We start from the raw sequence: 135963 nt of genomic DNA on the forward strand, positions 1-135963 counted from the left end.
TGAACATAGAATTTTCACATTAGAATGTCTGTTCTGCCTTAGCTGAGGCTTGAACTCACAACTTTTGAGACTGAGGTCCATCTTCTGTCTCACTGAGCTAATTGGCAAGTGACAGTTCATGTGTGGCTTCACAAATTGACTAAGCCAAGCATCAGGGTGCCAGACAGTAGCCATCCATGCCATGGAAAAGCACATTTCAAAGTGAAAGTTCCAAAGCTGTAGCACATATGGTTGATTTGTTATGAAATTTCAAAGTTTTGAAATTTAGAGACTTGCTGTAGCGCCACCATCAGGACTATTGTCTTGTGTTTCCAGCTGAGGACATCTGGCATGGGACTGGACCTTTATGAAAAGTTTGGGTAGATTTCTCATATGGAATTGTTGCACGAGCTGAGGCTTGAACTCACAATCTTCAACACCAAGAACCATCCTCTATCTCACTGAGCTAATTGGCAAACAGAAATGTCACATGTAGCTTCACAAATTGACTAAACCTGCGTCCAAGACAGCAGCTGTTAGTGTGTAAAGGCAGATTTCAAACGGCTGTCAAAAATTCAGTTATTAAGACAAAAATCCGAAAATACACATATTGCATCTAGACAGCATGGAGATGTTGGTAATTTGTCTTTAACAATGATTTATTGGCTCCATAAGTGAAAAACTGATGTTTAAAAATGCCATTTTTGCATTGACTCCAATTGTTCGCATGATAGCGAAATTCAAAATGCTGTAAAAAATTCAGTTTTTGAGATAAAATTCTGATATTTTCCAGACATCATCTACCATGACTCCAAAATTTTGTATTTTTTTTTAATGAACATTGAAAATGTATTTAGCAAGAATTTGTAAGTATATGTTTACAATACCATTTACAGTCAAACATTTTGATGCACTGTAGGTTCAGTTTTCAAAAATCTGTGTGGATCGTTTGTGTAGGACAGTCTGAAGATGCTCTGTAGCAAGTTTGGTGTCAATTGAGCAAAAATTGTGGGAGGAGATAGGTTTTACAAGTTTTAGAGTTTTTTTAAAAAAAAACAGAGTGATGGACTTAATAATTTGCAATAGGTTTAAATGTACAAAAGTTTCTTCAGTATTGTGGCTACATTTTGGTGAAAGTTGCAAATCAGTAACACAAATGGTTGATTTGTTGTGAATTTCCAAAATTTTGAACTTTAGAGGCTTGCTGTAGTGCCACCATCAGGATTATTGGCCTGTGTTTGCCGCTGAGGCAATCTGGCATAGGACTGGACCTTTGTGCAAAGTTTGGTGATTTTTCGCGCATGGGAAGTAGGATTTCCTCGGAAGAAGAAGAAGAAAGAACAAGAAGAAGAAGAACATGAGGGATAACAATAGAGTCCTGGCAGCTTAGGCTGGGAATTATGAATGACTGTGCTAAATTCAATGACAATCAATTTGTTTAAATGAGCAGTATGTAGGATTTAGTGGCATCTAGCAGTGAGCAGGGCTGTTTCAAGACCCTCTGGGGGCCCTAGGCAAGAGGCACCTTCAAAGCTGAAAAGCTCCTCTCACCAGAGGCAACAGAGAAAGGAAGAGTCAATATGAGACGCAGTGCAATGCTTAGATTACTGTACAGATCCAGAAGATTTTCACTGTATATGTAATTTAGCATGTCATTTGGGGAGGTGGAGGCATGGTCAGGAAAAGTAATGATGGCAGAATTCATCTCCAGTTCTAAATCCTCTGCCTCAATGTCATGCATTGTTTGCTCCAAGTTCTTGCAACTTGCATGAAGCTTGCCACTCTTTGCTGCCTGTTGTAGAAAACCGTAGAGGGCACAGACATCCTCCATCTTCGAGAATCTGTCATTCAGGCAGATCATTCATTCTGAGGGCAGTGTCTACTAAAGGGAGAAAGAACTCCCTTCTGTAAGACTCATCTGGACTGGACTGAGTTTCTTCTGTACCCTCGTGCTGAAATCGTTTTGCTGCTTTTCTCTGCCTTTTCTCTGGAAGCTTTCTTTCAATTTCCAGTTCCTCTGCAATTTCTACTGCATCAGATTGACAGGAAGCAAGCCCATTCTCCCTGAACTTTTCAAGGTACTGTCTCACTCCGTCTGTTTCTGCTCTAAGTGTTTCCAGAGAAACATCTGGACTTTGCAGCAGCTTGCTCACATGGTTAACTTGGTACAAAACATTGTACCAGATCATGGTGCACAACAGAAAACGCCAGGAGTTAAGCTCATCATGCAAACCGTTGGCAGTGGACATTGTTTCTGAATCCCTCTTCACCACTGCAAATGTCTGAAGAGCAACCAGTGCTTGCAGAATCTGTGGTAGCTGGTATCGCACCACCTTCACACTTTCAATCCGAACCTCCCATCTTGTTGTTGACAAAGGTTTGAGAGTAAGTTGCTTAACATGCTCCTTCAGAATTGCCCAGCGTTGCACAGATGGACAGGACTGAAGACTTTGCAGCATCTGCCACAACTAGATTGAGTGTGTGACTGCTGCAGGTGACACAATGCTTTGCTGTTATGTTGCAATATTCTTGCCTGAACACCCTGTTTTTGTCCCATCATGTTGCTGCCATTGTCATATGACTGGCCACGGCAATCAGGAATGTTTAGGCTGTGTTTCTGAAGATGTCCCAGCAGAGTTTCAGTCAGACCCTTACCAGTTGTGTCCTCAACATCCAAAAATCCAAAGAAATGCTCAGCAATAGAGACACCAACTGATGATTCACAATTCACAATTCTCAGAACAATGGAAAGTTGTTCTTTGTGACTGATGTCAGGGGTGCAATCCATGATGACAGAGAAGTACTTGGCTTTGGTCATTCTTCTCACTATATCTTCAAGGATTTTGTCTCCAACTAGTGTTATTATTTCATTTTGAATGACCGCACTCAAGTAGTGTACTTGAGTGGGTTTCTTTGTTTTGAATCCTTCTGACATGTTCAGTCAGCACCGGATCAAACTGTGCCATCAGTTCCACTAAGCCGAGGAAATTCCCATTGTGATCACCATATAGCACGTTTGAAAACCCCCTCAAGGCTTGATTGTGCTCAGCCAGATGACAGATTATAGAGATCACTCTTCTGATGACACCCTTCCAATTCTCAGTCTCAATCTGCATCAAACTCTGAATAGTTTCATCTATGGCTGTCTTTGTTTGCAATCTTTTCTGCAGATCATGCCAGCTTCTCATATTCTCACAATGTGTCTGTGTATATTCATGGTCTTTCAGATGTTTGGCTAGGTTCTTCCATCCACAGTAGCCACTACTGCTTAAACCGTTGTCACGCTTTCCAAAAAGAGTGCAAGGGAAACAGAATACTGCATCTGTGCTGACAGAGTACACTAACCATGAACGTTGGATCTTCTCACTATTTTTCATTGATATGTTGTAATGTTCTTTTGTGAATCTCCTGGGAGGGTTTTCGGAATTTTGAGGGAAGTCCATGCCTGTAATTTGGACTGGTCCTTTTGTAACAATTTGACAATGAGCATTATCGTTGATGGATTTTGGCCACTGCTCAGGATCATCTGATATTATGTGAGGTGTCAGAGTCAGAGTACCTTGTGTTGATATGGTGTCAGGGGATGGTGAAGAAGAGGAGGTGGTGTTATGGGGTGGTGAAGAGGAGGTGGTGTCGGGGTGGTGAAGAGGAGATGGTGTCGGGGGTGGTGAAGAGGAGATGGTGTCAGGGGGTGGTGAAGAGGAGGTGGCGGAAAGAAGTGGCGTGGCCTCAATTTGTGAAGGAGGTGTCATGCTGCATGAAGCTTCCATGTCCTCCTGTTCATCATCTTCATCAAGGTCCTCCTCCTCGTCATGACCTGAGGTTGATATTGCTGCGAAAGAATAAAATGCATAAATGAGTATAAAATTAAAAAGTATGAGAAGTCATTGTGTAAGACAAATAATTGTGTAGTCATTTTAAATTAAACAATCTCATGACAGATTTAAACTGGAGAGCAGATCCCTCTGAGGCTCAATGAAGTTATTCTTATTCTTAGTTATTCTTATTTCTTACATCACAGTGAACTGAGAATAACTTCCTCCTACCTTCATCTGTTGAGGCAACTGTAGAGGTATGCTGTTGTTGTGGACCAAAATATTTCAACAAAGCACCTTGAGAAAAAAGAAAGAGCTCAATTATATTTGGTGAGTTTGCGTTAATATTTTCATGCAAGTACAGAACTGTGTGTATGTGCTTCACAAACACTCAACATTTAAGATCTGTATGAAATAATTAATGAACAACAGTAACAACTTCAATGCTTCATGTTAACATAATATCTTCCTCTTCTAAATACAAATTAGTTACAGTTTGGGCAGAATAAGATGTTCTACTGACAGCAGAATTGATGTTGGTTTCATTAATGTTAGCATTTGACAACAAATGCATTACTAATGGGAGAAATTAACACTGTCGTTGGCACTAACTTATTGCAGGTACAGTGTTCTGTGTACACAACCATGGCAACACAGCTAATGTCATATAATACACCTCTTCTGTTCAAACAAACAAACAGATATGTCTCAAGAGTTTAGAAGCTTCAAGCTGGTCCACTCACTGTCTAACTAATGTTAGCTAGCTGTTGTTGTTGTTGTCATGTTGTGCATTGAACATTAAACTGGCCCCTGGCGGTGAGGAATGTAGATTGCAACCAGTTCAAAGTTCTCCCATGTCCATTCATCCATCCATCCATCCATCCATCCATCCATCCATCCATCATTTTTACCTGCTTATCTGGGGCCAGGTTGTGCAGAGCAAAGTACCCCATACGTCCCTCTCCCCAGCAACGCTTTCCAGCTCCTCCTTGGGGACCCCAAGGCGTTCCCAGGCCAGATGAGATATGTAATCCCTCCAGTGTGTTCTGAACCTGCCCTGGGGCCTCAGGAGGATCCTGATCAGATGCCTGAGCCACCGCAATGGACTCCTTTTCGACATGAAGGAGCAGCAGCTCTACTCCGAGCTCCCTCCAGATGTCCGAGCTCCTTACCCTATCTCTAAGGCTGAGCCCAGCCACCCCATGGAGGAAACTCATTTCAGCCGCTTGTATCCGTGATCTCATTTTTTCGGTCACTACCCAGAGCTCATGACTATAGGTGAGGGTTGGGACATATGGACCAGTAAATTGAAAGCTTTGCCCTCTGGCTTAGCTCCCTCATCACCATGATGGACCGGCGTAGCGCCCGCATCACTGCAGAAGCCGCACCTGCACTTGTGAACAAGACCCCGAGATACTTGAAATTCCCTCGCTTGAGGCAGTAACTCTTTCAAGGAGAGAACCGTGGCCTCAGATTTGGAGCTGCTGACTCTCATCCCGACCACCTCACACTCGGCAACAAACAGCCCCAGTGACTGCTGGAGGTCACGGTGTGATGAAGCCAACAGAGCCACATCATCACCATGTGCCAAGCGTAAACTCCTGGTTAGTATTCCCTGAGGGTTCATTGTTCAGGAGGTTTTTAGCTGCAGACTAATTACCCACAGAGGTCTCTTCAGCTCCAAAACAAACTAAGCAGGTGATTAAAACGGTAAAAATACTGAGTAAAGCAGTTTCACTGGGTCCTCCCAGACAGGCCACTAGCCTAGCACAGGTCTGTGATTATGTGCTCACCTTTCTTTCTAATACTCAGATGTTCAGGAGGCTTTAAGTGGGAGCTGAATTATCCGCAGCCATTTCAGACTCAGGCTCCAGATACATTACACATTTCAGTTAATAAAGTACATACAAAAGCACAACAACAGATCATGAATTAAAAGAGAAAATCTATATTTTATTCTCATGTATGAGATTAAGATACATTTGTCTTGTGAGAATGTTTTTTGACTTTTACATTTGGGTTAATGTACCAGTGTCTCTCCAGTGGATCGATAAGCCAGCAAATTGAAATTTCTAACTTGTAACCTGTACCTCCACCACTCATGATCACAGGACAGTTTAATGGCATCTTTATTGGAGACAGAGAGTACAGCTGCCTGATGACCCCTTACCCTGAGCCTGGACCACAGCAACACTACAACCTGGCTCACTGCAGAATTAGAGCATGATTGTGGCCTGTGTCATGCTCCACAATATTGCTATATTGAGAGGAGAGCATTCTTTACTACTTTCAAATAAACTGAGGACAGAAATAATTTCTTTCAGATGTGATTTATTTGTTTGTATTCTTTATTTCCTGCAAATAAAAAGAGAGAAATGCTTTAATTATATTACAAATATTTGCTTATTAAACTGATTTTCCAACAGTAAGAGTAACAGCATGTAACATCATCCATCATCAGGTCTAACTCACCTTTAACTAGTGTTCCAGTATCTCCATTTCAAGTTTCGTCTTCGTCATTTTCAGTCTGATATGGTCCATTTGGAGGTCACATCTGGCTATGTGTCTTTGCAGGTGAACCCTGTACAGATCCTTCACAGGGAGCTATGGAGAGACATTTCCACAGTCCAATACTTAATCCTAATTGGGACAAACAGGCGATGACAACTGCAAATAACATCTTGCTGTTCTCAGCTGTGCTCTGGAGGTCGATGGATCCTCTTCCTCATTATAGTTGCCAGGCACACTCTGTTCTAAGAGCATACACGTTTTCATGTGGGACAGAGCAATCAGAAATTTTCATACATGATACTGAAGATGTACAGTATACCTCTGAAGGCCCATCAGCCCTCACAGCAGTGCTTATGGACACTGTGTCTTCATCATCCTCCTGTGGTAAAGAGGGCCAATAATGTTAGATGTAGGCAACTCAAAACCATCACACAAACTCTGTGCAATATTCAATTCCTGACCCCCTGACAATCTGTGGTGGCAGGAGGCTCCAGGAGGGTAATCACTCCATCAGCAGGCACTGTTGCAATATGACACAGGTGAAATGCCAACATCAGGGTTAAAAATTGTATTGGCCAAACTGTATTGTATCACAAGTGCAGAGTGGATAAAGGGACCCACAGTTTCTTATGCACTGGCAAAGAAGATGGATGGTGAACATACCCTTTATATAAGCACTGGTATCCTGGGGGATGATGGGCGCTGATAAACTGCCACCTGGGATGCCCTCAGAGACACAACGCCCACTATTCTGGCTCAGAGCCAGCTCCTCAGCGTGGATGAATGGGGCTGGCGGTGACCCACCATCCATTTTTCGGGCCTCAGCCTTCTTCCTGTTGGCTACAGTGAAATTAAACAATTAAATTAACCTCAACATAAAATTGCAAGAATGAAGTCTGCGCAATACTTTTGTGTTTGATTTTAAGTTGCTGCCAAGTGCGTTTTGGCCCCACTGGATTACAGCTGAATCAGAGGATATTGCAAATTATATTAGAATATATGAACACTGTTAAGTTATAAAAATATTGCTATATTTTCTTGATATTAGACACGCTTAAACGCATCATGTTAGATTCTATGAACACGCTCTGCAATCTTTTCCCATGCCACCTGACGCTGTTTAGCTGCAGCTGCCGTATTAGATTTATGTCTAAAGACATGTTCTGATTCTGCACATGCAGTCATTAGCATGTATAATTCAGTTGGCTTGAAGTACATCGCTCTGCCGTTAACTCTGCTTTCTGCCATTGAGAATCATGTCATCTGCCCTCTATTGATGATGGCTTTATAAGCTCACCGTGAATGAGCTTCCTCCAGTCTGAACATACTCAGAGTTGACTGAGCTAAGTCTGATCAGCTGTTCTTGAACCGAAAACTCAGGGTTTCCCAGCTCAGGCTCAGTCAACTAGGAGATGAAGTTTTGGCTCAGAGTTTGTTGAGCCTGCTTTCTGAAATAGCGCCCTGTAAAACACTGAATAAAACAGTTTCATGTTAAAAATCATCCTGTTTCCGATGCTGTTTGGCTGGTCCCTGAGGGGATGCAAATTACAGCGGCCAATGTGAAAATGCAAAAATGCAAATAGCCCTATCTAGAGCCAGTGTTTGGTTTGTCTGTTTCGGGCCACTGTGGAAACATAGTGGTGCAACATAGCAGACTCCGTATGAAGATATAAACAGCTCATTCTAGGTTAACAAAAACATGATGATTCTTATTTTCAGGTGATCATACACCGAAGAAATATATTATATTCCATTTCTGCCAATATATCCCCCGACATTCTACACACTGGATCTTTAAATATTCTACTCTGGACCAGTTTGGTGGACAGACTGAATGATATCCCTCGACCAGGCCCCCACATAAGCTGCTCAACCTTGCAGCAATTTTTTCTAGTGGCCAGTTGCAGTACTGCAGTGAAAAAATCCCCTGAGGCCCAACATATATATAATATATATATAATATTGTAAAACAACATTATCCAACTTCCCCCCTAAAATAACAGCTTTAAAATCAGTTTGACATTACACTGATTTGTAACAGGCAGAATGGTGCCTCTTACATTTCCACTCTGCACCCTGCCTTCTTGCACTGTGTTACTTTGACTGAGCAGTATCTCCTGGGAGAGTGTAATGCTTTACAGCAATCTCAGCATTTTCAATATGGACATCATGGCACAGACAAAGAACCGTTGCTGTAAAAATGCAAACCTCATGTTAACAATGCATGAATTAAAGATTAAAAGATTAAAGTTAAAAAAATCAGAGTGTACATCCCTGTCGATGTCCAGTGTTTCTCATACATTGATTTTTTTTAAAATCTTATTTCACTGCATTGATTTGCCCAGCTCCTCTTTGCCCTACTCTTGCTCTGCCTGCATTTATCAGGTCATACATAAGTAAATAACTCGAAACCCTCTGCCTCACCCTCAGCTGAGGCTCCGCAGGTGGCAGCTCTGGGGTCACAGCAGCATTGGTGGCCAGTGGCAGCACTGGGACTGACCTGTGTAATAGATACAGTCGGCAATGATGGGAACGCCCACAAACATCACATCCGGTTAGAGCCGAGGGGGAAAACAAACCGGTCTCTGCCATTAGCCACAATGCCGAAGAGTTGCTGTGTGCCCTTTTGCACCGCAAATAAACAAAGAAATCACCAATTAAAGTTTTACATTTTACCAAATAATAAAACGGAACCACAAAGGAGGACAAAATGGCTTCAAGCTATCAGAAGAGAGCTTTTAGCTTTGCACAGAAACACGACGCAGGCAATAGAAATTCAGAGGGCTAACGTTATATTTTATTTTATGCTTGGAGTACATTTCAGAGCCAGCACTTTGTTTTTACATATACCATACTCAGTTAAGACTAGACTTAAGACTTTCCTCTTTGATAAAGCTTATAGTTAGGGCTGGCTCAGGCTTGCCCTGTACCAGCCCCTAGTTAGGCTGACTTAGGCCTAGTCTGCCGGAGGACCCCCCTATAATACACCGGGCACCTTCTCTCCTTCTCTCTCTCTCTCTCTCGTATTCTATTACTGCATCTTGCTAACTCGGCCATTCTGGATGTCACTAACTCGGCTTCTTCTCCGGAGCCTTTGTGCTCCACTGTCTCTCAGATTAACTCATATCGCAGTGGTGCCTGGACAGTGTGACGTGTGTGGTTGTGCTGCTGCCGTGGTCCTGCCAGATGCCTCCTGCTGCTGCTGCCATCATTAGTCATTAGTCATACTTCTACTGTTATTATACACATATGACTATTGTCACACAAGTATACTGCCAGATATTAATACATACTTTCAACATATTGTACCACAGTAGCCAGAACTATAACTATAATATTATTACTTTCAATAATGTTGTTGTAAGCTACTGTTATTACCTGCATCTCTCTCTCTCTCTCTCTCTCTGTCTCATTGTGTCACATGGATTACTGTTAATTTATTATGCTGATCTGTTCTGTACGACATCTATTGCACGTCTGTCTGTCCTGGAAGAGGGATCCCTCCTCAGTTGCTCTTCCTGAAGTTTCTACCGTTTTTTTCCCCGTTAAAGGGTTTTTTTTGGGGGAGTTTTTCCTTATCCGCTGCAAGGGTCATAAGGACAGAGGGATGTTGTATGCTGTAAAGCCCTATGAGGCAAATTGTGATTTGTGATATTGGGCTTTATAAATAAAATTGATTGATTGATTGATTGATTGAATTGATAAAGAACTTTAATCAGTACTTCTGCTTTTACCAGATTTTTGTACACAAGTAGGCCTGGCTGTACTTCTACTTAGGTACTGAATGTGTACTTTTGTACGTGTTGCAAGGAAATCTACACAAATTACAAATGTAGTACAAAGTTGACTAGCGTTTAAACAGTTAATCTAATATTCCTGATACCCCTGACATAGTCTACGATTGTTTGGAAATGGTTAACATTACATTAAACTTACCTGAAATGAAGTGCTGACTGCAGACATACACACGTTTTGTTGTTGGGTCCCATAATCTGCCAAACTTGTCCTCTCTTCTGATAGCTTGAAGCCATTTTGTCCTCCTTTGTGGTTCTGTTTTATTATTTGGTAAAATGTAAAACTTTAATTGGTGATTTTTTTGTTTATTGCGGTGCAAAAGGGCACACAGCAACTCTTCGGCATTGTGGCTAATGGCAGAGACTGGCTTGTTTTCCCCCTCGGCTCTAACCGGATGTGACGTTTGTGGGCGTTCCCGTCATTGCCGACTGTATCTATGGCCACCTACAGTTTGCTGAACTGAGGAGTTGGGGCTGTTCGGTATCACGCATTGGATGTATAAAGAGGAGAGTTTTTCTATACCTCCATGGATCAGACCCTCTGTGCTGGGGTTTACACTGGCTGAATTCAAGTCGCTACAGTGGCGTAATGATAATTCTTGTCTAATGTTAAACCATGACTAATCTATGTTTGTCATTTATGATGGTACGAACATGTCAAACCTCTCCTGTGTGACTGCCTTTAACAATGTGTCTGTGTTTGGGTTTTAATTTGTTTTTTACCTTTGTTTGAGTGAAGTGTGCTTGTTTTTTCCCCTCTTCCTCCCCACTCTCTCTCACGCTCCAGCTTTCAGCACACCTGATCACCATCTGCAATCAGCACACCAGTCCGCCAATCAAACCACCTCCTCTCCACTACAGATACTCTGCACCAGCTTCCAGTCCCATACTGGATTGTTGTGCCACACTTGTTTTGTTTGAGTCACGCATCAAACCTCAGCACAGTTGCTTGCCTGTTTGCCTGAGAATTTAAATAGTTTGTTTGCCTGCCTGCTTGAAGATTTACACTTGTTCCCTTCTCTTCAGAAACACCAGTCGGCCATCTGCCTCACCAAGATTGTCAAGCCGCACACCAGCTCTCATTCTCAGAAAACCACATCAAGCCAAAACCCGTCAACCTTTGGACAGCACCCCAACGGCTCTGCCAGAACCCCTGCTCACTGCGCCAAACATCTCCAACCATTCCCTTTTCAACTTTACTCACCTTGTTTTGAGTCTCCATTTGGGTTCAGCCTTAGCTGTGGCGGGTGGAATAAGGTAAAGAAAAGGAGAGAATAACGTGGCTACACAGTTGTTTTATATTTCTACTGCTGTGTTACATCAATAATTACAGAACCATATATGTGTTCTCATACATTTTTCCTAATGCATATGTTCCTTGAATTTACCTGATAATAAATATTCTTTAGAAATCAGATGTTTCTCTGCATGTCTCCAGCTCCCTGCAGGCACTGTGCATGTTTGTCCCTGAGGTTTTATATATTCAGGTCTTATTAAAGCAGTCACATGAGAACGTGAAGCTACACATCGACAGGCATCAGTTATCAATAATTAAGCACTCAGATGCTTCCCTTGCTTTGTGCCTGTTCAGTGATGTGCATGGAGTGAATCAATGGTTAATGAAACCACAGCAAATGGCGAGCTTTCATTATAATGACATACAGTAAATATAGTATTAATTACACAGTCAAGTGTTGATTAAGAGGGCAGTGATTCATATTTAAGGGGGAAATTTAGAGAGGCTGTGTAGGACACCATAATATTAATAATAATAATAATAATAAACTTTATTTATATAGCACCTTTCAAAACACAGTTACAAACGCTTTACAAAACCAAATAAGAGACAAAGCAATAAAACAAGATAAAAACAATAAAAATAGAATACAAATAACATAGTAAAAACACACAATAATAAAAAAACGTTAAAATCATTGAAGGGCAGTTTTAAACAAGTAGGTTTTCAGAAGTGATTGAAAGGATGAGACTAAGTTCTCCTCAGGCAGGTCATTCCAAAGTTGTGGAGCCCCGACTGCAAAGGCTCCGTCACCTTTGTGAATTAATCGAGACCTTGGAACAACAAGAAAAGTTGCATCTGAGGATCTCAGGGTGTGAGAGGGAACATAGGGCAATAAGATCTGATATAAAACTTGGAGCAAGGCCTCTCAGGGCTTTGTAAGTAATCAGTTCTAAAAGCAACAGGTAACCAGTGTAGGGAAGCCAGGATTGGTGTGATGTGGTCATGTTTTCTAGTCTGAGTCAAGATTCTGGCAGCAGAGTTTTGGATGAGCTGGAGGTGTGAGAGGGATTTTTTACTGGTGCCAGAGAGCAAGGAATTGCAATAACCTAAAGGACTGGTTATAAATGCATGAATAACAGTTGTTGGATTGAACTACCGAATTTACATGTTTGTCTAAACTAAGGGTTTGATCAAATATGACACCAAGGTTTCTGCAGTGTGAAGTTATTGAGTGGGACAGAGAACCAAGACTGTTTGATATCTGAACGTTTGCACTACCTTGTCCTATGATCAGTATCTCTGTCTTTGCATCATTAAGCTGCAGGAAGTTTTGTGACATCCACTTGTGAATGTCCTGAAAACAGTTTAGCAGGTTAGTCGTGTTCAGCACAGCTTAAATAGATCTGAGTATCATCTGCATACAAATGGAAACTGATATTATGCCTGCATATAAGATGGCCAAGAGGGAGCATGTATATTGAAAAGAGAATCGGACCTAGAACGGATCCCTGAGGCACCCCACAGTGGACATCTGTTGCACCAGAGCTGGTGTTGGCAATACCCCCACAAAAATGCGTGTCTGTTAGGTATGACCTGAACCATTGTAGGGGGGTGGATGCATTAGTGGCAGATAATGAGGCAGAGTTTACACATAAACTGAGCATAATTCTTGACCTAATGTCACCACCATAACAAGACTGTAAAGCTGTGCTTGTTGCAGCCCGCTATGGCGTTCTGTTGTCTCATTTAGCCACTTGTTTGTAACCACTTTTTTTAAGACACATAGAAGCTTGAAAGTTCAGGAGTGGGGTATTTTACTGATGTATTTTATGTCATAGACAAAACTTGAAAATCTCTTCATCTTGTGTTAACCCCCAGAACTTGTTTCGGGCATCTAAAGCCCTGTTTCCACCAAACACTTTAAGTATCGTACCTTTGGAACCAAAAGTAACCCTTCAGACATGGTACCTAGACCCTAACGTTTCAACTGCAAACAGTACCCTTAAATGTGGGCAGTACATTCTTCACTTTACGTGAAGAGCCTGGTTTCTATTCACTCTGAAGTTTGTCTGGATTCTGGTTCCGGTCTAGAGAGCGGATCCGGAATTCACCAAATTCACCAAAGTAAAAGTGTTCACCAAAGTAAAACTTTAAATTCTGGCGCAACATCGATTTGGGGTGATGAGGGGTGTAAGAAAATCGATTAACTTAATGGCTTGGGGCTTTTCTTGTAAATGATAATCTTTAAATTAAAAAGTTTCACCGCATTTTCATTAGCTTGGTGCTTTTATTTTGACGGAAAAGCGCATCCATCGAATTCCGGATCCTGTCTCACTCGCCCTGGATCCGGTTCCTTACCAAAACGGCCACTAACGGCCCCAGACTATGTGGGCAGGGTTGTTGTCACTCACTGCTCAGTCCAGCATTCACTGTATTTCCGCATCACTGATGAATCTGTTTTTATGTCTGGAACCTCCCATCTGCAACGGGCTTGAGACGCACTCTCGTTTGAGGACTTGGCTCAGATTCCGGAGTTACTCCTTAAGGAATCTGACTCCATTTGATTCGGCGGTGGGAACCTCTTGCGACTGCATGCCGCCCTCAGCAGGATTCGAACCCTGGACCTTCCGCACGAGTACTCTAACCACTACACTAGGGGAAAAAAACAGCCACAACTCAGCCCTGAGCAGAGTAACCATCCTCTATTGACCAATCAACGGACTGCAGTGTTCACAGCTCCACCTTTTTGTACCAGATCTGTGTGCTAGGTACCCCAACAGAGGGGGGACCAAAGATGATAATGGTACAGAACGGTTCCATTGGTACCATCCACAACTTTTGGCAGTGGAAACTGAAAAAAGTGTACCAAACTGAACTGCTCTGAACTGCTCTGTACTGCTCGGTGGAATTGGGGCTTAACATAAACCGTTTCAAAAAACCCTCTGACTTCAAGACGAGGCCACCAGGAGTACAAAGATGCCAACTCATTTCCACGCTTTAGAACTCATTCCTTAGGGACTCTGTTGGGTTCTGAAGGGGTTAATCCTCACCTGATTCAGTTGTACTATTCATTTCTTACAAATAGAGTACAGATAATTAAAGTTAATCAGACATATTCAGCTTCCGTTGTTACTAACTCAGAAGCACCCCACGGTCGTGTGAGCGCTCCTGTTCTCTTCACACTTTACACAGACGACTGTAAAAGTCATGTTCCAGATACATTTACACTTACATTTTCAGATGATTGTTGTCTTTGTTGGACACAGAAGCTGATCTTAGTATTCATCAGTGTTGTACAGACAGACTAGTGGAGAGGTATGAGAAGAATTCACCTATTATTAATTTAAAGAAAACACAAGAGGTAATTTTTGGTCTTCCAGTGAACTTCCACCGGTTACTGTCCTCACACAGATCAAAGTTTTCTCCTATAAATATTTGACCATCTGTGGATGTTGCTTTGACCTGGAGTGCACATCTAGATCACATTTGTGGTAAGGTACAACAACGCACTTATTTTCTATTTATTGTTATTATTATTATTTATTTACTGTAGGTTTTGCTGACATGACAAAAAAAAACCTATCACTTTTTTAACAAAATATTTGTCAGTTAAAAATGAAAAAACTGCTACCTGGGATTTAACCACAGTTTATTTTGACCTGTTTTAAACCATTAATTAATGGAGGATAAATGGAGCAAACCTGTACAGTGATCTGATGCAAAAACAAACCACCTTCAGCATCTCCAAGGTGCAACTTGATGTCGAAATGGAATCAATTTGCCTATCAAACATAAATCAGGTGACATCTGAGACACCGCTGATCTGTGTTTGTGATCCAGTGTTTAATATAATTACGCTGAACATCCCAAAGAGGCAGCTGATATTAAAGGTCATTCATTACTGACTCAAATATAATATCCTCACTGTGACATATGTAATACCACACGACTGAGCTACATTTAGGAAAAAAACCTCATCCTCAGCATGGAGCAGCGTGATCTGCAAACACAGACAAATAAATCTGAACAGTGTTGATTTTACTGTGTCATTTTACAGTGGATGGACTGAACCTTAGTGAAGAACAATGAACATTAAAACAGATTTGTCATAAAAAATAAAAAAATATGACAAAAGTAAATAAATGTAAAACAGAAAAGTACTTTTATTTACAATTGCAATTTTATTTGCCCTAATATTTACCTTTATGTACATCAAAACAACCTATTTTGAGATACTGTATTTGAACATTTACATGCTGTGTAAATTTCTACTTTATTTTTCAGGGGTTGATATTGCACCTTTCATTCCGTTGCATTTATTAAACAGCTAGTTACTCTGCTTATTAATTAATTACAGACAGAATTGACCCTATAAAACATGATGCTTGTTATACATTTAACTACCCTACAATTTTGCTCCACCTTGATCAGCCAGATATTAAAATGCTGCTCACACATTAATGTATCAGTGATAATAATCCAAGGGTATAATATTCATAATGATATAAGACTCCCAGAGGGGACATTTTGAATAATGTGTGTTTTTAGCTTGGCTACAGAAAACAATGTGCAGGTTCAATTTCCAGGTCTCATGAAAAATAGGAAAAAAAAAAAAAGTATGAAATGATAAAAAGTAAATCAATTTTTTAAATATTTATATGAATTTTAAGTTACTGTATTTTTATATTCATATTATAATTGTACATATTATATTCATATAAGATTTTTATTTTTTATAATTTTCCCCTCCCAATTAAGTCTATATTTTTATTTATTAATTGATTAAATTAATTTATTATATTTATGTATATGAATTTTAAAAAATATTTATTATATTTTTATAATGTTATAACCCCTGATGAATTTTACACTTTTATGTATTTTTCTTCTTCTTCCACTTCTTCTTCTTCTTCTTCTTGGACTTCTTCTGACAGGAAAAGAATGGACTTTTGTGAAGAGACAAGATCTCACTGCTGCATCAACTCCATCTGTATATATGAAATTATATTTGTTTTTAAAATCCAGTTTTTACATCATTTCCCCCACACATTCATTCACTGGTTTGACCTAAACATTGATCTGTAAAGACATTTAAGCAGTAATACTTTTATTTAAGTGAGACTTTAAGTGTATTTTTACGCACACTCCAGCAGAGATCAAAGTATTGAACCAGTGCAGGGATGACTGTGGGATTTCAGCAGTAACATTGATCAGCCTGATGGGGGCACCGTACCTAAAGGGCAAACACACTCTACATCACTGGTCCAGCTTTGACAACACCAGAGGGGCTGGAGGGAGGATGCCGTTCGCTGTGATGTTTAAAAAAAAACCCTGATAACAGCGACACACTTTGAAAGACTGTAACTTTATCATCAGTCACACAACGATGATGTAACTCAAAGGGTGATTCATCTAATACATGTAGGCAAGGACAACATGTGTCCTTTTATCCATCTTCTGAAGAACTCCACGATCTTGATCTGACTCTGGAGGTGGACGCATTGCTCTCCCTGCTGTTGTCACTGTATTTAGAGCGCTGATGAGGTACATGGAGCTCAGTGTGGATGTGTGGTGGTTTGAAGAAAAAAATAAATTGTTGAGGTTTTTTTTTTTTTTTTACTTGGGAAACAAACACACAAACAAACTAAAATACAACAAACAAAAATTCTCTTACTCTGACCTTGTGGTGTCCAGTCATTGCTGCATTTCTTTAAGAGGATCTGAGCAGCCATTGCTTCCCAAGAGCAGAGGCTGATTGTGTTAAAGCCTTATCGCGTCATGTCAGTAAATGAATGTAGCTTATAGACGCTCCTGAGTCTTTGTGGAGCTACACTGTGTGTGTGTGTGTGTGTGTGTGTGTGTGTGTGTGCGTGTGTGAGCTTCATTACTCAAAGCTCAGACTTTGATTTAGAATATTTTAAGATATTATCACTGAATGTATCTCAGTAAAACTCTTCATGTGGTCTCTGTCATTCCTTATACAAAGCCCATGATGCAGTGCAGTGGTGCAGTGGTTAGCATTGTCGCCTCACAGCAAGAGGGTCACTGGTTCACACCCAGTGTTGGGGCGCCCTTCTGTGTGGAGTTTGCATGTTCTCCCCATGTCAGCGTGGGTTTTCTCCAGGTGCTCCAGCTTCCTCCCACAGTCCAAAGACATGCAGGTTAACTGGTGACTCTAAATTGTCCGTAGGTGTGAATGTGAGTGTGAATGGTTGTCTGTCTCTATGTGTCAGCCCTGCCTCTTGCCCAATGTCAGCTGGGATAGGCCCTGGATAAGCCCCAAAATAAGGTCCCATGGAGGACACCCGAGGGAGAGGGACTCAGCCACAACTGTTGCTACTCCTGCTGCTGTCAGATTCAAATGAGCTGTATGGATGTGCAGAGAGAGGATCGTTGTTATTCTGTGATACACTTTCCCTCTCCGACATTACACTGGCATTGAGCCACCATGTGTTTTAAACATCCCTTTACTTCTTACACAAGTGGATTACATACTAGTCACACTCACAAGGACATTTCAAGGTCAGACGCCATTTTTTAAATGGAAAAGTAATTAAATGCCTTTTCTGTGTCCTGCAGGGTCTTTAGTGTCTGATCCTTTCCATTACCCTCCGCACTCACCTCGGCTGAATCACAGCGTTGACTGAAACCTGCTCTTACCACATGATGTTTTTCCTTTCTGCTCAGACACCATGACTGACAAAGCAAAGTGTTGCTCTTGATCAGCCTGACAGACACAGAAGTGATGTTGTCCCATTTCTCCACTGATCTGTGTGGAAGCTGCCAATTTAGAGTTTTCCAAAAGCTTCACTTGCTGTCAGCCATTAAAAGAAGATGATATTCAGGTATGGCAGTGTCACCACCTCTGATATAACTGTTTCAAGCTGATATCACAAAATTATCCTCTTTAATCCTGTCAGTGATTTTAGAAATTATTTTTAATGTTGAAAGGAAGAAATGTCTGTGGAGCTGCATCAGTAATGTCTCCGAGAGACTGTGTAAGATAAGATAAGATAAGATAAGATAAGATAAGATAAGATAAGATAAGATACACCTTTATTAATCTCACAATTGAGAAATTCCAGTGTTACAGCAGTCAAGGGGGAAAGAGTCAAATTAAAGATTTCAATATTTAAAAACTTAAAAAACTAGGCATGCAGAAAAAAGTACAAAAGATACAAGAAACAGCAATAAATACTAACAATAATAATAATAATGTGAACATATTTAGTGCAAGTGAGTACTGAATGTGCAAATAACAACATGGGGGACAACAATGCTTATAGTGGTGTCCATAAATCTATGGCAACGGATGTAAAGGGGATTTTTACCCTGCTGCACGGTAACTTGCCACCCCAGTCATTTTAATGAGGGGAAGGTGGCAGAAGGGAAGTGGTTTCCATGACTGTTCAGTTCACCGTGCTGAACTTCTGACTGTTGCAGCCTGCCAGGCCGATAGATTAGCAGGCATCATGGAAGTAACAAGATGAAAATGGAATACATGGCGACATGGAGGAACTGGGTGTTCCTCAGTGTGTGAAAAAAGAAAACCACTTTCACACACTGAGGAAGACACTTGTCGAAACCGGTCTGTGTGTTTAACCATCTGTACCAGTGAGGTGTTAAAAGTTGCCAACGAAGGACACCGAGTGTTGCTGGCTTTTTCTTGTTTATAGGCTCCAGCCCCCCCCCCCCCCCCCCCCCCCCCCGCAACCCTCAAGAGGATGAAGTGGTTAGAAGATGGATGGATGGAGGAACTGATAATGTTGGTGTCTGAATACTCAGAGTCAGAGCACCAGCAGCTTTTAAGGAGAACCAGAAGAAAAAATGGGCCTGGGCTAACATTTCCACCAAACTTCAGCTGACTGGTAAACTATGAAAAAAATCTTTGGTTATTTCAGTGATTTCTTTTGTCTTTGTACATCTCTTGCTCTTGCTGTGAGGCGACAGTGCGAACCAACCACTACACCACCGTGTGTCTGTAACAGATTGCGTTAAATGGGAGTATAATATTGTCTCATAATAACTGCAGGCCCCCGAAGTGCAGTGAATCAAAATTGTGTCGTGGCAGACTTTGTAATAGCTGCAAATATTGTGTCTTTGTCCAAAGAATCAATAAAATATTATCTTGTGAAACGAGAAATGTGTGACTACAGAAATATACAGTGCCAACATTTCCTCCTGGTGACAGGTCAGTTGTCGCTGTTACAGCGTGATACTGTGAAAATGTGTTCATAAATACGCACACTTGTTTCCCATTGAATGTGTTGTAATGTAGCGTTCAGTTGTCGGCATGAAAAGTGTAGGAAGCAGGTATGTAGAGAGTAAAAAAGAGAGTCAGAAAGAGAAGCCTGTTTGCTTTCCTACCTCCTCGCAGCTGGACAAACACAGTCTGAAGTGTGTGTAAATACACTCTTAATCTTGTTTCTCCAAGGAAACATAGCAACTGACAGAGCAGGATAAAAACATGGAATTAATTTTTACCTGGATTGAAGATTAAATTAGATGTGATGGAAAGATTTTGCCACTGCATGGCCTGTTTTCAAGCATATTTCAGAATCCAGTTTTGCTAGATATTGTAAGAGGCACTTCACAGAAAAAACCCCTCTGTTTGTTTGTTTGTTTTGTTTTTGTTTTTACAGAGCCGAAACAGAGACTAACCTCAGCCCAGCGAGTGGAGCTTTTATCCAATCAGCTGTCAGGAGGTTTTGTGTTGACGTCTGATTGAAAGAGAGACCTGACAACCGTTTAGTGTGCGGCTTACTTAAAATGACATCTGTCCCGAGCAGATGTTTCATGAGCCTCTGCAGAGCACAATGAGAGCCTGGCTTTGTGAGGAAAAAAAGAAAACGACCTGGTGGAGTCCAGGTTGCACCAGAACTGGTCCTGGCCCCTCATATTACCATATTTATCTTTACATATTTCAGGCAAGACATCACAAGAATTTACTTTGAGATCAGGATGCAACTTATTGAAAAGAGTTTATTATTGAAAACATTTTAAAATGCCATGTACTGACTGTGAGCTATGGAGCTGGCTGTAATCTTTCTGAATGGGCTTGCTTGTCAGCCTCAGCTTCTTCTATCTGCACAGAGAAACCATCAGCCGGGGGGTCACGCTCTGACTGATTGCCTGCTGCTCCGAGGTAAAGGGCAGGCTAAGGTTGCTCCTCAGTACCGAGTATCCCACCCTGATGACATCAGAGCCCTCATGCTGTCATCACTGCTATATTACATAATCACAGAGCACACAAGACAACAATCTTTGCACGACAAATCAACGGTAAATAAATATATCCAAGGCATTCGAACAAATGGGCGATATACGTCCTTGCACTTGGCCTAATTGGTGCGTTTTGGCCGAATTGGAGGCATGTGAGCAACTGCGTTTGGGTTTTTAATGAATGAATGCATGTCAGCTTCTGGGAGGTTGTCTAATCCTGTGTAATCCCTGCCTGATGAAACCAGATAGAGTGGAAATATTGGCAAAAGAGAAGGATTAGTGACCATGGAGTCTGGCAAAACATGTGATTGCAGCACTAGCATATACTTTACTCACACATATGCAGCTCAGTGCTGACACACACGGACAGCAGCCTCCATTCATGATTCCTTCATATGTTATGAGAGGAGGGCGTGTGTTTCTGTAGAAGTCCCTCAATTAAAGTACAATCTGAGACCTATGAGAGGAATGCAGTGCTGAAAATGGGGGTGGAGGATTCAAAGACATAGACATCTGTCTCTGTAATATCCCTGTAGGTTGCACATCTTCCCTGTACTGTGAACTTGAGTTATATTTTTAAACAACCTCTCATTTTAAAACAATTATATTGTACATATTTGTTTGACATTCTTGATTTCTGCAGCCTTTATTTCCTCTTCATATGTTTATGTTATGCACCAGTGCACATCTTTGTGAGTGAAAACAGAAAAGAGCAATACGCTTCATTCACAAAGCTGGATATCAGGATCATACAAACCCATTATTCTTACAGGCATATATATTAAAATTGGAAGACCTGATCAATTATCAAATAGCACAAATAATGTTTAGGGTAAAACATCATTTACTAGCAGCAAATATTCAAAACATGTTTACACAAAAAGAAGGAATTTATAATTTAAGAGGGCTATTCAATTTTAAAACCCCAAGTTTTCGTACTACCAGGAAAAGTTTTTGTATTTCTGTTTGGGGAGTAAAGTTATGGAACAGTCTTGATGGGGAGCTCAAGAAATGTCCAAACATGAAGCAATTTAAAAAAAGATATAAAGAAATGATTTTCAAAGGGTACAGTCACGACAATCCTTAGCAGTATATTTGTATATTGTTTGCCTTATTTATTTATGGTGCTAGTTATTTTCCTAGATTACCTCACATTTGTTTTGTAAAATTGTATTTTGGTATATGTTGACTGTGAATTTATGTTTTTGAAATATTTTGTAAGACTTTGTTAATTGAAAGGAAAAGTTTATGTTGTTAATTATTGTAACGGGAAGCTAGTTAATTAACAAAAAATGGATTTATGGATAGGGGGTGGGATTAAATAAGTATGTACTTCCTCCCACTCCTTTTCAGAAATGTAAACTGAATTGCGAAATTGTGTCGAGAATCTTTTGTTTACTTTTTTATGACATTTCTGTTTACATGTTCGAAATAACTAAAAAAAAATCAAATCAAAATCAAAAACCTACTTGGCAACCAACCTTATTTTGATTCTGCCTCTGCTTCTGAATCCGAGTGACATGACCGCAGCACACATGGTCTTATCCTGAGGACAGACTGTGAAGGACAAAGCGACCTGAATCACTCCAGCTCTGGGCAAACGAAAGATTAAAACTCCTCTCTGGGGGAAAATAAATAAATAAAATAAAATCTGTGCAGCAGACACAACGGTTCAGGGTTGGACTTGTGCAAACACACAGAGACTGTGTCTTAAAACAAGAATCGTAGCTTGTGGACAGAAAACTATAGCCCGACGTTTCAGCCCGATGTTCTTTTAAGCAGTCAACAAAATGATTAGAGGAATAGTTTTATGTTTTGCGACACACACTTTTATTCTTTTTGGAGTCTGTGTTCCATTTATTCACAGTTCTGTGTGCACATGCTCACTGTGATGTTCCTGTAAAGTTCTTGCAATAACTGCTTCATTGAAACACTCCAAACGGTGCAGAGAAAACTTACAGATGTATCACAATGTCTCACAGAAAACAGCGCTCTCACTCACGGCCCCAATAACAACAACAACAACAACAACAACAGAGATTACATCACCAGCCGGCCAGACCTGCCCCCCCTCCCTCTGCTCCACCAACCATCAGCATGGACGCTGATCATACATGTACCATGCATTCCCATGATTGGCAGAGATGATACACTGGCTTCACTAATCCAAAACTCCCAACTGGACAAAATCATGAAAAAAAAAAGTAACCACGGTGGGAGAAAGATTATAGCAGCCAGCGCCACTGACTGCAAAAGAATAAAGCTCATTTGGGTTAAAAAAAAGAAAACAAAATTCTGTGGGTCATCAGTCATCCATTCATCGTCTAGCTTCAGACTTTATACTTAATGACATCACAAGTTTGGGACTTCTCTGGTTTCGGGCTTTGAGAGACAGTAGCTAACGTTTACAGATATGGTTTGAATTTTCCTCAGCTGTGGAAATAACATTGGAATTTTTATGTTAGGTGGCGTTTCTCTTTAACATGTTAGGGACTGTCTCAAAAAACCCCAAAGTCCTCTAACCCATAGAAACTACGTAGGTTGTTCGATCCTACCCTTCTAATATGTCCCACAGGAGCATTTTCTTAATTAGTGCCACTTAAAGTGACAAGAAAACAGCACAAAACAACAGACAGAAAGTATGTAAGTAAGGGTGTACGTTATGTTACCCTAGTTATGTAACCACAAAAATGCACACACAACAGTACGTATGATATCCGACAAATTAGTGCCCCATAATGTTACTTACTTAATGTAAAGTTCCGTAATTAACATAGAGTCACAGAGGTTAGGTTTAGGTAAGTAAAGTTGCAGTGATTAGGTTTAGGAAAAGATTCATGGTGAGGAAGTACCCTAAAATGATTTAGGGTGCATTCACACCAGGATAGTCCGGGGAACTCGGTTCGATTGGGCGGGGAATGCTGAAAAATTTCACACCTTCATTTGGTTTGGTTCACTTTCACACTGCACTTTTTAAAACGGACCAAACTGCCTGGACAACGTCACGCAGCTACAACAGTTGCTTTGTTTGGGGGCGGTATTGCTTGAAACCACCACTGACCAGGAAGGAAAAAGCACAAGGAAAAAGAAAACCCGGCTCATTGACTGGCCAGGACTGAAAACGGAAATCCATCCCCTTCAGCCGGCTTGGTCACCACAAAAACACCAAAATGCAATGCATTCTACATCACTTCCTCTCTTTGGTTCACTTCCTCTCTTTGGTTCGCTGGATAGTCTGTTTGCATTTCCCGCTGTAAGCAAACTGCGTCAGGGTTCACTTGCAAATGAACCGAGTCCCCCAGTTTTCAAGTGAACCAGGGTTCACTTCTTTGGTCCGCACCAGCGTTCGAATGAGCGTTCACACCACTCCAAACGAACTGAACTATCCGTGGAAGCAGACCAGGGTTCATTTAAAGTGGACCAAATAATGCGTCCTTAAAGCTCACACACCTCCGGGGAATGTTATGGGGGAAAGTCCTGTGTTTTATGACCCATCCAGCACCAGCCCGCCTTCTAACTAGGCTGCTCAGGACAGCTTCCTTATTTACTACCATCAGTGTATTGGTCATGTGATCACAGCCTTCCAAAATATGTGGGTTATCTATGAATTACTGGCTTATCATTACATGAGATATGTACGAATTTTGGTGCATTTTTTTTGCATAAAAATGTACAAACAGTGCATAAGAACAGCCTGCAGGAGGTGGAGGGGATGATGAATAGTGTTTCACCTAGACGAGAACTGCAGACAACTGTTTGGGACCAACAAACAACACAATCAGTTGTGTCTTCCAGCGACTTTTTAGCCACCAGTGGGTATTTTAAGCTAAAACATGATGTTTCCCAAATCCTAACCAAGTGCTTTTGTTACCTAAATCTAACTAGACCATAACCACAGCGTTGTTACACCATGAAACAGTGAGACAAGAATATTTTGAGGTGGCTTGTGAGAGTTTTGCAAATCTAGGTTTACCACCTAGCCACAACCGTATTTCATCCACCCACCCCGACCTCTTCTGTATGCAGAGTTTGCTGCTCTTTATTGTCCGTCACCTGCTCCCATCATTATTACATGATTACAGCCACTAGAGGTTGCGCCTCAGTAAACATAAATATAGGTCGTAATGAGCTGCTTGTACAACCTGGGGTCATTTTTTGATTGAGGACAGTCTCTGTAAAAAGGTTGGAATTTCAAATGAGGATTAAGAGAACTAAGATTAATGCTCTTGGCTTGTTCACAATGCAACACAAAGGGAATGCAGGCTGGAAAACCTCTCTTTGAACTGCTTCTGACAACACTGCATCCTGCCACAGACCTAAAGTGGACAACAGCTGTGTCACAAATGAGAGAAATTGTTATGGATCTCATGTGACAGGCCGGGACTCCTTTAAACTGACAACTACTGTACATCTATGTAAAAGTCCAGTCAAATGCATCTCTGCTAATCCCCCTGGCTATTCTCAAAAGGCATTTATACATACATTACTGAATGAAATCCATCTGACCTGTAAAGCCCTCATGCATGCCACCTCTCTACCACGCAGCAGAGGAAGGTGATCCTTTAAATACAGATTGTCATTGGACACAGCTGCAGGACTTTCTGGATAAACAGTCACACAATTTTAAGGTGGTGGAAATATTCACATCAGAATACTGCAGCTTACAAGCCTTTACGTATCACGTCACATTTTCTCTCTCTGACAGAGTGCTTTGTTGAGAGCACAAGAAACAAAATCGACTGAATTAACTGCTTTCAGTTCGGAACAATACAGCACAGATTGGCTGTTGCCAATTTCCCTCCAGCTGAAACAATCATTAACAAATCTATTGCTAAAATTAGACACTTTGTGAGGATTGGAGAGATACTGAGTTTTACCTGTTCTGTTAAAGGACGTCTTTATTCTTTTGTCCACTGATTTTCAAGTTAAATGCTAGTCTAGTTCTCAGTCTCCATCTTATTACTGTGTTCACCATTTTTCTTTTGGCATTGACATAATTTGCTCGGGACTGGTGGGTGACCTTCAGTGGCAGCTGGCTGAGGCTGCTCATACTGAAATGGGTTAATGGATCGGAAATGTTTATTACATCTGATGAATGTGGCATGATAACTGGCCTTTTATCTGCTCTGTCCAACATGCATTAGTGGCTGTGATCCTTTATATGTTCGGGACATGTGTATGCACAGACTTTCCTGCACATGTCACATGTCATTTCAGCCAAAATCACATTCATTTGGGATCAGATTAATACCAGCCGTCATATACTGATGCTTTATAACATCCCCCCCAGTGTGCTACACCGATGCCACGGGCACCCTTTAACATCTGTATGACACGCACCGAGCTTTCAACTGGTTCCAAAACTATCCCCGGCGATATTAGATAAAAATGCACCAAGCAGCGGCAAAGTGCGGCCTGCCATGATAATGACATTTTTCTCAGGCAGGGAGGCATTTCACGTGTTTCAGGCAGGAAGACATTCACTGTAACACCAGTCAACATGTCACTGGGTATTCTCTGGTTGCCACCAAAAGTTAAAGGAGCTATATGTAAGAAATCTAAAGCAATCTAAAGTTTTCGCCACATTCTTACATACGGCGCCTTTAAACTAAGCCTAGTTTTTAGTTTGGCTGCACTATGCCACAGCTTTCTGAGCTCGGAGCGGCCATCACAGTTTTCCATAGACATTGCATGGCAGCTGGCCTCAGGCCGCACTTTGCCACCGCTGGGTTTTCAATGTCAGAACAATGAATTGGTAGAAAGAGTTAAAAATTCCATGTATGGTGGGGGGTTGGGGTGGATGGATGGGTCAAACAAACACAAGACTTTCACCAAGGACTGTTCATGTCCTTTCGTGTGTGTAACCAAAAGTCAGTGTTGCTTTAGGGTAACATTACATAACTTACATATACATCATGAACTCACGTCACATTACATTATGTCCCATAACAAATGAACATGATTTTTATTTACAACCCAACCTTTAAATTTTGTTGCCCGAACCTAACTGTGACTGTTTCACAACTTGTGACCAGTGACTCTGTAAGGGTTCACACCCACATTGGGTTTAAAGTCTGTGACTCCACACCAGTCCGTTAGAACTGAAGAAGCTTCTTGGACGAGAGGTGAAACGTCTTCAAGAAACTAAAGCAAATCCAGTTGCCTACGATATAGCACTAAAATTACCATGACCTAGGTGATCCTCACAAACATATTAATTCCCCCTGATTTCTGGTCCGGTGGCCATGCAGGTGGACCACTCTTTTTGCCATGTGGACATATTTTGTCTACAGCTAGTTGCCAGTTACATAGATTGTGAGAGCAAGATGTCACAATCTATGTAACTGGCAGCAAATTCATATTAATCTGGATGAAAATAAATGAGCTGTGGATGGTGCTGAAAAAGGAAAGCTTAAAAAACATTAATTTTTGTTATGTTCCCCAAACTGAAACTGACAGATTTCCAAGGTTCTCTAAAGCTTTGCAGTCACCTTACTCTCATATTACTCTTGTAAGCCAGCTTTCTGTTTATATATTCATAGACTCATTCAAAACTTTTTTCAGACAGGACGGAAACATTCAAGAACAAATCTGAAACAACCTCATTTTTAAGTGGCCCAGAGAGAGAGATGTAAAGACTTGCTTCGTCCTTGGCAGACGCCTTCACTAGGTTCATATTCATCATACTGATTTTGACATTGCATTTGGAATTTAAATAATGAACACAGAAGTGGGCTGAGAACAAAAACAGAGCTTTTCAGAGTTTTGTCTGCCTCCTGGGAAGCAGACAAGGCCGAAGTCAGTGCATGTAGTTGTACAACATTTACATGAATATTATGTTTTTTGTGTGAAGTTGCTTAACCAGGGACGATTGCGTTAAATGAAAACTGACAAAAATTCTACCCACATAGAAGTCCGAAACTTACAAAAGGAAAACTTTTAACACTGAAGACGACAGCGAGATTGGATGACCGTCAACAATTAGAGAGGAGAAAAATACTGAGCTGTGTGGAACTCAATTACACGCCTGATTTAGTTTGTGAGAGGTAAAAAAAATTCAGTGGTAGGTAGTATACAGGCTATAACATGTCAGACTTTAGATACTGAATAAATGAGTTTTGGACCTTTATAGAGTGCATTTAAATGAAATGTTTTTTTCTTTGTCCTTAATCACCTCAGTGATTTCCATTAAGGAGAGTTTAAGACGCTGAATCACAGCTGTCCTCCTCAGGATTAAACTTAATGAGCTGAGAGGACCAGTCACTGCTGCTGCCTCTCTTTCCCTTCATTAATTTGCATTAATTTGATATTTCAGGTAACAGCCTCTGATTTTTTTAATCAAGGGAACCACTCCAATGCTAAAACATGATACTTATATAATAATGATGGCAATAATAGTAACGACACAACACAGAATGTGGACCGGTAGCTGGAGAGGTGCCAATTCATGCTCCTGGGTGATGCTGAGGTGCCCTTGAGCAAGGCAGCCCCCTCATTCTGACATCTCTTCATTAATGCATGTGTAGAGGTCCTGTTTGTGCATGTGTGTTTATTTCAGTCCTGTGAATGTGTGTGTGTGTGTGTAATCTGAAAAAAAAAAAAAATTCTCCTCAAGGGGACTAAGAAAGGAATGTTTTCTTTCTTTCTTTGTAATTATATTCATGATTAAGTAATTTACTAATCATACCTATTGTATTAATACTAATTGATTTATTATTTCACCAGCCTTCCAGCAACGTGTCTCATTTACATGTTTTCTTCCTCTTAGTTGGATTGTTAACGTTTTGAATCTATATTTAGGAATCAGCTGTTTTTGTTGAGAGTTGGTGGGAGCCTGGTCTCACTTTAAGGTCGTCAAAATCCGGTGTGGCGCCAGAAACCAACGAAAAAAGGGTCCTTTAACGTCGGCATGGGGGGTGGGGGATGGGGTCCAACAAACATCGACTATCACACGAGACAGTGGAGTTCGCGTCCCGTAATATTCTAAAGCCAAACCCTGTTATTTTCTTCCTAAACCTAATCATGTGTGTTTGCTGTTGTACCAGCATAGTGCATTTATTTCCTGTAAATACAAAAGTGCATCTTGAAAGAAGGCAATGCATGTAACAGGCAGAACTTGACACGGTGTCCCAGAACGTCAACAGCCAACGCACCTAGGGTACCTTGCACGTTGTATGTGGACATGGAAAGTCTATGACCAAAATGTCAATATTTATTATTTATTTATTTATTTAACCAGGCAAGTCATTAAGAACAAATTCTTATTTACAATGGCGGCCTGGCAAAAGGCAGGTCAGAGTGAGAATGTGTTGTTGGAGGGTGAGGACTGTGAGGACAGGAGCTGCATGTAGTCACCAGCCAGTTGATGCTCATTAACTACCTCCAAATGAAGAGTTAGTTGCTTGTGAGTGTGTCTCTTTCGCTGCTAAATGCTCCCCTGCTGTTTGCCAGCTAGTTGCTACCTGTGTCTGTTTGACGTTTGGTGCTGGGCAGGTATTGTATGGTGAGGTTATTACTCATAACAGCTTCCTGCTGCTGGAAACAATATTGATGAGAGTGGTGAGAGTGAGCTAATACAGTAAAAGTGTTGGCTGTAGCACCAAAACAATGAGCTGAAAGATGCTAAAATGCATTTGAGGGATGAAAACTATCTGCTGGTTTGTCCCTACCCATAAAAACATGGCTAAATTCAATGCAATAGTTAATGTGGATCCAAATAAGCAATGACAAAGCTACGCATGTGATACATTATGATTCTCACATCTACATAGTTGCACGTCATATTGCAGCGTAACAGAGCCCAACAATGACCTCATCATCAACATGAAGTGTGTGTGCAGTTCATTAACCATCACATGCTGTTTTATAGTTTTTCAGACATTGTTCTGTGAGGTCGCTCTGCTCTGCTAACCTTCATCAAATTGTTCATGTATCTTTAATCCAGCCTCAGACCTGTTTAATACAGTAGCGCACTAACAGGATTGGGAATGTTAACCCCCAGGGACACGGTTGCCAGCTGTTCCATCCCCCTGGCGGTGGGGCGGCTCACACAGGGCGGCTGATGGGTGGAGCAGGGTGGGAGGGGATGCCTGGAAAGTGAGAGGATCTTCTGAGCTTAGTGCAGATTGCTGCAGTGAGAGGACGAGAGGGATGCTGAGCCCGATGGTGCTTTAAAACATCACAGAGAATTGGATATTTCACATCCCATCCAGTCCTGGAGTTTTTTCTTTGTTGGTTGTGTTTTCATCACCACACCTGGATTTTAAGCTTTGGCTTGGGTACATTTATGGGTTGCTGGTAGGACGCAGGACAGCTGACTCACGATGGCCGTGGCTTTGGACGCAGTGTGGGTGAGGGTGAAGAACGTCTGCAAACAGAATGGGCTCCTCATCATGTCGGTGCTGGCTGTGGTCATTGGCTGTCTTTTGGGATTCTTCCTGAGGACACGGCGCCTCACAGAGCAGGTCAGTCTGTCTCCGCCCCCTGACCCAGTGTGACGTCATGCAGGCAGAAGATGGGGATCTTTTCTATGTGGAGCATTACACTAAGTGCTTCTCCTCATTTATTTTCCTGCTTTACTGCATTTTCCCCCACAATTTCACACTGATACCAGGACATGATGGCCTCTGTAGTTTTTAGTCATTATCTGGATGTTTTAGCCCTTTGCCAAATTTCATGTCTACTGTTCCTTTGCCAAATCATTATCTATTATAATTTTGCAGTGATGGAAAGTAAATAAATACTGTGAAGTCACTCAATTACTATATTTGCTGTACTTTCTGAAGTACTTGTATTTTACTTGTTTTTCCACTTTATGCTACTTTAAAATTTACTAAAAGGAAATACTGTACTTATAACTACACTGCATTTATTTAACAGCAAGATTTTAAAGAAAAGACACATTAGCTTGCTAAAATTTAAACCCCTTTTTGAGGACCTCTTGTTCCAACAGAGATATTTTCCCTCTAAACTTCTCACATAGTTTTTTTTCAGTATGTGTTTAAGTCCCTTATAGGTCAAAGTCTTCAATATTTCACTAAAAAACAGAAATTAGAAAAAAATCCAAAAAGAACTGAATATAGATTTGTGTTGCAAAACGTTTTTCTCTTCCATCCTACCCTGTTTATCCTTTCACAACCCCTCAGATTTATCCAACATGTCCACTAATCCATATACGACCACAAAGGTCAAATGTTCCTACCCTCTAATATGACCCACATTGTTTCCCAAATTAGTGCTCCTACCTGTTAGATTTGGTTTAGGAGAACAGTCGCTCTGACCCAGTCAAAGTCCTATGTTTGTTTAGCCCATTAAACCACACTAACCTCCTCTCTACATAGAGGAGTAGTTGCTCTTTATACTACGTCACCCGACATCCTCGGGCTCCAGTCATAATTACTACAACCACAAGAGATTGTCACCTTCACTAAACATAAATATGAGTCTTAACTGATCACTAAGCTGTTTACACAGATGACCTTTGACCTCTTTTTTTTTTTTTGGGGGGGGGGGGGGGGGGGGGGGTGTCTAGATTTATCTAGGCCGTGAACCACTGGACTAAACTAGCTAAAGCTGAGCATGATGAGCTGAACACTGTACGAATTGAGCCCGTTTTAGGAATGTTGTAAAGTAATTCCAACTCCTATGATATGAATACATCGTCTGCAATGTTAAGCCAAACCTCATGATTTATGTGCTCAAACTGTGCAGTCTGTGGGCTTTCCTGGCTCTAGACAATTGTCAATAAAGATTTGTTTGAAAGCTCTGTGGCAGGTAGAAGTTTGTTTGATAGCAGAGGTCTGTAACGTTACACCTGTACGGTTTATAATAATGCATTATTGTCAATATTTCCCTTGTTTATTTTGGTCATGAAAGGACGAGGAGGAAACATCAAAGAGGCACGTATGCTGTTGCCACAGCTCACCTAACCTCACCCCATACACTGCATTGTAATTGATGCCTGTAAAGGCCCAGACACACCAAACTGACATCACATTGGCTTTTATTTTCAAAACATAACCAGTGTGTTATTGTTGCTTTGTACCATAGCACAGACCTCTCAAATCATTATGCTCTTACAAGCATCATTAGCTTGTTGGTTAAGTGGCACAACTCTGACATATAGGGTAAGTCCAATCTTGACACAAGCTGAAATTGGCTCTAATTGGTGTTTTTATGTGGAAATGTGTGTGTGTGTGTGTGTGTGTGTGTGTGTGTGTGTGTGTGTGAAAACATCAATGCACAAATCCAGGCTAAAAACAAACCCACAAGCTTACTGTAAATACACTGAAGTTAATACACGACACAGCTCCAGCGCATCGCTCTTAATACAGCCAAGCAGCTTTATGGAGGGGCTCCATAAACAAAATGCAGCCCTTTCTTTCCCATCACCCCTCTGACTAAAGCTCTGTCATATTCTCAAATAGGCCCTAAAAATAACCCCGTGGCTCCTTTACTCTCACAATAGGGGATTACAATCCAATCAATCAAATGCTTTCTCTAATTGAACATCAAATAAGAGTGCCTGTCTGTGTGATGACAAGGTACACAGGAGGCAAAGACCTTTATGTTTTCAGACACTTTATAGAGGCCTGATCCCTCTGTGTGGAGAGCGGAGAGGGAAGAGTGTGTGTGTGTGTGTGTGTGTGTGTGTGTGCCTAGCATTAGTGAAGTGAGATAAGATTAAACATGACATATTTCTGAGGAGAACGTACACAGTGTAGCAGAAAAATGTTAAAGGATTAGTCCAAATTAAAGGGTGGGTCCACTATCTTTTTAGGTTTTTATATCATTCTGTAGCTTCCCAGTCATGTTTCTTTTGTATTCAAATGCGAGCATTCAAATTTTGGTCAAACTGTGTATGTTTTAGTGTAAAAATGCTATTTTCCCATCCCCCTCTAAAAAAAGTTTTCCCTCATGACCTGACGTACGTTTGTGCATGATGACATTGCTTCATATAAACCCCTTAACTCGCCGAATGTGTCAAGCCCTCTGTAGAACTGTGTGTTATTGATCCTCCAAATTAGCAATACTCCTCTAACCCTCCTAACCTGCACAGAAGCTAAACAATGTACTGCTGTGGAAAGTCACACAATAATACAAACAAACTATTGAGGCAGCGGTCGACCAGCAACTCCTGTGTTGTGTGAGGTAAAATAATAATTATTAATATTATTAAAAATGTTTTTGTCTGGTGGATTTTAAGAGAGTGGTGTAAAGGCTTTCCTTCCTTGTTGCAAAGGGCTGTTTGATGGTAAGGTAAAGTGCTGAAAATATTACATTAACTATGGATAAGTACCTTAAACAACACCATTTCTAGAAAACAGAACTAATTCTTTCAATTAATATTATTAATCTTGGCCTATGGCTGAGTCACTGTTAAACCCTGATGAGAAAGCAGACGGAGTTTACCTTTAAAAGGAATACTCATTAAAAAACTATGCAATGTATGTATACACGGTGAACCGTTTCCAGACAAGAACACACTGAGTAGAAATGTATGGATGAGTCTATGACATAAGTCTGGATTATAGTATTAGGAGGGTCTGCAGAGTCACACCAGAGTGGGAAACATAACAGAAACTGCAATATTTCACTGATAACAGCATGACTGAATATTGAAATGTAATGTACAACATTTTGACATTATTTTGTCAACATGACACAGTGTTTCTGTTTTTATCTATGTTCAGTAAGAAGTAGGGACTGTTATGGCTGTTTACGCAGTGAGGAGGCAACAGGTCCATTTGAGAGTGAATTATAACTGAAAACAGAAACAACTCAAACCAGTTGTCTCAAAGCTGCTCCCTGCACGCAGAAAGAGGACAATGATGATTTAGTAGGCAGAGAAAAAGTGACAGACACATTACAGCGATGGGTATTTCATATGTTACACACACTAAATGGCTATTTTATTAGGTACACCTGTACATTTTACTATGTCCCACAGGGATCCATACTGGGTCCTCTTTTGTTCTGTATATATATAAATGACCTGCCATCTATGTGTTCTGATGCTCATGTACAGATGTATGCCGATGATACAGTGGTATATGTACATGGCGCCACGAAAGCAGAAGTTGCGACCAAGCTCACAAAGATAATGGTCGAAATTACAAGACTGATGTTTGTTCCCTCAACATAGTTCTACTTTGTTTTATTTCAGGGAGCCTTTGTAACACCTGGCCAGGGACAACGGATGAAAATTAGCCTTTGGCTAAATCTGGCATATTTACAGAAATGTCTGTTAATATGCTCTGTGCCTTCAAATAAACAAATAAATAAAAAATAAAAAATAAAGAAAACATTTTATTCTAAAACAAAATTGCCAGAATAAATGTTGTCATTGTATGTTTCTGCAAACTGCGGATATGTTACCTTTGCACATTATTTTGTTACCCTGGAAAGCCAGAGTTCTCGCGAGAGCACAATTTGAATTTGCTCAGCGAGTCACTCTGGCAATCAGTAATGATGCTCATTACCTATGCCCATGAAACCAAGCTGCACCAATCACTCTGGTGTATCTGATATAGGCGGGCCAGAGGCAAGCTAAACAGATGACGACAGCGCTGCGACGACGAAGTCCAGAATCAGTCAGCAAACATTGCAAGATGGCTACGGATGAACACCAGTTGTTTGAAACGGCTTTGGCCGCTACAATGAACGAGTTAGACTTGGCTTTTTCTCTAAAAGAGGAACAGAAGACGGCGCTCGAATCTTTCCTTTGCAAGAAGGACGTTTTTGCTGTTTTGCCGACCGGATACGGCAAGAGTCTAATCTACCAGTTAGCTCCGCTGGCAGCTACGCGTATACGTCACCTTGTGTATTGTTCTGATTGGTCGTAGTGTTATCCAATTGCCTGCAGTGATATTTACAAATGCATGCTTGGTGCCGCCCCTCGAGTTGGGCCATTTGCATTACTCATGGCCAGACCCTAAATCTTTCTAGATTTGGGTCTGGATTTCCAGGCTATTATTTTGTAGCAAATATGTTGAACTTTACATTTCAACAACACTGTAATTAATGTGGGTTTAGGTTTAGGCACAAAAACACACAGAACTGCCAGGAAAGGCAGCTTTGTCTCAATAAAAATCTAATGCTTTTCGTGGCACTATCCCAGTAGAAAATGCAGCAGTGTCTCAGTAAAAATGAACAGAACAGGGCCCTGCCTCCAACACTGTAGCCAGTTTACTTTTTACATCCATGAGTCAAAGTCCTGTGTCTCTGACTCCCCCCTTACTTCCTCCTTGCATCACCTGACTTCCTCCTTTGCTCCCCTCATAATTAGTACGGCCACTAGACATTGCAGCCAAACAATAAATGGAAATATGGGTTGTAATAAGGTGTTTATGCACGCGACATTCTGCAGCTGTTAATTTATATTAAACTAGACTTTACACATTTACCTTACAAAGGTGACGCTGAGTCTGTTATATAGGTTATTTCTATGTCTGTGTGTGCAGTGCATGAAAATAAATGTGCAGTTTGTACATTACAACTTAAAATGTTTCGAAACAACTTAAAAAAAAAAACTGAAGATGTATTTGTTCTTTTACTTTGGTAGCTAAATTTTATAGACAACAGACAACCAACCCAGTCTTATTACAAAGTCTCTGAAAACTGATGCTTGGTCAGTGACTTCCGGCGTCAGACACCGACGAAAAAAGCCATCCTTCACATCTGCATGATACATGGCTGGTTGCCGTTATTGTTTAACAGTGCTTGGTGGTGTCAGGGGGAAATGCAGCGGGACAACAACGCAAGTTAAGGTGACGAAAGTCCATGTATGGTGCTGGTGGTGGATGGGTCCAACAACCACCGACTTTCACCTGGGAGGCCAGGCCTGTTCTTTTTTTCCTAAACTCAACCACGTGCTTTTGTTGCCTAAACCCAACCTTGTGCGTGAGCAGGCAAAATTTAACCACTTGTGTTGTGTTGTTAAAGGAAAATAAAGTCCATTTGCGGTGTTGTACCAATGTAGTGCATTTATTTTGAAAGGGACTGTATGGAAACTGTACAATACAAAAGTGTATTTTGAAAACAGACAATTCATGTAAAAGGCAGACACTGACACAGCTTTCCGGAATATCAACAACCAACACACCCAGGTTCCTTGCATGACAAAGTCATTGGGTGACCTTTAAGAAACAGATTTGACAAAGAGCCCAAATTAATGTAGCAACATTTTGGTCCCTAATGTGTCTTAAGCTCCAAAAATTCTGGATCCTACATTACCCATAATGCAACAAATGGCAGTTTTTTTTTATACCCAGCAGATTCTTTGATAAATTTGTATTTGTAATCTCCAAGCACATATTGTTTTCTCAGATCACAGCGGTCTCCTTTGGGAAAATGTTACACAGGTTTATATAGTACTTGAAATGTGGCAATTGCAAGATCATCCCATAACTATTATTGTGTGAGAACACATCTACATACTGTGTTTGCAGCAGCTAAAGCCTAAAAACTAAATGTCATAAGAGATTCCTGCAGTGCACAACTCAGTCGGAACAATTCCAAACTTGTAGAAAAGGACCAAAATAACAAGCTGGAAGGTGTTTCCATTAGAGAAGTACAGAAATGTTGTTCCTCTGCAACCAGAATTCATTTGTTTGTATCATTAGGCGCTGTGTTCCACCTGAACCAGTGATTTGCACAAAGGCTCTGAGAGCAGTAATGGTGTTGAGGGTTGTTTTGGTCCTGTGTTTTTAAACAATATTTCTTTTTGGAGCTGTCAGAATTATTGTACCCTGTTCACAGTAGGGAACTTTGTATATGCTTTCAGTGGGAGAGAGGTAACAAACAAAGTTAAGTTCAGTCACTCTTCTCAATAATTCAAGACTTTTGTTCAAGCTGTCATTGTCAGAGGTGCAGGAAGCAGAGGACAGACACAAACACAGATGAAATGGACAGAATGGTGCAGCTCAGTGGTTTATTGTATAAAAATGAAGACAAGTAGGCAGGTAACAGGTAGACGCGTGACTGGTGAAAGGGAAACCGCGTGCAGCAAGCGATGATCTAACCAGGAACGAAAGGAGGTGAACTGGTATGTGTGTAGAGTGGCTGATGAGTGAATGAGATGCAGGTGAGGGGGTGGGTGGCCAGACAGGCCACCTTTGAACCTGGCAACAGGTGTGTAGGTGGGAGGGAATGCCAGGTGAGCAGAGGCTCAGCTGAGATGCAGAGGAGAGATGGGATCATCAGTCCCTATAATAAGTTGCGTTACATTACAGCTGGGGAATGTATTTGTAATGCCCTAGAATACTGCAAACAGCTTCATTTTTTAACCAACACACGGCCTTTGTCCACCTTAAATAATTATCATACACTTATGAAATAAATTGTAACTGTGAGCTCTTACATTTGTGAAGTGGTGCTTGTCCTGCGGTAAATTACACCAGCTGCAGAGCTGGGGGAGAAACATTTATTTCCGTGTAGCAATAACACTTCAGTATAGGCTGCACTTGTGTATCCTCTCCTCTGGAAGCCTCCTCTCTCCTCGACTCCTCCAGGCACATTTAAGGAATTGCGATGTTCTTCAAGTTGGCAGCTCTTGTTTGATTTCTAGGTCAAGTGATCGGTGATAGAGGAGTTAAGGAGGGATACTTGGATAAAACCCAGGACTGGAGGGAGTGTCTCAGGGCGTTTGGTGGATGGTTTGTGGATGGCAGGTGTAGAGAATGAGAGGAGTAACCAAATACAGCTGCCTGCTGATGACCTCACGTTTCTACCTATTTCTACCAATGAGCTGCCCAATCTGAGTAGCGCTTGCACGAGGGAGATATGCAGCCAGTGGACTCTAGTGATGTCTGCATTGTGTTGATAAGAAGAGGCCCAGACTGTGGATATCTTTGAAAGCGACCTCCGTTTATTCCTGACAATTCCAACAGCAAGAGTTAAAAATAAAACCCTCCATCAATTACAACCATTTTAACTCGAGCCCCCACACAAATTAAGTGACATAAGAATATGTCAGCATAAAATTAACTTATAAACAGCTTTACAGCACTAAAACACAAAAATTACTACGAGAGCAACGTCGCTTACCTCTCCCAGGGAGCACAACAGCAAAAGGGGAGAGGTAAGGCGGGAGACAAACCTTTATGTAGTAGGTTGACAAAATAATCATGACTCAAAGTCTACTTACTGGTTTTATTTGATCTGGGCTGTTAACTCCATCTCATAGTTTTCATCAGTGGATGGTTTACTCAGGGTCAGTGGTAAGATGGGGCTAAATGGGCTCACAGCTTCACCGTACCCCTATCAAAAAATAACCACACGATTGACCCAAAATTCTGTCTGATTTTCTTTATTCGGTTGCTATTTAAACGCTCCAGGTGTTGCATGGGAAGTATGAAGTCTGTCAGAGATTTATAACACAGATTACATAAGCAGCAGCAGTATTCGTGGTTTGACTTAAGCTACTAGTGGAGTTGAGTGACAACTGTGAGATAATAACGAGAAGGCCAAAACCTTACTTAAAGCAATATTTAGGTAAATTTTACTAAAGGAATACTACTACTAATACGGAGAACCCAAAATGGGCAAACATTCTGCATGAATTTAGGTCAACAAAACTATATCAAAACATCTGTTTACAAACTCATACACAACTGATTCAGTATAATCCAAGTCTCATTCATCCAGTGATATGCTCAGTACTTTCCAAACACATGCATGTTTGCTAAAACAGTCACATTAAAAACACTTCCACATAAATAGCACAAGCGCAGTACTTGTCTGTTTTAACTGGCAAGGTTTTAGCAGAAATTTTTGGGAAGTACTGAGCATGATACTGGATAAATGAGACTTTATACTTAATTATATATTTTTATATATTATACTGAATGAGTTGTGTAAGGGTGCTTTCACACCTGCCCTGTTTGGTTCAGTCGAACTTAACTTTCGTTAACGTTTGCGGTTTGTTTGGGCAGGTGTGAACACAGCAATCGCACTCAGGTGTGCACCAAAACAACCAGACTGAGACCTTCTTGAAGCGGTGGTCTCGGTCCGTTTACAAACGAACTCTGGTGCCAAACCAACTGCAGTCACATGACACATTGTTTAGGTTAAACATGAGCATGTTACAGTCCTGGAGGATTATTAATGTGCACCTCCTCCTGTACTGCCTTAATATGCACATTCAGCACATCCAATGCATCAAAACATTGTTTTCTAGTTGGAGCCACGTCTCATTTTCAAAATGGTTTGACTAAAATGAACAATGACAGCAATATAGTCCACGATATAGTCCATGAACTTTGTGACAAAATTAGTCCCAGATTCAGGCCAAAGCAAACGAACTCTAGGTCTGAAAGCACCCTTAGAATTTGTAAACCCATTATATGATGTAGATTTGCTGTTTTCAAAAGCAGCTCCCTATGACTTCACTTAATCAAGAATTTGCCATCGTTGTGTGAATGCATATGAATGTTTAATGTAACTGAGTAGCAGGTGGCACTTTGTATGGTAGCCTTGGCCGCCACTGAATTGTGTGTGAATGCATTAAAGCACCTTGAGTGTTTGAAAAAGCTAGAAAGGTGCTTCACAAGTGCAATTCCATTTACTAGTCACCATAAGCTATTGGTCATACCAGACCAGGTAGGGTTGTAGCAGCAAAACTCCTGAGTGTATTGAACTGAGGAAAGGGAGTTCTTTTGCTTAATATTCAATATTTTCATTTGTACAAGGAAGAATGTGCAATTAACTCCTCCTGATGGATGGATGGAAGATGGGTAAGATGGGTTTTGTACCAGTGATGCTGTTTTGTGACATCTAGATGCCTCATTTTGTGTCACACTTGGCTGATAAAACCTGTCACACAGCAGCTGCCCTGTTGACTGGTCCTTTGAAAACAGCTGCACTTGCACAACACACACACACACACACCAACCGACCCATACGCATGAGTGCAAGATGAGCAGAGCAGAGACAAACCTTCTCTGCTGGCTGTATGTGAGTGCTGATCCTGCTCTTATACAGCAAACTAAGCTCTCTCTGCTTAATGCCCAACAGAAAAGCTCTTTAGCTGTCATTATGCACCGGCCTTGCCCTGCAGCCCCTCAATCCACCGTCCTCCCATCTCCCCTGACATCGCAACCTCACTCTCACTCCCATCAGCTGCATACAATACACAACTTTGAGATGTAACCATGATATTGATACTGTACTGGTGTCTCAGCATCGTGTCCATCATGGTTGCCTCTTCCTCATCCCACCTCGGTGAATAACAAAGATTTTCTACTGTAGGTTTAGACGGACAGATCTTACCTAATCCTAGTTTTTATAATAATAAGATATAAGATGGAGATAATATGATAATATAATACAACTACAGTGTTTGTGACAGATGCAGGCTTTAAGTTTGGTAAGAGATGATACCTCAGATTAATGGAGGAAAGTTAGCTTAGCATTGCTGCAGGGCTTGGACTAGCCTTAGGACTTACTTAGCTTGACTTTGGACTTCATAAGCAAAACTTGAGTCTTATGTGTTGCTAGCTGCAGGACTGCAAAGGACATGAAACAATGTATGAGAGATATATGTCAAGGGATGGTTCATGGTTCAAGGGATGGACCTTGATGGACCTGCCTTCTCTCCAGTATAATGGAACTGGGTTCACTTGTCTTGTGGTACTCGAAGCACCAAAAATACATTTGAAAAACTCAGCAGCAATGTCTCCTTCCAGAAATCATGATAATCCACAGACTTTGTTTCAAGCGGTTTCCTGTAGGAACTATTTTCTCTCTACCGAACTACACCCGCGGACCGTATCACTGCACAGAAGGAAACATCTACTGCTAGCTCACCTAGCACCACTGAGCTAGCTAACATTACAGCTCAGCCAAGGAGGTTGCCATTAATGTTCACATGTCACACAGTCACAAGTATGATCCTCTTGTCCATGAGTAAATGTACAATTTCTAGGCTACGTCAAATTTTTTCCAAGGGACATACACGAGGAGAGTATATCCTCTATCTTGTACAGGGTCGTTGGCTGAAAAACAGTTAAGTACCTCTGCTCCAGTGGCTGCAGGAGTAACCCTCACAATAACCTTCCCTATGAGCTCTCTCCCAGCTTTTACCACGGCATGTTCAGTTCACACATATTCAGTTTTTGTTATGCCGACGATACACAGTTTTATTTACCAGTTACACCTGACAGTGCCTGCTCACTGGAAAACCTCTCTCACTGTTTAAATGGCATTAAATGTCAGATGGCAAGGAACTTCCTCCAACTACATGAAAACAAAATTGAGGTGATCATCTTTGGCCCTCTTAGCTCCATCAGCAGCCTAACTAATGTGCTTGGGCCCCTATCTGCAAATCTGCCTAGTAATGTCAGAAATCTTGGTGTCTTCTTGGACACTTCATTGAATTTTAAGAAACAAGTCAGTTGTGTTGTGAAGAGCAGTTTTTATCAGCTTATAATCTTTACCAAATTAAAACTGATTTGATCTTATCAGGACCTGGAAACAGTTATTCATGCTTTTATCATCTCTTGGCTTCATTACTGTGATTCTCTTTATATTGGAGTGGCCCACTCATCTCTTTCTAGACTCCAAATGGTTCAAAAATCAGCTGCAAGACTTTAAACTGGAACAAAGTGATGACAAGACATCACCCCTGTTCTGGCTCACCTGCATTGGCGACCAGTCACATGCGTGATTTTAAAATCCTGCTTTTTGTTTTTAAAGCCTTAAATTTATAACCTCCACAGAAGATTACCAACCTGCTAACTCCATTCTCCCTCTTGGTTCCTCAGGTCAGCCTCACAACCTTTGAGCTCTCTCTGTTGCTGCTCCCAGGCTCTGTAATAGCCTCCCATCCCACATTAAGTCCTGTTCTACCACTTAAAAATGTAAATCACAATTAAAGACGCGTCTTTTTTCACTTTCTCTTAGCTCAGCCTGAGGCTTTTAACATCCTCTATACCTATTTTTAATTTTAATTATCCTTCTTTACATTGCGTTTTCATCATGTGCGTCGTTTTCTTCTCTCTATTATTATTTTATTGCATTGCATTATTTATCACTGCCTTTCATGCACCTTTTACTTCTTTAATTATATTAATCCTAATAAATCCTAACCTATCTGCCTTGACTGGAAAGTTCTTTGGTTCAACTCCTGTTGTTTTTAAATGGGCTATATGAATAATAATGACTGTTTACATGAGCATAAACATGTTTTTTCTCAAACTTAACAGTCATTTGATTTAATTCTATGAGACAGTGTCAGCAAACCTTTCTCCAAGGCCTTCATGTTACATGTATACATCCACACAGTTCTGTCTGATCTATAAGTGCCTTGTACTCTGTGTACAGTTTGCTTTTAGCCACGAGCAGTTCTGCTAACATGATTTGTCCGTGTGCTTAAACCTACGATACTTGATTTTCTGGGCACTTAAGGGCAAATTGTAAACACAACACTGACATATATCATCTTGTAAAGCTGTTATGGCTAACTCATTAGCATACATTTACACATGCAGCAGATACGGAATAACATCAGAATGTGCTTGTTAACCTGAATATAAGTCTGTTATTTAGTCCCTTTTCACTCCCCATTAGCTACTCAGGAGATAATGAGAAAATAGCTGCCTTTTTAGCTGCTAAATGCTCCTCTGTGTTCACCAGCTAGTTCCTAACTGTCTTTCTGCTGTTTGCTGCTGGGCATGTAATGCACTGTGGGGTTTTAGAGCTTTTTAAATGTAGACAGCTGCATGCTACAGCCCAAAAACGACACCATGGGAGCAGTAAGAGGGCACCAAAATACTTAAACTACAGGCTGTAAAACCCAACAATGAAATAAAAGTCTCAATAACACTTGAAGAGTCGAGGGGAACAGCAGAGTGGGGTGATAATTCTCAGTGTGTTTATCACCGCGAGTTACCCATTTCACATTCAAGTCATCATATGATCCATTGTTAACATAAAAGTATTGATTACAGCCTCTTGTGATGACACATAAGCTGGAGCAATAACTCTTTTATGAAGTAATTCACAGGTGATCACATTACCCTGTCTACCTTACATTTTGTATTACATTTAATTTGTTTTGCCAAGTATGTTTCAGTCAATGTTAAAGAGGAAATATAAGAAGTTTTTGTACCACATTGTTGTAAGGAGGTCTCCAGGGTTTGGACTTTTACCTACCAGTACGTTATAACGTTGGATATTCATATTAAACATGGCCAAAGTTTCAAATAATGAGGTAAACGCAACTTTCTAACTTTTTTCAACTCGTGACAGATTTCTTTATAAAGTCATTTGCTCCAGGCACTTTGCTGCAAGTGTTTACATGACATGCTACATGTAACTACATGCTAATGTCAGGGAAACATGTAATCTTGGTTGCTGATGTTGTTAATTTCATCCTTATTTCGGATCATATTTCTGCTGGAGCATGTTCATTTGTTAAGACTTTGGTTTACAAGCTTTTATCGGTGATTATTCATGGTAGAAACACCGCTACACTCCCTTACTGTACGTTCAAACCAAAAGTGACCAGAGCTTCCAAAACGGCGGAAGTCATTCATTTTCAATGAGATCCCGGTGACTTGGGTGACTTGGTCGTCAGTCGCGCATCTTGGGCAACCGGAGCAGTCTGGAGGGGAGTTAAAACTTGTTTAACTTTATGGTAATGAACTTTGACACGGTTCGGTGACAACCAATCGGAATGCTAATGTGCTTCGATGAAGTGGGTCCCAGAGAACAAGCCATGTAACTTTGGTTCCTACAGCACACTTGTTCCGGCGATGGATATCGAGAAGTCCTTTATAATGTGTCGCTGTTCGGTTACAGAGACCAAAATAAAAAGAATGAGGCTTGGGACTGTGTCACAGAGGTAGTTGGTTGTCTGGTGAGTTTTAAAGTGTGTAATGTTAGTGATAGAGGAGAGAATTGCAGGCTCATGTTGCGATGTTGCATGCAAGTCTTCCTTGCTTGCTTTGAATGGGATGACATATGTTTTCTGTTTTCACTGACCAAGCATAACTTTCTGTAGGCCAACTATGAGCTTTTTGACTGGACAACAGCAAGCAGCAACTACGCTGATGAGCGACTAGAGCGACCAAAGCTGCCACAAATCTTGTGTCCGCGAGAGACTTTGCCTCTCTTCTGTTTGAACGTACAGTTACAGTTACTTCTGCTGCAATGACAGTGTAGATACATGGGGAAGACCCGGAAACACTGGCCAGTCAGAGCAGACTGGGCTTTTTTGGAAGGGGGGCTTTAAGAGACGTGGTAAAACAGGGTGTGTCAGCCAGAGGGTGAATACAAGTGTTCCAGCACAGACAGTGTGAGGAAAACAAAGTATTTTTTAAATGTTAAAGCATGTAAATATATTCTGGTGGAAATCCAAACTACAAGTGTGAACCTGAAAATGTGCATAATAGGTCCCCTTTAAAAACCTTCTCTAATTACGCTGACAACAAACATAATTAGAGTGACATGTCTTTCAGAGTGTAATTGCAGTTGCAATTTACCTGTATAAAGAGGTGATTTCTCAGAGACAGGGTTAGGTTGCTGATGAGTGATTTTTGTTCTGCTGCCTAACAAGTATGGGCTGATTATGGAGGATTCCCACCACAATTGTGCACTTACAAAAGAAAAAAATGAGAGTTGTGATGCTCTGATGAACCTTCAGTGCACTGTGAGTCACAATCACAAATCCTTTCATACAGAAGCGGTCATGTCACCAATGCTGCACCATGAGCCTTTTGTGTGTGTCTATTATGCCAGTGAGTAATTTTCAGAATTATCCAAAATAAAGCCTGAATCACGTGGCTCAACGTGGTGAAGAAAAGAGTCAGACCTTTTGCACCTTCTCATTTTTAGTAATTGTTGATGAAAATATTGCAACACCCACATCTCAATCTTCATCAAGGGAGAGCAAAAACAAATTAACATCTAAATAAATAATGATCCCACACCAAACTATTTACTTATTCCTACCTCGGGAGAATATTAAAATATGTACAAATTGTTATGCAGCATATTTACTCACTCCACTGTGAACCCAATCTCCATCTCCCCCAATTAACTCCCAACAAGTGTGTGTGGAGAACAATTGAATTGCAGGATCAAACACTGACTTCTGTGCCAGATATTCTAAACCACACCATGACCAGGAATATGAGTTGAGAGGGAAGAAACTTTTTCTTGATCAGTTTGACCGAGTGGAGATATGAGGTCTGGCTGCAGGGGGATGGAACAACACAGCTGATAGAGAACAGCTGTTCAGTGCTGCTCTGGATACAAGCCAGCGTTAAGCCCGAAACAAATACACAAAAAGCCTGTGAGATCTTAACTCCTCTGCCAAACTGTCACCCAAAACTCTCAGGCCTTAAAAACATGACACTGGAGGTTTATCTGTGTTATTTTATGACTGTGCTCCTATTCTTTTCAAATTAGGTTTACTCATGTGTTTAGCTGCGGCTCTCTTTTCTATCTGTAACTATCCTCTATGGTGGCCGAATAGAGCAAGCCTTGAATTTCCTTTAGGAGAAATGTTCTACAGTTTCAGAAACAATGCTCAGTCAAAAACCTGCGAAAATCAAAAACAAAATGGAGACATGCTGCAAATGAAAAACATGCTGCAAAAAGCCAAAACAAATTTAACAGCAAAAACAGATAGCAAATAGAAACTGCAAAGTCAAAAACACACAAACCCTAAAGACAAATGCAACAGAAAAATGCTGCATATCCCGTCAAAACAATAGCGGCTGTCCAGGCTTCTAGGGAAGTGGGTCACGGGTCCATTCTGAATGGACCACGAGTTACTTGCAAATGTGTCAAGTTTATGAAAAACACACTTTGTTTTGAAGTACAGCAGATTTCTGGCACAGAGCTTTAATTTTGAAATGCTGTTTCCTGCTGTAGAGTGAGCGACTAACACTTGACCAACACTTGCCACTCGACAGACAACAAACTAACTCTTCAACATGGCCAAACACAAGTATGACGCTGAATATATTAAATTGTGTGGACCTTGAGCTAATGACTAAGCAGAACTCTGAACACTGTGGGTGGACCAGTTGGGAACTACTGCTCTAGGGGAAGCTACATAAATCTGTTGCTTTAAGGCCAAATATTAAAAAGGACATGGACTTTTTTTACGTAATTTATTTACTAAACGTTTCTTCCTGCTTCAAAAACAAACAGTCTGCGTGTTCCAACACCCATACCACCCTACTATTTAATGTGTAAGTATGTCTCAATACACAATATGTCAGATGCAGTATGCCAAAAGTACCAGGATGTCTCACTACATCAGATCACATTTTGCAATTTGCAAGCCAACATGCTTTTCTGGCTATTCTGACCCACATTCCTCCGCACAGTGAAAGATATGTCATGTCAGCTGAGTGGCAGATGACAGCTTGACAGCTGATAGAAGCCGCAATGATGGATGACAGCACATTAATGTGACTAATGACTAGTCCAATAGGAACAATATGAATATTAGTTGTTGAAATGAACAAAATAATCATAAAGATAACCAACAACAAGACGACGTAACTTTAAAATAACAATGACAGGGAAATAGAGATGTAATTTTATTTGTAGACAATATATGTTAGAATCTACTATGTATGCAGTTATTGCTGAAAGGTTAAAACTACACACATTGCAAAGTAACAACAGCAGAGCGCTATAGGTTGACCTCTGTCTCTGACAAACATGGTGTAAGGTAATGGATATATGAGCCAGAAGGTCAAAGTTCAGGGTGCATTGTTATGACGAGTTAGTATGTCCTGACTGTGTGCATACTGTATGCAACAGTATGAACTTTGTAAGGACATCTGCAGTTCCAAATGTGGAAAAAAAGTATGCAATCTGGAATACACCCATACTCTTTTGTCTGGAAATGTTCTGGGGCTGTTGTAACATTGTTTGGCCTTGTCGGCCACCATATTTTTCCACCTCATTGGAACAGATAATACAAGTAATAATACAAGTCTCTGTGACAGCACACAACCTTCTGAGTAACGGAGTTCAGATTTCACTTTCTCTTTCTTGGGAAAGTCTTGGAATCAGTTGGAAAGGGTTTCTTGTATGAACAAGTCTGTCTGTCATACGATATGATGATGATTTTTGGGTTTTGCATCAGATAAAAATGTATGTAAAACCCCTTTGTATAATGCTCAGGTGAACATACTTAAAGCCGCTACAAGGAACTTTTAATTGGATATGCAAAAGTCTCTCGTTTCTGCTGATGTCTGTGCGTGACCTACAACAGCAAATGAGACCATCAGTGTGAAGATAAGCTATTTCTATATAGTGTATATCCATACCTTTAGGAAACTGTCTCAGGGTCTGCCCCAGGTCGCTTCCAGGATGAAACGATTTACGGCACTCAGACAGCACACGTCATCTTACCTAGCTGCTTACATTTATAGTGACTCTTATAAATAGTTGCTATTCCTCCTCCTCGACCTGACGTCCGCGGGGAGTTAAAATAGCAGCAATCATCGGGTAAAAGTTCTGTGAAAGCACTGGACTCACCAACAGTCAGCCACGTCTCAGTCACACAGAGAAAATCCAATCCTCGGGAAGTCAGGAAATCCTTCAGGATAAACGTTTTATTTGCTAGCGATCTAGTATTTACCAGCCCAATCCTGGCAGGAGCCGGCGGGTCCATGGCGTTAGCTGTCCGGGGAGCCACACACAGAGGCCGCAGGTTGCGCAGATTCACCCCGCGCCAGCGGGGACGAGGAGAGCAGGGGCCGCGGGGCTGGAACACCTCATCCGGGCCGACGACAGATACCAGCTCATGGGAAATGTAGGCTTCATTCCAGCAAAACACTACCGCTTTTGTCCACAGGGTCGCCAAAATCAACTCAAAATGAAAGTTCCTTGTAGGGGCTTTAATAACAATTTCAAAATTGTTCCATATTTTGCTTAATCACACGTTATATAAGGCCATTTCAGTGGCCTAATATTTTCTTGATTATTTTCCTAATCAAGCTATTTTTCCCCATTAGATTAGATAAGGCAGATTTTTAAGGTGGAATACTCAGCTCATCTGCTGACAGTGTTTTTGCAAAAACAAGCATTGATTATAATGTAAGCACAGGATGTTATGATTTTAGTAAGGAGGACCAAATTGCAGGACACAGACTGGGATGCAGGTAAAGGCCAACGGGTTTATTAGGGTGTTACTGTTGATGCAGATGGGTTGGAGAGGAGAGCGGCAGGGTGGCAGGCAGAGGAAACAAGGGAGAGCAGGCTGGCAAGCAGGAAAGTTGGCTGGCATCAGACAAGCAGAACAGGGACAAACAAACGAGCATTAAACTTGGGAAACAAGAACACAAGGAATACTTACTAAGATTACTAAAACTTGGCCTGAGCAAAGCTACCACAGAGTTGAGACTGGGAGAGGAGCTGGGTTTGATTTGTTGATTCCAGACAGGTGTGCTGGAGAACAGGGTCCACAGATAGATGGCAAGACAGGAACACGACAAGCACACACACGCCCACATAGAGGCAAAGTGGGGACACTAAATACATAGGACTAGTGGGGACACAAGGAAGCACAAGGGAGAGACAGCTGACTGACCGTGGTCATGACACAGAATGAGATCACGAATGTTGTCTGGTGATGCTGCTGTCAACGGGGGCCCAGAAGACATGTTATTATTGTTAATAATCAGATATTTGGAAATATTTATTCAAGGCAACATTTTCAGTCTCTCAGAGCTGCCCCATGTTTTAGTCTATAAAGCTGGTAGCCTCAATCACATACTTTATATGTAGCATGAAAAGCATATAGTGGTGCCATGGTGGACTGAAAACAAGAAAATTACTTTATGTGTGTAATACATGTTGTTGACTTTCTCTGGCAAATACAGAGAGGTCATATGAACCATGCAATTAATATCTTTCCTGACAGAATTTTGACATCTGAGCTCCACTTCAGAGACCCAATGTTTAGCCCATTTCACCTTTAGCCTGTGACAAAAATACAATCTAATTATCATATTTAAAAAGTTTCAAAGCAAATTTGTGGTGCTTCTGTTTTCTGACAAATAAATGACATTTTAATGGCATTAAGTGAATACTGTTACAGCTCTATGACCTTTTATTTTCTAACTAACTGACTAACTAGATGGGCATATCATACTACATCAGTTTGTATTGTGTTTTTGTGTCACTCATTTTGTTATATAATGCATAATGGGAAGGTTTTCCTTGTATCTTTTTTTTTATGTGCAATCATCAAATCAATCAGGGTTATCAATTAATCAGCATTTTTATATCAGTGTTGCTATGAATCACTCTGCACTTCTGCTCAGCTCAGATGATTTGGGCCATTTTTACTCCTTATTATGGTTCACAAATTCTTATCTAATTTTTATCTCGAGATTGCAAGATAATTCACCTGCTCTTTCGAGAAAACAGGCTTTTTATTTTAACGAGATAATTAACCTGCTATCTTGAGAAAACAGGGTTTTATCTGAAGATAAACAACCCATAATCACGCGAAAACAAGCTTTTATCTCAAGATAACAAGATAATCAACACATTATCATGAAAAAAAACAATGTTTGTTTTGTTTTAGACTTATAAAGTTGATCAGAGACCAGGAGTGCCATGCAAGCATACGTAGATGGCGTCCTGATCACTGCAGCAGCTGATTTAAGCAGAAAATGTCAGATCAAGAAGTACCCATTACAGATCAACACATCAAACTGTACATTAATCAAAATCTAACACAGTCAAAAACATCATGTCTTTTTGTTAGAACATTCAGATCAGTCCAAGTTATTTAAGAACTCTCCACGACAGTCATGACAGTGATCTTGAAAGCTAAAATCAGGTGTGATTAAATGAACCTGACACTTGTTTTTTCTTCTCTATCATTATCCACTGATCTTGAGAAAATAAAAGTCATTTACTCGTGATAAATCATCTTGTTTTCTCAAGAACTGACATAGATTAACGAGCTTTGTTTGCAAGCACAGCCTTTCTCAGCTTCTGTAATAATTGGAGCAGGGGCGGAAATCCCGGGGGGGACAGGGGGGACATGACTCCCCCTTCAGTAAAGTTGTACGCCCCTAGAATCATTTTAGACACAATTAATAATTTTTGAACAATGCAGTAGTATTTATTGAAAGCACAATGTAAGCGGTGCTCATTATAAAAGCGCAATAATGTGCTATTAAAATCTTAAAAGATTTAGTCCCCCCCTCCCATTCCTAGTAGTGGTATATCCCACACTCTTTCCAACAGGCGGCGCTGCTTGGCAGCAGTAGCAGCGTGTGGCTGGAACCGCTGCCCACATCGCACATCGCAGGGTAAGATGTTCACTCACACAGACACAGTTTAACTTACACAAGTTACAACACATCCCATTTACTGTTACAACAAGCCCCAGGCCCAGGCTGATATTATAACTCAATTATGAGTGCTGCTAAGCTAAAAGCTGATGATTAAGCTCAGAGTTTAGTGATAGTCAGAGAGGACAGGAGAGAAAGAAGAGGGAGAGGACAGGACAAGAGCAGTCAGTGGCGGAGCAATGGGTACCTGTCTGTAGGCTCTCCACCTGTCAGTGAGACAAACATGAATGACATGCAGTCTAACTGACAAGGAGCGTCATTACGCGCGATTATTATGCACGGTTGTGAGGTGCACAGCGGCAGATCTCACAGCACACTGTTTATAAACCAGTTTACCAGTTTAATTGCAGGAAATGTTTAGTTTTAGTTTTAGTTTAGTTAGTATAGACATTCACTCTGCCTGTTGGAGAGATAGAGAGAAGATTAAAGCGTCAAATTGCAGTAAAAGATGCTGTATAAAAGACAGGCTACAACTTTTTTTCCTTGTCCCCCCCTGGAATTATTCTCTAAAATTTTACTGTTTATTGTCTCCCCCAACTATGAAATGGGATTTTCGCCCCTGAATTGGAGCCAAAAGGAGCATTAACACAAGACTATTTAGAATATTAGCCAGAGTGACATGGCCAGCTGTAAGGCAGAGATCCACCTTTAGTCAGAAATATACTACTGATATGACCACGAAGGACATTATGTAAAAGTTCATTCTTTGCTCAACGCAATTATAAGACACGATATGCAACAGAAACAAGGTTCATGCTGCCTAAAGCAAAAACAAGTATGGTGCAGACGACAGCTTGTGTACAGAGCACAGTCAGGTGGAATTCATTACCAGTGGATTTTATTTAAGAGAATATTAAGGATCAGTCCAAAATGTTGTTAAAACAGTATGTCCAAGCATTTCAGGAACTATCGGCAAACTGTGTCTGTATATTATGAAATGTCATAAGAATCAAATGTAAAGCTGGGTCATAATAGAAAACCCCCTTGGAAGAGAATGAGAGTTTTTATTTTAATACCCTGTTTTCTAGGAATTAAATGTGTGAAAACACAGCATGAATATATATATGCAATTCAAGGTCAGTCAGCAAGGATTTATATACGATTTATTTGTGTGAAGATTAAAAATCAAGTCTGCTATGAATCCTTAAAAAAATGTGATTGATGTATAACTTTGTGTTTGGCTTCATGTTTGTTAAAAGGAAACAAATCATTTCTTTTCTATACTTAATGTTAATCCAAAGGTAAAACCAAAGATAAGCTGTTTTTTGTTGTGTTTATGTGTTAGTGTGTATATGTGTATATGTGTGTATGACTTCATGTGTGGACCCCAGGAAGGACAGCCAATGCTTACGTTGGTGCTAATGGGGATCCAAATAAAGAAAGAAAGAAGAGTGTATTTGTCAGGTGGCCATAAACACGACCCCAAATAAATGTTGCTCTGTGTCTGCTGGATGTGTAAACAGACAACTGTTTGCTAACTCATTAGCCATATCATCTTCATGAGCAGAAAATATATCTTGATTTTCAGCTTGTCGATCTGAGTCCTCTGCACCCAAGTGGCAAAAAGAAATCTACAGTACTTTAAAATCCAATGTCACACTGTAAATACATTAAGGGGCCTCCCGACTGTAGTGCTTAGAGCATTCGTCAAGCCCGTTGTAGACAGGAGGTTCCAGACGTAAAAGTGGATTCACACTGTAAATACATTAAAAAGCAGCCCCACCTGACCAATCACAGCTCTTCTGGTCTCTATGTGGTACCTTAGCACGGACCATTTAGGGGGCCCCAGTGGGGGATCCTTCCTCTGGCATTTACCCTTAAAAAATTATTTTTATTCTTTTTTTTCCAGATAAATTATGTATTGTGGTGTTAAACATATAAGTAGCACTTAGTACTAAGAAGGAACAGAATACTTTGCAAAATTGCAGAATTTAGAGTTTGAGATGCTTGTACTTTAGTATTTCCATTTTATGCTACTTTACACTCCTACTCCACTACAACTCAGAGGGAAATATTGTACTTTTTACTCCACTACATTTATTGGTCTGCTTTAGTTTACTTTGAAACCGTACCATAAAACTTCAATTAATAGCCCGGGCTGTTATTTTTATTAAATCACTGAAATCAACAGGCCTTTATTTGGAACAGGCCTTTAATTCCTTTGACACAAAGTTGTTTCTCAGCAAAGATCGGGAAATACAATCAAATTGTTTTTGTTATAATTTTAGATGAAACTACCCACAGTAAAATAAGCATTTAAAATGAGCTCCACCTTTATCAGCTGCAACATTAAACTGATTATTGGTGTGCTCTCCTTTTAATGCATTTATAAGATGACACATTATTAGATCAGGGCTTTTTAAGATTAGTATTATTAGGCGTATTCTTATTTTTAAAAATTATAAATACAACCTATTGAGATCTGGGGCTTTTCATAAAATATATGGGACTGAAGCCTTGGATGCCCAGGCCAAACAACGCCACTTTAATTGTCATAGTTACGCACAAGTACAAATCCAGTTTCAGTCTTACTTTTAATGACCACAGCCAAGTCCTGTAAAAAAGACACATCATAAGAAAGACTCATCTCTATTGTGTGAAAAAAGGAAGGCATCTCTTCGTGTCATGCTGACAAGGAAAATGAAAAATACATATTAGCTACACTGGGAAAGATTATCAAAATAGCTGCCTCAGCTCTGTTTTAATACTCAATGTGTAATGAATGCGAATGTGTATTGTGCCTGTGTGAATGCAGTAGATGGCAGCGATCTTTACATTCACAAGATTAATCTAACAAATAATACCCGTATGTCGTCTTTATCTGCGAAAGATAAAGAAAAAAGGTCCAGTAGCTTTTTGAAGATTTCAACTTCAAGAGATGATTCAGCTTTTCTCATTTTCTTACCAAGGCATGGGCCTTTGTTCATCATAAATTGATTCTTTGCTCTTCATAATGCTGTAGTCAGAGAGATCCGGCAGCACCCCAGACATCCTAACAATGTCTTGCTCCCAATCATTATTTTTTTGAATAACATCTAGTTCCTTTTCACGATCTCTCTAATGCCTGTTCCCTGAAATTACCTGTGACCATCATTTCTTCTATTCTCGTCCTGACAGGAGGTGAAGTACTTTCAGTTTCCCGGAGAGCTGCTGATGAGGATGCTGAAGATGCTGATTCTGCCACTCGTCGTGTCCAGGTACTATACAGTCCTCACAGCTTGAACCCACTCATTTGCTTAACATATTAGGAGTTTGCAGGAACATATTCTGTGAGTTATTACGGTATGTAAGTGTATCTACTTATACTGTAGACTCACAGCAGGGTGGAGTGGAAGTTGTATGCTTAGGAACTGTCAGAATGCCGAGGGCCCTGACACACCAAGCTGGTGGCCAGACACAGGTTAATGTCGGGCTGTTGGTGAGTGTCTGTCGCCGTAGTTTTTGTGGTGTTTCCCACACAGTTGGCTCCAATCGCCTCCAATTGGCTCAAATTCCCTGTTGGCTGTTTTTCAGCCAATTCAGCACATGGAATCAGCAACAGAGCCTGTGAGTGAGAGAACTCACTCTGATTGTGAGCTCAGCTCAGTTCATGAGAGGAGAATCGAAAGTGAAGAAAGCACACAAACAACTAAAGTCAAGTGGCTGTGAGATCAAAACAAATAAAAGATTACTTTTTTACTTATTGGGCTGTTTAGCAGAAACTGCCATGGCTTGAGATGCCATGTTAAATATCCTTTTCTTTTATCATCAGGTTGTGTTGTTAATGTGCTAATTGGCTAACTAATCTCTTGAATCCTTCCTGTTGGTCTTCCAGTTTCCCTTTTGTGAATGACACATACAGACACAGATGCTCTATAACAAAACAATTATGGTAATGGTATGAAATGGTTACACTACCAGTCTCCTAACTGGGTATGGGCTCCTCTCCCGCTCATCCCCCCACCTCGTTTAAAGTGTAGTAAACGATGTGTGAATGGATGAGAGCCGATTCAAAATAACACAACACCATTTCAGTCAAGACCACTTGAGTAAAAGAAGACTTTATTCCCATTTGCAGCATTGTATTTGGTGGTAGGGCTCTGTTCTGGGGCCTCTTTTCCTCTCCTAGGGCCTACACAGAAAGCTTAAGGTGGAGAGAGCACACCTCTCTGCCCTTCCATGTGCCTACATGGAATGCCTTAAGGCAGAGAGAGCAGCAACAAAGACTCCCGTGAACAGAACAAAGGGCGCATCAGTAACAAACAGAGATGACACTGATACGTCAGACACAGCATAAAAAGGAGGAGCTGGGGTGGAGGTGGGTTGCAAAGCGACTGAGCTTGACATTGTGTCCTGCCTGAACTAACGCTATGCTCAATAAAGAATAAAAATTTAAGTTTTTATCTGCTAGCTTAATATCTGATATCAACCCAGTACAAAATCATATCAGTTTAATAATAGTACTATTAGGTTAAGAAACATAACATTTATTTGGATTTTAACTTTTGATTCATGATTTCACATATAAGTCTATTTACATTTTTGTTTATCTGGTTGGAAATCAACGTTGGTGGCACTTCAGTGAATAGTTCAGCACCAACAGAGAAAACAGATTCTGTGTTGTCAGATCTCATTGGAGTGTGTTGCTGAGACAGAGACGGGTCTTGAACAAAGTTAATTTTCTCCTGATTTGCCATAAAATGCCATTTTAGTGTCAGAATATTTGGAAGATATGTGGCTTGTGAAAACTGGGTCCAGTATTTACTGGGCAAAAGAGTTGATAGTAACCTGCACTCATGTTCCAACACATTCTCACTCTGACCTCGTACACTGGGTGCACTGGATGTTGACGTTCTGTCTTCTTTCAAAATACACTTCTTCACTCAATTTTGTTCGTGTCCCCTGACGCCGCTAAGCGCCATTAAACTATAATGGCAACCAGCTGCATATCATACCGACATTAAGGGATGACTTTTTCATCAGTGTCTGATGCCGCAAGTCATTGACCCAGTGCTGGATTTCAATGATTCGTGTGTGAGACCAAGTTGCATGTTCATTTTCCTCACTGGAACGGATAGACTAAGGATTGCCGAAAGGGCCGGGGCAGTTGCAAAACCCATGTGACTTATTTCCTCTCGTGCAGGCGCAGAACGTACGTGGTAGTTAGCTGTTGGCTGTAGTCTTTGTGTTGTGTTTAAGTGCAGCTCTTTGGCTGAGACACAGGTGACATGAGGTGACTCAACAGTTGCCACTAATTCTCTGGTGTGAGTTTTGTGTGTGTGGGCCTTTAGTCAAACAACAAGCAAGGAGATGGGAAGTGCAATAAAAAGCCATTTAAATGTTTAATATTTTGTCACTCGTCTCTGGATTCATAAACATAATAGGGTCAATTTATGCATATTTGAAGCAGATTACTCACGTAAATTAGTTAATTGCATTTAGGGCTGTCACCTCTTCAAAAATTAAGTGAGAAAACAAAACAAAAACTAATTGGAACCAACACATTATTCATTCAAATTCATTACTGCCTATCCTAGAATACATAATTTAGGCACTGTGCGCCTTTTAGGCCTCGAGAGAGCAGACACACTAACAGGATGTGCAGATATTGGGTGGAAGTAAAGCAATTTATGCGTCATTACTTTCACCAAATAAATACCCATCGTTTTGCAAGTTAAGCCATTGCCTGACCTAAAACTCTATTATGCAGGGTTTTCCTAAAACAAAACAAAACAAAACAACTTTTAGACTTACACAGAACTAGTCCCTCTCAAACATCCCTGATGACCCACTAGAAGTGTGAGGTGGTGTATTTTTCTGCAGAGACTCTACCCTCTTGTCTGTAGTCTAATTTTCTTCCTATATGTTGTGTTCGGGATGTTTATGTGCGTGAACCCCCACAGAGTTCTGCTGAGGTCAGAGCTTTAAGGGTTGCGACTAGGTGCCAGACTGAAAGCTGCAGGCATCCAAGAGACACAGCATGGAAAAACCAATAACACACTCATAGCGAGGCGAAACGCCACATGAGAGTGATCTGGATTGGCTTTTACTCTCACTACTTTTACTTTTACTCTCTCCAGTCGTTTCAGTCTTAAAGCAAAAACTCAGGCAGTGTCCTTCTCCTTGGTCTGGGCCACAGTCCTCCAAGGGTCAGCACAGTACTGCATGAAAGAGGAAGAGATGTAATCAGGACAAATCAGCAGCAGCTGTGTTAATCAACTCACCTGGTACTACTCTCATGAGCAATCCCCCCTGCAGCTCTCCCCTGCAGCTGACTACTGACAACACCCACCTCCACAATCACCAATAAAGTGTTGCTATCCCTGTTCCGTCCGCTTTATGCCCTGAGCAGCCAAGTTGTGCCTCCTCACTTGAGGGACAAATTAACATTAAGGTAGGCAGTTACTTTTACAAAGTTGTGACTGTGCATGTTAAGACTTCTCCCCTCTGAAGTAGAAGGAACACCTGTTGGAGAATTCAAATCTATGATTACAGGTCAACATTTAAATTCTAAATACAGCCTGCTAACATTATTAGCACAAGCCTATGGCGTTTTATATTGTATATATTAACCTAATGACTAGCAGAGATTTCCTCTACTTATTTGAAGCCAGGATAAATCCCAAAGTATAAATCCCCATAGGATAAATCACACACAAGACTTGAATTGTTATTTTGTGGGGGCTTTATTGTTGTCACAATTTATTGTTTCTTATCTGTGAAATAAAAGTACAAGCTTCATTTCCACTGAGGGAAATGGTTTAAGCTTACAAAAATAGAAAGGAGGTTTGTGTCACTGTGACAAGCCCAGTCTCACTCCAGAGTTATCGAAATCTGGCGCTTGGGCAGTAACTTGCTGCGTCAGAAACCAACGAAAACAGGTGTCCTTTAATGTTTGCATGATATGCGGTCCGTTACCATTATAGTTTAACGCTGCCCAGCCATGGGGTACGCAGCAGGGCAAGGCAAAAGTCCTTAGGGTGGTGGATGGGTCCAACAAACACCAACTTTCACCCGAGAGAGCAGTGTTTGTGTCCCGTAACATTTTAAAGCCAAACCCTGTTCTTAACCACGTGTTTTTCTTGCCTAAACCCAACCATGTGTGTTTGTCATTGAAGGAAAAAAAAAAACGTTAATTCGCAGAGTTGCACCGACTTAGTGTGTTCTTTTTTAAAAAAGAGACTCTATGTAAAAGAAGAAGAAAATGCATGTAACTTGACGCGGTGTCCCAGAATGTGAACAACCAACATACCCAGGGTACCTTGCACATCATATGTGGACGTGGGAAGTCCATGACCAAAACGTCAATATGTGACGAGGTCAGAGTGGAAATGTGTTGCTGTGACACGTAGTTACATTTTAGAGAAGGTACATGTCAGGCTACGGGCCGGCGTAGGTTATGGTGTAGGTAACCTTCACCAATTTGAAGCAGAAGTATAAATCCGGCTTTAGGGGCAAGGGGTGTACTGAGATTGGGCATCTGAGTAAAAAGTGACAGCCATCATTTCACAGCATGTGATTGAGTGCAATGAGTGGATTCAAGAAGGGGGAAAAAAAGGAGAGAGCTCTTAAGATGCGGCAATAGTTAATATTGTTGGTGATGATGATAGCACTTTGAGGTGTAAAGTAATAATGCTGAAAGACATCAAGACATCAAGAGTGTGTGCTTGAAAGAAATGTATTCCTGTAAGAGTTAGTCAGTTGTGATGTTTAGGGAATGCATTGTGTCAATGAGTGTCCTCACAAGTATAGAAGTACAAGGGTGTGTGTGTTGCATAGTGTCCCTGAGTGAAAGCAGCGGGGGATTAAGCATCTTTACATTCACAAGAGGAATCCAACAAACAGCACTAACACTGATGTGACGGCAGCTGGCTGTGATTAAAATGCAGTCTGTGTGGTTACTGGTGGATCCTCTGGTGGTTACTGGTTATTGATGCATACGTTTAACATGCAGACATGAGTTTAATGCTTGACAAAACATTTTACCTTATCTCCATGTGAATAATTCATATGACTTACTGAATAGATTCAAAGCAGCATTCTAGACCTTTTGTATTCGTCTCCTCTGAAGACCAATTGTATTAGACATCCTCAGCGCAATGCCACAGAGACAAAGGCAACGAGGAACTGGCACAATAATATTTATGAAAAAGAATCTTGTTTTACTTTGTATGTAGTTTCATATCTCCAAGGACTCCTGATGAAACATGCTGTGTATGATGAGTGCCAGCATTTGTGTGACAGTTGTGTTGGCTTTAATATTAAAGGGTTAGTCAAGCCAAGTAACAAAAAGATATCCTGGGTAAGCTGAACTGACCTCGTAGAACAGGTCTCTGGAGATTTATTCATGTGGGTTGACTAAATTTTGTCTTTTGTGTTGACAGAAGATGTGTGTTACTGAAATGATTTTCAACATGTCACCTTAGCTACCTTGTCTAATAATCAGGTATCTGCAACTGTGATTTCTATTATTTATTTGAGCCAACAGGTGTGTATCATGTCAAACCTCAAACATACTCATAAAGAAAAGAGTAGCTACAATAAACTATTAATAACGCATGGCCAAGGTCCACACCTTTAAGTCCATCCACTCCACTGAGTTTACTGATTCATCTGCATCATGTAATGAAACAGTGGCTACATTTACATGCAAACTAATATTCCACAATTGTTCAGAATATGACATATTTTCCAAATTAGGCCTTTTTCCCAATTAAGCATTTTCCGATTAAGATATGTGGGATATGCTGGTATTATTCAGGTTTTGATAGCATTATTTGGGCATGTATACAGCCTGTTAGGAATATGCATCTCATTTGGGGTTTTTACCACAATTTGCAACATAGGGCCTCTTGCCTGTTTGTGGGTTGTCATGAATATGTTGTATACAAACTAACTAGTCAACAGTTTGTAAGGTTGGTGTTGAGATGCTTACCCAAAAGAAAAGCACATTTCTGGTCAGAAGAGAAAGGTTCCTACTTTTCCACATAATGAAACACTTGGATTGAACAGATTTTTGGATCTTTTCAAAAAGGTGATTAAAGGACGGAAAGAGGGAGGCTGTGTTCTCACAGTCAAACAAGTCCACCAGCGGTGTAAGAAGCAAAATTACAAGAGGCTCTAGCCGTTCCACATTTCTGTATTTTGATGTGATAATAATAAAGAACACATTAGAGCATGTTAACCGTAGTGTGCATGGATGAATCCAAGCAGGGATATTAGTGAAATATTCATTTTCATTAGCCATGTTAACAGATTAGTAGAATCATTTATTTTTTTTTCTAAGAGCAAAAATCAGTATACTTTGTGTCATGTTTTCTAAGAGGGAAATCGATCAATCCATTCAGCACCACGTTCAGGACTAACGCCATTGTCAAGTTGTGCGCCAGAACTAAGAGTAATAGCTGCAATCGTGACAGCTATAGACACTTACGTTTTTACTAACATGTTGTCACAGATGTTGTCCTGCCAACAGTAATGTCACATCAGAAAATCCCTCTATGTCTCGTTCTAGAGGACATGGACAAACAGTTTGTTTTGTTGCTTGATTTGAAGGATGTGTTGAGGGCCTTGCATCTATGTGTATGTGTATGTGTATGTTCACATTAGGTTTTAAGTTAACTTTTGTTGTAGTTTGCAAAACAGTCTCACCACAAGGTTTGAGAATACATTTGAACAGTTCTGTGAAACTGAGCAAACTCCATCTAGTGAAATGAGCAAAAATTGTAGATGGACTGAAGTTTTACATTTGAAGTCTTCAGACAGATTGAAGGATTACCTACTCCTCTAAAGGTTAAAAATATCGTCTGAGGTTTTAGCCTCATAAAACCATTTCTAAATGCATTGGCTTCACTCAGAAATCCTTTGTTACTAAGCTGCTGAGAAGTTAACATTTTGAAGATAGATTGTTTTACACCTCAATACAAGTGGATTGTCAAAGTGCAACATAATCACCAGAATACAAACCACATATGTGTAACATGTGTACATTATTAAGTAGCAGATATGTTGAAACTTTACATTTTATTTACATTTCTAACATGCTGGTTCATGTGTGGTTATGTTTAGGCACAAAAACCACTTGGTTATGGTTAAGAAAATATCTTGTTTTGGCTGTGGTGGCACAAACATGGCACAATCTGGACATGCCACTGATGTCTCACTAAAAAACACATTTGACAGTACAGTCACAGCTAGAAACGCCACTGCCAATGCCTTGCTCAAAAACACCTGCTTTTGGTGGCACGATTACGTCTGGAAACGCTGCCTGTGACTCGCTACTTTCTTGTTGTTTCTTGGTCTCAACCAGTGGTTTGCAATGGTCTTGCCTAGGTGTCACACAATCAACCATTCCCTTCACCTCCTAATGACAAAGTCAGCTCAGAAATGTACAATGCCAATGTTTATTCAGGTGACTTGACTGTAAAGTAAGGAGCATAGGAAAGAATTAGTTCCTTACTGAGTGCACTGATCATTTGCTGTAACATGACTTTATGGATACAAAGCACCAACCATCAATCTAACTCAGATGTTTCCACTTCCAGTTTGATGTCCGGACTGGCAGCCCTTGACGCCAAGTGCTCCAGTCGGCTCGGTCTGATCACAGTGTCTTATTACCTGTGGACCACTTTTGTGGCCGTGGTAGTGGGAATCATCATGGTCTCCATCATCCACCCGGGCGGTGCGGCGCAGAAAGAGGACTCTGAGGACAGCGGCAAGCCAATCATGAGTTCTGCTGATGCTCTGCTGGACCTCATCCGGTAAGACCGCCGTAACATTCATTCGACTACATGTGCACACCATAAACAACTGAGGTCATGATTCTAACATGTGAGTGAACCTCACCTCAGGCCATTTATTGTATTAACCTTTAGGACAGACTGAAATAGTGCAAGTGGAGCACATGCTGTTCAGTTGTCTGTAAGGAAATCTCTCTGCAGCAAAAGTCAAGTGTTCCATTACTGAGTCCATTACTTCAGTACAGGCACTATTAAGTGGTCTGTTATTCGTGCACATCAGGAGAGCATGATTAGCAGAGAACAAATAGGGCTTGGGAGGGCTGCGGTGAGTCGCCATCCTCAGGAATAACACCCAGTGATGGCTGCGCACAGATTATTTCTGTGCTGACGAGGATTTGTGTTGTAAGGTGATGTATAGAGCTGAATTCTGAAGAGAGCGACATACAGGAGGGGACGACAAGGGGAGGAGGTATCAGGAGGCTGATCTAGAGTGGCATTTAGCTATTTTTTATTTAATCCTTTATTTGAACAGGGACTCATGGTGAGATTTAAATCTCTTTTTAAAGACACTTGTGTACAAAAATAAAATACCCAGACACAGACAGACACACCTTGTATATATTGACATTTAAGAATGTCAAAATGTTCAAGTGGAGTTATTCTGGGTTCAAACTACATGCTATCAGCCTGATTGTAGCCTGTCAGTTTGTGGGGCTACTGGTCCATCGTGGCAGTCCTACAGCGTCAAATTGGATCTTAAACAGCAATAAGTGTCGCGCAAAATAATTGAACGTTTTATCCCTTGTAGTGTGTCATCATAAAGGACAATCAAAGCCACGTCTAGGATGCCTCACAGTGTCCAGACTAGACTACTAGACACTATACTTTACTGACCTTCATCAGGTTAAACTGGGAGACACAGAACACTCCAGACAGAGAGCCATCACCTGCTCAAGTGGGGCCAGTGAGGACCATGAGCTGTCAGGCAATCAGTCCCTCTAAGCAGGCAGTAGGTTACCATGATACAAAATAGGTGCATTCAATCATGTAATAGTGGAAATAGAAAATGGGAAAAATCACTACATCACTGGTGCAAGACCCGATGCTTGTTTTGGTGACAGAACGTAAAAAGTTCCACAACTTACCCATTTTATGTCGAGTTGGATGAAGTGTTGCATGACCATCCCTGGTTTTGCCCTATGGAAGGTAAGGTGTTGAATTCTGTGGACAGCGATATCTCCAGTGGTACTGAAACACCCAATGAGATGACTAGCAACCATGCTACAGAAGGGCCAGCAAAAGTGTGGACGTAATAACAAGTGGTCAGCTGGAGACTCATGACAGGCACAGGTGTGAACAGCGATGTGTCTCGGCTGTCCACTTGTGTTCAGATCACCAAAACATATGTTAATACCAGGCCTAAACAAGCTCAATATGGTCATGTGAAACTTTGGGTAGATTGGACTGGAGTTACAACTTTCTGTGTTTTGGTGGTACCATTGGGCCCTGGCACTTTTGTGTATCATAGAAAACATTCAAACCACTGACAGGTGAAGTGAATAACTTTGATTATTTTGTTCCAATGCATTGTTCTGTTGGGAAACCTTTGGTTCTGGCATTCATGTGGATACCACCTGACATGTTCCACCCACTCAAACACCGTTGCAGACCAAGTACCCCCCCTCATGGCAACAGTACTCCCCAGTGGCAGTGGCCCCCCAGCAGGATAATGCACCATGCCACACTGCAAACATGGCTCAGGAATGGCCCAAGGAATGTGACAAAGACCTCAAAGTGTCAACCTGGCCTCCAAATTCCCCAGATCCCAATCTGAATGAGCATCTGTGGCACGTGCCATTAACCCACCTCACAACCCACTGGACTAAATGGATCTGCCGCCAACGCACTGGTGCCAGACATCGCAGGACACTCCCAGAGATTCTGTGTCCATGCCTTGACAGGTCAGAGCCAAGTCCAATCCAAGGAGGCCCCACCTTGGATTAGGGGTACATCTGGGGTACCGGCACATCACAAGAATCCTTGAGCAGATTGGAATTTAGAAGCCAGGTCGACACCTTGAGCTTTTTGTCACGCTCCACAGGCCATTTCTAAACAGTGTTTGTAGTACTGGGGGGCCAGTGCCATTGGGGAGTACTGGGTACTTGGTCTGCAACGGTGTCTGAGTGGGTGGAACATGTCAGGTGGTATCCACATGAATGCCAGAACCAAAGGTTTCCCAACAGAACAATGCATTGGAACAAAATAATCAAAGTTATTCACTTCACCTGTCAGTGGTTTGAATGCTTTGGCTCATCGGTGTACATAAACATAGGGACTATGAAGACAATGTGTAAATATCATCCAAAAATGCAATTAATTTAAACAGACAGTAGGAAAGCATGAAACCTTTTTGGTTGTATGATTTTTTTCCTCTGAATACTCTGTAATCTATTTTCACAACATTGGGATTTTCCTCTCAGTGGCCCTACGAGCCATTTACAGCACATTCAACATGTTTCCAATATGTGAGAAAAAATAATACAAAATACACCCCATATAATCTGTACACAGCATGTTTGTTCCCTTGAAAATGTCACTCTGGCATTTGCAGAACAGTGTCCTGAGATTCCACACAGCACAGTAGCACTGGGGTAGCTCAACATTGTAATGTGGAAAACAACATTAAGCAGGTTCACAAGGGATAGGACCCAAATGCTTACAGAATCATGAGCAGGCGAGGGTTGAAACCGGGAAGGCCTACAGGCAAATAAATCCACTGAGGTGCAGGCGAGGGAATCCAGAGGCTGAAGGTAGAGACTCATAAGCCTGTGTATCAGGCAGGAGGTCAGGCAGATTCAGGTCCAGGTTGAATTTCTGGTTCAGGTAACAGAAGGCAGGAACAAACTCACAACAAGTGCTCTTCTTCTCTGTGTTTTTGCAACACAAGCTTTTACGTGCAGTCTGCCACCATCCATATCAGAACATGTAAAACGGAGGTCGTTTATATTATTCTGTAATAATGAAATACAAAAAAAGGACAAACTTCCCTCTCTCCGGCTGACGAACTTTTCGTAACCACAGAGAAAAAGAAATCCCATTTTATGCTCTTCATATGTATGTATTTCTTGTTATGTGTGGTTTTCTCTGGGTGCTCCAGCTTCCTCCCACAATCCAAAGACATGCAGGTCAATTGGTGACTTTAAATTGTCCGTACATGTGAATGTGAGTGTGAATGGTTGTCTGTCTCTATGTGTCAGCCCTGTGATACCCCGCCTCTCACCCAGTGTCAGCTGGGATAGGCTCCAGCTGGTTGTAAACTGCAGGGCTGAGGAGGGAAAGTGGGAACAGGTGAGACAGGCAGGTCTGATTAGGGAAGTGGGAACAGGTGTGTGGGTGGGTGTGGTAGTCAGAAGACGGGGAAAGGAGGGGAAGTCCACACTGAAAATGGCATTGGTTTGAGTTACTGAATTAGAAATGTGTCTGGAGTGGAGGGACAGAGAGTCAAACTGTGACAAACGTGACACATACAACATGATATTCTATTGTTTGAGTGCTGTTAGTTAGTTATATTCCCAGTTCTGCAGACAAACTCTCATGACCATCAACAATGAACACGTCTGGGAGCTCCTAAGTGTTTTACTTTCCTACTGCTCCATGTTATAATATGAATATAGTCCGTTCTCATCCCCAGGGTGTCAAATACCAACTCTTCGTCACACCCCAAAGTGTGTGATATTGACGCCAAAGGCAGCCAATAGCGTCTTTATGACACACACCAGAGCCTTATTTCAGAAAGCAGGAATAATGAAGCCAGCTCAGCGTAACCCTGAGTCAGTTACTATGGCAATATATGCTTCATCTAAGCCTGAGGCTGATCGCCGGCTGAGCGTGTAGCAGGAAGGAGAGACATGGCGTGTCCTTTTGTGAATAAAGTTGTCATGTTGTGCATTAAGGATTAACTGCAACAGGTATCAAGTGTCATGTTGAGCTGCTTTAATACTGAACCGCATTTTTATTGTTCACGCCTCTGCTCATCCGACATGACAAGACACAGAGTTTCCGCTTTAAACTACTTCCTGTTACCAACCTTTCAAAATAAGAGCATCATGCAATGTATTAAATACCACCACAAAAGTCGTGGACGTTGAGGCACAATTATTTAGGGGCTGTTGCATCAGGAGAAGGTGATTAGACCCCGTTTGGATGAAAGATACAATTTCACCTCACACTCTTTCATTTATCTTAACAATCTGTTCCACACACATATATCAAGTATTACACATCGTGGATTTGCATTATCATCAGAGCAAATTTTATGCCTTGCCCTTTGATTCTTCGGCAGCGGCATTTTTCTTTATAACAGCGGAGGCACTGAACACATCAGCAAGACACCCTAAGAAAAGTGACACTGGCTCTAAAAAGACTTTTGCCCGTTTTTGTGGTTTTCCCCGGGCATAAATCAGAAAGGATCACAAAAGAGGAATTCCACAGAACTGCAGGTTGGTCAGTGTTAATTAGAAATTAATCTAAGTGGATACATTTTGCAATGATGTATGAATACGTTTCATATATTCAAAGATTCCAAGGTGTTATTACCTGCATTTAAGGGACTCACACCAGATTATGTGAAGCGGAAGTCATTTCACGGCAATTTAGCAATTCAATTAACCTCAGCCTAATATTGCAAGAATGACATAAGTATAAGCAAAATTTTTACCACTCTGATTTTGAGTTGCTGCCAAGTGTGTTTGGGCCCCATCAGATTACAGCTGAATAAGAGGATACAGCAAATTATATTAAATATATGAACACTGTTAAGATATAAAAATGTTTCTATATTTTCTGTATGTTAGACACGCATTAACGCATCACTTTACATGAGGTCACTTCAAATTCACGCAGTCTTTTTCCCATCCTACCTCACACTGTTTAGCTGCAGCTGCCATATTAGATTTTTTTTTGAAGTCTTAATTCGCAGTCATTAAAGTCTCAGATTTAGTTTTGGATGAAATAAGTGGCTCTGCTTTTAACTCCGCTTTCTGCCATTGAAAATCATGTCGCACTCCATTGATGATGGGTCTGGGTGCTTGCCGTGAACGTGCTTCCCTCAGGCTGAACATACTCAGAGATAATTGAGTTAATTCTGATCAGCTGTTCTGGAACCGAAAACTTTCTCAGCTCAGGCTCAGTCAACTCAGAGATCGGGATTAGGCTCAGAGTTTGTTGAGCCTGCTTTCTGAAATAGGGCCCAGGCTTTCAACTAATTCCAGTGTAAACCCATCCAAGCAATACATGACACTGAGAGCGACTGACATAGTGAATGTGAAACCCAAAGTCAGTGTCATTTTATCGTAACATAACTTGAGTGACTGGTGGAAATGTATGACTCTCCCTCCACCCTAAATGAGATTTTTAAAACTTATCCTTTAATGCTTTAAAGTTAAAAGTTGAATACAAAATTCTGGAGTTAAAAAAAAAGCCTCAGGTTTTCACTATCATAGTTCATGCTGATGAGTTCGTGCTAACTTATTATTTTTTAGCCACGTAGAATAAAGTGTCATCAATGAAATATAACTGTTTAAATTTCAGATTTGTTTGTTGTTGTTGTTGTTTTTTCTGACGGAAGCATTCATCTCACATAATGTGCCACCAATACTCACACTTACATAGCATCTTTTGGAGTCCTCAAAGACGCTTTACATAGTGAAGGATAAACACAGTAAATTCTTTATTGAAGACAATAAAACAAAAGACTTAAATTGAGAAGAGTCAAATGGAGAAATACAACTTGTTTGTGTGGGGTTTGAGAGTCTTTGAGGGCTGACAATGTGGCAGCATTTTTTATGTGGTGTGGTGGTGAATTCTACAGAAGGGGATAAATGGTGTAATTTTGGCAATTTGTGGTAAAATAAATGCAAAATACAACCATCTAAATTTATACGCCCCTTTCCCATGCCAAAATAAAAACCATGAGTTCCTCCGCAGAGCTTTAAATATTATTTGACATGCCTTGCCTTTTTCTTGCACCATCCCCTCCCCCCTCATAAGTCACTAACAGTCCCTAACTGCTATCGTTTGACAACATTAACCACATGTTACAATGTGTTTGAGCTGTGGGTCACATAAATACGCTCAAAGGTGCCCTGTACATCACAAAGAGACACTGAGAGCGACCTGGGAACGAGAACATGACAAGATTCTGTTCTTTTTATTAGCCTGTTTTATACTTTGTACATGAAGGCACAAGAATATCAGGCATAACTGGTTACAAAAGTTGAAGTAGCGATTTACAGTACAGGCCAAAAGTTTGGACACACCTTCTCATTCAATGTGTTTTCTTTATTTTCATGACTATTTACATTGTAGATTCTCACTGAAGGCATCAAAACTATGAATGAACACATGTGGAGTTATGTACTTAACAAAAAAAGGTGAAATAACTGAAAACATGTTTTATATTCTAGTTTCTTCAAAATAGCCACCCTTTGCTCTGATTACTGCTTTGCACACTCTTGGCATTCTCTCCATGAGCTTCAAGAGGTAGTCACCTGAAATGGTTTTCCAACAGTCTTGAAGGAGTTCCCAGAGGTGTTTAGCACTTGTTGGCCCCTTTGCCTTCACTCTGCGGTCCAGCTCACCCCAAACCATCTGGATTGGGTTCAGGTCCGGTGACTGTGGAGGCCAGGTCATCTGCCGCAGCACTCCATCACTCTCCTTCTTGGTCAAATAGCCCTTACACAGCCTGGAGGTGTGTTTGGGGTCATTGTCCTGTTGAAAAATAAATGATCGTCCAACTAAACGCAAACCGGATGGGATGGCATGTCGCTGCAGGATGCTGTGGTAGCCATGCTGGTTCAGTGTGCCTTCAATTTTGAATACATCCCAACAGTGTCACCAGCAAAACACCCCCACACCATCACACCTCCTCCTCCATGCTTCACAGTGGGAACCAGGCATGTGGAATCCATCCGTTCACCTTTTCTGCGTCTCACAAAGACACGGCGGTTGAAACCAAAGATCTCAAATTTGGACTCATCAGACCAAAGCACAGATTTCCACTGGTCTAATGTCCATTCCTTGTGTTTCTTGGCCCAAACAAATCTCTTCTGCTTGTTGCTTCTCCTTAGCAGTGGTTTCCTAGCAGCTATTTGACCATGAAGGCCTGATTGGCGCAGTCTCCTCTTAACAGTTGTTCTAGAGATGGGTCTGCTGCTAGAACTCTGTTTGGCATTCATCTGGTCTCTGATCTGAGCTGCTTTTATCTTGCGATTTCTGAGGCTGGTGACTCGGATGAACTTATCCTCAGAAGCAGAGGTGACTCTTGGTCTTCCTTTCCTGGGTCGGTCCTCATGTGTGCCAGTTTGGTTGTAGCGCTTGATGGTTTTTGCGACTCCACTTGGGGACACATTTAAAGTTTTTGCAATTTTCCGGACTGACTGACCTTCATTTCTTAAAGTAATGATGGCCACTCGTTTTTCTTTAGTTAGCTGATTGGTTCTTGCCATAATATGAATTTTAACAGTTGTCCAATAGGGCTGTCGGCTGTGTATTAACCTGACTTCTGCACAACACAACTGATGGTCCCAACCCCATTGATAAAGCAAGAAATTCCACTAATTAACCCTGATAAGGCACACCTGTGAAGTGGAAACCATTTCAGGTGACTACCTCTTGAAGCTCATGGAGAGAATGCCAAGAGTGTGCAAAGCAGTAATCAGAGCAAAGGGTGGCTATTTTGAAGAAACTAGAATATAAAACATGTTTTCAGTTATTTCACCTTTTTTTGTTAAGTACATAACTCCACATGTGTTCATTCATAGTTTTGATGCCTTCAGTGAGAATCTACAATGTAAATAGTCATGAAAATAAAGAAAACGCATTGAATGAGAAGGTGTGTCCAAACTTTTGGCCTGTACTGTATTTTGGGCCTTATTAACAATTCTCCAAAAGAAATGCTCATAAAAAGGAATAAATAACAATAAATCATGGAATTAAAAGAAAATAAATAAGCTAAAGCTCAAGTTTATGATGCCTATCCTTTTGACATAGCATCATAGGCAGCTCTTCTACTACTTGGTTCAGGCTGTACAAAGGGGGGTGATATATTATCTTATTCTAGTCTGAACTAAATGGAAGGAAAGACTGTCCATCTCATACCTCTTTTGTTCACATAAAAGCAATTTGTAGTAATAACACCTCAGTGGAGTGGACAGCTTCCTCACAGCACCCTCCTTCTTCAGACTGTTTGGATTTGCCACAAATCCTGAGACAGGATTAAAAACATTGGTCGTCTTAAGCTTTTCAGTTCCCGTATTCTGGGATGACTTCATTGTTGACTAAAAACATTTAATCTTCTTTAATAGGACATGCGACTGCATTTCTCAGACCCCAGCATCAGTAAACAGGACTATTAACAGTCACCTGTCATACACTGCGCCTCTGCAGGTCTAATCCAAGCATTTGATATCATGCTGTTGGTGGAAATGATAGGGTGAGTTTGAGTCCAGGCCATTAATCACACAGCACAGTGTGGGCAGGCTGAATGGATCAGCAGGTGACCTTAAGAATGCAGTCAGAATAAAGCCTCACAGAGGGACTGCTTCAAAATGCATGTTTTCAATGGTTATGGAGAGCTGAGCACAAAAAGAAAAATAACATTAGCAGCAGCTCATGTCTGATCTTTGGGTCTTAGACTTTATCCATCTATCCAATCAGATATTAAAACACTGATTAGTGCAGCTTGGAAGTGTAATTGAGCCCGGGCCTGAATGAATTCCCACAAGTGACAAATGATACTGGTGATCAAATAGATTATAACCATGCTACAGCTACATTAAAGTTATGCTACAGTATGCAGGAAGTACCAATTGCAGCTGTGTTCGCTTAGCATTTTGTGTATTTGCGTTGTATCGGCACTGTGTCCATGATTTTCGTAGCTTCTTCTTCAACCCCATCTCCTAGGAATTATGTTTGTATCTTACTAAACTGCTTTCTTATTTATGTTGTTGTGTGGCAGCTTAATTGCTGACTGGATAATGCTCAGAGACAACATTTCTGTCAGGTAACGAAACACTATATTTATGTCCCTTGTAGCCTACACAAGGAGGTGGTTAAGGAGAATGGTGGCCGTACACAGTGCAGGACCTTGACACCAGAAGTGGGTTGGTGTTGAGACTCCTGTCTTAGGTTTGGGGCCAGATTTCTCCTGAGTCATTAGTCTGAGCTCCCACAGTTTAATATATTCAGCGTCATACTTGTGTTTGGCCATGTCCTCAAGTTAATTTTCTGTCTTTGTCAAGTACCTGTTGGTTAGTCACTCACTCTACAGCAGGAAAAAGTACATCAACGTAAGAGCTCTGTGCTGGAAATTCAATGTACTTAAAAATAGTCCATACCCATTGAGTGCACAGTTGCCCACATGCAGTTTCACATGGTGTGTGTTTGGGATACAGGAAACTGCAGATTAAATAGTCAGCTGAACCCATTAAGAAGAGCAATGTATTCAGACAGAGTTTTTGAAAAATGTGGGACAGACAGAATGACTGACTGACAGAATGACACGCTGACAGTTTCTGTGATTATGTACAGCATACCATACCATGACTTAGTCATACCAAAAATTAGAAAAACAAACAAACATTAGGCCACATTTTTAAGCATTTTTCTGTTGTTATAGCGCCACCCAGTTGCCAATTAGAGTTAAATTTCTCCAGTCACCTTGAGGCGTCCTGTTCTACATATCTACCAAGCTTAGTAAAAATCGATATGGCGGTTAGGCCTAGATAAGAAATTAGCTCTCTAGCGCCCCCATTTTGTTTGATGGGGTCAATAATGGAGTAGACTCACAAGTCAGTCTTTAGACGCTTTGCTTAACTAAAGACTGATGTCTTTCTCCCAGATTTTGTGTTTAGATGGGCGGATACAATGTCAGAGATTAAAAAAACTCCCTACGTTGCAGAATCAATAGTAAATCTGCAGGGTGGTCCTTCGGTGGCTCGCTGAACTCTTTTGCTCGTAAGTCCGACTGCGTTAAAAGTTTTAAACAAAGTGGCTGTAAGTCCTTCATTTCCACAATCTTGTGGACTGAGCACACGTTTGATAAAACAGAGTTAAATCTCTCAGCATCCATTTTCAAGCTCTCTGTGTGTTTGTTTCCTTGCAGACGAGAAAACGGGGAGCGCACATTTCCGGGAGGGCATGTCCTTTTCAAAAATGCAAGAGGCGTTGCTTTGTTGCTGGCCGTTTTCTCCGGTGTATTAAACACACTTTAGAAAGGAGTGTCCCCAGACTATCAGAAGGCGGAAATCTCTGATTGTCTGGTGGCGAGACTAATAATGGAGGGGTCCCCTCAGATTATGTGTGGTCATATGCCTACAAAGTTGCGTGGTGATGGGTGAAACCCTTGAGATGTTATACACCTTTATGTGATGAGCCACGCCCTCCGCAATATTCATTGCCTTATAGAAGCTCAGTTTTAGTAAGTTTTCCAACTTTTGCCAAGAGGGAACTTTAGATATTGGTCCCTAGATTATGTTCACCCAGTTTCATGCAGATCGGTCAAACTTCCTAGGAAGAGATCGATTTTAAGTGTTTTTCAAAAAATTCAAAATGGCGGAAAATCTATATAACTGGAAGTTAGGGGTTAATAGGCAAATTTGTTCCTCATGAGGAGAGGCATCTCTGTGCAAAGTTTCAAGTCTCTACGACATACGGGGCATGAGATATGCCCATTCAAAGTTTGCAATTTCAATCAGTTGCTATAGCGCCCCCCTTTGGCCAACTGATGTAATATTGCTTCATTCACATCCTCCCATGACCCTCTACCACTGTGCCAAATTTCACATGGATTGACCAAGTCAGTGAGGAGAAAAACGTGGAACAGACACACACACAGAGTCATTATTATATAGTAAGATAATAAGATAATAAGTGTATTTCATGACAAACTTGAGACATTTCCGAGTCAGTTGAGGTCCATTCAGAATGGGCCTGTGACCCACTTTTGGATCATGACCCACCAGTTGGGAACCACTGGTTTAGACAACAAATAGACTTTGGTTAAGTTTGAGGAACGATCCTGATTCTGACTAAATGCTCATAAAAAATAATTATGTCGTCACTCTGCATTGCAAAACTGCAGATTTTGGCGGAAATACGTTGTCAGTAAACATTTTGCTCATTTGCTTGGTAACAACATCTTTGTGACTTGCCAGACACGGTTAGCCTGAGTGTCAGACTGAAGCTCCCAGAACCTTCAGTCTGACATGGCTTCCATTGAAGGCGATTTACAAGGGGGAGGGAATTTGATTTTTTCTCTAATCAGTAGAGATCAATGACTCACCCAGAATCTGACATCATTAGTATCCATGCATCAGGGGTGCCGAAAACAAGCGAGCATTGCCCGTTTAAAATGTCTCCGTCGTTGTGCACACCCAGCTGCATCGCCGTTAAATCCAGTTTAGCAGCTTCCTTAATTTGGTCCTCCATTAATGCGAGTAGTGGCAAAATACCTCGATAGCATCGTTAATGTGGTCTGTAGGATCTGTAGCGGTCGCCATTGTTGCTATCCTCACCAGTTCCATCATTTGGACGAGATAAATCGCAAATTCATTGCAGTATGCCAGACAAGTAATGCAAGCCTACTCAGTTGAGTGGACGGGGTCTATGGTCTGGAACCAGGCTAAGACACGGTAACATTTCCTCAATATGATAAAAGAAAACATACTTTTTATGTACTCAGAACACAGCCAAATAAGGAGAAACATACGAGCAGAGGGTAGAGTCTCTGTAGATAGCGCACTGCGACACACTGAGAGTGGGTTGTAAGTGATGGTTGAGAGGTATTACTTGTAATACCTATTCAAGAAATGCTTCCAAAGACTTACCATCTCACCACCTTCGATGTTATTTTAGAAAAGTGATTTGAGATTTCATGAATAAGTCATAATTTCACAAAAGTCGAAAAGTTTTTTAAAAAAAAAGTTGCACTACCTTAAGAAGACAAGTTGTCTGTGTGTTTAAAGTTTTGTGCGGCTTCACATCGTTCTGACAGCTTCCTCCTTTGACTCGCAATTAGTTTAAATGTCACCATGTGTGAGATCTTTCTGTTGTGAAGGCAGAGTGAGCTAAAACATCTAATTTGGGTTTTTGGATAAATCTGCATCTGCTATGCTTTGTGCAGATTTGGCAGGACTGTAATCAACAATTCAATACTGGGAGGGAGGACGTTTTCAATACACGCCTTCTGTGACCCAATCCCCCTGGGGGGGTTTGGAGGAAATTTCTGCCCAGGAGAAAAACATTTTGGAAACTTAACAGCTAAACTGGCAATTTTAAAGTGTTAGAAACAAAATTCCTTAGTCAGGCGTTCTCATATTTTGATGAATGTGTGCCAATTTAGGGAGCCAGTCTATGATTAGGGCTTTACAGGAAAAGTGCACACACCAAAACTTTTTCCACGACATGTGATACCATGACTTTTTTAATGACATTTGTTTTCTATGGGATGCTATCCCAGTGATGGCAGTGTTGGCAACCGGGATCAGGCCAGCTGATTTGACCCTATTCTGAGGCATCATTCATGCTGAGTCTCAGCCGAGTCAGACGACTAAACGTGGCCCAGCTAATTTCATCTGGCATGCAGAGTTCAGGCCGATTCTGGGCCAGGTTATTTTGGCTACCTAGGATACTATTACGTTTTTATTACCAATTATTGACATTTCTTAAGACATTTTTTGTGTGGTGGTGAGACCGGGTGGAAAGTTTGAGAGACAGGACACCCGCTCACCCCAGCATCACTTTGCTATTCATCTTTCTTTACAAAAACAAGGTCACAGGTTATGTAATCTATCCTTCACAGTCTCAACAGCTCTTTTTATCTTACCGGATTTGATGAGCATGGGCGCAATTTCTCTTGAAAGTCAGCAAGTGTTTTCAAAGACACCATTGTTGTCACAGCTTTTCTTCAGTGAAATGAAACCTTGGATGCTGATAGAGCATGTTTTCAGTCAGTTTTATCCAGACACTTCAACATGGATACAAGTTAGTCAACACAAGACAACAAGGGATTTGGATTGTTGTATTAACATCGTTGCTGTGATTAAGGTCACAGAATATTTTGTGGTTGGGAATCTTAAGAAATAGGTTATACTGTGATGTTTTATTTTCTACTTTTATGAAATCCAGTGTATATGGTTTAAATACAAATTGAAATGTGATTAAGATTACTATAAGCATTTTATGATTTGTTTGTATTTTAGAAATAGGGTATTTCATTGTATTACTCTTACATACTACATAGTGTCTTTTGTAGCACAAGTAGAGAATATGACTAGCTCATTGGCCTAGCAGTAGAGTGTCCGCTGACTGGAAGGTCGTGGGTTCAATCCCCAGCTGGGTCATACCAAAGACTATAAAAATGGGACCCATTGCCTCCCTGCTTGGCACTCAGCATCAGGGGTTGGAACTGGGGGGTTAGATCACCACATGATTCCCGAGCGCAGCAGCAGCTGCTGCTCACTGCTCCCTCAGGGGATGGGTCAAATGTGGAGAACAAATTTCAATTTTTTATGAAGAGATATATTCCAACTTATATTCCAAATTGCCAACCCCAACACCCCCCGGCCACATAGAGATATAAAGAAATGTCGCTCCAACTGGTTGAATTCATGTTTCTCCCAAAATACACCAGTGATTAATCCTTTAAAATCTGAGCAAATTGGCTTGATTTAAAAAAAAAAAAAAAAAGAAAATATTGTGAGTTATTAATAATTAACTATTAACTAAGGAAGTACCCAAAAACAAGCCCAAAAATTAATGTAAAAAACAAAACAAAATCAAACAATAAATTACTTAAAAAAGCAAAAATAAACAACAAAGAAAAGTAAAAAAAGAAAAATTACATGAAAACAAGCAAAAAAGAAAAGTAAAAAAAAGAAAAATTACCAGAAAAAAAAGCAACAAAAAAATAAAAAAAAAAGAAGAAAAGAATTAACAAGAAAATTACCTGAAAATAAGCAACAAAGAAAAGTAACAAAACAAAACAAAAACAAACAAAAAAACTAACCAAGAAAATTACCTGGAAAAATGTGCTATAAATTATTTATATTATTCATTTTCTGTCACACAATTGTAAATACAGAATTTTTTGATAATTTTCTCATAACTCTTTTCTAATAACGCTCATTGCCTTTTTCTGTTTTCTGAAGAAACCAAACCAGTTTGTTGAGATATTTTAAAGGCTTGCCGCGTGTGAAAGGCATCTGAACGCAGCACAAGAAATCCACGTTTAAAACAGTTAATTAAGGGTCTAAATACAACCCCTTTGCCCGCTGCACCTTACTTTACACCCAGATTATGTGCTGTTAAACTAGCAAAGAGGAGCTGGCCTCACCCTAAATGCACTTGAGACCGTGCACTAAAATAGTGCCCTAAATGTATAAGAAGATAAGCGTGTTACATCACCCTGCTTTAAATAAAACACCTACATTTCAGGTGTTCTGTTATAAACAGTGTTTTCCTGAGTGGCTCTTGTAAGTGATCCACAGTTCATTTTTGAGTCATCACACGTTTGTGTGCAATTAGCCTCTATTTTGTTGTTTTAATAAAGTCAGGAGATCAAATGGTCTGTGTGGGCCACGATCGTCAGACCTTATCTAGCTTATCATATTATATGCACCTCTCAAAACAGTCAAGTGTCTGGTGGGTGAAGTGCAGATGGTTTTTAAATGAGTTTTTGGAGAGCAGCTCCACGGTTTTGTGGGATAAACATTAAAATTCAGGTTGGAGAACTAAAGGTGATTTGTTAAGATTAGTGAAGATTAGTGATTTTCGTCATGGTTCAATAAATCAGACTGAACAATTTAAAAAACCTCAGTTTGTTTCAGTCAAATGAACCCTGTCTCTTGCTCAATACCATAAAAATCAGAAAGCATTGTTCTAAATACACCAGAAACATTATGCGAGGTCACGGCTGCTAAGTTGGCGCCGTGTTGCACAGCTGCAGTCAAACACACCAATATGAAAACAAAGTATTTCAGCATGATTTGGTTAGTTTACACAGGAGGTTAAAAAATCACTGGATCGTATCGAATTGCAGAGACACAATAGAATAACCTCATTTTGTTTATGTTGTTTTTCATCTTGTTTTTTTGTATTAAAGTGAATAATTCTGAATAACTCCTCATGGAATGAGGTTACAGCATGAGAGCTGCTCTGTTCACTCCTGCAGGCTCTGTATTATATCAGCTTGTCCAAAACGCTGCAATGTTATATTTGGATCTTGCTGACTATGACTCATTGCCATTTCATTGCCATTTCAAAGCAAGAACCTCCGAAACATCTGAGTTCTCTTCAGCTTTGTAGTGAAGAAGGATCTGATTATACACAGGGGACAAGTATACCGATATTATTACTTCTTACACTGATGGGAAAAAACTTCCAAAAGCATAGAGTATCTAAGTTTTGCTTGCTTCCTTATTGATCAACCAGTGTTTTAATTCCTGTCTATCTTTTCCTTGCAGCAACATGTTCCCAGCTAATCTGGTCCAAGCCACATTTCAGCAGGTGAGACCTTTGACATCACAAACACACACAGACGTGACTCCAACACAAAGACGTAGCTTTTATTAGAAGTCTTCTTCTGCTTCTGTTTCTATTCCCTGGCAACAGTATCGGACAAATAGTGAGTACATTGTGAAGCCCAAGCCTACGGTGAGTCAATCAGAGTCCACCACGCGGCGAGCGCTCATCTACGGTATCCAGGACGATAATGGTACTGACATCCAGAACTTCGCCCTTGACCTGACTCCACCCCCTGATGTGCTCATACGCATTCGGGAAGGAACAAGCGATGGAATGAATGTCCTGGGGATTGTTATTTTTTCAGCCACCATGGGTAAAACCCTGCATCATTCTTCTCTGACTTGTGTTTTGGCTTCAAGTAGAATTTATCTTTGAAAATTAAAAAGCTTTCATCCATTGTTTTAAATATTGTGCTCTGTGTTTTCACAGGTATTATGTTGGGGAGGATGGGGCCAAATGGCAGCGCCTTGGTGAACTTCTGCCAGAGCCTGAATGAGGCCGTCCTAAGAATTGTTGCCATTGTTATATGGTAATGACGCATTAAAAGAAACCGTTTTACTTTAAGAAGCTAGGTTTACATGGCCACTTTGAGTGACAGGCTGTCTGCGAGGTGTCACTGCAGTCTATGAGGCTCCAATCTCACATCCAAACAACGTCACTTCTGGCTCCAAAAAACCAAGATGGTGACGGCCAAGAGCTGAACTAGAGGTTAGAAATGGGAGCCTACAAACCAATAGCTGTCATGATGGCTATGTCCGTTATTTTATACAGTGTATGCAGCGTATGGGAGAAGACATTAAACCTGGGTTAGGTTTTCCCCATAGCTGTAGTGAAGTATGACCACAAATGACATAAGCCCAGGTCACAGAGATGCCCCCCTCCCCCAGTTGTTCACTATCAATACTGTGTCCTTGTTCATCCCAGTCACGTTTTCTGTTGTCCAGGGTGATGGGGTGTCATTAGTCTGGACCCCTGCTTTTAGCTTGCACAAAACTGTTGCACAACACTGGGAAAAACACCGCCCACTGCCACCAGTAAATGTCATCTTATTTGCCTAAAGGACAGTGACAGTCAACAATGTGAATATTGGCTGATACCGATGTTCAGCCGATATATCGGTGCATCCCTAATTCAGAGTCTGCATTAGAATTGCCTGCACATGGACTTTAACATGGAGGTGACTGACCCACTAGCAGCTAACAGTGCTAAAGGCATGAACAGTGCTAGCAACAGGGCTGATGGAGCTAATGGTGTTAACCTTGGGGGTGAACCGGTAAGCGGGCGTTACCTACATGTTCGTCAAGTATCCCTGCATTGTCAGTGGACTTTCACATCTATATATTACGTGCTAATTATGCTCCCACGTCTGGCCTCCTGCTGCTACGCCACAGCCAGCGCAAGGGCATCAACAAAAGCAGGTGGTTAGGTTTAGAAAATAGCATCATGATTTGGCTCTACGTTGATACAGGAAGTGAATACTGGGCTCCCGGGTGAAAGTCCATGGTTTCCATGGTTTCGCCACCCATTTGTATACCATACTGCCACAACAGGTGCCGTCCGGTGGCGTATTATAACACCACAAAAAGTTCCGTCCAGCCACATGACAAACTGACACCACCTGGCGGGGTATCATACCACCGTGAAAGGTGGCTTTTGGTATTGCTGTCTGTTGCCGAAATCACTGACAAAGTGGCGGTATTTGATGACCTTGGAATGAAAACGGGCTGGCATTACACTTCCAGGATGACGGCCCACAGTCCACAGTGGCGGGAGGTTGCGAAGTTGGATGCAGAGTTTTTTTTCCCAAGAATCTTTCACCTTGTCCCATCCTACTGTGCTGTGATTGGCTAGTACTCATTATGGTGACGTGTTGACGTCAGCAGCAGCTGGGTCAAAGAGGTCTTGGTTAGGGTAAGTGCTTGTCAACTACAGTGCAGTAGGGTGAGACCAGGTGGAACTCTCTTGGGGAAAAAAATAACGCCAGTGGGACACACGCACACAAACTCATACGCACTAACAAGCATGTGCTGCTGGACCAGCTACCACATAAAGAACAGACCCAGAGGGAGCATTGATATAATATGAACCATGAGCTCATATAACCACTGAATCTTGTGTGACAAACACAACTTGTCACCTTTTTTGTTGGACTTGGCAATTTGTCTGACCCTTTTAGTGACTTGCTGCTCAGAGTAAACTCAGTCAGCAGCACAGCGTCTCTCCCCCTCCGTCCCCCTCATGCAGGCAGGAGTCAGTTACTATGGTTACAGGCATCAGTGTCGTCTGGTCATGTTGTCAGGGCTTCACCCCAAACGTCGAGGCCTGAAAATAATTTTAAATGTACACCAATGTGAAGCTCAATGTCCCCATAACAGCCCGTAAAAAATGAATAAATGCAGGTCTCTAAAAAGTAAAAAAAAAAAAAAAAAAAATCCTTCCCCGGACCCCCCACAGAGGTCCAGACTAAGTGTTCAGGTCATGTTTACTTGAATCACTCTGCTAGTCCAAAACTGCTTCCACATCTTGGCAGCATCCCAGAAAATAAATGTATATCATTTCCTCGACTGCAGCCCAGCTGTGTTCCCACTGACCTCCTGACTGTGAACGACTTCACATGTTGTGTTCTGATCAGTGAAAATTAAGCCTACCTGGGCTGCTTGTCCACATGTATCTAGTCATGGACAAGAGGCTTGTGCTCATGACACGTCTTCTTAGGCTGAGCTGAAACCTGTCTTTTCTCCTTGCCCTGACAGGTACTTCCCATTTGGCATCGTGTTCCTGGTGGCCGGTAAAATCCTGGAGATGAGCGATCCGTCAGCAATGGGAAAGAAGCTGGGTTTCTATGCTGTCACTGTGGTCTTTGGTCTGGTGTTGCATGGTTTGTTCATCCTGCCTGCCATGTACTTCTTCATCACCAAAAAGAGCCCCATCGTCTACATACGGGGAATCCTGCAAGCCTTGCTCATCGCCCTGGCAACCTCTTCCAGGTGAGGGAAATAACCGAGAGCTGAATTATCCGCAGAGGTCTCAGATTTCTGGCCCTAGAAACATGGCGATCTCCACAGCTAAGGACCCGCTCCCTATGAACAGTAGATCAGTGGCTTTCAAACGTTTTGTGCACAAGGCACACCAAAGGGTCAAAGCCAAAATCTCAAGACACACCTGTATCTATGTCTGTGCATAATAGCCTCTATAATGTGTGTTATCACTCTTATCATGACATAAATGTTTGTTTTTATTTACTAATATCAAAGAACAATTGACAACCAACTATTACTCATGAAATATCCATTAACCAAATGATTAAAGAATTCATTTTGAACTTGAATTCATCAAAGCACCAATAACACATCCAATTAAACGGGGAATAATGTAAGATGATGTCATGTGTCACACACTTATAATTCCTTCACACAAATGGCGACAAATAGGTTCGTCGTGAAGGTTTTTTAAATCAAATTAAATCAAATTACACTATTTAGGTAGAGTTTTTTTCTTTATAATGAACTGAGTGTACACAACATACTGATACAGTCAATTACAAATTCATTCATAACTTTTTATATAAACCAAGTTGAATATTGCAATAATAATGTGTGGTTATCACAAAAACCCAAGGGGGTCCAGATTTCTCCTTAGGGTCCACACAGTTTAATAAATTCAGCATCATACTTGCCATGTTGCCGAGCTGGTTTACTGTCTCTGTTAAGTAGCTATCCTTCATTTACTCACTCGACAGCAGCATCTGGCACTTCAAAATAAAGGCTCTGTGCTGGAAATTCATAATCCTTCAAAATAAAGTGTGTTTTTAACAACTGACACAAATGCGAGTCACTTGCGGTCCATTCAGAATGGACCCATGACCCACCAGTTGGGAACCACTGTTCTAAGGTAACAAAAAACACTACAATTCCTATTTTCAGCTGACCTGACACAAAAAAAGACCATACTTTTTTGACCATACAGTCTTGCCAGTGTATCCCCCTAACTCCCACACACTGGACCTCGAACTTGTTTTTTGTTTATGTTGATCTCTTGTAAAAAGATCAGCGACTTGTTATTAGTTTCTCATGTGTGGATCAAAATGATATATCCCTGAGTCCTAACGCAACTTATCCTTTCCTTCCTCTCCATTTACTGAGACGTTACCATGAACAGCCTCAGAGGGACTCTGGGAGATCAGAAAACATCTGGTGTGTGTGGGAAGAGATGGGAATTTAAAGGAGCATTCCACGCATTTGATTAGACTGGCACCTATCCATGTGTGTGTGTGCATGCACATGTTGTTGATATTTTGGGATAGAGTTCCTCTATAAAAACTGACAGTGTCAGCGTTTTAGCTTGCCTCACATTAGCAGACATTGTGTTGACTGTGGCAGATTTCAGAATGGTTTAATTTTACAGAAATGAATGGAAACCAGTGGCTGCCTGGAAGGTAGGAAAGCGAGAAAGTGAAAATCTAAAACACAACAGCGTGCTTTGGAAAATGCTGCTCAGCAATGCTTAGTTATGTGATTTAAAATTGTCCAAACACACAAAAACTGGCATGGTTCATTAGACTTTGTGAAATCAGTCCTTTTATCGCAAACATTACTGCGTCTCTTCTTGTTCTTCAGAGTTTCAGCTGTTTGTTTCACTTGTTTACACTGATGCTCAGGAGAAATTAGGAGGTGGTTATGTAACGAATTCTTTTTTTTTTTGCCTGACCTTTCAACATTCTGAGCTCGTTGTCTTGTTCTCTGTCTCCCTCAGCTCTGCAACATTGCCTATAACCTTCAAGTGCCTCTTAGAGAACAACCACATTGACCGCCGCATCATCCGTTTTGTGCTTCCCGTGGGCGCCACCATCAACATGGATGGCACCGCTCTCTATGAGGCTGTGGCAGCGATATTCATCGCACAAGTTAACAATTACGAGCTGGACTTTGGCCAGATCATCACCATCAGGTCAGTGGACGGTGCCATCTGTGCATCTAAGCTCATTAACATGGGAAAGACATTATTGGGATTTTAAAGCAATGATATCAACCATGATAAATCCTTTATACTGTATGGCAGAAATACATCATGCAGACTGTATGGCTTTGAAAAAATCCTCTTTAATTTGTGTTTTCTGTGATTTTCTGACCTGATTAGTTGCAGCACAGATGTAGTAAGAGAACTGTCACCAGCAGGCAAAGCAGGAAAGTAAAGACTGATGATGGATCTGACTTTCCTTAATGTTTTGGACACACTGCTGAACATCAAAGAACAATTTTTGAGTCTTCTCTAAATATGCCGTCAAAACACAAATAAATTAAACAAGGGTGAGAATGCCCAGTATCCAATCAGGTGCAGGAGAGCCAGAAATTGCTAGGAAGCAATCTGAGAAATCACAGTAAACATATCAGAGGCTTTTGATGAGCAGTTTGACCTACGATTCACCAAAAGTAAATGTTGGCATTATCGGTTTTTGCAAACCACAGATACATTACATTTGTATGTTTCAAATGAATCATATCAAGGTTTCTAGTGACACCTAGGTAAGACGCCTGCCAAGCTGCAAACCACTGTTTGAGACCAACAAACATAACTGGTTGTTCATTTCTGAGACATTGCAGCATTTCTGGAGGTGTTTATGCCACCAGACCTAGGTGTATTTTAGCGACACATCACAACATTTCCAGCAACGTTTCCAGCAGCATTTGTGCCACCAATCATGGGTGATTTTCTAATGACGCATCACAGCGTTTTCAGCGACTTTTGTGCCACCAAATGTGGATGATTTTTAGTGGTGCATTGTCAGCATTTCCAATGGTGTTTGCACCACTAAATGTTAGTGTTTTTTAGTGTCACATCACAGCATTTTCAGCAGCTTTTGTGCCACTGAACTTTCTTTTTTTAGTAACACATCATGGCGTTTCCAGTGGCTTTTGTGCCACATAATATGGGTGTTTTAAGCCAAAACATGATCTTATCCTAACCATAATTAAGTCATTTTTGTGCCAAAACAAAACCACATGTTGACCACAGTAAGGAAATGTAAAGAAACAGTCAAGTTTAAAGTATCCTCCACATAATAACATACAATTGTGATGTATCCATAATTTGCAGCAATGTACAACAGTGACATTTATTCTGGCAACTGGGTTGTTTAATATGCCTCAGGCCAACATATTGCAGCTAAGAAAACTCTAAAATAGGGTCACTCTAATCAAGAATTGTGCCTGGAAGTAGAGAAAGTCTCAGCAGGCACACCATAGATACAGATTTGCAGGAAGAGGATGGCCGATTATACTGATTATCTCAAAAGAGGCAGGAGGAAGAAATTATTGATAAATATCTTACCTTGTGCAGTCAAATTGTCTTCAGTGGGAAATCACAGTTAGGCGCATTAGAATTGAGAGCACGTTATTCCTGAAGCCAGGATCAGATAAACATCCCTGGAATGAAAGTGTGATAACAGTATACAGTTTCAAGGCTTTAAGTAGAGAGAGCTGGAATAGAAGATGCATCCCAACCTTTTTCACTCAGTTACACGAACCCTGACTTCAAGTTTCAGCATGCCTCAGGATTGTTTCCATGTATAGAAACACACTAATAAAAGAGGTGCAAGACACGATGCATTGTAGAAATGGTGCTAACAACACAGTTTCAGACAGTCTTTCCCTGAAGACATCCATGGTGTTACACTCTGTTGGAAATGGTTATGTGAGGAATGAAATAGAGTGCTCGAGAGAGAAGTATGAATCCCCCCTGCTCTCTGTCTTCAGCACACTTAGCCAATCACAAGTTGGTTGGGTGTGATTGCTGGGTTGTCAGTTTCAGAAAGTCCCAACAATTGTCAGACTCAGTCCTGCCAAGTCCAAGGGGAGGTGTGGGTGGAGGGGGGAGAGGATTTCAGACAGCATACTGATGCCTTTAGGTGTCTTGGATCCAGGTTTTAATCTCTTTGACATTGATGGCTCCACTCTGGGATGGCATAAACACAAACACTGAAACTAGTCTAGAAACATGGACAGTTCGAGAGCAACAGTCTACAATACAAGAAGAGGCAAAAAGGTCTAAATTACAGTGCATGAGTTAAGGGAACTGACAGGATTACATTTCACTGCAGCTGTACCTTGTATGATTTCATGTGACAGATAAATGATTCATTAATTTTTAATGTCTTCAGTGCTGAAAAGCAGGGAATTCTCACTAATACATCAATATGGTATTCTCGGAGATTCCTCCTCTGCTTGGAGTGGTTTTGTCACAGTTCTGCATTTCTAGTCACCTGCTCATTTCTGCACCCAGTTCCCATTCAGTAGTTTTCCATTCAATCTGATTTTCTCCTCAGCATCAGTCACTCCGCCGCATCAAGGCAACTCCATTCACCTGTTCCTGATTACAAACAACCAGTATATATACCCCAGCCGTGCAGAGACTCTTTGCCAGATTGTTCTTTGCAAATGGTCTCACTCTGAATTTGTCAGAAACCGGTTCTTGGTCAGTGACAAAGCCATCACGGGGAAATGTGGTATGACAACAATGAAAGTTGAAGTGGTGGAAGTCTGAGTAGGGAAGGCGGGAGAGGTGATGGGAGGCCAGTGTTCGCTTCCTGTAAGATTGTAAAGTCAAACCCTGTTGTTTTTTCCTAAACCTAACCACATGCGTTTGTTGCCTAAACCCAACCATGTGCATGTGTTGGCGAAGAAAAAAAAACATCAATTTGCAGAGTTGCACTGACGTAGTTTATTTTGAATTTGTATGCAAAGTAGAGGGTGACACGGGAGTGGATTTTCAGTCCCGTCCCATCCCACTCCCACAAAAATAATCCCATCCCGTCCCAATCCCACAAGAATGACTCCCGTCCCATCCCGCTCCCGTGCTGTGTTTCAGTTACAGTAAAAAAAAAAAAAAATATATCTATAGTACATGGATCACACAATGCCTACCTTAGTTGAATATAAACCCAAATATGGCATCTAATGTTGTGTTTTGATGTTTATTGCCTAATTATTTTTACATTGACTCCACCTTGAAGCTGTTCAGAATGACAAACACATTTGATTTCTGATGTGGTCAGACAACACGTCATAAGAACCAGTTCTGAGAGAGAAAAATGTAGTTAAAGTATTGCAGTAGAAGTAGTGTTTGGCTCCTCTGACTGGTATTATTATATATGGCATCATTAGATTATTAATACTGAAGCATCAGTGTTAGAGCAGCAGTTACTGTTGTAGCAGGTGTGCAGTTAAGTTGGTCGTATTCGCTCTTTTTGTTGAGATGGTTTTAGAACAAACCCGGCACACCGGCTCGTCCAAATTACTGGGCTGCCCTCTGTCATTTGGTTTAAATCCAAAACACTCCCACACAGGGGCCGTGGTGTTTGGTTTAGGAACAAGTTCCCTGTCTTTCTCTTACGCTCAACTCTCTGTTTTCTTCTCCACCTCGTCTCCCCCTCACGAAGATCGCACTGTGTGTGTGTGTGTAGCCCGTAGCCCCGCTTCCCCCACAGAGACAAAGACGCTCAATGACAAGAGCTTTCCCTCCGTTCATTACGCTAATGAACCAACTCACCTGGCTGCCAGATGATGCACGGAAGTGAACACTCTTGTCGTCCAGTCTCTTTGGTGGAGAAAGACGAGGAAAACAAACACACATGAATATGGCAATTAATCCCTTTTAATTTACCGTGCAATTAACCGACTTATCGCATATCGCGACAGGCCTAGTTATGATACCCAGTCCCACCCGCTCCCGTTGGATTTTTTTCCCATCCCGTCCCAATCACGTGAAGAATAGTGAAACTGATTCCCATCCCGTGGGAATCCCACGGCAATCACGTGACCCGTGAAACGAAAGGGTATTTTGAAAACACACGATGCATGTAACAGACTGAAAATGACATGGCGTCCCAGAACTTCAGCAACTAACGGACCCAGGGTGCCTTGCATGTCATATCTGGATGTGGAAAATCCATGACCAAACATCAATATGTGATGAGGTTGGAGTGAGAATGTGGTGGTTTTTCGCCGCTCATGCAAGACTCTCCAGCACTGTATTGCTGACCCTGCCTGCCTCATCTGATTCCTGTTAAATGCACCAGTCTTCTGTCCTCGACCATAAGATCTGCTTCTGCATCCTTGATTGTTTGCCTTTGACTGTTTGGGGTTTCCATCTGATCTGTGGCAACACTCGCCATTGTGTGGGCATCCTGTGAGTACTCACCTGCTGGCTTCTCGATCCTCCGCCTTGATCTACCTTCTTCCTGTCCCCTACTGGTTCATCTGCTTGGACTGAGTACTTCACTAGTTGCGGATCTTCTACCTCCACAGCTACATCTCCTGCCTGCTCCTACATGTCACCATTACCTGTTACTGTGCGTGTGTCCGGGCTAACATCACCACCCACTCACCTGCTTCCTGGCCAGGTTCGTACCGTTGGGCCAGCCAGGCTGTTAAAGACTTTGTGGAGAGACTTTCCTGGAGTGTTGAACTGTACTGTGTACTGTCCTGTACCCACTGAGTTGTGACATTAAGCGTCATTACCAACTGTCCTGGCTTCCTGTGTGCTGCAATTAGGTCCTCATACAACCCATTACAGATCAGCTGGAATAGCGAGGTAGAAGTGCAAATTAAAGAAAGCACGTGTATAATTGGAACAGTGCGAAAACAATAATCTGCAGTCAGTAGCATTACAACGTGCCAGCAATACAAGATGAAGGCAGGCTCCATTGTTCTTTAAGTGTAAAGCAAATAGTGACCCTCATGTGTTTCACCCTGTCCTCAGTATTGAGGACACGTCCTGCACGTACGAAAGTTTCAAAAACCAAGGAATTATTATAAAACTTCTAGTCTAGTATCTCCTCTCTTTGATCTTCACAGTAGATGTGTAGATGTTATAACCAAGACATGCACAGAAAATGTGTTAATGTTTAAACGGTGAGGAAAACACTATTGCGATGAATCTGTAGCATGAATACTGATGGAGCATATGAGGTCTCTGGCGTGGCTGGAATATTCAAGAAAAATCTTTTACTGTTGTGTTGTGATAGTTGACTTCCAAAAGTATAATTTTAGATGCACCTGTAAAGAGCAGTGTCATAAATTAGTAATTAAAAAGGAAATGATTTTGTGTTTTGTTGTCAGTCGTCAGCGTCTCCTTTCTTTGCCATTGTATGTTTTTCGATATAATTCCATACAGCAACTGTAGATTGAAACTATCCGCTTATCTCTCTCTGGAAAGAGCCATGTGGCCTTGATAAACCGCCATATCCGAGTCACGCCACTGCTGGACCTCTGACCCCACCCCCCCACGCTCCCCCCCACCATCTCTCACCATCACGCTGTGATGAGCGGTGGGATCATCTCATCCTCAACCTCTGGATCTGCTGATATCAGATGTTCACTAACATGTCGTTCACTCTCCACACAGTCTCTACTGCTCTGCACTCATCTCGTTAAACACCAGAGTGGATGCCTTTAATCAATATGTGGTCAGACAGTTGCTATGGACACAGAAGTCTTTTGATTCCATCCTATGAACAAATTGAGAATAAGATACTTGATTAATTAAATCAGTGTCCTCGATGAATGTGTCCATCAAATTCTCATAATCAGTAACTGCGACAAACGCTCATCAAAACCTCCAACCAGCTGTCTGCTGCTGCCCACAGAGAAAGTAGGGCAGCTCAGCTCAGTCTGTGAGGACAGTGCCACTAAAGGAGGGTTGAATTATATTTGAAACCAGTTAGGAAACCCTGGCAACTGACATTCAATACCAAAAAAGACCAGTATGTGGATTGTGTTGCAGGAATTTTCCCTTAACCATTAAGGGATTTGAGGGGTGGCAGCAACCTTATTGTTGGCATAATGGCCAAAATGTGTCCCCCTTGTTAACCTCCCATCCCTCTGCATCCCACAGGTCCAGACCCAGAGGTTGTCCTACCCAGACTCAGACCTATAACCAGTAAATTATTGAGAATTATTAAATTTTGATGGAGCGTTTCTATGTCAACTTGTGCAGCATTTATTGAACCGGATTGGCAGACCAGGAGAGTCACAGACAGACTGAGTAGTATCACACATGATGCTACTCAGCCACTCAAATCTGTGCATTCTGATAAGCATTGTGACATGAGTGAGTGAGATATACACACACCGGAGAGATGACATGAGACGAGAGACAACGGTCAGAGAAATAAGAGTCAGAGAGAGGTAACTTCACATGATGTCTTCTAAAAAGACAAACTAAGATACCAAAAACAGTGATTTTAATCAAAAAATGGACAGTCTCTTTATTTAATCAAATATTTTTTATTGAATTTTCACATATTTAAAACATTCAAACAGGAAGCAGCACAGAAACAGTGCGCACAAAGCCTACATACAAGTCTCACATCGTTCCAAATACACATACCAATTGTGCTCACAATTGTTTTCATATTAGACCATATACTAGATGATCAACATATTAAAGATAAGTAGATAAGTAAATAAATTAAAGATAAATAAATTTTAAAAAATAAAAATAAAAAATAAAATAAATAAATAAATATTTTTTTTAAAAGGAAAAGAAAGTATAAATAAATTGATTCAAAATATAATTAAAATAAAATTACGATAAAATCAGCTGCCAGGATTGCCTGTACCCACAGAGAGAAATTCCTTTTCAAAATAAGATAAAAATGGTTGCCAGACTTTATCAAAATTTCGAGAGGAGCCTCGAATGGTGTACTTGAGGTGTTCAAGTTTGAGGTGTGCCATCACCGTCTCCACCCAGCGTTTATGTGACGGTGGTGCTGCCTTCTTCCACCTTAAAAGAATCAGTTGTCTAGCCAATAATGTGGAAAAAGCTACAACCTCTGCCTGACTTGCCGATAGCAGTGCCTCATCCAGCACCACACCAAAAATGGAAGTTAAAGGTTTAGGATTGATGTCTTTGCCACATATGAATGAGAAGGTTCGGAATACATCTGTCCAGAATTTAGCCAACCTGGGACATTCCCAGAACATATGGCTGAGATCAGCCGGCTCCAGGTTGCATCTGGGGCAGGACGGGTCAGAGCCTGGGTAGATTTTAGCCAGGCTGCTCCTGGACAGATACAGCCTGTGGATAAATGGACAGTCTCTTACATGTTCATTCTTCCCACAGCAGTTAGAAAATAGCATGTCTCATCACAGCTCAAGTTTTATTTCATTCATTCATATTGTTTCCTGTTTTACTTTCAAACTCACATCTCCTCATGTTTCAGATCACTTCACTTCCTGTCCCTATGTGTTTTCCCTCCCTTTTGAAGACTTCACCTGTGTCTGATTGTCTGTCCCGCCCTGATTAGCCTCACCTGTGTCTCGTTGTCCTTCCCGTCACCAGAGTATTTAAAGTGTGTCTTGTTCTCTCAGTGCCAGTTCATCGTAACTCCTTGTGCGTCAAGTGTTCCAGCCTTTTGTTTCCCAGTGTCCTCTTCTTGTTTTTTTGGATTTGGCCTCTTGAGTGCCTCATACCTATTGGATTTGTTTGCCTTCACTGATCTGTCTGTGTGCCGAACCTACCTTTTGACCAGTAAAGACTGATAAAGTTGTGCGTTTGATTCCACTCTCATCTGGTTCACCAGTTGTTACAGTGTCATCCGTAATGTACAGTTATGTAATTACCATAAAGTTATGGAAGCTAGGCTTAGATAAGTAAAGTTACTATGGTTAGGTTTAGGAAAAGAACGTGAGGATGTACCTTTAAAAAAGTTCATATGGATCCAAACACACAACTCCAGGGGAAAGTCCTGGGTTTGTGTGACCCATCCTCCACCCTGACCTGCCTCCTGACAAGCGCTCAGGACTGCTTCCTTGTTTACAGCGCATTGGTCACGTGATTACAGCCTTTCAGAATACATGGGATGTATGAATTTGGGTGCATTGCTTTTTGTAGGAAACAGACGAGAAAATTTGTGTGAAAAGCCTGAACATCACCACTCAAATGACAACTGAGGGCCCTTCAAATATTTTAAACAATCAGTCCAACAAGTTGTTTGTCACATGAAATCATACAAGGTACAACTCATTTGTAGAAATTTGTATGATTTATTCTTTATTAGATTATTAGATTACATTGCACTGAACGACCAGTGATCAGGTCTGCCTAGTGTAGATGGCAATCACAGCACATTAGGGCAGGACATGGCACAAAGCAATGGACAAATGTAAACAGCCTGCAGAGATGAGCTGGTATATCATGAGTTGGTGTAGTTAACTTTTGCCAAACTCTATCTGAAGTGCAGCAAACATATTTTTTCTCAAGAGACACTCTAAGTGCAGTCAATTGTTCTTTTATTTTTAACAAAAATATACCGTCCACTTCGTTGAGTACTGGTGCAGTAGTGGCCTCAACAGAAAGTCACTTATTAAAAAAGTAAAAAACAAGAAAAAATGGACACACACACCCCAGTACCCAATGGATTGGGAAATATCTTGCACAGTAGAAAGAAATAGATCCACACACCAATAGCTCCCGTTGAAAGGATTTTAATGCCGTGTAACATTTGGAGTATCTATTTGTTTCTGCTCGTCAACAGACAGCTCCACATCAGCTGCAGCTGTCTTGGTTGTTTTCAAAAATGTCTCAAAGCTGCTCCTCTTTACGGTCTTTGTTTCAAATACACCCCACATTAGATAAACAGTTGTGATCGGCCGGGCACATCTCAGGCCTCAGCTGCTGGAAATCTGTCCAAAGCAGAGTTAGACCAGTTAGACTGGACCTACAAAGAGGAGGCGACAGTGGAAAGTAACGTGTGGGTAGAAGAGCAGGTGTGTTGGCTGCCTGATTTCAGTGATGCTGTTCTTGCTTTTGTTTTTCTATATAATTCCATCAGAGAGTAAAATAGATGGACAGACATTCAGAAAGAGGGGTGGAGATATGCCATTCGTGCAGCACTCCTGCTACGGGCACACACAGCACGTGATATGTGTAGGGCAAGTGCTGGAGGGGCACCGAAGCAGCATCATTAATCATAATTATGTATATCACATTAACTGTCATAGTTGAGGCGCTCTCAGACACAACGCAGTTTGAGTTGCACTGCTAATGGTTCAGTAAACACTGTGCAGCACCAGCTCGGCTCACTTTTAGGTTACAGTTATTAATACAGCCAGCTGCCTCTGATGATCAAAGTTCTTCAAAACTGAAGACTGGGACAGGAACATCTAAAAGGTCTTACTGTCATCAATGCAGAACTCTCCAGTCTCCAGCAGCTGCTGACAGATGCCTGTTCTATACTGTAGCTCTTCTGAACATATGTACAACGTTTAAAAAATGTTTTTACTCTTTTGTTCCGTGTGAGCAAAACAACACGTCCTTGAGACTTGAGACATCCTGCAGGAACTTTTTCTTTACTTGTTTTATTTGTCTTTAATTTCTTAATGTTTATGTTTGTTAAGTGACGTCAGGTTTCTCTCTAAACCTCCAGTATCACAGCCACTGCAGCCAGTATCGGTGCAGCAGGGATCCCACAAGCTGGACTGGTTACCATGGTGATAGTGCTAACATCCGTCGGGTTGCCAACTGATGACATCACTCTCATCATTGCAGTAGACTGGGCACTGTAAGTAATCGTACGATCCAAACTAATCATAACAGAGCGAGAACACATGAGGCCCATCGTCTTTATCTCTTCTTCATTTGGCCAAAATATTTCAGTTTCTTTTCTCCCTCACATGTCTTCCTCTCCTACAGAGACAGATTCCGCACCATGGTGAATGTCATGGGAGATGCTTTGGCTACAGGCATCATGGCACACATCTGCAGGAAAGACTTCATGAAAGAGGGAGATGGGGTGAGTTCTAAACGTGGCTTCATTCACTACAGAAATCGATAAAACTAATCATGAGACATGTACAACTGTGTACAACTGCGGCAGCATTACACACAGGCAGTTTTAAAGGGTATTACAAAAACGTGGCAAGGGCTGCTTTTATTGATCGAGCTGCTACGATCAAAGGCTGGTCCCCCTGTGTGCTGTCGATACTACTTCCTGAAACCGAAAACCACATGACGCTATTTTTCTGTTTCTTTAAATGTTAGAGCTTTTGCTAAACATAATAGCAGACATTTAGGAGGGGAGGATGAGTTTCTCTGTAATTACTGTGATGATAAATTATACAACATCTCCGAAATATCATTGGAAAAAAAAAGCATTTATTATGAGGAAAAGAATACAAAACTGGCTGAGTGGCTCCTTTCAATATGTTGTTTTCTTTCCATCCTGCTTTCATTTTATTCTTCCCCTTCTTAAAGGACCAGTATGTACGATTTAGGGGGATATACTGGCAGAAATGGAATATAAGTTATTTTCTTTAGTGTATAATCACCTGAAAAAAGGGGTTGTTGTGTTTTCACTATCTTAAAATGAGATGTTTATATCTACATAGTAGAGCTTAGATTCTGTGCCCGAGCCCGAACCCGACCCGATCCGTGGGCGCGGCACCCCCTTGATGGCGCCACTGGCCGTGCACATGTGAGTTGTCGACGGTGACAACGTGTGTGTCGGCTTCATCGAGTGTACCAAGTCCAGCCCGATGCTGGTATATGACAGCAAAAAGATGGACACCTCGACACTTAAGAGGCACATGACGAAGGCTTGCCATGGAAATCTAGACGAAACGGGCTCAGGCTCATAATTACAGTTAAAGGGATGGGCCTGGCTCAGACAGAACATGCACGGGCTCAGGTGGGGTCGGGCTGGATTTTTTGGGCCCGATCTAAGCTACTACATAGGGAGCTGGTCCTCATCTACAGAGATCACCATGTTTCTACAGAACAGATAAACCAAACACTGGCTCTAAACAGGGCCGATCACGTTTTTGTGGCAGTCGCTGTAGTTAAAAGCTCATCTGCAACAAGCAGCGTAAAAAAAAACACTGATTTGTAATGTGAAACTGTTTCATTCAGTGTTTTTTACCAGTTTAAATCACTGGGTCTGTATGTTTTGGAGAGGATGAGACCTCTGCGGATAATTCGTGTGGTGCATGTGGTGAGTGTGCTGCCTGTCTCCAACATGATAAAGAGCATCAGAGGAACAGTGATTTGTAACATGAAGCTTCTTTATTCAGTGTTTTTAATGGTTTAAATCACCTGGTCCGTTTGTTTTTGAGAGGAAGAGACCTCAGTTCCCAGTAGAAACCTCCTAAACAATGAAGTCAGAAGGAATTTTTACCAAGAGAATATGCAGCTGGTTGCAATTTACAGTCCTCACTGCTATATGCCACTAAATCCTCCTAAATCACTGATTCTCAACCTGGGGGTCCTGACCCCCACTAGGGGTCACCAAAGCTTGACCTTCATGGGGTCACGAGGCCTTCTTGATTTTGAATAAAAAGTTCCATAAAATATCAGGAAAATTCATCTCTGATCTCATATTTACAGGAAATAATCTGCTCAAACTTCATCCAGTGAGTTCATTATTTGACAGTTTCTCAGTTGTTCTGTACTGTGATTGTTATGCATTTAATATAATATGAAATATCCATCAAATATGTCAGTTAGTCAGGGGCCGTCAGTTTACTCCATGATAGAAAAAGGATCCTATAAGAGCAAAGGTTAGGAACCACTGCCATCGGGGCGTCGGTGGCTTAGTGGTAGAGCAGGCACCCCATGTACAAGGCTGTTGCCGCAGCGGCCTGGGTTCGACTCCAGCCTGTGGCCCTTTGCTGCATGTCTCTCCCCCTTTCACACTTGTCTGTCCTATCAAATAAAGGCTAAAACATGCCCCAAAAAATATTAAAAAAAAAAAAAAAAGGAACCACTGCCATCGATACATCTTACACGCTGAACCTTTAATTCTCTTCCTGTGACTCTGTCGGCCCCCAGGTGCCTTTGATCTGTGAGCCCAAACCCGTGATGAACACCCCGCCTCTGATGAACTGTCACAACAACAACGGCAACTACCGGCCCCCTTCTTCAGGGGTCAAACACAAGCTCGTCCCCTCCGACGTGGCGCGGCTGATGCAGCTGGAGGAGGGCGTCCGGCCGCCTTCAGAGAGGAAGAAGCCTCCGATCCCCCCGAGGCACCTGAAGAAGAGCAAAGAACACTGCACCATTGACATGAATGGCCTTGAGACCAACGTATAGCCTCCTCCTGCAGTCTCACGGATCATCTGTGCGGATGTGCTGATCACATCCTCGGAGCAAAAGACACTTGTGCAGGCGGGAGGACAGCACGGCCAGGCTCGTCTTCATCTCTCAGTTTATTGTCAGGTCAAAACTCTGTCCTGAAGAGGGAAGCCTCGCAGGGGGGAAACTGTATAGCAGGGGAATGCTTTCTGTCAAGTATCACACTGACAGTGGAGTTTAAGACACCAAAAGGACAACGGTTTGTTTCCATTCATAAAACTCGTCCTCGGTGTGGACCTACAGTGTGAGCTCACACCTGAACTGGACTCTGATTAGAGGTGTGAGTGCTCACACTGATGAACTGATTTCTATTTGATATCTATTTTATAGCATTTATGATTTTATTTTGTCTGTGTGCAACATGTGAATAAGACAAGTGTTGATTATATTTTATACTACTTCAAGCAACCAGCTGTTTGTGTCATATAAGAGACAAGACAGGACTGCAAGTGTCCAGCTTGAACTACATGATCAGGAGGCAAAGCGAAATGCCCGAATTGTTTATTTTGCCTTAACAAAGCTGGTGGTGCTACGTAGGCTGACGGGACGACAGGGAGGACAGGACTGAAGACAAAGATCAGAAACTTTACCCTCCCGCGTGGACATGTTAGAACTGTAATACGTGTAGAGATTTGTTTGAACAGCCTCAGGAGCATTTGATTTAATTAAACTTTCCTGGCACTTGAACAGCCTAAAAAAACACTGGTAATTCATCATGAACTGAGTGGTCCTGGTTTGTTGGTCAGGTGGGATTTTATGCCTCTGCACCAGGGGTAGCTATTGCCAGAGGCATTATGTTTTTGGTTTGTCCTTCCATCCATCCGTCTCATTTTTCAAATTTGACATAAACATCCACTTTGACTGAAGGATGAACTAACAAGAGTTTGGTGGTCAAAGGTCAGAGGTCAATGTGACCTTGCATCCATCCTATTCTCATAAATACAATATTTTTGGAATGTCTTGAGGGAATTTCTTTAAATTTGGCACAAACATCCACTGCGGCTTAAGGATGAACTAATAAGAATTTGGTGGTCAAAGGTCAGAGGTCAATGTGACCTTGCATCCGTCCCATTCTCTTAAATGCAATATTTTAAGAAGGCCTCAGGGGAATTTCTTGAAATTTGGCACAAATGTCCACTTGGACTCATTGATAAACTGATTAGATTTTGGTGGTCAAAGATCAAGGTCACTGTGACATGCCTGTGGATATTCTCATTTATCCAGGTCATAGTTATCTCAAGGCAATTAAAACTAAACTAAGTCCAGTTGCGTTGGATTCAGCTGCCTTGAGATAAGGTCACTGTGACCTTGCATCAGTCCCATTCTCATAAATACAATATTTTAAGAAGGCCTCGAGGGAATTTCTTTAAATTTGACATAAACATCCACTGCAACTTAAGGATGAACTAATAAGAATTTGGTGGTCAGAGGTCAGAGGTCAGTGTGACCTTGCATCCGTTCCATTCTCATGATTGCAATATTTCAAGAAGGCCTTGAGGGAATTTCTTTAAATTTGACATAAACATCCACTGCGACTTAAGGATGAACTAATAAGAATTTGGTAGTCAAAGGTCAGAGGTCAGTGTGACCTTGCATCCGTTCCATTCTCATGATTGCAATATTTCAAGAAAGCCTCAGGGGAACTTCTTGAAACTTGGCACAAACGCCCACTTGGACTCATTGATAAACTGATTAGATTTTGGTGGTCAAAGTTCAAGGTCACTGTGACCTTGCATCTGTCCCATTCTCATGAATGCAATATTTTAAGAAGGCCTCCAGGGAATTTCTTTGAATTTGGCACAAATGGTCAAAGGTCAGAGGTCACCGTGACCTCACAGAACACATTTTTACCCGTAACTCAAGAATTCATACACTAATTATGTCAAAATTTCACACAAATGTCTAAAAGGATATAACGACTAAGTGATGACATTTAATATCGAAAATGTCAATGGTCAGCTTTACTGTGACATCATCATGTTCTGCAAAAGCACTTTTCTGGCCATTACTCAGTATCACAACAGAAGGGGAGACATTAGGTCAGATACTGAATTGGTAACTCATCTTGGGTGTCCATCTGGAAACTGTGCTGATTGTATAGATCTGCTGTGCTGCTGTCGGGGGGAAGATGTGTGGGAAGCATCCATGTTTTTACCAACATGGATGTAAACTCTGAGAGAAGCTTGACTGGTTCGCGGAAGCGAGTTGGTAATTCTAATTTTGCTGCTATTTGCAATTAATCAAACAAGATCTGAATATTCTATATTTACAAGACTGACGTCAATCAGCTCAAGGTCAGGCTGGGATCCTTTGACAATATTCCTGCCCATACTGACTGTGAAGTGATTACGCTGTCACAATTCTATTGTGAGGCATATAATAAACATTCAATAGTTTGCTCTGTAGTAAGCAGAAGATTTACACTTATGACTCATCATCACTGTGCGTCATGTGTAGGTGGTGTAGTGTGTAGCTTTGCATTCAAAGGACTATTATAGGAATTATTATGTAAGAAAAATGTCACAAGGTAATTTTGTTGTTTTCGCTGAGCTTGACATTTGGCCCTTTCTCAAGCAACTTAATTAGACTACTGTAACAAGTGTTTTGTTGAAGGGACTGTTCATTACTTATGAATGGGGGGATGGTGCTCAGGGGAGGGACATGCGACTTTAAATGGTTGTATTTTGTATTTTTTTTAATTACCCGCTGAATCCCTTGACCTGCCAGTGAGTTTGAAAGGCTTGTAATTTTTGAAAATTGCCAAAATTACACCATTTAACACAGCCAGAAACTGTAAAAACAACATCAGCATACAAGACAAGAGTGACAACTGTGCAACTCCAGTGTTTCATTTTCAACTTTTAACTCTTAAACTTCACAGGGTATGTTTTTAAAATCTAACAATGGCAGCTCTGCCAAGTTACTGATATTATTGTGGTTCTGCTGCCGCCACCCCTGTGTACAATTTATTTGGAAAAACAGTCATTATATGCACATGTTGCCAAGGCCAGCTGTGTGTGCACTGTGATGTGTGTGTATACGTGATGTGTGGGCTTATTAAATTTTGTTGGTTTTGTGACAGGTGGCTGTCATGCACGCATATTCTGCTGCAGTGCACACACATCTTGTGTGATGATGCGATTTACAAGGAGGATTTTTGCTTAAGAAATTAGCTGTTTGTTGTGATGATAACCCTCAAAACCTACATTTTGTGTGGATATTTTTTTTTTAAAAATGCAGAAGGGAGGATCGTGCATTTTTTCCCAGTCACGCAGGGAGGCTCAAGGGACAATATTTGTAGCTTGGGGGAGAATAAAGATAAAAAAACAAAAAAAAAAAAACAAAAACAAAGTCATACCTTAGGTAGCCCTCTCCTCTGATATATTCAGAACAGTCCTTAACTACACGATAAGTAACATAGGTCCATCTTTACACCGTCATCTCATGAATCAGTCTCGTGTTCCAAAACTAATCCTAAAGCAAATGTTTTTTTATTCATGTTATGGTTATGACAGTATTAGTCTTGCTACTGTTATCTTAGGATAAAGAAAATGGAACGATCAGGGGCGAATATTAAGTTAGCTGGCACTTGTGCGAGGGTGGCCAGGTGTCCTGCTTTATGTGTGCAAAGCATTTTTTTCTTTTGTCCCCCAGTTAAGACAGTGTCCCGCATTTTGATTGGCTCTAGCTTTTAAAAGTCAGCCACTGCAGGACATAGGCTTTTCTGCGTAAGCTCATACTTTTCTGTGTTTAATTACACTCAGTCTAGTGAATGCAGCATTTATTGTACTAGGCATAGTGGTGTACCACATAAACAAAGGGAGAAGGTATGTGCACACATATAGACTGAATCGTAATTGTTGTTTACAAAACCTTCTGGGTAGAAACCCCCATGTCACATACATAAAATGAAACAATGATGCTTATAACTTAAGCACAGCATCTTTGAACGTAACAGTTACGGCTATAAATGAAAACAGAAATAAACAAGTTTGCCAATGTCACATATGTCTGCAACTGAAATTATAGCTAAATCAGAACCTTTATCCCTTGAACCTGAATGATCACATGTTCAGTTTCTTCATGGTACACATCACATTAAGGCTCCAGTTTACTCCGGTCAAATAGGTTTCATGTATATTGTCATCTGATCAGCTCTGCGCACAGAAACCAGGCTGACATTTCTCTCATGGAAGAAAACATTTTGTATTCTTAGATGTGTTTTTTACTCTCTACAGTATCAGGGGCCTGAGGCACAAAGCAAAATAAACTTGGTTGCACAAAACACCCTTAAGTCTTCTACTTAAGGTCTCCTTAAAATGTCCACTTAAGTATTTATGGTTTTTTATTATTTATTTTATTTTTATCTTTTACTTAAGGAATTCCCGGACCATTACACAAAAGACCTTAGCAACCAAACACGTCCGAGTTTATGGTGCTAAATGAGCAAAACGAACACACCCTGAGAAGAGCATTCTGCGACCAGGAGAACCCGATGGATACGCTTCTGATTTTATTTGATAGATTTGACTGAATTAATTTTTATTGCAGTTTCTTCCTACAATTGTTTTCTGTTATTTGGGGATCAAATTTACTTTGTAGTTTGTGCGTTCTATGATTGCAGTCCTCCAGATGTTTAATCTCTTCCTCCTTTGACCAGTTTGGTTTTCTTGTCTTCTGTCCTTCTGCCATTTTTTCCACTCTCTAACTATAAGCCAAGTTTGTGAGATGAAAACAGGCATCAGAAGTCTGAGTCCAAGCAAACAAACAATCTCCATGGAAACTTTTACTGCTGTAAAATCTCTTTCAACACAATAAATAAGCAAACATTTTTCCTAAGGAAACCCTTGAAGGGATTCTGTGCAACTGTGTAAGTCCCCCAGCGAAGGAGAAATGAAGTTTAATTAATTACTGAAGGAGAAAACTTAAGGTGTTTTGTGCAACTTGCTTTTATTCATGATATTGGACATAATATCTGCACGAGCTGCATGAATGAGATGAATGAGAAAAGAGCGGTGATGCTGCCCTGCATGGGAGAACCTACTGAAATATTGATCAAACATTCAGGTGGATGCGAGGAAACACTCTTCTCCAGCCTTTTCAAATAATTTATTGCTGTGACTGTATATGTGACAATACTGTACTGCTGTATGTGCAAGTGACACTGTATTCATAGACATATGGTGAGTGTAATAGGATGAGTATTTCCCATATCATATAAAAATACTTGCAATCTTTGAAAAAAAAACATAAACAAACAGAAATGGACTGAAGTGGCAGCAGCATGGATCGAAGCTTTGAGATATGTTGAAATTGCGTTTATGTTGGGAATATTTCATTCACAGGCATAAAAAGGAAAAAACATAAAATGATGATGACATCCACAATCATCCACACTGTAAGTGAACTACTGATACTTCATGATTATTGCTGTCGCTCCAGTTTCTCACTGGCTGTATATCTGCCACTTTAACCACCTCCTCAATGATTCCAGTACCCTCAATTCAAATAGTCGTCTAAAAGAAAATTTATATGAGATCATTTTGATTCTGAATTTTGACTGAATCCTTATAGGGGACCTGTTATGCTTATTTTCAGGTTCATACCTCTATTTTAAGATAAGACTTTATCAAGATAAGACTTTATTAATCCCACAATTCGGATATTCACACACTGGGTATCTACTAGAACATATAAACATGCTTTAATGTTCAAAAAACAATTTATTTTCCTCATGCTGTCTGTGCTGGAGCACTTATATTCATCCTCTGCCTAAAATGCTCCGTTTTCGCACCTATCTTTTTGAGCCCAGTCTGCTCTGATTGGACAGCGTTTCCAAGTCTTCCCTATTTTGGCATCTCTGCGCTATCACTGCAGCTGAGGAATGACTATAAAAGAGTATTGCTGCATTTTTTCCCCTTAAAAACCACCAATAAGAGCTTGTAAATGCAAGTGAACATGTTCCAGCAGGTATAATTCAAAATGAAGGCAAAATTAATCAGAAGATATTATGTTTCCCTGACGTTAGCATGTAGCTAAATGTAGCAGTGTATAGAAAGTAAATATGTGCAGTGGCGTGCCTGGAGCAGATGACCATATAAAGAAATCCATCACAATCTTACATCATGATGTAGCCAAAGTAGAAAAAAACGGAGGAAGCTGAATAATCAGAATGGTCTGAGGTTTGCCTGAGGTTTTTGTTCACAGGGATTACCATTGCATATGTTTATCTCAATTTTTTAAAATTTTGGTAATGTTTAATATGGACATGTATGCATTTTTAAATTTCTCCGAGCGATTTTGGATTAGTTGGATCTGATTTGGTACATTATGACAATTTATAGTGTCCGACAAACAAGCGGTATTAATTGACACACCTACAGCTTTACAGCTAATACACATTTAAGGGTGTTTCCTGTCACTTAAGCTACTGTTTTCCTGTTATTCAGACAACCAGCTCCGAGAACAATTGCTTCTCCTCACATGACCAAATTCAGCCAGAATCATGCCAGATCATTTAGCTGAAGTCACATCAGGATAATAAGTTTATTCCAGGTCATCTACACTATAATACTATAAAAAAATCTATAATACGTATTAAAAAAACCAAACATTGTCAATGAAAATAAAGACGCCCCCAAACAAGACAAGAATAACGTCCTAATGTCCTTCAAAGAAGATGATGATAAATTCGCAGTGTCTTTAAACGAGTACTTTCTAATTAACAGTGTCAAATTTGTATGGCATATCAAACTACAAACATTATTTATCATAGATAAAAAAGTTTCAACCATAAAATGTGATCAGGTTTTGTACATTGTCCACTTTTGTGAGATCTGCAGACTGACTTGGCAGAGATGGCTGCCATTTTGTTTTTACCTGGATTAGTGTAGTGTTGTCTTATTACCACTAGGTGGCACAAAAAAAGTGTCCACAAAGGAGGACAACAGGTATAAGTTAAGCAGAATGAAGTAGAGGGTCCATTAAATCCAAAATGTGATGTCCTCATATGAGGACACAGGGTCTCAGGAGGATATGACAGAAAATAAGGAAAAGAATAAAAGGTCCCCTTAAAGATTTCAGTCCTCAGTTTGACTACAGCTGTGGTAACTGTTGGTACCAACAAGTGCAATTTAATAACACACATCCAAGATTTCTGTTGGAAATGACACTCATGAGTGGCTGCTGTCTGTCTTTTGGAGCGCACTCAACAAAATCATTGACTGATAGAATTTTCACGGAAGAACAGACAATGTCGACCAACACGGAAATATTGAACTCATGTTCAACTATATGTGCCCAGTACGTTTTGCTTGTGCTTTGATTCTCAATTTGTATTCCAATAAGCATACTGCGCCAGTAACAATAAAAACTGCTACTGTGCCTACTAACTCAATTACAGACTGCAAATACAGGGAGTGGCTAATGCTAGAACTGCAGGCTATACATCGTTTCTAAAACGGGGCTTGATATCTTAAATGTTTAAAGGGACAGTTCACCCCCAAATCAAAAATATATATTTTTCCTCTTACCTGTAGCGTCCTTTATAGATCTAGATTGTCTGTTGCTGAGTGTTGGGGATATTGGGGGGATATTCTGTCCATTGTAATGGACCTAAATGGCACTCGGCTCAGGCTATTTCATACATATTCCACATGTCTTAAAAGCCTGCAATCATGTGACCAATGCACTGATGGGAGTAAACAAGGAAGCAGGACCAAGCAGTCTTGTAAGGATGCAAGTTGGGATGCTGGACTTTTTGTGAACTTTACGGTACGTCCTCAACATGTTTTTTGTCCTAAACTTAACCTCCATAACTTAACCTTATTTATGTAGCTTTACGTTAAGAATGTGATGTCATCTGTAGGGGCTAATTCATAGGATATCACTGGAACTGTTATAGAATGCAAGAATACGTTGCTCGTCTTGTGGTGCTCAAAGCACCAAAACTTACATTTGAGATAGCACCACTGAGCTGGCTAACATTACAGCTCAGCTTAGGAGGACACCATTAATGTTTACATCCCGTGCTGTCACGAACATGAACCTCTCATCCATGAGTAGATGCACACTTCCTTCTGCACAATGATATTGTCGGAGGGTGTAGTGCAGTAGAAAGACAATAGTTCCTACATGAAGCTGCTCACAACAAGATCTGTCGATTATCTTGAGTAATTGGGTCGTTATTTCTGGAAAGAGACATTGCTGTTGAGTTTTTCAAAAGTATTTTTCGGGCACTTTGAGCACCACAAGCTGAGTGTCATCTAGTTCCATTATACTGGAGAGAAGGCAGACATCTAAGAGGAATAAGAGGAAAAGTATGTGTATTTATCTTTGGGGTGAACTGTCCCTTTAAGGACTGTAACTTCAAAGTTTTTCAGTGGTTTTATTCTTCTATTCCTTTTAATCAATATAAATAAAATGAGATTTTCCAATTGCTGATCCAACAAATTATCCAATTTTTAAAAAATGCATCAGGCTTGTGTTGAGCTTTAGTTAATACTGACATTTTATAGACTAACAAATTAATCCATTAGTTGAAAAAATAAGTGATAGATTGATCTATAATGACACTGAACTGCAGACCTATTTGAGAGTACTTGCAGTGTTTCATTCCACAGTTTGAGATTACTGAGGCTTTGTTGGTTTTAGTGGCAAACTGCTTATCTTGCAACCTTTGGTGTTAAAATTTCAAATTGTTTCACAGTATTTCTGGTAAAATCACCTTTGTTAAGCTTGAGAAAAAAGGCAGCCATCGACAAAATGACATGGAGCAGAGAAAGACGCACACAGTGTGGACAACATGTCCTTTTTCACTCTGCTTAATTGTTGGTATTGATTCTGAAACATTTACACGGGGAAATTCACATTGATTTCTGTGGATGTATGTTTTTTGGAAGCACAAAAACACAGTTAGATGACAGATTTTGCATGACAACAGTCCAAAACAAATATTTAAAGCTCAGATATAAAGATATGCTAACCAGCCCAAAAAAAGGAAACTAAAGTAACTTCATCCGGTATCCTGCACCAGAAATATGCCACTCAATACAATAATGGACCTGGGAAATGACATTCACAGGTTCATTTCCATTTAAAAGCCCTTTCTGTCCTTTACACAATGCAGTCCAATGTCAGTTCAGTTTAGTGCGTTTTATGTTTCCTGCTCCATCTCCTCTTTTTTAAAGGGGAGGTTGGTGTTTCCTGTGCCGATGTCCAGCACTTGCAAGTTGGACAGATGTGCGAAAGAGCTCTCATCCACTGCGTCCACAGACAGGCGGTTAAACCTGAAAAGAAATAAGAGAGGTATTTCTGAGATGGTTTTCCCCACTTGACAGTAAATCAGAATAAGGAAGACCTTTAAAAGAAATAATCTGCAACTTTTCCGTACTGAAATGTCTAAAAAGGATAAGATACGCTTCATGTCATTTGATCAGTCGCCTTCAGTGGTGTCATATCCCCTTTGCACATGCATTGGGGTTTTGGCTTTCTGGGTTTCTGAAAATTGACTTTTAATCTAGTTTAAAGCCATATTTTTACAACACACCTTTTAGATCTTGGTAGTTTTTGATAACACTGAACAAAAATTTAAATGCAACACTTGTTTTTCCTCCCAATTTTTAAAGGTTTAAGTTTCAGTGTTAGTGAGGACTCATTACTACACAGGTCACAAAAGGCCACTCTAAAATGTGCAGTTTAATCTTATAAAAAAGGACATTTATTAGGATGTCACATCTGGATCTTAAGTTTTTAGAGAAAAAAGCTGGGCAAACATGCTCCAGCTCCTGCCGTGCCAAACAGTGTCAGAGAAACACTAATTTTAAAAAGAAACTGTTTTATGCAGTGTTTCTTACCAGATTTTATCACCTTTTCTGTTTGTTGACTGAGGAACAGACCTCTGCGGATAATTTGGCTCCCATTAAAAACCTCCTGAGTGTCTAGATCTTAAGTTATCAGAGAAAAAAGGTGAGCAGGCATTAGCAGGAGCCAGAGGTGGGTAGTAACTAGTTACATTTACTCAGTTACATTTACTTGAGTAACTTTTTGGATAAATTGTACTTTTCAGAGTAGTTTTAATGCAAAATACTTTTTACTTTTACTTGAGTTATATTGTTTTAAAGCAACAATACTCTTACTTGAGTACAATATTTGGCTACGCTACCCACCTCTGAGTACATAATTACATATTTATATATATTTGTACAGTGTATATAAGAATGTATTTGTGTTTCTTGTGCCTTGATTTATGTTATGTTTGTAAAGATTTAATTTATTTTTGTTTTAATTAAAGGGGTATCGTTTAAAATACATGAATTTGCAGATTATTATTTTTGGTTGATTGATTACGTTCATGTTCTTATTTTACAAATAAATCAGACGTTACTCAACAGTTACTCAGTACTTGAGTAGTTTTTTCACCAAATACTCTTTTACTCTTACTCAAGTAATTATTTGGATGACTACTTTTTACTTTTACTTGAGTAATATTGTTCTAAAGTATCAGTACTCTTACTTGAATATAATATTTGGCTACTCTACCCACCTCTGGCAGGAGCTGGGCAAGCAGCTTCTCCACGACGAGTCAAACAGCATCAGAGAAACAACATGACGTGAAATGTTAAAGTGAAACTGCTTTATTCAGTGTTTTTACGGTTCAAATAACTTGGTATGTTTGTCTTGGAGAGGAAGAGACCTCTGCGGATAATTTGGCTCCCACTTGAACATCTGGATCTTCATTTTTTAGAGATGAAAGGTAGGCAAATGTTAGCAGCAGCTCTGCCCTAGCTCCTACTGTGCCAAACAGTGTCAGACCTGGGCTAGCAGCCCCTCCACAGTGAGACCAACAGCATCAGAGAGACACTAATTTCTAATGTAAAACTGCTTTATTCGGTGATTTGCGGTTTAAATCACTCATTTATAAACATTGCGTACACTCAAAACAAGGCCTGAAACTTCCCACGCAAAAGTTAGGATCTAAAAAAACAGACTTGATGGGAGAAACTTTGACCCATATTTACAAACATATTGGAGACAAGAAATAGGCGACGCAGATGGTGAGGTGGAAGCTTGATTGTAGAAACTGTTGAATATTTTTTGGTGCATGCCATTTTTGGCTTTTGTCTGTACGTATATTTTTTGTATGGATTCTACGCACTGTTTTATAAATGAGATCCCTGGTCTGATGTTTTGGAGAGTAAGAGACCTCTGTGGATAATTCGGATTTCGATAAAATCCCTGTAACAATGAACATTGCTGGAATTCTAACCAGGTGAAACTGACTGCATTGCTCCGAATTCTGCTATTGTTTTAATTAAGAGACCTACAGCAACAGAAAATTACATATTGTAGAGGCTAAAGGCAAAAATCCTGTAAGGCAGGGGAGATGATTAACAGACAGCAGGTACAAACCTGTCAGGAGAAGCGTCTAGCAGCTTTGCTCCTCTCAGGGATCAGTGTAGTGGGATCCATTTGTTGAGTACATGTTTTACACTGACCTGCACCCACTCTAATGTAACACTGAGCAGACCAAACACACTCAAAGGTGTTTCACTCACTTATTAGCATGAAAGCACTTCTGATATACTGGAATCACCTGTATCTGCTCTTATCTATCGGTGAAAATGCTTGCATGTTGAACTCTTAACAAGTCGCCAACATGCAACACAAGTGCAATTAGTAATGAATACACAAGTAAATCCACCCTCCACTTTTCCCCATGGATGCAAAGCATTCCACCGGCTTCGAAATTGGCTCAGACCGAAGGCTCCCAGCTGTGGGGGGATTTGGTGAAGGAAAAAAATGAAAAGAAACATGGCAGCAGCTGATAAGAACAACACGAAGAGCACAGCAGCCTGGAAGGGGTCAAGGCCTGCAAACACGAGCCATAAAGCAGCCAGGTTGAGGTCAGACCGACAGCCAAACAGAACAAAAGCCTTGAAAGCGCTCGTCCGAAACCTCTTTACTCTGCTGTCTGAGCGTGGCTTTCAGCTGCTGCGCCTGTGGGTATAAGCCTGCACTATGTGAAATAAACCTAAGTGGAAAATTTGCTGAATGCACACAAGTTAGAGGAGATGGAGAGATTAGATACCACAGTGCACTACTCTGCAAAATGAAGCTCGGTCTGACGGTCCAACACATAGTAAATTTAGTTGATTAGTGACAGACCAGGACACCGGGGATATTTGCATAAAACTTTATCACAAGGTTCACTTTTATGAGATAAAATCACATTCACACAACACTGAGACTGTCATTTGGCAGATTGATCATAAGTTTTCACACTTGATAGTATGTTGTGAGGAGTTAGAGTGCTTTAATGTAATGTCAGGTTTGTACAGTGGCCCTGAGAACTCAATGCACTGCAGGCAAAGCAAAGCACCCCAAACATCACTCTCACCAGCAACACTTTCCAGCTCCTCCTGGGGGACTCCAAGGCGTTCCCAGGCCAGATGACACATGTAATCCGACCAACATGTCCTGGGTCTACCCGGGGCCTCCTACCAGTGGTTCTTGCCCAGAACACCTCTAAAAGGAGGCGCCCAGGAGGATCCTAATCAGATGCCTGAGCCACCTCAACTGACCCCTTTTGACACAAAGGAGCAGCGGCTCTACTCCGAGCTCCCTCCAGATGTTTGAGCTCCTCACCCTGTCTCTAAGGCTGAGGCAAACTCTGGCCGCCTGTATCCCCAATTTCATGCTTTCAGTCACTACCCAGAGCTTATGACCAAAGGTGAGGGTTGGGACATAAGGCCCGTTTCCACTGAAGAAGTTCCTGGTACTATTTGGGGGGCAGGAACTACTACAGGAACGTCCTCTCGCTCGGCCCTCTCAACCGCCGTGTCTCCACTGAGAGCGGAGTACGAGGAAGGTTCCTGTAAAGTTACGGGCTCTGGATGTAACGTAATCATTGCGCGACCATTTACCGGGGCGACGTAGGGACACCGTTAGCTGTTAGCCCTTAGCGGTGTCTGTAATAACTCACTAAATGGCCCGTGAAAAAAAAATTTTTTCCAGCGGATGTCTTAGTTACAACATGATTGAGCTAACTGGAGTAGTTTCATGTCGTATCCGACAACGGGAGGCTTTTAATAGATGACGTCCTGATGTTAGCTTTGCTGCTGCTGTTAGCTGTCCCTGTCAGCGGCAGCCACTGATGCTTTCTAGACATCGTGATTTCCCAAAACTGAGTACATACCACACATATCAACACAAAACTGCTTTGCTAGCTCAATCATGTTGTAACTAAGATATCCGCTGGAAAAAATATTTTTTTCACGGGCCATTTAGTGAGTTTTTTTTACATGGCGGTGGAAGCTATGAACGAGCTAATCCTCGTCTGCTGAGTTTTAAAAATGCCGGCTATTTTGTTGCTTTCTGTTGACATCACATCCCTCCTTGAGTATATCCAATCAGCACCAAGTAAATCCCAAGCCCCAGCCGGGAGTCTTTCGGGGCAGGAACTTGTTCAGCCCCTGTAAAAGTTCCGGAGCTCTGTCCTTCGGGGGTGGTTCCTGCGGTGGAGACACGCACCAACGGCCCCGGCCCTGTAAAATTATCCCGAAGTTCCTGCGGTGGAAACGGGCCTAATGGCCTCAGATTTGGAGGTGCTGACTCTGATCCCAACCGCTTCACACTTGGCGACAAACTGCCCCAGTACATAATGGAGGTCACGGTGTGATGAACAGAACCACATCATCTGCATCTCTTGTGTCTATTTGGATGTGTTTTCTTAATCTGCAGTTTGCATTGAGCTCTCAGGGCCACTGTAGGTTTGTCATCTGCAGTGTTGCAAAACTGTTAATGAGTAGTTTGACATTTTGGAAGACACTTTACTCACTTTCTTGGCAAGAGTTAGAGATGAAAATTTATACCATCGTCTGGTAATTATGAAGTTACCACCAGCCATAAGAGATCAATACACTTGGCCCAGAAATAGTCTGGCACAAAGTGTCAGCGTGTGAGTGATCTTAGAATGTTGGTGGGCAAATTTAGTCACTTTCTAGCTGTTTCCTGTCTTCATGTTAAACTAGGCTAAACAGCTGCTGGCAGTAGCTTCATATAGTGTACAGATAAATAAGCGTATTTCCCAAAATGTCAAACTATTCCTTTAAATTTGGACTTTCTGAATCCAGTTCCGAAACACGTGAGACACTACTGTCATATATTAAACATGCTCCTTTCAGAGACTGTGAGCTTTATGTCACCTTTCCTCAGACACTTCTACAACAATAAAAGGGCCCTAAATTCACTCTGAGCTGATTGTAAAATTTATGTTTTGAAAAAGGGAGTAAGAACACCGCTGTATGTCTCCCTGCCTGCAGCTGTGCCTCAGAGATGTGCAGAGCAGTATAAACAAAAGCATTTCCTCGCAGCCATTTTTCAGTCAAACTTGCACAATCATTTCCTGAGTGGAGATCAATCCAAATGGAAAAGAAAGTTATGTGAGGAGACACCCACTAGATTTCTACAAAGTCCTGAGGACACTGCAGCGTTCAGGTTAAGGCCTCAAGGTCCTGCAGCTACTTGTGCAAACAATCATGGAGGATAAATGGAGTGTTGACAAGAGTTTAACACCCAGTCAGAAAGAAAAGGACCGGCAATTAGCAGTAACATGAGTTTAATGACTACAGCCTCCTGGTTGATAAGAAGCAGTCTGTGTGTTCCTTACCGGAGGAAGATGCCTTTGATGTTCGGAGTGTTTTCAAATGCTGAAGCAGGAACACTGGAGATGCGGTTACTCTGCAGGTAAATGTACTCCAGAGACTCAGGCAGGTCAGAAGGGATGTGTGACAGCTGGTTGCCAGATAGGTCTAGTGTCTAAAAATACAAAATGCACAATGATTAATGAACACATCAAAACATTTTCAGTGATAAACTACTGTCAAATGCCATATTTCCACTGCATGGTGTGGCTCGCCTTGACTCATTTTTGGTACCAGGTGCTTTTCCAACACATTCTCATCCCAAATTTTCATATACAGTCACTTTGTCAGTGGACCTACGCATCAAAATATAACTCGCAAGGTAGCCTCCCTCATCAGTTTTGGGCATTCGGGGATGGCATATATATATTTACGCTTGTTAAATGCATCTCTTCTTTTCAATGCTTACAGTCTTTTTCAAGCTAAACTTAGAGCGTTGGTAAAACATTTAGTTTTTAGGTTTACTTCCTTAGGTTTATGCAACAAAAGCACAAAGTTAGGTTGAGAAAAATAAAGTGTGGTTGTTACTAATGTCACATCACGGGACATATGTGATGTAACATACGTCACTAGCGTAGCATGCTAAAGATACTAGCACACTATGTTAACTCCACTGATTTTTGGTTTCACACAGGAAACAAACATTTTTTTAAATTTGGGTGGTAGTTTGCGCAAGATGTCCTGAGTTGCGCAAGTGACGATTCTCTCTGGCCAATCAGTAGCCTGCTTTGTTTTAACTCCACCCTCTAGTATCGACTCAGCTCACTTGGAACCTTGACTGAGATGGTACCAGAAAAGCGTACCAGGTACTATCCACAACTTTTACTGATGGAAAACCAAAAAACAGAACAAGTAAAGTGGAGTAAAGCTGTGCCACACCATGCAATGGAATTACAGCATTATCTCCTTTCCCACTGCAGGAACCTAACATATCAAAACTTAAAGTTTAGCCACTGTTTGCTTTCACTGTTTTACGAGTACTACAAACTTGAGTACTCTGTGTGATGGTGATTGACTGAGTGTGTTTAGTATTGCAAACTCATACGTACACTTTCTATTGATACTTCCTGGACATGCTGCACTGCTGCTCATTTGCCAAAGTATGCCCAAGGGGAATAATGAAATATATATTACTTAACTTCCACTTACTGTAATACTACCACATCCTCCTAAGCTCTGTTAAGACTAAGGATTAGCAACGAGATGAGTTGAAACTATTTTCGATGTGTCACCAAAAACCTGCGAGTTTACAGTAGATGAGACAGTGTATCATCTCCATAGAAACAACTCTGTACATGACACGCCATATGGGCGGAGCCAAACATATGTATCAACAGCCACGGGGATGTAAATGAGATGGACTTGGGCTCAGCCGGCAGAGAATATCACAGCAATCGAAAACACTGACAGTTTGTAACTGAATGACGAGCTGAACTTGCAATAAGATAACTGGCAGCTGAAACAGGCGACATACTTTACGTTCTAAAACCAGACATTGCTGACTTGGCAAGCTGGGTCACAGGTGACACCATCAGGTGGGTTGAGTAGAGCTGAGACAGGCCAGTTCACACCACTGCAACCTTTCCATGCAACGCTCTAAAACGGCTTCATCTGATCACAAATCTTTGGTCTGAACTGGGATTTAGTGTGCCCTGTACTCCTGTGGCCTCAAAGGTGCCAAACCCCTCATCGACTCGGAAAATCTGCCTCTACTGTTCTCCTAACTCACATGACGCTTCATCCTGTTTGCCAATCTTAATGTAATATATTTGTACTGGCAAAGTCTGTAAGTCTCAAGAATCTCATACACAAGCCTCGCAAGGATCTTAAAAGCTCAGGTTACAGTTTGTTCCTGCAGTGGACCAAAACATCTTGCACTCCCCAGCCACTCACTGTGAGAGCACCAAGCTCCATCCAGGCTCCCTGGTAGACTGAATTCAGTTTCAGCTGGTTTTCACTCAGGATGAGCTTCCGTAGCTTCTCCATGCCCGTCAGCGCACCGTCTGGTATGGTGTTCAGCTGGTTGTTCTTGATTTCAAGCACCTGCAGGCTGCGCGGAAGACCCATTGGGAAGGAATGAAGGTTGTTCCCTGATAGATCCAGAGTTTCCAGTGCACGCATCTTCCTGAAGGCCTCGCGGTGCAGCTTGGGGCTGGTCAGCTTGTTGTAGCTGAGGTTGAGCTCAGTCAGGGTGTACAGCAGGGACAAGTCGTTACGGCCAATTTCAGCAATGAAGTTGTGGAGCAGCATCAGGGTCTTGGCCCGCCTAGGTAATCCCCTGGGAACCCGCTCCAGCAAGTTGTTGTACATGTGGAGAGTGTGCAGTTTCTTCAAGCCCTGGTGAAAATGAAAATGTTTTGTATAAAATGTCAAAACTTGTCAGATGCTTATAAGAAAGCAGTTCAGCTTACGATCTCTTCCAGCCTGTTTTTAATCTTGAAAATACAATCTGAAATATGCATGTTTTATGACAGTTCAGCTGTCCTGTAAAAGATCCAAAAGAATATGACATGAAAGACATACCATGAAGGCAGCCGGGTGGATGGAGCGGGAGCGGAGCTTGTTATTATGGAGCAGCAAGTACTCCAGGTTTCGGACAGAAGTAAGAGCGTCTCCAGGGATGCTGCGGATGGAGTTCTTCTCCAGGTGTAGCAGCACCAGACTGCGAGGCAGACCCTTGGGAACAACACTCAGGTTGTTATTTGACAAGTCCAGACACTCCAGGCTGCTCAGCTGGCTGCCAGGAGAGAAGGAGACATCAAATCAGTTCTGTGTTTTTCTCCAAAGCTGCAACATGAGAATTCATAGTCTTTGTCAAGTACACACTTGAAAACACATAAATTAAGGTTTATTGGAAATTTCATCAAAATGGCAGAATATGTTGCAGGAACAGTTTATCCCAAAATCAAAAATACATATTTTTCCTCTTACCTCCAGCGTTATTTATCAACAATAGACTGTTTTAGTGTGAGTTGCTGAGTGTTGAAGATATTGGCCGTAGAGATGTCTGCCTTCTCTCCAATATAATGGAAACTAAAAAAAAAACATTAATAAAACTGAAAAGCAATGTCTAGCCCGTTCTGATCAAATACTTGTCCTAACTTGTCAAATACTGCTGTCTTGTCACTGATCTCAGCGTCAGACAACGACACACAGAAGCGCTGGTCACGGCTGCATGATACGCACTGGACGGCGGCCGTTGTTGAGACAGCGAGCGACAACCCAACTTGTCAAATATCACAGCTTTGTCAGTGGATGTTGGCTTCAGACACCGCTGCACAGAGGCACCCTTTATGGCAGAATAAGACACACTGGGAGGCAGTTTGTCACGCCACCAGCAACTACCATAGTATGAAGAGTATAGGGATGGTGGGAGGGGAAGTTGATGGGTCAAACAAACCCTGGACTTTCACTCAGGAGCCCGCTTTATATCTTCCATGTGAAACCAAAAGTCAATGGTGTTATTTCAATAACAACATAGCATGCTAGTATGTTTAGCATGCTACGCTAGTAATATATGTCACATGATGCGACATGACGTAAGTAACAACCGTACTTATTTTAAGCCAAACCATGATGTTTTTTAAAACCTAACCATGTGCTTTTGTTGCCTAAATTAAAAGGTATAAACCTAAAAATGAAGTGTTTTACCTATGTTGTTAGTTTATTTTGAAAAAGGCTGCATCTAACGAGCAGAACCTGTACATTTCCTGAGGAAACAGAAGTGTGTTTTAAAAGACACAATGCAGGTAATTGACACACTGTCCCTAAACATCCAAAACTGATGCAGAACAGAAACCTAGAGCGTCATATTTTAACGTGGAGGTCAACTGACAAAACAGCGATATTTGGTGAGTTGGGATGAGAATGTGCTGCAGCATTGTCTCTTTTACTTGCTCAAGAAAATTCATTGACCTTGCTGTGAATAGCTTCATGTCGGAGCTATTTTTCTCTACCGAACTTCACCCGCCACCTGTATCACAGAGCAGAAAGAAGCGTGCATCTACTGCTAGCTCACATAGCACCACTGAGCTAGCTAACGTTACTGCTCAGCCGAGGACAGCGCTATAATGTTGTGCTGTCATGATCACGAGCCTCTTGTCCATGAGTAGATGTATGCTTCCTTCTGCATGGCGATACGGTTGGTGGGTGTAGTTTGGCAGTAAAAAAATAGTTCCTACATGAAACTGCTCACAAGAAGGTCGGTGGATTATCTTGAGTAACCAGGTCACGATTTCTGGAAAAAGACATTGCTTGTTTTTCAAATATAGTTTTTAGGCGTGTTGATCACCACACTGAGTGCCATCTAGGTCAATTATGTTGAAGAGAAGGCAGTCATCTCCAACACATGGCAACTCACACTGTGACAAACTAAACTGATAAACAGCACTACAGGTAGGAAGAAATATATGTATTTTGATTTTGTTGTGAACTGTCCTTTTAAGCTCTGGGTGTTTGTCCACCTGAAAGTCTCGTTGTCCATGCCTTCATTGCTGAGGAGGTTGTTCTGGAGGTACAGCTCTCTGAGATTTCGCAAGTTGTCAAAGGCCCCCGGCGGGATTTTCTCTAGCTTGTTACTCTGTAACAACAAGAGCAATCTTTATGCTATCACAATATTCGTAAATGAAAAGAATAAGATGTTTATCATCCACCTAAAATCTAAATGCAAACTTAACAGGTGCTGGACCTTCAGATGGAGACGGTAAAGGCTGGAGGGAAGATTCTTCGGGACAACCCGCAGGAAGTTGCTGGACATGGTGAGGATCTCCAGGCTATCAGAACCATTGAACATTTGATCAGGAAGTCCTGCATCAGTCAGCTTGTTGTTATGGAGATACACAGACCTAGGAGCCATGATCAAAGGACAGTGCTATGTGTAAGTGGACATAATTCTAAGAGCAAGAGGTAAATGTACACAAACACACACATTCGTACTTCAGTTTTGGCTTCTGGCCAAATGTGTATAGGTAGATCCTTGTGAGCTGATTAGCAGCAAAATCAGCGCTAACCAAGGAGGGTGGGAGGACTTTTGGTGCCGAGGTGAGCTGAAAGCACAAAAACAGAACATTGTTATAATAATTGTATTCCATTGATGTAGGGAGGATGTGATTTTTCATCAGAAAAATAATAGCATTAAAAATAAGATGTTTGTTTTCTTGATAAGCAAACTTGAGTGGATGTGCGAATAATGAATGTTCTTTCAAAGGCAAAGGTGGAAATAAAATAAAATCTCCAGGCCAGGGTGGATGTTGGGTGTACAAAGTGTATGTGACTTTTACATGGAGTCAACAGTTTTCATCCTGTGTCCTGTCAACACTCAGTGTTTGCAGCTTTTAACCATGGCTACGTCTTCCCCAAAATATTTAGTATAATTTGTAGGTGCGCTCGCAGCAGGGCCGAGGAGATGGCAATGTCCACCGGTTGTTTTGTCGATTATTCCGTCCTGAGTGAATTCTCTCAATCATGATGGAGGAATTGCTGTGAAATATTGTACAACAATCATGGTCCCCAAATGATGTAGCCTAATGACTTTGGTGATCCACTGACTTTTCCTCTAGTGCCACCATCAGGTCAGTGCTTGTAGAGTCACTTATTCAGTGAAACACACAAGATAAATGACTCCACATCTATCTTACTATACAATGACGAAAACTCCATCTGTCTGTGTCTGTCTGTGTGTCTGTTCCACATTTTTTTCCTCACTGACTTGGTCAATCCATGTGAAATTTGGCACAGTGGTAGAGGGTCATGGGAGGATGCCAATGAAGCAATATTACATCAATTGGCCAAAGGGGGGCGCTATAGCAACCGATTGAAATTGCAAACTTTGAATGGGCATATCTCATGCCCCGTATGTCGTAGAGACATGAAACTTTGCACAGAGATGCCTCTCCTCATGAGGAACAAATTTGCCTCAAGAACCCATAACTTACGGTTATATAGACTTTCCGCCATTTTGAATTTTTTGAAAAACACTTAAAATCGATCTCTTCCTAGGAAGTTTGAGCGATCTGCATGAAACTCGGTGAACATAATCTAGGGACCAATATCTAAAGTTCCCTCTTGGCAAAAGTTGGAAAACTTACTAAAACTGAGCTTCTATAAGGCAATGAATATTGCGGAGGGTGTGGCTCATCACATAAAGGTGTATAACATCTCAAGGGTTTCACCGATCACCACGCAACTTTGTAGGCATATGACCACACATAATCTGAGGGGACCCCTCCATTATTGACCTGATCAAACAAAATGGGGGCGCTAGAGAGCTCATTTCTTATCTAGGCCTAACCGCCATATTGATTTTTACTAAACTTGGTAGATATGTAGAAAAGGACGCCTCTTTTATGAGGGGGGTGGCAGGCATTTTTTGCCTATATTTGACAGGACAGTGAAGCATGACAGGAAGGATGGGAGAGAGAGAGAGAGCAAGGAAGACATGCAGCAAGAACAAAGGCCAGATTCCAACCCCCACCGCTGCAACAAGGGCTAGCCGCACCTTTCCCATGTGAACTACCAGTGCGCCCCACTTTTAAGTCAATACAACATATAAACACTTTAACTATCTGCCTTTCAACGTGCTACCTCAACTACTAATGTACAGTTTTAGCCCACTAACTATGCCACTATTGGCAATGGTACTACTGTACTTTCAATGAAGCAATCGTACTATCAAATTCACAAAAACTCTGTCTGAATACATTGCTCTTCTTAATGTGTTCAGTTAACTATTTAATCTGCAATTTCCTATGACCTGTATCTCACACACACACCATGTAAAACTGCACGTGGGCAACTGTGCACTCAATGGGTATGGACTAGTTAGATTCGTGGTTCTCTGAGGATGTATGGTATTCTAATGACTTCTGTGATTCCCTGATTTTACATCTGGTGACACTATCAGATAAAACTTTTTTTATTCTTGGTTTACAGTGGAGGGGTGTGAGAAAAGCAAAGTTTTCTTCACAAATTCAGCCTGACACAGAGTAACTGATACACAAATGGTCATTTGGGGAGTGAAGTATTCCTTTAGCAGCCCAAATTTATCCAGAACCCTTATTACCATAGTGGTGGCATAGAAATGCTCACATGATTTTTTTGTGATGGGCATATATGGGTGTTTTTAAAAGGCAACAACAAACCACCTGTTAAGAACTTTTGTTCTACAACGCAGAACTGCTTTATGTCAAGCTTTGTACCTTCATACAAGCAAGTTTTTCTTCGCTTTTGCTGCTGCTACCAGCACTACATTGTACAAAATAGCAAATCCGAGAAGCACTGGTGAGATTAGATGTTCATTTAGAGCTCTCTCCTTTATAACATGGTTTATGGATTAAAGCAGCATGGGTGTCTTTGAGGCTTAGTGAGCACTTAAAAATCCCCTATTCTTTCTGTATCCCGTTTGCCTATTCATCCCTGCGAAGGCACAAACAAATCTGTCCATCCTTTCTCTCTCACTCGCTCTGTGTCCAAAAGGGTCAGTAACATTTTAGCTCCCACCAGCTGGCACAGCCATACTGGAAGTGATTACAAGCATAAGCTCGCATAGAGTGGAGAGGAGACTGCCACCTCTCTCTGCCAGCTGGCACTGTGTGAGTGTATCAGGAAAGAATGGAGTAAAATTGTTGTGAGGTGAATGCAGAAAAGATAAATTTGCCAGATTTGGGGTCAGCGTTGAGAATCAACAAGTCTGGTGTGTGACTCACCTTGTTATTTGCCAAGTATAAATAAGCCAGCTCTTCAAGCATCTCAAACCCTTCATCTTCGAGGCCTATAAAGAGAAAAACACACTGAAGAGTGAAACTATTTACTCTATTTAATCACAAGCTGATAAACAAGCTGATGTTTTTTAAAGCTCTACCTCGATTTAGCTGTGGAATGGCAAATTAATGAAGTGATACTACTCTCTAACATCTGACTTGAAATGGGCTAATGCAGTGGTTCCCAACTGGTCCAGCCACATTTCTCCTTGGTCATTAGTTCAAGGTCCACACAGTTTAATATGTTCAACGTCATACTTTATATTCGGCCATGTCGTCCAGCTACTTTGCTGTCTCTGTCAAGAGGCTGGGTCCATTCAGAATGGACCCTGTGAGCCACCAGTTAGAGATGCAAATTACATACAAATGTACTACTTTAAATAGTTTCAGTCAGTTTAGCCAACCCCATCTTGCTCCCATCTCATCAAATACCGATGCAGTGACCCATCCGTCCACTTCAACCTCCTCCCCATGCAGTTGCTCTGAGCATTTAACAATGGCGATGCCTGCTGCGTCTCATACATACACAAAAGGTACGTTGGTGTCAGATGCCGAGGGCCACAGATCAAGCGTCTGTATTTGATGAGTTGGGAGTGAGAACCGGTTGAATAGACACTAAACCGTTAGACTCAGTTGGGAATGATAGAAAGAATTTTTTAAACACACTCTTGGCATCTACCTCTCAAGACTTCAATAAAGAAGAAAGCATTGACCAAAACACTCTGCTGCAAACTACACGGCAGATTCTGACGTCCACCCATCTGTTATGTTTGAGACAGAAGGGAAAAAAAGTCTGAAGAAGACATTTTATAGCTTGTTGTAAAATACATCTAGTCATTTCCTCTTCATATATACACTACTGCCAGCTTCACAGTTTCACCATATGGCGTTACATCTCACATTAAATCTTTTCCCATGGAGGATTTTGGTCTCCTATTGGTCTGTTAGTGGGTACCATTACAACTAAATGCTTAATTCACAATGATATGGGAAGCAAAGAAAGTGAATCAGAGGGAACACAAGCTCGCAGTGGTCTCAGCTGGCCAGAAAGACAAAAATCCATCGAGCTGTCTGTTCATCTTGGCAGCACTGTTCGCCAAAATGACAATAATTAGCTGGCATTCAGCCACAGTAGGAGCATTCTAATGTTAGCAAGAGATCTGATGTCTGTTTTGCCTTTTGACATTTTGGATGCTGTTGTGAATGGCAGACCTACAACTGGGGCTTGACATTTTCTTTAAGACAAACAAAGGAGTAACCGAAGCTAGTGGGAACAAGGGGGCAGATGTCTGCTGCATGGTTCACTAACTGCTGGTGTGTGGCTACAAATTATTTGTGTGATTGCAGGTGTTATGATGTCATAGATTATCTGAATTAGGGATAATAATTGTGTCATCTGACCCTCTCAAACTCACATAAAAGTAGCTTTTCTACAGCTGCTCGCAGTGTTATTTGTACACTGATAAAGCACAGCTATCTTTGACAATTCAAAGCTTTTCTTTCTGCCTTTTGAAGGAACAGTGTGCAATGTCCATTCTGGGCTACTGTGGAAACACGTGGGGCAACATGGCAGACTCCATAGACAAGGACCCGCTCCCCATGTAGCATTAAATGGCTCATTCAAAGGTTATGAAAACACAGCAGCCGCTTATACACTGCCTGTTCAAGGCGGGAATACTGTACCATTATGTCGCCTCATCGTTCTTTATAAAAGGTACGATCGCAAAACGGGGGACAGAGTTGTCTAACCTATGGGCCTAGAACGGAGGTGGTAACAGCAATGAAACAATGTCTGTATAAACGTGACAGCCAGCAGGACGGGTTCATGGGCAGAAGTGTTATGCACGTGACCCACCACAGGACATTTTAAAAGCAGCTAATAGCAGTTAGCGGCTAATTCAAAGAAGAAAAACAACGAAAATGTCCGCAAATTTGGAAAACAACAAGGTCTGGGGGCTCCTTACCCTCTGAGCAGAGGACGAGATCAGCCGCCATATAACAGGGGAGGGAAATGATTGTTATTGCCATGTTAATGCTTGCGCGCGAGTTGTGCTGCTACCCCCTCTCCCCTGGGATCTCCGCAAGGGATGTGAGGACTCTAAAACTTCACCTGAGCCTCCCTCGGCATATGGGTGAGTAGATAATGGCTGAATTTTCATTTTTTAATTCTTATTTTTGGTCAAATGATGGCTCTTTTGATAGTTAAGGTTGCTGACCCCTGCCCTAAATCCTAAATACTGGACCTTTAAATGCAAGATTATTGAACTATCACTGAATAACAGCCACATTCTTAAGAAAATGACTGATTTCTCCATTAATTGCCCTCCCTTTTCTAGATGTGGCTGTTATCTGGAGGCAATGCTTATAGGAACAGTTGAATTGGGCAACAACTGACAGAAAGCTAAAAAAAAATAAATAAATAAATAAAATAACATTTTGCTTCTAAAGACATGAATCAGACTCAACATAGACACACATCACACAGCATCTTTCCTTTAGAAAACTCCCACAGGCATGAAAACTACTAATCAAACTAAAATGGCACCAAATTGACCTGAGATTTAAAGACCCACTGCTGTATGTCCCACAAAAAAACCTTGCAACACGCCTGTAATCTGCCCCCTGCCCCCCCTACTGTACACCACACGCCTGCTGTTAAACTGGTTTCACAGTCTTTACCATCCGTGGTGAGCCAGTTGTTCTGCAGGTTGAGCGTCTCCAGCTGATGCAGATGAGAAATGTGCTCCACCGTTATCTCCTCGATTTTGTTGTTCTGGCATCACAGGACGAAAAACAGACAGTAAACACAATGCAGACAAGAGTTTGCACTATTTCCTGAGCAGAATTACAAAATGTAGATGTGTGTTTCATTGTGTGTGCAGATGTGCGACAGACCTGCAGAGAGAGCTGGCGAGTTTTATCTGGCAGCCCAGCGGGAAACTCTGTGAGGTCGACACCGGCGCAATCCACTGCCCCCTCTGCCGTACAGCTGCACTCAGGCGGACATTCAAAAGGCTCTGATTTCGTCACCACTGTTGCGATGTTGGTCTCCTTCAGTGGCTCTTCCTCCTCCTCTTCCTCCAGTGTGATCGGGGCCTGGCAACGCACCAACACCCAGGCCAAGAGCAGCACACTCAGGGCCTGCAGGATGGAATGCTTGGGAAAGGCCATGTCCACTGCTGAGCTCTCCTGTTGCACAAGCACATGGTCGGGGAAGTTAAAAACATCAGGAGTGTTTTGTTTTGGAAACAAGACCTTGTTAAAGCTACAATCTGATACTTTTTACCCATTAAAATAACTTTTTTTTATACTTTGAAACTTCGTGAGTAATTATATGTTGGGTGCAGTGTTGTGCAATAACACGTTCATTGAACACTGAAGATTTAAAGCACCTGGCACACCAGTGTTGTGTCAAAGACTTTTCTCCCGTCAATATGTGCTTCCATGCAGGGGTTTTACCGTGCAGAAGGAAGCATGCATTCACTGCTGGCTCACCTAGCATCACTGAGCTAGCTAATGTTATAGCTTAGCCGAGGAGGACACCATTAATGTGCATGAGTCCCTCTTCCATGAGTAGATGCACACTTCCTTCTGCGCAGTGATACAGTTGGCAGGTGTGGTTTAGCATAGAAAGAAATAAGTTCCAACATGAAATTGCTCACAACAAGGTTGGTGGATTATCTTCAGTAAAGGCCTTTGCCGTTGAGTCTGTTTTTTTGTACGAATTTGTCACATGTCTAAAAGTAAACACGACTTCATGTTGTGTCAATCATGTTTGCACAATGAGTCCAAGACTTGTCTGTTCTCGGTTCAATTTTCAGTGGTTTTCGCTTCCGTCAGAGCCTTTAGAGAGCTGTTTGACATGAAGCTCAGCATAAGAAAAATCAGGAAGACTTTCTTTGTGCTCATCCATTCACAGTTCCTTCCCTTCCGTTCCCACTGCTTCCTCTAATTGCTGACTATTGATGTTCACTCTTCTAGTTATCCATTCAAACTTCGCTACGATGCTACTGCATCAGGATGCTGCTGCAAAATTTTAAATCTGCTCTCTCTTCTGCTGCTGTCAGCCATCATTTTAGCCAGGATTGTCATGTCCTCCTCCACCCTGTTCACGTCTAGCCATCGTATCCAGAGTCCAGGACGAACTCATCAAGATCATCAGCACTTCTCCATCTTCTTCTCATCGCATCCTTAACACATCTACCACCACCAACATCTAGACTCCGGGGGGGTTCCCTATTCGACTATAGATTCATCACCCTCCGGAAATCATACTATCACAATGGGGTCTAATTGCCAAAGACTTTTCACATTTTTCATTCTTATGTGCAGATGAAAAAAAAAATTCTTTTTAAAAATGAGTCTCTCCTGATTGAACAAGAATCAGTGAGGAAAATGTGGCAGCGGGACAAGACAGAGGAACAGGGCACGCAGAATCATCATCATCATCATCATCATCATAACTCAGATAGCTCACTTTCAACAGGTCAGATAGTAATATTCAGGTGGACGATGGTGATGATGATGATGAAGAGGTGGAGGATGTGGACCGCACACTTCATGCAGCTGCAGTGTCAAATGCGAGACAGGGAGGGAGTGGTAACAGCCAGATAGGTAACTGTAAACGTGTCTTTCATTTTGTCTCAAAGGCTTCAAAATCAGTGTGCAAGGTTTCTATGCGTAGATCCATTTGTGAGTCAGAGGGATCTGCACAATGTCTTCTATGGCTCTGAAGGATACAGAGAATACAGAGGGACACAGACAGACATACCTCAGCTCCATCAACTTTGTGCTGGTGTTGGTAGCCTTGAAACTTTTATCTGGTTGAAGGAGGAGGACCACACACTGACTTGTTTGTTTCATTAATCTCTTATTATTTCAGCAGCCATGTGTTCAATCAAAAGCCCAAGGTTTCAGCATAATGCAGGTGTTACAGATGATGCAGTGCACCTCCTTCAGTCTAGTACGTAGCTGGCATACTGAGTTAAGGTGGTGAATTAAAATTCGTTTTTTAAAAATGTAGTTAAAATAATGCAATATTTTGTTGTCAGAGCAGCAAAGTGAAAGCACGGACTGTTAATTGGGGTCAGACAAATTAGGAAAATTAGGCCTCTGAGTGGCTGATTGCCTTTTTTCAGTTTACTTTTTTCATGAAATACATTTTGAGATGGCTGGATTTGATAAGTGGCTCCATTTTCAGGGTCTGACTTACTGGGACACTTGAACATTTTTGATGTTACTAACACCTGAGAGTCTGTCTGCAGTTGAAAAATACACATTATATTCAGCTAACAGAAGAGGACAGGTGTTTCATAAGCCATGTTTCCATCAACCTGTTTAGATGCGCATCTAGAAGTATCGCATCAGAAAATTATGATGGAAACGCCAAAATTCAAATTAAAATCCCCTGATTCGCACAAACTAAAATACGCTCACTTTAGCCAGGTTTTGGTTGATTCAAAAAAATGTTGATTCGCAAAATGGGGGATGGAAACAGTTATGTTCGAATTAAGTCTGACGTAGCGCACCTCTCTCCATGGTGATATCCACACTCCGGGTCGGGAAGGCGGTAATGCATTTACAAGCTGGTTGCCAACCGCCAGAAAACGTAGAAGAATGTGAGACTTGTTTTGTTTCCGGTTCTGCGGAAAACTCGTGCAAGTTTGTAGTTTTCACCAAAGTCCGTACATTTAATGGAAACACACAGGATTAATATTTCTTTTGATGCGCATTTCCCAATGATTCGAATCACTTTTGGATGGAAACATAGCTATAGGTTTACTCTATTTTTCAGACAACTTATTGAGCCATGATTTCATTCAGTAGGTATAAATAACATATCGCATTACCTTTATATTATTAAACTGCCAGACTCTCAGGCCATGCTCGCAGCATGCCTCAAGAGATGGTCTACCACTCAGCGGCATTTCCAAGGGGAGGCCAGAGGGGGCTATACTACTCTCATCTAGTTGCATTGGTGTGAACCAGCAGGTTGCAGAACGGCACATTGCAAGTTGTTGGTTGTTTCAACTCATCTCATTGCTAATCTTTGGTCTGAACTGGGCTTCAGACTTCCGGTCAAGCCACTGCATAAAGAAAGCACATGAAACGCTGAATACACATTGTGGGAAATGGCGAAATTAGTTTTAGGACCTCACTGCTCAATGGTAGACAGAATAAAAGTCTGCCGCTTTCCTACAGAACCAACCAGCGCAAAGCGTAGATTGCAGCGGTCAGATGAAAGAACTGGATATCGTCAGGAAACATTTGTGAGGAACAAGCCTTCTCAAGTTTAGGGGTACTCATAGAATCCATTTTCATTCAGATAACTTGAGGTGAGAGTTCAAAGGACCTCTGTAAAAACAGCCATGCCAGTTGTTCCCTCGCCAAAATGAAGCCTAATTTTGGAGCCTTATTGAGCCCCTTTCCATTCTGACATCACGTTTGTACCTTGTTGAAAGGAACATCCTACCATTCATGAAAGGTCATGAAAGTAATTTGTGTGTGTGTTTCAGTTCAAGAGGACTAAAGTTCAGCGTTTCACATATGCCATTTCCGTGCGGTAGTGGCTGGACTGGAGGCCTAAGTGGAACGACAATGTTGTTTCCTAGCAACTGAAAGACGTCTGAAAAGGGTCTGTTAATAGGTGAATTGTGTTTTCTGGGTTTTATGGTTTCTGTTTCCCCCCTTTCCTATATTCTTGTGCTGCCTTTCCCTCGTTTGCCCATCCACACACCTGCCCTGCATCAGTCTCATTAGTCCCTCCCTGCTCCAGAGTTTTTCCCAGCCAAAGAGCTCCCTGCCTGTTCTCCTGCCTAATCACTGTATTCCCCTCACCTGAGCTTCTCTGCCCGTTTCTCCACCTGCACTGCATCCCCTCGTCAGATTAGGTTGTATATAAGTCCTGGTTTTCAGCTCAGTCTCTGTTTGATTCTTTGTTTTGTGATGTTATCTTCTGTTTTGCTTTTTCCTGGAGCGGCAGCGTGCCAAGGGCAGTGAAAGTGAAACTTAACCATTCATTAATTCATATAGAAATAAGGAAATTGCTGTAACCCGACCTGATCCGAGCCAGGGGAATGCTGAGAAATTACAGCCTAGCTGAACTTGGCGGGTCGGGTTCAGGCAGATAATGAAAGCCTTAAGTGTTGGATCCAGGGTTTTTTGGAGCTTGACCCACACTGAGGTCTAAAATTCAAAATATTTCTCCTCTCCTTATAATCATTTTCTCCCAAGTGCCCCAACCAAGTATTATATAACTGTAGTGCCCCTTTACAGCAAGCAATGATTTCATGTGCAGTGTAACTACAGTCATTAGCTGCAACATTAAAACCACTGACAGGTGAAGTGATTAATACTGATCATCTTGTTACAAGGCAATGTTCTGCTGAGAAACCTTTGGTCCAGGGTGGGTCTTCTGATCTGTAGAGGCATGACCACAAAACTGCTGGGGGTGTCCTGCGCCATTTGGCATCATAGCGTTGGCCGCAGATCCTTTGAGTCCTGTGGGTTGTGAGTTGGGGCACTGGCACATACAGCGAATGCTCCATCAGATTGCTATCTGGGATATTTGGAGGGCGGGTTGATGCCTTGAGCTCTTTTGGTGAGTTCCATTTGTACTGGAAAGTCGGAATTTCCAAGTTCCCAGTCTGAAATTTCAACTGGAAAGCTCCCTGAGGTCGGATTTCCAACTTGGAAAGTCATAGGAACCTCACCAACCTCAACCTCAAAATCCAGTATGGCTGCTCTGCTCATCAGTGGAAGTGAAGCCTGTGGTAATACACAGTTTATTAACACATCTGTCTTATTTGTGTCTCACTAAAGCAGTCCAACACACAGACCTGTCCAACTTCTATCTGTGGACATGTTGCTACAGTGTTATCAACTGGTATTGGTACAATGGCCAACTTGGCTTGAGTTGGTGTTTAGGCTGACCAAACGTCCTCTTTTGCCCGGACATGTCCACTTTTCATGTCCTGTCCGGGGCGTCCGGGGGGGTGTTTATAAATTGATGATAATGTCCAGTTTTCCTTGTGTGTGTGTGTGTGTGTGTGTGTGTGTTAGAGTGTGGCATGCGCCGCATATTTCTGTCCAAACCCGATAGTCATTCTTAATGTTATTCTGTTTTGTTATGTCCGAAACCAAACCAAGCCCGACATTATTTAATTACTAAAGCACTGAGTTTGTGTCACACAGTTGTTATGTGTGGAATCAAGGCTATTTAACAGGCCGGGCGTGCGCCTGGAGGGAGACCTCCATGTTTGAGACGGGAGCGGGCAGCGGGAGGTCCGAGGCTTCCAGCGAGGAGAAAGGGAGAAATATAACAAAATAAGATAAAATAGGAAAAACCCGTCTCCCTCTTTGATTTTATTTTCAGCATTTAATCAAGGCGGAGGCGGGCAGCTGGAGGTCCGAGACTTCCAGCGAGGGGAGAGGTAGAAACAAACAGCCAGTGTGTGTGTGTGTGTTCTGTTCAGGTGTTGTCACGTAAATAACAGTCCCCAAGCAATAAACAGGACAGACAATAGGATTTTATTTATTTTTACACTACATGTTCACTGAAAGCTGACCGAATCCGACCCGAGCCCGAATACAATTTATACATTTTTGACCGAACTGGCCTGGTCCGGTCGGGCTCAGATCGGGTAGCCACACTCTAGTGTGTGTATGTGTCCCCTATCTATTGGGGCCTATCTGAATTTCTGTCTTTGAGAGATATTACTTTGTAATATAACTGAATTTTCTATCCATACATATAAACTTTAAATATATAAAAATCATAAGGCATCTTTGAGTAAACTGCGAGTATCATTTAAGTAGGCTATCTCGTGGCCGGGCCGAATGTCCTCTTTTTTGGAAATCAAAATATGGTCACCCTATTGGTGTTGCTAATGACATCTTGGTTTTCCAACTTGCCCTATGGAACGCAATCAACATGGGTGTGAAGTCATTCCAAGTCCAAACCTCTGACTTCCGAGATAAATGGAATGCACCATTTGTCACATTCCTTGGGAAATTACTTATTAGTTTTTGTGGCGCATTGCTTTGCTAAGGAGGCCATTGCTATGCAGGAGGGTACTTGGTCTTAAGCAGTGTTTGCATGGGTGGTTCATGTTAAATGGCATCCACGTGAATGCCAGGAACCAAGGTTAGCAAAACATTGCATTATATCGAAATGATCGACGGTCATCATTTCCTTCACCTGTCAGTGGTTTTAATGTTGTGGCTGATTGGTGCAATCCATGCTTGGCCATTTCTGACTGATGTATAGAAAAACACTTTATCATTGTACCTAGAATATATCTTTAACTGATGGAGGGTTTGCATTGTTTACGCACCGGGTCACCAACAAAAGACAGGTGGTTCTCTGTCACTTCTCTCCTGTGTCTGAAACTTCAGTCCTCACCAAGTGGAAGGGCTAATTTGAAAAAAGAAAAGAACACCATCTTTGCTTTCCAATCATTTCACACACATGCATTCACAAAAACAATCAACAATTACATGAAAATCTTCAGGTAGAGACAAAATAACATCATGTGAATCTAGCCTTTAGCAATTATCTGACAAGCATATGAGGACAGCAGTGTTTATGTAAGGCTGGTGTTTTGGCAAAGCAAGAGAAAAAACCTTTTAATCATCTCCACCAATGTTGATAGGAATATTCCAAGAGGGCACTCAAGGCAGCTCTCAAGGCAAATGTCCACCAGCACAAACACACATGCAGTCTACACAGCAGCATGCATACACCCACAGAAAATGAAAAATAAAAGCCTGTTACCGCACTTATTGTACCATGTAGACCCTGGCTGGAATAAAAAAACAGCACAGTGCGTCAGAGAGGACTTTAAAGCCTCGACTAAGTCAACAGCTCTCTCATGTTACCTTATAAAGTCTTGAAGTGAGAACAGTATTTATTAGCAGAGAGATGCTGAGGCATTTTAAAACTCATCTTGTTTTCACGCTCTTCCTCAGCTGGGCTGAGGTCGTGAAGTGGCTTTACTGCACTGTTAAGTAGTCTGAATTGTCTGTAACCCACATGCCACATTGCCATGCACGGATGAATGACACACACAGCTCAGTCTACATAACATAACAGCCACCCATAAAACATGCAGCAGCAAAGTCTGCAAAAGCAACGTTCTGGTCCACTACTTTACCCCGTCCGACCAACGTTTGCTGAAACACAATGCAGTCTGACGTCCAGTCCAAACACAGGCTGTCCCATAGCAGGCGAGGAGTCACACAGCCACACCAGATACCCTCCAGATGTGAGCAAGAGAGAGTGGGAGTGGGAGAGGGAAAGTTAAGAGAAAGCAAAGGAAGGGGAACAGGCGAGAGTGAAAAGGAAGGGAGTGAGTAAGAGAGACAGCGCTGACCTGAGCGGGAGCCAAAAACACAAATTCTTTCCTTTTTTTCTTATATTTTTTTTCCCCGAGAATAGATTTTTTTTCCCCTTACTGTAGCAGGTCTTTCCAGTTATAGTGTAACATGTTTGAGTTGTGATAACTTGGGCAATTTTCCTCTGGTTTCAACAAAAGAACTTTCCAAATCCCACATTATTAAAGTGAGATAATTATAGACTGTAGATGGGAGGCCTGGTCACTTCAAATAGATTCGGTGTGTATATTTTGGATATAACAGCGAGGAGATTATTGATAAAAGATGTTACACATAGCTTAAAAAAATCATGTTCTGAGATAACTTTCATTTGGGGAAGAGAGAGATGAGTTGTCCTAAATATCCCAGTAATAAATTAAAAAGTGGAAGAGCAGCCTGCCAAGAAGGGGCAACAGGATATGATCTAATGTCCCACGTGTCTCTGGATTAGGCCTCTTCTCCGACAAGCCCACCTCCCGTTAGACCCGGTGTATGAACATCTGCTACCATTACGATGCATTAGCGCAGTTCACTGGACTTCAGATTAACATGTGGAAGAGTTCAGAGATGATTCATCATCATGGGTAGTCAAAATATTTGTTTTTGTCCAGTTTGTTTTCTTAGTGTTGCATCTAATTTCTTACCTTCTGCTTTTGATTTCAACAATCTGTGTGTGAGCAACCATTACAGCCTTTTTTCTCACCTCCATTACCACAGTTGATTTTGTTTTTTGTGTATTAAGTCAGCTTAAAACAAAGGCCATCCACACTGCCCTACCGAACCTAAATGTGTTAACTACATAGTTGAAATTGAGTTGATCTTTCTTTTTGAAGTCTGTACCATATAAATAATTATCATGTTATTATACAAGGGTTAGATGACAGGATCCATAACACTTTTATGTCTATACTGTAAATATGAAGCTACTATCAGTTAGCTTAGCTTAGCATTAAGGCTGGAAACAGCTAGCCTGACTGTCTAAAGGTGACAAAGTTGGCCTACCATATACGTAAGAGTAAGCCGTTGTTTTACAGTAGTTATGTGTTGCTATTTTTGGCAGGGAGCAGTCCTACCTGTCTTGCAACCTAACAGTGACGCAGACTAGCTGTTTCCCCATTTTCGGTCTTTAAGCTAAGCTAAGCTAAGCTAAACTAACCGGCTGCTGGCTGTACCTTAATATTTAAACCTGGGGTAGGCAGATTTGGTGTTATTGGTCAGAAATCCCTGAATAAACTTTTAGCATTCTGTGATTCAAGTGTTCTGAGAGAAAAGTAGACTTCTGCACCTCCTCTTGGATCTGTTTTCAGGCTTTAGAAAATCTAGCCCGTGATGGGAGACTTTGCCCAATCACAGATCATTTCAACACAGAGGGTGTTCCTATTGGCTGTTGGCAGATGTACATCGATCAGCCAAAACATTCAAACCACCGGCGGGTGAAGTGAATCACATTGATCATCTACAGTAGTCTGGGGCCGTTAGTGGCCGTTTTGGTAAAGAAACGGAACTAGGGCGAGTGAGACAGGATCCGGAATTCGATGGATGTGCCTTTCCGTAAAAATAAAAGCACCAAGCTAATAAAAATGCGGTGAAACTTTTAATTTAAAGAATATAATTTACAAGAAAAGCCCCAAGCCATCAAGTTAATCGATTTTCTTACACCCCTCATCACCCCAAATTGATGGTGCGCCAGAATTTAAAGTTTTACTATGGTGAACACTTTTAGTTTGGTGAATTTGGTGAATACCGCATCCGCTCCCTAGACCGGAACCAGAATCCAGAGTGAATAGACATCAGGCTCTTCGCTTGAAGAGCCTGGTGACGCGAGGCTAATCTACAGTGCAATGTTCTGCTGGGAAACCTTGGATCCTGGCATTCATGTAAATGCTACCTGACGTGCTCCACCCACCCGAACACCGCTGCAGACCACGTAAACCCCTTTCTGGCAATGGCACTTGTCGATGGCGCCCCCTCTAAATCCATAGACTGTATAAAAATAAGGACGTAGTCACTGTGACATCATCCATTGGTTTCTGAGGAGTGGGTTTGAAGCTCAAAGTAGGCGGCTCTGGCCGTTGCCATCTTGGCAGTGCCTGACTGCCCAAATCCCGGCCAATAAAAAATTGGCAAAGAGGCAGGTCGAATGAAGCCTGGTTGCTTAAACACGCCCACCTCGCTCGAAGCTGCTAAGTTAGCTAAGGCTACCAAGCTAGGCTAACAAGCTATGCTACTTTGGCTAGCCCTGTGGTGTTGGCTGCTCCCGCTCATGCTCCTGATTGGTGCCAGCTCCCTCACGAAACAAAATATCCAAAAGGCACAAACACAGCTGAGAGGTCAGGTTCAATGACTTGTGAATTGGCAGAGATGACGCCTAGCAGACAGCCAGCGGCTAGTTAGCCACCCGGGATGGCACCACCTGTCACTCAAAGTGACCACACCCTTAATTATGTGCAACTTTAAGCCTTAATGAAATTAAACGGATGAGTTATAAAAAAATTCATTAGCTATAGAGACCAAAACCGTTTTTTGTACCAGGCTGTAAAAGTGTTTATTTCTGCTGTAAAGTTGAGCATTTTAACATGGGGGTCTATGGGGATTGACTCTCTTTTGGTGCCTGCCTCAAGTGGCCATTCAATGAACTTTTGGCACTTGCGCATTGGCTTCACTCGTCATCCCTGGAGGTTGCCGCTTGTCTAAATCACTGTTATAAAGCCGCAGTTGCTTTTATTTTGAAAGTCAATGACACAAGTCAAACCTTTGACCCCGTTGTCACATTGGTCACCGACGTGGAGGATTCCAGCGATGTAAGTTTGCAGCCCGAGGATGAGGTGGCAGCGTACATCGAGTTCAAGACACCCATGGAGGATCCTTTTGAGGTTTTATGGTGGTGGTAGAAGCATGCTAAAATGTTTCCTAACCTGGCAGTGACTGAATGTTTTCACCACCCCGACATTAAGTGCAGCCAGTGAAAGAGACGTCTCCTCCACTGGATTATGAATTCACTAATGGAACCTAGCTTAATGTGAGTGGTAGTAGTGTGTTTTTGTTTAATTACAGGTGCTGGTCAGGTCACGGGACTTTTATTAACAGGTGCAGGCGGGTGAAGCTTTGACTTATACATAATGATGGGTAATGGGTCGGTTCTGGCACTGAGCTTTACAGGTATGGGCAGATTTTTTTTGCCTCTTCCAGATTTCTATCAGTCTTGTTATCTCAGTCTTAGTAAGAATGTGCAAATATTAAAAATATCAAACTATTCCTTTAATCTTCATTAAAACAGCATGTCAAAGTTGCACTAACTCTTAATGCAATCCAGATCAAAAGGACAAGAAAGCTGAGAGAACGCATTTTGTTGGTAGATACTCATTTTTTTTTTTTTCTATGAGACCTATCCGAAAGCAGAGAGCAGTATCTGCATTTTTAGGTAATTTACAGTTTCTATATGTAAAATAAAAAGCCTGAAAAAGGCTTAAAATGAAGGCATCATAACGTTTGTTGTGGGTTTATATAGCCAATTTAACTGCTTCTGGAGATATCAAAAAGCAGCTTAATGTACATTAACAGCTAGTCTTGAATTGGGAGAAAAAAGATAACATGCTTTCCTAGAAAGCAGCTGATACTTTTTAGGATCTTTAAGGCTACATAATCTGTCAGAGAGTTCATTTGCTGCAGTTAAATTAAAAAAAAAAGGGAAAAGCTGTTATACAGTTAGGCCCAGAAATATTTGGACAGTGACACAACTTTTATGATTTGGGCTCTGCATGCCACCACATTGGATTTGACATGAAACACATGAGATGCAATTGAAGTGCAGACTTTCAGGTTTACTTCAAGGGGTTTAACAAAAATATCCTATGAAACTTTTTTACCAAAAATAAAATGTTCATTTCATGGCCATTGCCCATCTGTACTTTGAAGCGCCGTCCAATCAACTTTGCTGAATTTGGCTGAATCTGAGCAGAAAGCATATCCCTATACACTTCAGAATTTATCCTGCGGCTTCTGTCTTCTGTCACATCATCAATAAACACTAGTGACCCACTGCCATTGGAAGCCATGCATGTCCATGCCATCACACTGCCTCCACCATGTTTTGCAGAAGATGTGGTGTGCTTTGGATCATGAACCATTCCAAGCCTTGTCCATACTTTCCTCTTCCCATCATTCTGGTGCAGGTTGATCTTAGTTTCATTTGTCCAAAGAAAGCCATAGATACTGATACACCTACTTCCTGGGGAGTGTTCTTGACTTGGGTGGATGTAGTGAAGGGGTTTTCCTTCACCATGGAAAGGATCCTGCGATCATCCACCACTGTTGTCTTCCGTGGACGTCCAGGCCTTTTTGAGTTCTCAAGCTCACCAGTGCGCTCTTTTGTTCTCAGAATGCACCAACTGTTGATTTGGCCCCTCCTACCATTTCCGATATCTCTCTGATGGACTTCTTCCTTTTTTTTCAGCCAAAGGGTGGTCTGATTCACTTCCATTGAGAGCTCCTTTGACTGCATGTTGTGGGTTCACAGCAGCAGCTTCCAAATGCAAATGCCACACCTAGAATCAACGCCAGACCTTTTACCTGCTTAATTGATGATGGATTAACAGGGAATAGCCCATGCAGCCCATGAAATAGCTAGTTAATTGTCCAATTACTTTGGTCCCTTGAAAAAGAGGCAGCTACATATTAAAAAGCTGTAATTCCTAAACCCTTCCTCCAATCTGGATGTGAATACCCTCGGCTAAAATAACAAAACTTGTGTCACTGTCCAAATATAGATGGACCTGACTGTATATGACAGAAACCTGTGAATGCTCTCACTGTTAGAGCCACAGATGTGAATGTTGCCTTTAATCTCACACAGTGGACAAATACAAAGAGAAGTGATTCACTAAGATCACTTCAGGGACATCTTCACAATCTGCTCCTTCACCGATGATTCCTCCATTTATCTATCTGAAAGTGTCGTTATCAAGTGCATCTGGAGTCACTCAATACTGAGCAGTTTCACTGAATCTTTTAGAGGTGACCTCTAGTATTTTTTTCTAGATTATAAATCTCCCGCTTAAAGCTATTTGTGCTGGAACTGCAGACACAAGAGCGCAGACAAGAAGTGATGAATGCTTGCACCGGGGATGGAAGATACTTGGTCCCTTGCGGTTAGTGAGAGAGATGGGGTTTTGGGAGTCTTACTCACTGATCACATGCCTGCAGAGCTGCTGTTTTCAGGCTGAGAGAGAGAGTTTGTAGCCTTGAGTCCCCTCCTGAAAGGGGAGAAAACACACTCAGATCCATGCTCTGGTTATTACTCACCATATTTTTTGGCAGGCCGTTTTCCCTTCAGAGGGGCTCCGGTCACTGCGACGTGTTTTTAATAAGTTTCCACTGTTTCTGTGGAACGTGTTCAGACAACTTTCTGAAAGCAATGGCCCCACCGACAGATTCATTTTACAACAGTTTTGAACAGGTTATTATGTTTCATGTCGTTCTCCAGGACAATACACAGAACAGCGGGGACCATGTGAGCCCTCACAGAGACACCTACGCTCCCCTGCTGTGTTAAGGCGAGGACACAGTCAATTATTGTTGCCTGCTCTCTTTGCACACAGCTGAGGTCCTGCCTGCATTTTATAAACTAATCTTTTTCAACTCAACTCAACTATTTTCCGCTGAGCACCGCTCTTTAAAGGGCAGCTCTCTTGTCTCATGTAAAAACAGAGGACGAAACAAGGCTAGGAGTCCCACCCAGACTGTTTGTAATGTAAAAAGTGCCCAATAAAGCTTCTCAGCTGCTGCCCTCTTAGTCATCGCTGTTAAACCAACCCTGCTAATCCCACAAGTGTGACATTTATTACATCATGTGGCATTTACAGCATGCAGTCTATATGTCGTCTAATGTACTATAAACTGGAAGATCCTGTTTATTTCCTGCGTCTTTGCATTGATGGAGAGATGTTTGTTTGGTGGGTTATCGCTGCTCCAAACTACCTGGCTCATCTTCTGCACACCAGGGTTTGTTTTTTTTGGATATGTACAACATCTAGTCACAGATAATTATTACCCAGGACAGTGATGACGTATACACGCTGAATCACTGCCGTGTTACATAACTCACAGAAAGAAACAAACATCTCAATCAGGTCAGGATCATGGTGACACGGAGCAAGCAGGGAGATCATGGAAGATAATTCAAGGTCTTAATAAATGGTGCTAGGACTAGGACAAAGAAAACATTTAAAAAGGAATGGTCATAAATTAAGTTGCAAACGAGAGACCCAGTTGACCTTTCGCTAAGCCCCACCCCTTTGAGATGGTCTGACAAGTTATAGGAGTAAGCACTGAGCCCACACTGTAACTAACTGCACTCCCTGAAGAAATATTACCATATTTTTGGAAAATTACTGATATGCATACTCATGCAGAAACATACAATGCCAAGGTTTTCTTCTGGAGATTTGGTTGGACGGGGACACCCTGACTTTTAGTCCCTTGTATGGGTTGATTTCCAAAAACCTTTGATCACCCCCTTCCCTTCACCATCGAACAATTCCCAGTTGGCACTACAGGATTTCTGTTATATAGAGTGTGCCAGTAAACCCGGAACTCCGTTAGCGCTTTTAGCACTTCCGGTTCTCTCGTCTAAAAGTCAATACATTTTTTGAATGGGATTTTGGTAAAATGCTTCAAATAAGGTCTGTGGTTAACAAAATCTTAAGCGAGTTTCAGGTTTTGTTCTACGACATAAAACACGTCAGTAAATACCCTACTTGTGAATTTTGAAGCTTTTACGTGTCGTAAAAAAGGCGGTTGCTAATAAGTTGCTCAATACGACTACAAACCCTGTCGGGGACATTAAACGTCATCACGCCCGAACAGGCGAGAGTGCTGGCAGTCTGCCATTACAGCTTCTTATTTAGCTTAAACAGTCCGATTTCCCCATTATACAATGTTTTTAAAATAAAGCGGCTGAAATCAGTTGAAAGCTTAGTGGCGGTGACATTAAGAGTCATGCAACCGTGGAGTAGTCATGTAGTCCGTTAAAGCCTAACGTTAGCTTTTTACTTCTGGCGATCGCATTTAAGCTTCAAATGCGGTATGAAAGGTGTTCATATGTGAAGATTATCTCGCTGAACAAAACCTGTAAGTATCATAAACTTGTGTTAGCCACAGAGCTTATTTTCTGACATAATCCAAAACGCGATGCAAAAATCACATTCACTTTCTCTTCTGGGAACCAGCACTATGCTAAACTTCCGGGTTTTTACATCAGCCATGGCACACTCTATTATGTCACCTTCGAGCCCAAGCCAAGATAACCCTGATGACATCACTGTAACATCATCAAGGTTATTTTCCCAGACTTGCCAAAGCTCCTGAGCTCCAGAAAACAGAGAACACTTCATACAAGTCTTTATAGAAGCTGAGTAGTATGCTCCTTGACAAGCTAAGTGAAGTACATATATAAAATTGGTGGAGTGCCCCTTTAAGTTGTTATTTTGGGGGGAAAAGTGGATGATGATGATAGAGAAAAAACATATGTAACAATTTTTGAATCGAGCTTGCAGGCATTTCACAGTAAAATTACAGAATTTATGACACTATTCTACTTGTTAATCATGTTTTAAACAAAGTTTTGATACAGGTAACACAACATGTTAAAGTTATGACATCTCATGCATACACAAAAGCAGTCATTACTGACCAGTGAAATAACACCACTGCAGCCACAGAGTAAGAGTGCAAGAGCCAAGCCAAAGCTGCAGTGGAATCTGGGTCAGAGCTAGTTAACAGATTTGTCTTTCATCCATGCTCCTGCGTTTACAAAGGGAAAAACTACAGCGTGGCAGTCTGGAACAAGGTCGCTGCAGTGTTGGAAAAGTGTTTGGTCCTCTTAGAGGGGGAACATAAGCAGGCCCGGCCAACTTCACAGCGACATCCAATTACTGTCGCGGCTGAACAGAGGGCCATTATTATGAAAGGTTACACTAATGTAACCTCAAACAGGACCCTTGAATCGTCATTTGTTCACCCCAATCGCCAAAATAAATGTGGGCATTTCTGCAAACCACAAATATGTTACATTTGTACGTCACTATGAAGCTGATGCTTTGAACTTGGTCACTTGGTGATGGTTCAGAAAGGATCATGTTTTGGTTTAAATTACCCATTTTTGGTGGCACAATCCTGACTAGAAACACAGCAATGTCTGTGTAAAAAACATCCGCTTTTCATGGCAGTATTTCAGCAGCAAACAGTCATGGGCTGCTAAAAATCAACCACTTTTGGTAAATATCCCCGCAGGGAATGCAGCAATGTCTCAGTTAAAAAAAAAATAATAAAAAATCACATTCTGCGGTAGCCTGGAAATCCAGACCCAAATCTAGAAAGATTTAGGGTCTGGCCATGTGTAATGAAAATGGCCCAACTCGAGGGGCAGCACTAAGCATGCATTTGTAAATATCACTGCACGCAATTGGATAACACTACGACCAATCAGAACAATACACAGGGTGACGTATACGCTTAGCTACCAGCGGAGCTAACTGGTAGATTAGACTCTTGCCGTATCCGGTCGGCAAAATGGCAAAAATGTCCCTCTTGCAAAGAAAAGATTTGAGCGCCGTCTTCTGTTCCTCTTTTAGAGAAAAAGCCAAGTCTAACTCGTTCATTGTAGCGGCCAAAGCCGTTTCAAAGAACTGGTGTTCATCCGTAGCCATCTTGCAATGTTTACTGACTGATTCTGGACTTCGTCGTCACAGCGCTGTCGTCATCTGTTTAGCTCGCCTCTGGCCCGCCTATATCAGATACACCGATGTGATTGGTGCAGCTCGGCTCTAACAGCATGGGTAATGAGCATCATTACTGATTGCCAGAGTGACTCGCTGAGCAAATTCAAATTGTGCTCTCGTGAGAACTCTGGATTTCCAGGGTAATTCTGCGGCACAATCTTGGCAAGAAACACAGCGACAGGTGACAAAAAAACAACTGCTTTTTTGCGGCACTATCTTGGCAGGTAACACAGTGACAGCTGGTGAGAAAAAACACTTTTCATGGCACTATCCCAGCAGCGAACACAGTGTCAGGTTGCAAAAAAATCAATTGCTAGTGGCACTATCCCAGCAGGAAATGCAGTGAAGTCTCAGTAGAAAACAACCGCTTTCTGTGGCAAAATCTGGGCAGGAAACACAGTGAGAGGTTGGTAAAAAACAAACCTTTTTGTGGCACTATCCTGGCAGCAAATGCAGCAATGTCTGTAAAGAAAACATCCACTTTTCATGGCACTTTCTCAGCAGAAAACACAGTGTAAGTTTGCTTAAAATCAACCGCTTGTGGCACTATCCCGGGAGGAAATGCAGCTATATCTTAATAAATAAACAACTGCTTTTTGTGGCACTGTCTCGGCAGGAAACACAGTGACAGGTTTATGAAAAAACAAACCATTTTGTGGCACTAATGCAGTGACAAGTTGGTAAAACACAAACCCTTTTCGAGTCACTGTCCCGGCAGCAAACACATTAATGTCTCTCTAAAAAAAACAACTGCTTTTCATGGCACTATCTCAGCAGTCACCACAGTGACAGGTTGCTAAAAATTAACCTCCTGTGGCACTATCCCGGCAGGAAATGCAGCGACGTCTGAGTAAAAAACTATCCCTTTTTGTGGCACTATCTCAGCAGCAAACAAGCGATGTCTCTGTAAAAAACAGTGGCTTTTGTGGCATTATCTTCAGTGGAGGCACAGCAACAGGTCACTAAAAAACAGCCACATTTGGTGGCTAAAAATTGCTGGAAACACAACAATGACTCAATAAAATA

General features: G+C 41.4%; 2 protein-coding genes across 2 annotated transcripts; one reads left to right on the top strand and one right to left on the bottom strand.

Annotated features, from left to right (window-relative positions):
• The first annotated feature begins 29708 nt into the window (after positions 1 to 29708).
• On the top strand, positions 29709 to 94188 carry slc1a7b (solute carrier family 1 member 7b). The gene is made up of 11 exons (XM_033621136.2): positions 29709 to 30025; positions 53018 to 53097; positions 60424 to 60639; positions 76140 to 76182; positions 76288 to 76513; positions 76630 to 76729; positions 78954 to 79187; positions 80953 to 81147; positions 90626 to 90760; positions 90892 to 90991; positions 93025 to 94188. The coding sequence occupies exons 1-11, from the start codon at positions 29885 to 29887 to the stop codon at positions 93283 to 93285; spliced, it is 1731 nt and encodes a 576-aa protein (XP_033477027.1). The 5' UTR covers positions 29709 to 29884; the 3' UTR covers positions 93286 to 94188.
• Positions 94189 to 99903: 5715 nt separating this feature from the next.
• On the bottom strand, positions 99904 to 126257 carry podn (podocan). The gene is made up of 12 exons (XM_033620657.2): positions 125941 to 126257; positions 125122 to 125201; positions 118682 to 118975; positions 118466 to 118559; positions 115733 to 115797; positions 112965 to 113074; positions 112717 to 112873; positions 112493 to 112608; positions 110553 to 110766; positions 109923 to 110366; positions 107996 to 108144; positions 99904 to 102614 (listed from the first exon to the last, which is right to left on the bottom strand). The coding sequence occupies exons 3-12, from the start codon at positions 118955 to 118957 to the stop codon at positions 102482 to 102484; spliced, it is 1758 nt and encodes a 585-aa protein (XP_033476548.1). The 5' UTR covers positions 118958 to 118975; positions 125122 to 125201; positions 125941 to 126257; the 3' UTR covers positions 99904 to 102481.
• Between the last annotated feature and the right edge of the window lie 9706 nt (positions 126258 to 135963).

Source organism: Epinephelus lanceolatus, chromosome 6 (assembly GCF_041903045.1).
Source record: "Epinephelus lanceolatus isolate andai-2023 chromosome 6, ASM4190304v1, whole genome shotgun sequence".
Taxonomy (NCBI): Eukaryota; Metazoa; Chordata; class Actinopteri; order Perciformes; family Serranidae; genus Epinephelus; species Epinephelus lanceolatus.

Bases quoted from the DNA above. Each gene is read 5' to 3' on its own strand.
- slc1a7b (XM_033621136.2), top strand. From the start codon at position 29,885: ATGGCCGTGGCTTTGGACGCAGTGTGGGTGAGGGTGAAGAACGTCTGC. The intron at 76,183-76,287 runs GTGAGACCTTTG...CCCTGGCAACAG, and splicing joins TCCAAGCCACATTTCAGCAG to TATCGGACAAATAGTGAGTA. The intron at 90,761-90,891 runs GTAAGTAATCGT...CCTCTCCTACAG, and splicing joins ATTGCAGTAGACTGGGCACT to AGACAGATTCCGCACCATGG.
- podn (XM_033620657.2), bottom strand. From the start codon at position 118,957: ATGGCCTTTCCCAAGCATTCCATCCTGCAGGCCCTGAGTGTGCTGCTC. The intron at 112,874-112,964 runs GTACGAATGTGT...CATGGCTCCTAG, and splicing joins GGCCAGAAGCCAAAACTGAA to GTCTGTGTATCTCCATAACA. The intron at 110,367-110,552 runs GTATGTCTTTCA...CATTTTCACCAG, and splicing joins TCCACCCGGCTGCCTTCATG to GGCTTGAAGAAACTGCACAC.